Source organism: Chiloscyllium plagiosum, unplaced genomic scaffold (assembly GCF_037043375.1).
Source record: "Chiloscyllium plagiosum isolate Xiang-an unplaced genomic scaffold, Cpla_swu_hap1 HiC_scaffold_24, whole genome shotgun sequence".
Classification (NCBI taxonomy): domain Eukaryota; kingdom Metazoa; phylum Chordata; class Chondrichthyes; order Orectolobiformes; family Hemiscylliidae; genus Chiloscyllium; species Chiloscyllium plagiosum.
This window is the reverse complement of record NW_028270162.1, coordinates 25,029,711-25,173,889: the sequence shown is the minus strand read 5'-3', so window position 1 is coordinate 25,173,889 and position 144,179 is coordinate 25,029,711. Positions and strand designations below refer to the sequence as shown.

Genomic DNA, 144,179 nt, shown 5'->3' with positions numbered 1-144,179 from the left:
GGGAGAATTGTAAATACACAGCAAAGGCACCTGTCAAGTGCAGATTTTGCAGGGAGATGGTGAGAATGTAAACAGGTTAAGAAAGTAATTTTTAAATGTTCAAGAATGTTATTTTAAAAATTGCAATTATCCTTAGAGTGAGATAGAGTCATAGAGATGTACAGCATGGAAACAGACCCTTCGTTCCAACCTGTCCACACAGACCAGATATCCCAACCCAATCTAATCCCATCTGCCAGCACCCGGCCCATATCCCTCCAAACCCTTCCTATTTATATACCTATCCAAATGCCTCTTAAATGTTGTAATTGTACCAGCCTCCACCACATTCTCTGGCAGCTCATTCCATACATGTACCACTCTCTGTGTGAAAAAGTTGCCCCTTAGGTCTTTTTTATATCTTTCTCCTCTCACCCTAAACCTATGCCCTCTAGTTCTGGACTCCCCAACCCCAGGGAAAAGACTTTGTCTATTTATCCTATCCATGCCCCTCATAATTTTGTAAACCTCTATAAGGTCACCCCTCAGCCTCCGACGCTCCAGGGAAAACAGCCCCAGCCTGTTCAGCCTCTCCCTAGAGCTCAAATCCTCCAACCTTGGCAACATGCTTATAAATATTTTCTGAACCCTTTCAAGTTTCATAACATCTTTCCGATAGGAAGGAGACCAGAATTGCTTGCAATATTCCAACAGTGGCCTAACCAATGTCCTGTACAGCCGCAACATGACCTTCCAATCCTGTACTCAATACTCTGACCAATAAACGAAAGCATACCAAATGCCTTTCTTCACTATCCTATCTACCTGCAAGTCCACTTTCAAGGAGCTATGAACCTGCACTCCAAGGTCTCTTTGTTCAGCAACACTCCCGAGGACCTTAACATTATGTGTATAAGTCCTGCTAAGATTTGCTTTCCCAAAATGCAGCACCTTGCATTTATCTGAATTAAACTCCATCTGCCACTTCTCAGCCCATTGGCCCATCTGGTCCAGATCCTGTTGTAATCAGGGGTAACCCTCTTCGCTGTCCACTGCACCTCCAATTTTGGTGTCATCTGCAAACTTACTAACTGTACCTCTTATGCTCGCATCCAAATTATTTTTGTAAATGACAAAAAGTAGAGGACCCAGCACCGGTCCTTGTGGCACTCCACTGGTCACAGGTCTCCAGTCTGAAAAACAACCCTCCACTACCACCCTCTGTCTTCTACCTTTGAGCCAGTTTTGTATCCAAATAGCTAGTTCTCCCTATATTGCATGAGATCTAACCTTACTAATCAGTCTCCCATGGGGAACCTTGTCGAACGCCTTACTGAAGTCCATATAGATCACATCTACTGCTCTGCCCTCATCAATCTTCTTTGTTACTTTTTCAAAAAACTCAATCAACTTTGTGAGACATGATTTCCCACACACAAAGCCATGTTGAACAGGTAAAGCGTAATAAGTTAGTGATATGATGCAGAAATATCCGTGATATCATCAGTAAGGGATGATGCAATAGTCTGTGAGAAAAAAGAATCTACAGAGAAGTGTAGAAAGTACCAAAGTGATGAGTCATTGATTTACAGAGATGTGCAGCACAGAAACAGACCCTTCAGTCCAATTTGTCCATGCCAAACAGATATCTCAACCTAATCTAGTCGCATTTGCCAGCACTTGGCCCATATCCCTCTAAACCCTTCCTATTCAGACACCCATCCAGATGCCTTTTAAATGTTGTAATAATACCAGCCTCCACTTCCTCTGGTACCAGCCTCCACTTCCACACATGCACCAACCTGAAAAATTTAAAAGTGCCCTAAGGGGCAAATCTTTCGCCCCTCACCCTCAAACTATGCCCTCTCGTTATGGACTTACCCACCCCAGGGAAAAGACCTTGTCTGTTTACCCTATCCATGCCCCTTATGATTTTATAAACCTCTATAAGGTCACACTTCAGCTTCCGACGCTCCAAGGAAAACAGCCCCAGTTTATTCAGCCTCTCCCTATAGCTCAAATCCTCCAATCCTGGCAACATCTTTGTAAATCTTTTCTGAACCCTTTCAAGTTTCACAACATCCTCCTGATAGGAGGGAGACCAGAATTGCACACAATATTCCAAAAGTGGCCTAACCAATTCCTGTATAGCCGCAACATGACCTCCCAACTCCTGTACTCGATACTCTGACCAATAAAAGAAAGCATACCAAATGCCTTCTTCACTATCCTATCTATCTGCGACTCCACTTTCAAGGAACTGGACAGGTTTTTCTTGACATTCGACACTGATTTCATGATTGTCATCAGACTCTTAAATGTGCATTTTTATTGGAATCAAAATTCAACTTGAACCCTCTACCCAGATCTCTACTATGGTCTCTGGATTAGTAGTCTACCGATAATATCACAAGGGCATTGGGATTGAGAAATTGTGGAATTTCATGGGTTTCTCAAACTTTTGTGCACACTTTTCTCCATAGTTAACAATCCAAAAGTATGCCTGATTCCCCCAAAGCATCCGTGACCCCCATCCCAAAGGATACCTAACCCTGAAAGAATACATGAATCCTACCCCAAGGTATTCTGAGATTGTATGTTCAGGGATACTCCAGATCTCCACAGGGGCACAATGCACTCAGAAGGGAAATGGTTTTACCTGACATAATTTGTACAACTTGGGTTCCAGACACCAGCAACTTCAAAACCCTTTTTGAGTGGAAGGAGCTGATCATCTAAATGGCCAGGAGCCTCTGTATGTGTGTACCATGACTCTCCCCAAATCCCATCCCATAAAAATACGAAATGCTGGGTTTGGGAGCAAGATGCCTCCTAGAATTTTCATCTTGGTGGCAGAAACTCTACAATGCAATGAAAACCTGGCCCAATGTCATTTTCAAGCATTGCCTAAAGAATATTTTTGATGTCATGGTCACTGGAGTTGAGGCTGTGAGGGCAACCTCTGTCTCAGAAAATCCCCTCGTGTTTCATTCTCTGAGGTGTTTATTTTGAAGGAGAAAGTGTTGTGATCCTCTACCTTATTGATCAGCCTTTGGAAGCCGGTAGGACGGGATTAAGAAAGATCATTTACATATATCTTTGGCCAAGGAATGGACTGAAGAAAAAAAACCCGATTGTTTACAAACTAAGAGAAGTCAAAGTAGACAGATTGGCACAACCATGACACAGAGGGATCCATTTCCTTTTTGTTTTACATGAAAAAATATCCCCCAAGAACCTAATCTTAGTTTCCCTCCACTTCTCAGCTATCAGCTGCCCATCAGTGACATCTTCTAAAAACACCAAGTAACATATCATCTGTGCTCTGACGATAAGCAGTTCTAACTCACCACCACTTCACTCAGCCTTTCCACTCCCTAATAGTTGCACAGCTTATCTGACATCCAGTCACAGATGGGTCATAGCCTCTCTCTGGCTAGCATTTTGTCTTCCTCCTGTGACCAATTTGGAATTGGGGAGGCCATTTAAACAGATGAATGGGTGCTCCACCACACCTCCACTGAAACTAAATCTGTGGCGGTCCATTGATGGCCTTTCCACACTCCCACGAATTAGGCTCTTAATTGGAAATTGAATGCACAGCCAATAGCCTCATTCAGTATGCGACTGTTAGTTCAGAGGTAGGCAGGTCTAATGTCATGCAGGGCACATGACCAGGAAACATGTTTGGATGCTTATGGTCTCTTGAGGCCAGGGATTTGTCAAGCATCTGAGCCGCTTGTCCGTCATTCAAAGGAACTCTGTGCCTGATTGTGGGACCCCAGCACCACCGAGGGGGTGGCTTGCTCAGACCCACCGCCCTATCCAGCATAGTCCCTCCTCTGTGATCTGCACCCCATGAAATCTCTCCTGTTATCAGACACCTGAGTCCAGGGGTTAAGTGAGGATCTAGACCTTGGGTGGATGTTTTATCAGCAGCAGCGAATGCCAACTTGGCTGAATTGAGTGGGAGACAGAGTTGTTGTCCCCTGATTGATTGGCAGCTCTCAGCAGGCCAGACCTTCAGTCACTAGGTACCTAAACCTGTGTAAGACCTAGTTGGAACCTGTCACCCATAAGGAAAAACTAGTGAATGTGATACATTGGCCAAACCCGTATGCTTCAAAGTGGAGGTGCTATATGACTAGTATGTACATCTTCAAGGATTACTGGCTTTTTTCACTGGACCTTCCTTCTGGGTGATTGCCAAAATTAGCCAGTTCTCCTCACATGGAGAAATTACGGTATGTCCAGTTTCTAGCCAATGGCTGAGTCTCCTACTGTCTCCTTAAAAATCTTTTCCCTCCAAATCCTCTCTTCTCCTTTAAGATATTCTTTAAAAGCTACCCCTTTGACCAAGTTTTTGTTACCTTTCCTAATGTGTTGTTACATGATTCTGTGCTGGATCTTGTCTCATAACTCTCTTGCATCGGGGGAGTCTGGGATGTTTTATCACATTAAACCATACTGTCTAAGTGCATGTGGTTAGTGTTATAAAATTGTTGCCAGTCTGCATTATTCTTTGGGAAAGGAAAATAATCCTGTGATCCAAGAATAAACAGCAGCATTCTCACAGAGTCATCATTCCAGCTTGTTCTATTTGCTTCTATCAATCTATTTCATAATAAATGGGAGTACAAAAAATGTTGATAGAATGAATTTTGCAGATGCTGAACATGTGGAGACCACGTGCACTTATGCACAATGGCTTGAGACTACTGAGGATTAAATTGTTTGAAAGTGGCCGCCTGCTGTGCATTTAGAACTGCAGTCACATTTACAAAGCTCGTTTGAAGGCTTGATACCATTCCTGTAATTTTTATAGCAGGCTTAGGCTGTGCCAGTTCTTTGCAAAAACATTGAGCTCTCTCAAAGACTGGGACTGAATAAATAGCGCATGATCCCCTCAAGGCCTCTGTTGCCAGGTAACAACTTCATTTGAAGGTCATCCAGTCTTTATTTGAGGAGCCAGATGATTAAAATTAATGGGAAACTTTGTCTCAAACTGAGAGTTATATAACTCAGCAGTTGTGCCTTCTAGTGTTGCCCCATTCTCCCATGTTTAGTTGTTGTTTGTCATGTACAAGAGTTACTCTTTTGAACCAACTCTCGCCCCTAAAGGAACGAGACTCTTGTTTTGGTTTAATTATACTTGTGCCTGCAGCCCACTGTAACTTTATCCAATCAGCTACTCTTCATGGCTGAAGCTGAGCACTCACTGTCGGCATTATACTAAAGCACGTAAAGCATCAGAACCAAACGCGATCCTCATACAGAGTCCACACAGTCTTGGTCTCCAACTATGCCCAATGAATGGTGATCATGAGTCAGAAACATAGTTAATTTTCCCCTCTCTCACCCCGAAACGCTGCTGCCAATTTGTCAAGCTCCCTATTACTTCACCACACTATAAATAATATAGAAGCCACATCTAGTAAAATATTACTGTCATCTGAATAATCTGACATCTGCTACTACGTAAACCAAATGCAAGTAAACTGAGACAAAAAAGAGAGGAGATTTCTAGCCAACAATGGTTAGTGGAGAAGAACTGGAACCCTAGATGGCTGCAGGCATTGAGTGAGGATTTGGAAAACAAATCCCCCACCACAAAGTTTACTAAGGCTGTCAAATACTTGAAAATCGCTCTTCTGGCAATCTTATCTAGCAGACGTAAAAGGGGTGGAATGTCATCTTGGAGAGACTTTGAGACAGTTGAAAAAAGAAATCTCTCTGTGTGCTCTCAGTTTCTGGCAGTGATGACAGGTTATGATCCCAGCTCTCACTTGTCTTCCCGAGCCATTCATGACATAGACTGGGTATCCAGCCCAGAAAATGTGGGTGATTAACAACTTTAAAAAGATGCCGGATGACTTCAGCAACAAATTGTGACTTTTTGAAATTCATTCACAGAGCCTAGGCATTGCTGGCTGGGGTACACTTATTGCCCATTCCTAAATACAAAGAGGTCAGTTAAGAGTCATTCGCATTCCATTGGGCTGGAGTCACATGTACACCAGACCAGGTAATAATGGGAAATTCCCTTCCCTAAAGGAAATTAGTGTCCCAGATTTTCTTCATTGTGGCCTCCTATACATCCAGGAATTGATGCGCAGACTGGGTGACTGCTGCACAGAACATCTACGTTCCGTCCCCCAAAAAAAGACCCTGAGCTTTCAGTTTCCTGTCACTTCAACGCCACCCTGTTCCCTGGCCAACATCTCTATTTCAGGCTCGCTGCTCCAGTGAAGCTCAACACAAGCTGGAAGAACAGCACCTCATTTTCCACTTGGGAATTCTACAGCCTTCTGGACTCAATGTCGAGTTCAACAATGTTAGGGCTTGAGGCATTTTCTCCCATGTCCTTACCCCAACTCATGAATCATCTCCAACAGCAGCCATTCATTCTCCTGGGCTGACCACTATCCACTCCTTTGTCTGTCCAACTCTCTTTTGACTCTATCTCTACCTATGGTTTACACCTTACCCCATCCCCATCTGCATAAAAACTGACATTTTCCTAGCTACCACCCATTCTGAAAAAGGGTCACTGGACTGGAAACATCAGCTCTGATTTCTCTCCACAGATGCTGCCATATCTTTTAAGATTTTCCAGCAATTTCTTTTTTCGAGCCGACAGATACAGCCTGATCCTATCCATGAGCTAAGTGCGTGTCCCTGAGCACACAGTGTTCTTGCTGCAGTATTACGATGAGAGTTACTGCTGCAGCCCTAAGGTGGCACTGAAGTGCAGAAGTGTCCTATTGATGGATTGGATGTGCCATGAAGTTTCTTAGAAGCTGGTACATATCTGATGCCAATGCCAGTGGGTGTGGCCAGTGGCTATGGAGTGTGCCCTCAGATGTTGGTGTCCATTTGGAATCAGCCCTCTGGAACATGCAAACAGCTGAAGTTGCTAGGTACCCGTTTTCAATTCCATGTCGAGAATTCTCACGTCTAGCTTATTTGATGCATTTGGAGAGATGGGAATCTGCACATTACTGAGGTGAATTGGCCTCTATAATGATGTGTTTAACAAACTACAATCCCCCTGAATTGGCGACCCGCTACTGCCTAGTGAGAAATTAGGCAAAGGCATGAAAAGTGTGGCGAGTTGCTCCCAATGTCAAGATAGGCCTTGCCTGATTTCTCACCAGATCCTACTATAATCTCAGTGTAATCCATCATCCAGGCCCCTATAAAATTCCAGTCTGAAGGTTTATTTCTCATTTCAAGGCAGTGAGGGTTCAGGAATAAACTTGGAATGACTGAGTTGAAGTTTATTGATTTAGCTTGAGCACAGGATGAGGACATTGGGATTGAAATTTAAAAAAAATTGTATGGTGCCATATGGTGTGTAGAAGGATATTATCAGCACTTTCATTTGATGATAGGAAGGATGCACACAATCTCTGCCACCAATGATAATTTGTAAACATTTGCCCATCGCAGCCCTCCTAACACACTAAATATGCAGGAGGTACCTGGTCAAATTGCATACTCCATCTTTTTCCCTGCAATATTCTCTCACTCCAAATAAACACATAAGAAAGTGGTGGAAGATGCCATAATGGTCTTCACATTCTAGCAAATGCCTTCCAAAACCACGGTTACATCCCTCATGATGGCATTCTCGATTTTCTTTTTAATGGTAAAGTAGCTGACTGGCAAAGTCAAGGAGTTGCCACCTGATTTCCCTAAGATACCTGTTGTAAATGATCAGCCATGCAACTAAGAGACTCCTATCTCTGTAGAAGACAAAGCAGGCCAGGACCGAAGTGGCACACGTTAGTTCTGTGCATCGAAGGACAGCACAGTGCTCACCAATCACCAGATGTGAATTTAAGAGAAAATCAGTCAATTTTCTCACTGACAAGATATATACAGAGTGATTAGGGCCAAGACGCAAAGAAGCCTGGACAGAACCATTTCCAAATGGAAGCCTTGGTAGTCAGGGAGGAGAGCTAGATGTTAGCAAGGAATTGAGTTTGTTTCCCGGGAGACCATAATAGCAGGAGTTCTTTGGCTTGTGATCTGTGCACACAGCTGTTTAGCAGCTGGTAGAGTTCTGCCACATTTTTAGGTTATTACACTGCTTAAGTCTCGAGTTCAGAATCACTGGTCACTCCCGAAAACAGATGTTGTACATCTATAATATGCAAAGCACATTTTCCTGTCTGATATGTAGATACAGGATAGCATGATCCAGGGAAAATCACTAAGAAACCTTACACTGCTCTAATGGCTACTGAATATATCAGACATCAGCGTATGTTAATATCAGACTGGACACAATTACATTAATATAATTTAAAGGGCAGCACAGTGACTCAGTGGTTATCACTGCTACGTCACAGCATGAGGGACCCAGGTGACCGTGTGGAGTTTGCACATTCTCCCCGTGTCTGCGTGGGTTTCCTCTGGGTGCTCCGGTTTCCTCCCATAGTCCAAAGATGTGCAGGTTAGGTGGATTGGCCATGCTAAATTGCCTAATAGTGTCCTGCAAAATGCAGGCTAGGTGATTACACATGGTATTTTGGGGGGTTACAGGGATACATTGGGATGCTCTTCGGAGGGTGAGTATGAACTCAATGGGTTGAATGGTCTTCTTCCACAATGTAGGGATCCTATGAAACCGCAAATGAGCCTTTCATCCAACAAGTATTGGATGTGAGGTATTTAATGGGAAGGGCACAATTAAACAGACTAATATATAATCATATACACTTCTTGAAATACAAAATAAAGGTGTTACAAGTTGACTTTATAAATAGGGATTAAACAGATTATTGGCAGTGAGCGTCCTTTCACCTAACTTTGCTTGTTCACGTATTGTGCTACAAGATTTGAAACAATGTTGACTGTTCCTTGGAAACCGACTGTGGTTTGCTGTTTCAATCTTTTTATTGCCAGTGTCTCAGCCTACCAAACTGTCAATCAGAGCACACTGTTTGCAATCAATAGCCTTGGCAAAAGTGAGGACTGCAGATGCTGGAAACCAGAGTCTAGATTAGAGTGGTGCTGGAAAAGCACAGCAGGTCAGGCAGCATCCGAGGACCAGGAAATTCGACGTTTCGGGCTAAAGCCCTTCATCAGGAATAGAGGCAGGGAGCCTTCAATAGCCTTACTCTCTGCTGCTAGTTCTTGGTAACAACCGTCAATCAAAAGTTTTATACCATATAGGGGCCTATCCTTGAGTGTTTGATTCGGGAATTTCTCATAATCTGTTTGGTTATATGTCCTTCTGGACATTTAGCAAAACTTTAAGAGTAAAACATCCAAACGTTGTGCACCATGGCATCTAATTGACAATAGTTCAGGCTTACTGGTTTTCCAAACAGCAGACTTCAGCTTAACTTAATAAATAATGCAGTCATTTTCTTATTTCTTTATTATTGCAACTTTCTCAGACATTGCTAAAATATCAGTTTGATGCTGAAGTAGTTCCACCTGGTTCTGTGCCTACACGCCAGTGGATATCAATGGTGCCTAAATAGTCTGGCCTTTCTATGATTATCTTATTCTCTCTCCTCATTTTTTTTGTAATGGCAGAAGAACAAGGTTGGGCCGAAGGGAAACGTCTCTATTTCCTGCAGGGCTTATAAACCAGTAGGAGTTTATTCAAACAAAAACTAATGCCGTGCTTGGGTCTAACCAAGAGCACATCGCCAAAAGGAAATTCCACAGCAGCAGTCTTCTGGAACTACTTTTGGCTGTTTTCTGGCTTACAAAGTTTCCTGTGCCTGTGGCTATACACAAGAACATGCCATTGTTTCTTTGATGTAAACGCTTACTTCAGGAAATGTGACCATGGGCAGTCAGGAAAAGAAATGGTGCCTCCTAGAAAATACAACTCTTTCAATGTTATCTGCACAGGGCAAGGCCGGTGAGCTGTGCTTCTGGTAAACTGTACAGGAACTATTAGTGGTGCTGGGGAGAAGTCTGAGAAGAGACAAGGAGTTCAATTGTAAGAATTGCTGACCAATTTTCATCTTTTGGCCACACACCTAAAAAATTTGGCAAGCTTTCTGACCCTAGCCTGGGCATCTGAAATGTTAATAATCCCATTTCCATATCTAGTTGAAAGTGAGGACTGCAGATGCTGGAGTTCAGAGCTGAAAAATGTATTGCTAGAAATGCGCAGCAGGTCAGGCAGCATCAAAGGAGCAGGAGAATCGACGTTTCTGGCATAAGCCCTTCTTCCTGAAGAAGGGCTTATGCCCAAAACATCGATTCTCCTGCTCCTTTGATGCTGCCTGACCTGCTGCGCATTTCCAGCAACATATTTTTCAGCATTTCCCACATCTACCAGCCATCATCTTAACAAACACTGCTCCAAGGTTTAGCTCTTATCTGGATGTTTTCTCCATCTCAGAGCTACTGGACACTCTCATTAGTGATTCGAATGTATTGTTGTCAGGATTGTACCCATGCTGCTCAATATCTGTTTATGCAGTGGTTGAACCCGAAGGTATAACAGTAAGGGCTCCTTATGGTTTGAACTGGAAGTTGTGTTTTTTTCAAAAAGCCTTGTATGACCTTCTTTCCAACTTTTTCAAGCAGACATGACCTGATGTGAATTGTTAAAATGCTTTTTCTTAAAAAAGTAACCACAGTAAGTGAACAGATAGAATAGCAGCTATAAACATACCTCACTTTTTCCAGTGTTTTCCTTAAATTCTTGAATAATAAGGAAACACGTTTGTTTTGTGTTATTTCCCTTTCTCTATAGTTTCCACTGTAAAATAACTATGATCTACATCTCAGATTCTAGTCCTAGGCTTGCTCTTTGTCAGCCCTGATAAAAGCTTAATTCAAGGAAGTCAGGATACCTCAAGGACATGCCCCTGTGCTCTGACTGAGCAGTCGGCCTGTCATTAAAACTAACTACTTCCGCAGTTCATGTTTGTGGCCTCTTGGTGGATGCAGGTTGGGTTCAGATAGGAAGGTCTTTCCAATGATAAAAGTGTAACTGTTCTCCAGAATTTCTAACTTGCACTGTGTGTGTGTGTTTCTGTGTCTGTCTGTGTGCCTGTGTGGTGTTTGAGAGATGATTCTCTAATTTGAGACGTTGGAAGCCAAGGATACTGTACAATACCAACATTCACTGGTGCAAATTTTCTGTTTAACATAACAGCAAGATACAATACCTTTGTTCACCAGTCACCATAAACACTATCAAAGCCCATTGAGTGTGACTTAGGCCAGTTATAGGTCACAAAGATGACACATCCTTTCTGTGCACTCAAAATTGTGGTCAAAATTCAGAGCCAATAAAACATTAAAAAAAATGATGATGTTAAAATAGTCCACAAAGTAACACAAACACGAACAGAAGGCTACATTGTAGAACAATAGTTCAAGTACTTTAGATAGGTCAGTTTTTGACCAATGTGTGCAGGACGGTTTCCTGACACAGTATGTAGACAGGCCAACAAGGGATGAGGCCACTTTGGATTTGGTATCAGGTAATGAACCCGGCCAGGTGTTAGATTTGGATGCAGGTGAGCACTTTGGTGATAGTGACCACAATTCGGTTATGTTTACTTTAGTGATGGAAAGGGATAGGTATTTACCACAGAGCAATTATGGGGGAAAGGCAATTATGATGTGATTAGGCAAGATTTAGGATGGGGAAGGAAACTGCAGGGGATGGGCACAATTGAAGTATGGAGCTTATTCAAGGACCAGCTACTGCGGGTCCTTAATAGGTCTATAGCTGTCAGACAGGGAAAAGGTTGTTGAGTGGGGGAGCTATAGTTTACTGAGGAAGTTGAATCTCTTGTCAAGAGGAAGAAGAAGACTTATGTTAGGATTGGATGTGATGGCTCAGTTAGGGCCCTTGAGAGTTACAGGTTAGCCAGGGAAGATCTAAAGAGAGAGCGAAGAAGATGCAGGGGAGGACTTGAGAAGTTATTGGTGGATAGAATCAAGGAAAACCCTAAGGCTTTCTATAGCTATATCAGGAATAAAAAAATGATGAGAGTAAGATTAGGGCCAATCAAGCATAGTAGTGGGAAATTGTGCGTGGAGTGAGAGGAGATAGGGGAAGCACTCAATTGAATACTTTTCGTCAGTATTCACATTAGAAAAAGGCAATGTGGTCGAGGAGAATACTGAGATACAGGCTACTAGACTAGATGGGATTGGGGTGCATAAGGAGGAGGCGTTAGTAATTCTGGAAAGAGTAAAAATAGTTAAATCCCCTGGGCCAGATGGGATTTATCCTAGGATTCTCTGGGAAGCCAGGAAGAAGATTGTCGAGCCTTTGGCTTTGATCTTTGTCACCATTGTCCACAGGAATAATGCCAGGGGACTGAAGGACAGCAAATGTTGTTCCCTTGTTCAAGAAGGGGATTAGAGACATCCCTGGAAATTATAGACTTGTGAGCCTTACTTCGGTTGTGGGTAAAGTGTTGGAAAGGGTTATAAGAGAGAGAATTTATAATCACCTGGAGATGAATAAGTTGATTAGAGATAGTTGACACGGTTTTGTGAAGGGTAGGTTGTACCTCACAAACCTTACTGAGTTCTTTAAGAAGGTGACCAAATAGGTGGATGATGGAAAAGCGGTTGATGTGGTGCATATGGATTTCAGTAAGGCGTTTGGTAAGATTCCCCACAGTAGGCTTCTGTAGAAAGTACGGAGGCATGGAATTGAGGGTGATTTAGTGGTTTGGATCAGAAATTGGCTAGCTGAAAGAAGACAAAGGGTGGTGATTGATGGGAAATATTCATCCTGGAGTTTAGTTACTTGTGGGGTACCGAAAGGCTCTGTTTTGGGCACTGCTGTTTATCAGTTATATAAATGACCTGGATAAGGGCATAGAAGGATGGGTGGATGACACTAAGGTCAGTAGACTTGTAGATAGTGACGAAGGATGTTTTAGGTGGCAGAGTGACATAGATAAGCTGCAGAGCTGGGCAAATGGACTTTAATATGGAAAAGTGTGAGGTGATTCACTTTGGAAGGATTAACAGGAATGCAGATTACTGGACTAATGGTAAGATTCTTGGCAGTGTCGGTGAGCAGAGAGATCTCAGTGTCCACGTACATAGATCCTCAAAAGTTGCCACCCAGGTTGATAGGGTTGTTAAGGAGGCATATGGTGTGTTAGCTTTTATTGGTAGAGGGATTGAATTTCGGAACCATGAGGTCATGTTGCAGCTGTACAAAACTCTGGTGCGGCCACATTTGGAGTATTTTGTACAGTTCTGGTCACTGCATTATAGGAAGGATGTAGAAGCTTTGGAAAGGGTTCAGAGGAGATTTACTAGGATGTTGCCTGGTATGGAAGGAAGGTCTTACAAGGAAAGGCTGAGGGCCTTGTGACTGTTTTCATTGGAGAGAAGAAGGTTGACAGGCAACTTAATTGAGACATATAAGATAATCAAAGGGTTAGATAGGGTGGACAGTGGCAGTCTTTTTCCAAATTGGCAATGGCTAGCACAAGGAGATATAGCTTTAAATTAAGGGATGATAGATAGAAGACAGATATCAGAGGTAGTTTCTTTACTCAGAGAGTAGTAGGGCCATGGAATGCACTGCCTGCAATAGTAGTAGACTCACCAATTTTAAGGACATTTAAATGGTGTATGGATCGGCATATGGATGAGAATGGAACAGTGTAGGTTAGATGGGCTTCAGATTGGTTCCCCAAGTTGGTGCAACATCGAGGGCCGAAGGGCCAATACTGCGCTCTAATGTTCTATGTTCTAACACAATCCATTCACTTGTTGGAACAGTAAACCACACTGGGTTATAATTGTGTTCCTGCTGAAACCATTCCCAAAAAATACAATGTGTCTTCTAAGGAAAATAATTAAGAAAGGCAAGCTGTTATCACAATGGATGACAGAGTTGTTGAGGAATGCATCAGGACACAGCCGAGAATGTTATAGCTAGATGAGGTAGAGCAGTTCATGTTTTAATTGTTATATAGTGTATGTACAAGTCAGTACTGGAAACAGATGAGAGTATCTTAGGTTCAGTTGTGGCTACTCCTTGCCAATTCTAGCTGGATGACAATAAATGAAGACTTGCCATTGACATCACTAGAAGAAATACATGTATATCATAATTTTCTCACCATAACGTTTATCTGGTTATTTTGCTTGCTTCAAGTCAAACTAATAAGGAAATGTTCATATACAGTGCTTGGTGGCTGATGTTAAACTTTTCACAGCCAGTTGCTAAAGGAGATCAAAAGTCAACCTTTACTCACTTTTAGACTTACTTACAAAGTAAATCCTTACAGTGAATAGCTCTTAATTCTTTCATACATGCTGCCGATGTCCACGCGTGTCTCTTTACAATTTTCTGATAAAATATAAGGACACCAATGTTAGAAGCCTTATCCATCAGGCGACATAGTTACTGTGTCTCTGCATTCACACAAATCATCTTTCAGTGAGTACCTTGCTACCTGTATACACATAATCTAATTAACAGCTGATAGCTGCAGAATCCGGCATTGGGTTGTCATATGGAGCTCGTGTTGCTTCCATTAGTTCAATCCATAGAAATGGAACTATTCAGATGCAAACAAAATATATATTTTGTAGTCTTTTGCCTCCCATGAGAGGTTATGGCTGAGTGGAGTTGTTGTTGAGCTGGTAATTCAGAGGATGTACTGGGTTCAAAGCCTACAATGGGAGAAATTGAATTTAATAAAAATTTAGAAGTTTCACAAAGCCATACTTGTTGTTGTTAAATACCCATCTAGTTCACAAGTGCCCTTTAGGGAAGGAACCTGTTCTCACTTGATCTGGCCTATACATGACTCAGACCCACAGCAATGTGGCTGACTCTAGTAAGACATTCAGTTGGGCAGGCCACCTGGCATTGAATAAGGCCTCGTTCCTGATGAAGGCTTTTGATATGTCGATTTTCCTGCTCCTCGGAAGCTGCCTGACCCGCTGTGCTTTTCCAACACCACTCTAATCCTGACTCTAATCTCCAGCATCTGCAGTACCCACTTTTGCCCATTGAATTGAATAGTCTTTGCTCTAAGTGCCAAGGGATACACATGTAAATTAATTTAACAATCCAACACTAACTGCATTATGTCAAATATCAGGTCTCCATTTTCTGTCAAACCCACTTACTCCTCAAGAGCAAAGATGACCCCCTAGCTTCCGTTTTCTGGTCTACTCACAACTTATGTTCCCTTTACCCCCACACTTATGCCCAACAAGTAGAAATAACTCACAGCATTTGTATTTCATGAAATTGAAATTATCGGATCTCCTTCTGCTGCTTTCCTTCTCCTTTTCTACCAAACTCGATTTAGAAAGCCAGCTGTTTCCAAAGCCCTGAGCTGTTTCCAAAGCCCTGAGCTCAGATTTTTGAGTAATTTTTGTCATCCCTCATTTCTCTCTGGGCTTGATCTCATCCATGAGACTGACCACCAGCTACTTTTATCCCATTTTCATGAACACATACTTTGTTTTTCTTGCCCCATACTAGTTTTGATTGCAATAGTTCTGTCTCCTGAAGTTGTATTCCCCCTCTGCTTGAAACTCCCATATTGTCCCATCCTCAAAAAGCTCATCTTTGACCACTCTCTCTGAGAAAATTATGTCCAGTCTCCAACCTCCCTTTCCTCTCCAATGTCCTTGAGAGACCAAAACCAAAGTCAAAAGTGACATTCTCTAACTATGGTGCAGTATCCCATCTCATCCATTTTGAATTCGCTATAGTCTTGAATGTAATTGATAATACCACCTCGTCCAAGTCCTCTGTTCTGTTGTACAGCTTAATTTTACACTAATCCAACTGATCAGAACATCACCAACAATGGCTTCACTACCCCACCATGCACTGCTACCTCTTTGTCCTTGACATGGCGCCCTTTGGCATAGAGCCAACTTCACAATTTGAGACCCAGCGTTACCATTTCCAAGACTTCACTGGACTCCTCCAACTGGCTCCGAATTGTCAGATTGGTCGTCTAACATGCCGTCCTAGATGAGCCTTGATTCTCTTCAGCTAAACATTAGAAGAAGCATAACTGTCATCTTTGACTCTCACCACAATTCTCCCCAGCCTTTTGCTGCAGTTGAACCAAACTCTTTAGAACATTGGTACAGTTGATGCTAAGCTGAACTTCTGACCCAATACCCCTTTAGTCAAAAGCAGCATTTAGTTCTAAGATGTAACATCACCCACCTCTTTTCCACCTTGTCTCATTTGCTGCTAACCAGCTGATAATGAATAGATGCGGTTTTATGTACAGTAAAGTGGGATTGACACAAGCAGGAAAACTAGTAACACAAAGGGAAGTACTGTTGAGTATTCAGGAGAATCCTTTTTTCAGGTGTCTCAATGAGTCTCTGACCTGGGAACGGTTGGGGCAAATCCAACTCCAGCTACATTGCAAAGCAAATGATCAATTCCAGGAAAACTTCACTGGAATATACTTTGTGCAGAGCAGGACACATCGTATGTTTCTAACACTATCCATTTCACTGCATTGCATTCACTGAGTGTCCTCTACTGGTAAACGTTCAGACTGCAATGAATTGCAGATGGCATTGTAACCTAATGGTGGCACTGTTCACCTTTGTTGTCAGCTGATCCACTCAACATCAGTTTGAGAAAGTTTAAATGAAAACCAGAAGAAGCAGCAGCTCTTTGGGGGTACACAATGATTATTAGACTGTACCTTTAAGTGGTTTAATTAAAGTATTGCATCAATTGGGATACTTTTACAATTATTCATAAGACTCCCTTCCCACTGACCTCTACTTTTGCTAGAGGATGTTCTCCTGAACAGGCAAGTTGGAGCCAATGGCGTCCTTTATTAAATGTGCAGATCAGGTGATCATTGTTGCTTTATTATCATAACTATAGGCCTGTGAGAGAAAACTCATTGTGAGGTGCTACTTTGAAATTCATAAGAAAAAATCAACCCTCTTTTTTTTTATTTTTGTTTGGGTATTGCTGATGGACTGTTGTTCTCTCTGGAGAACTTTTAGTTTTCTCAATGTGTGTAACCAAAGGCAACTGAGTTGGTGAAATAAGTCTTCTTTTGACTTTACCATGGGTTAGATTTATGTGAGGAACTTCCACTAAGACCTTTAGCTATGTTGTTTCAGTCAATATCATCATTTTATTTGGTTTCCTCACTGCCAATGGCATTGACTGTGCCTTGGTGGTAATCCCTTCTCTGAATGTTTGTGTTCTCTGGTCTGAATGTAGTAAGAATTCGCCAGTGGTTTCAGATGGAGGTTCTACAAAGACTTTCTGGAGGACAAATCCTGAAAATTATTTTCATTAGTAAGGAACAAGTGAACAATTCTTTAAGCACAGTGAAATTAGTAGTCTTTTCCGTGTTGGTAATATGAAACAGTTGGTTAATACTAATGTCGCTGGTCTTATTTGGCACGTGGTTACTTCTGGATTTAGCCAGTGTTCTTTTGAAACCAGTAGGGTCTCCTTGTTGACATATGTCAAGTTGGTCAAAGATCCATGTCTTTTTGGATGGTTGGAATCCTTCCTCAAAGTTCAAGATGCTTAAAGCAAAGCATAACTGCTGGCTCAAACGTGAAGCCTTTTGGTTCTGGGTGTCATAGATATGTTCTGCGAACTGAAGATTTTATGTCTTAAAGAAACTTCTACCATTCCTTCAATCTTTAGCGATTGTTCTGTCTTCCCTATGTCGCATTAAATCAGTAGGCTGCACCTTCAGCTTTTTCTGTTAAGGAGGTCAGTCAGATAATGCACTGTCACTTGATCCTGCATCAAGTTGAAGGTACACCAACATGGATGAACTCTATTATTTCTGATTCAGATCGGTCACCCATTTCTGACAGGAGCTGCTGTGATGTTTTTTTTCTAGAGAAGGAATATCATAATTTATGGATACACGATCCAATGGAAGTATACCTCGGGAGTCTTTAATTTATAATTATGTTTGATATAAAGTATTGATTTCTTTGCAGATGTTGCCAGCACTCTCTCTGTTATATAGGTGGTATTTCTGTGTTTCACACATTTTTAAAATAAATGTTCACTTTCTTGCAAAAGTGATATTCTTTTCAGAGAGCTGGAGATTGTTTTGCTTCAAATACTTTTTTTTTGCTCAATATTTTGGACAGTTACTCGGAGTATCAAATATTTGAACACTCTTTGTCATGTGACTGTTTGAGGTATTTGCATCTTCTGAGGTTGATAAAATTTGAAAGTCTTCTGGAGTACATTTGTCCCTCTCTTTCTCAGTCTTCCAGTGGATTTAATACAGTCTGGATAGCCATTTACAATGTGAGACCTTGATTTCATTATAAAAGACCTGATAAAGCTGAGAGCTTTGAACACAATTCTGTCCTTTAGTTCTATTTGTAATGTTTTATATTCACCAGATTCAGGCTGTGTATGAACACCATTGATGAAGTTGTCAAAAAGTTCACCTGGGAACTGTATTCCTTTGTTGAATCTATTGAAGACACAATTTTCTTATAGTTCTTTAAACTATATTTTTTTAAAACTGATTTACAGCTTCTTCTTCAAATCTGCTTTGTTTTTTTTCTGTTTAGAGTTGTCAAAGCATATTTTAATCTTTTTATTGTGAAGATAATTCTTCAATAAAGCTTTGAAATCAATTCCAATCATTTAAGGATGTCTAAAAATTCTTTTTAAATTACCTAGAATTCCTACAGTGTGGAACCAGGCCCTGCGGCCCAACAAATCCATACTGACCCTCTGAAGAGTAACCCAACCCATTCCCATTTCCCCATGAATAATGCACCTAACCTACACATCCCCATGAATAATGCACCTAACCTACACATCCCTGAACAATATGGGCAATTTAGCATGGCCAATTCACCTAACCTGTACATCTTTGGACTGTGGGAGGAAACCAGAGCACTCGGAGAAAACCCATGCAGACACAGGGAGAATGTACAAACTCCACGCAGACAGTCGCCCAAGGCTGGAATTGAACCCTGGTCCCTGGCGCTGTGAGGCAGCAGTGCTAACCACTGAGCCACTGTGCCACCCCATAAATTGTCATTATTAATCAATTTAAGATATAAAGAATGAATTGGAGGGCTAGAGTTGTTTTTGGTGGGTTTTTCCACCCTTTTTAACAATGTTGATAATTTGCACAACTTCTACTTCACCCTAGCTCATATACACCTTTTATAATTGTAAAAGCTGCATGCAATTTTAGTTGTTCAACAAAAAATCATTTCAACTTTAAAACAATTACTTTCTTTATCTCAAAATCACCTATTTAAAATAAATCTGCATTCAAATTGTCTTAAACTCATGACTGATGTTATCGATTTGAATTATTTTATGAAGAATTATCTTGTTTTAAAGTATTTCACTGTACTTACAGTAATTTTCACAGCCAAAAAAAGGTAGTTTTTAATCAAGGTAAAGATTCTTTCAGGTTCTCAACTCAGAGCTATGCAGCTTAAGTAAATATTTTCACCTTTTCCTTTTGCAGAGATACAAAAACAGTTTTAAAAAATCAAAACAAATTAAATAAGGATGGATGGTCAGGTGACATGTTGTTTCTGCATGATGTGGGAGCTGGTGCACCCCATTGTGGATCCCAGTGACCATGTAGTAAATATTGATTGCTGGAAGAACCCTGGATCAGAGTCGATGAGCTGGAATCTGAGCTTCAAACATGACACATCATCAGGGAGGGGGGAGAGTTACCTGGATTCTGTGTTTCAGGAGACAGTCACACCCCTTAGACTGACTAACTCAAATTCAGCCAGTGCTCAGGGACAGAAAGGTGTGACTGTGAGAGAGGCAGATAGAGGGATCCAGGAGGTGGAGTTGCAGGAGCGTCGGCCCAGTCCTTGTCCAACAGGTTTAAGAGTTTTGCTCCCTGTGTGGACGGGAATGGAGACTGCAGGGAGAATGAGCCGACTGACCGTAGCACCGTGGTGCAGGAAGCCATTCAAGTGTAGGGAGAGGAGAGAAATGTTGTTCTAATTGGGGATAGTATAGTTAGGAGACATAGACACTGTTCTCTGTGGTGGGCATCATGGAGATGTGGCTGCAAGGACATCAGGATTGGGAGCTGAATATTCAAGGATATCCATCCTATCAAAAAGATAGGCAGGTGGGCAGAGGGGGTGGAGTTGCCTTATTAGTAGAAATCAAATTAAATCAATAGTAAGCAACAAAGTAGGGTCAGATGGTGTAGAATCTGTGTGGGTAGAAATGAGGAACCACAAAAGGTAAAAAAAAACATAGTTGGAGTTATGTACAGGCCTCCAAACAGTAGTCAGGAGCTGGGGCGCAAGATACACCAGGACATAGAAAAGATGTGTAAGAAAGGCAAGGTTACAGTGATCATTGGGGATTTCAATATACAGGTGGGCTGGGAAAATCAGGTTGGTAGTGGGTTGCAAGAAAAAGAATTTGTGAAATATCTACAAGATGGCTCTGCCCACCAGGGAAAGGGCAAAACTGGATTTAGTGTTGGTCAATGAGGCAGACTTGATAAGGGAGATTGAGGTGAAGGAACTCTTCGGAGGCAGTGATCATAATATGATTGAATTTACTCTGCAATTTGAGAGGGCGAAGGTAGAATCAATGGTAACGGTATTACAGCTGAATAAAGGCAACTACAGAGGCATGAGGGAGGAGCTGGGTAGAATTGACTGGGAGAGGAGCTTAGCGGGAAAGACAATGAAACAGCAATGGCAGGAACTTCTGGGAGTAATTCAGGACACAACAGAGATTCATCCCGAGGAAAAAGACACATGGTAAGGGAGGATGAGGCAACCATGGTTGACTAGGGAAGTCAGGGATAGCATAAAGGCAAATTATATAATGTGGCAAAGAGTAGTGGGATTCCAGAGGATTGGGAAGCTTACAAAGACCAACAGAGGGCAACAAAAATAGAAGTAAAGAGGGAGAAGATTAAATAGGAAAGTAACCTAGCCAGTAATATAAAAGAACACTGTAAGAGTTTCTGTAGATATATAAAGGGCAAAAAAGAAGAAAAAGTGGTCATTGGGCTGCTGGAAAATGATGCAGCAGAGATAGTAGTGGCAGCAAAAAAAACGGCTGAAGAACTGAATAATTACTTTGTGGCAGTCTTCATGTGAAAGACACAAGTAATATCTCAAATATTCAAGAGAGTGAGGGGGCAGAGCTGAGTATGGTGGCCATCACTAAGGAGAAGGTGCTAGAAAAACTGAATGGCCAGAAGGTGAATAAATCACCTGGACCAGATGGACTACACCCCAGAGTTCTAAGGGAGATAGCTGAATAAATAGTGGAGGTGTTAGTGGTGATCTTTCAGGAATCGCTAGAATCAGGGAAGGTCCCAGATGTCATTAACACGACACCCCTATTTAAAAAGGGCGTAAGGCAAAAGATGGAAAATTACAAACAATTAGCCTAATCTCGGTCGTGGGTAAGATCCTGGAATCCATTGTGAATGGTGAGATTTCTGAATACTTGTAAGTGTATGGTAAAATAGGGCAACATCAGCATGGTTTCATCAAGGGTAGGTGATGCCTAACAAATCTACTAGAATTCTTTGAGAAAGTAATGACCAGGTTAGGCCAAGCAGAGCCAATGGATGTTATCTACCCAGACTTCAAGAAGGCCTTTGACAAGGTGCTGTATAGGAGGCTACTGAGTACGTTAAGGGCCCATGGTGTCAGAGGCAAGGTGCTAGCATGGTTAGAGGTTTGGCTGTTTGGCAGAAGGCAGAGAGTGGGGATAAAAGTTCTCCCCACTTTTATCTCCCAGGATGGGAGCTGAGGACAAGTGGTATTCCGCAAGGTTCAGTGTTGGAACCACAACTTTTCACTTTAAACATGCATGATCTAGATGAAGGGAGTGAGGACATTCTGGCAAAGTTTGCAGACAATACAAAGATAGTAGAGGGACAGGTAGTATTGAGGAGGCAGGGAGACTGCAGAAGGATTTGGACAGGCTGAGAGAGTGGGCAAAGAAGTGATAGATATAGTACAACATGGGAAAAAGTATGAGATCATGCACTTTGGTAGAAAGAATATTGGTAGAAAGAATAAAGGCATGGATTATATTTTAAATGTGAAGAAAATTCAGAAGTCTGAAGTGCAAAGAGACTTGTGAGTTGCAGTCCAGGATTCTTTCAAGGTAAACTTGAAGGTTGAGTCTGTAGTTAGGAAGGCAAGTGCAATTATGGCATTTATTTTGAGAGAACTTGAATATAAAAGCCGGGGATGTACTTCGGAGGCTCTATAAGGCCCTGGTCAGACCACATTTGGAGTATTATGTGCAGCATTAGGCTCCAATCAGGAGGGACGTACTGGCCTTGGAGCGTTTTCAGAGGAGGTTCACGAGAATGGTCCCAGGAATGAAAAGCTTAACATATGAAAAATGTTTGGGCACTCTGGGTCTATACTCGATGGAGTTTAGAAGGATGAGGGGGGAATCTAATTGAAACATACAGAATACTGAATGGCCTGGACAGAGTAGATGTTGGAAAGATGTTTCCATTGGTAGGACCCGATGGCACAGCCTAAGAGTAAAGGGAAGACCTTTTAGAGCGGAGGTAAGGAGAAACTTCCTCAGCCAGAGAGTGTTGAATGCATGGAATTCACTGCCACAAAAGGCTGTGGAGGCCAGGCCAAAGAGTATATTTAAGGCAGAAATAAACAGCGTTCTTGAATATCAGGGAGATCAAGGGATATGGGGAGAAAGTGGGACAATGGGGTTGAGAAACTTATTAGCCATAAGTGAATGGCTGGAGCAGACACGATGGGCTGAATGTACTAATTTCTGCTCCTAGGTCTTATGGTCTTTTACGGATTCAACTTGTATCTGGAGTCCAATGTTGACTGCTTGTTTCCCAGGTCATAAGATGGAATCTCTCCCTTGTAAGTAGGTGAGACTTGATCTAGTCTTTACTAACTTTCTCTGTACTATTTCCTGATGGCTCAAGCTTGAAATAATTGCACAGAGGCTGGTATCTCAACACCAAGTCACCCCTTATTTACATATGCACAGTGCATGGTCTCTGACTAGACAGAATAATGTTATTTTAGTATAATGTTACCATTGTTCTTGCTGCACCTCCAATCTCATCCTGTCCTAATGCACAGGCTAATCCTAAATCTCCCTCCAATTGTAAACATAATTATAGTCTTAGTCTTAATAGTCTTAAAGCAAACCTATTCCTCTTTGAAATCTTGCCCTCATTAGCTACTTAATCTTCTCGAGAAACCTTCTTGAGAATGGAGAGTAAACCTTCTCAAGAATGTCAATCTTTGATCTACTAGGGTCAAAGGTTATGGGGGGCAGGCAGCAAAGTGGAGTTAAGGTCATAGTCAGATCAGCTATGATCCATTGAATGATAGGGCATGGTGTCAAATTGACTTCCTCTATTCCCAGCTCTTAAATTTTTATAGTTATTGTAATTACCACCCTTTTCACAATTACCCTGACAGTGTAATCTACATGAGTGCTACAACTGGCCAAATGGAAATAATATTATTGGCTCAGTTGGCCTGATTGCACTGTAAAAAGAACAAAATTGGAACAGGAGAAATGGAAATGACTGCCAGACTACTCAGACCCCTTGGAATCATGGTAGCCCACAAACCCACCAACACACTATAACAGCAGCTAATGAACTTGAAAGATCCTATACTGATAACAAGCAAAACTACTGTCATTTAAAAATACCTTGGAAGAGCTGTAACAAACACTACATTGGACAAACAGGCAGAAAACTAGCCATCAGGATACATGAACATCAACTAGCCACAAAAAGACATGACCCACTCTCACTAGTATCGTTACATACTGATGAAGAAGGACACCACTTTGACTGGGACAACTCATTCATCCTAGGAAAAGCCCATCAGAGACACATAATAGAATTCCTAGAAGTATGGCATTCCGACCAGAACTCTATCAACAAACATATTAACTTGGATCCCATTTACCACCCCCTGAGAAAAAGAACAGGAAATGACATCACCATAGGAAATGATGTCACCACAGGAAATGACATCAATCCAAGGGAATCCAAACATATAAATAGAAAGCAGGCTACACCACCAGTGCTTCATTCGGAGGCTCACTGAAGATGGTGTGGTGACGAAACGGCTGAAAACGAACCTTCCAACTCAGTGAGCAAACCTACATCCAGAAAGCTTCATGAGTGCAGAAAGCTTCTCTCAATTTAACTAATCAATTCTTTTCAAAATCTGAAAAGTCTTCATCAAATCATATTCTGTATTCAACCTTAAAGCATATTTCATCATTGAGTGAGATCAGGACTGACCAACTCCATTTATACAACTAGGCTCCATTCTCCTTAGTACCCTTGACTGTGAAAGGTCTGTTAAACATCAGATTTAAAAGTACAAATTAACCTGGCAACAATTTCCATTTCTGGGAAAGAATTCCAAACTGGTATCACCCTATAAGTGAAGAAGTGTTTTCTGACTTTTCTCCTCAATGGTCTGACCTTGAATTTGGAGATTGGTTCTTTCCTCTGAGATAGCTTCATGAGTGCAGAAAGCTTCTCTCAATTTAACTAATCAATTCTTTTCAAAATCTGAAAAGCCTTCATCAAATCATAGTCTGTAATCCAAAGGCTGGAAGCATAGTTTTGTAAACTTCACTTCATAATTTAATTATTGGAGGCTTGGTATCAATCTTGAAGTGAGGTCAGAGTTCATCCTTTGACAATTTTTGCATTCAGATCACAGTTAACTGCTGGTTTTGTCCTGGTGTACCACACAGCTTTAGTTTAAATTAGGAAAGAAAATATATTTAAAGACTGATATGGATTTTAGTAAGGCGTTTGATAAGGTTCCCCATGGTAGACTACTGCAAAAAATACGGAGGTATGGCATTGAGGGTGAGTTGGAGGTTTGGATTAGGAATTGGCTGGCTGGAAGAAGACAGAGGGTAGTAGTTGATGGTAAAGGTTCATCTTGGAGTGCCGTTACTAGCAGTGTTCCGCAAGGATCTGTTTTGGGACCATTGCTGTTTGTCATTTTTATAAGTGACCTGGAGGAGGGGCTAGAAGGTTTGGTGAGCAAGTTTGCGGATGATATGAAAGTCGGAGGAGTTGTTGACAGTGAGGAAGGATGTGGCAGGTTACAGCGGGATATAGATAAGCTGCAGAACTGGGCAGAAAGGTGGCAAATGGAGTTCAATGTAGCTAAGTGTGAGGTGATTCACTTTGGTAAGAGTAACAAAAAGATGGGGTACTGGGCTAATGGTCGGATACTTGGTAGTGTGGATGAGCAGAGGGATCTTGGTGTCCATGTACACAGATCCTTGAAAGTTGCCACCCAGGTAAATAGTGCGGTCAAGAAGGCATATGGCGTATTGGCTTTTATTGGTAGAGGAATTGAGTTCCGGAGTCCTGAGGTCATGTTGCAGTTGTATAAGACTCTGGTGCGGCCGCATCTGGAGTATTGTGTGCAGTTTTGGTCGCCATACTATAGGAAGGATGTGGAGGCACTGGAACGGGTGCAGAGGAGGTTTACCAGGATGTTGCCTGGTATGGTAGGAAGATCGTATGAGAAAAGGCTGAGGTACTTGGGGCTGTTTTCATTGAAGAAAAGAAGGTTTAGGGGTGACTTGATAGAGGTGTACAAGATGATTAGGGATTTAGATAGGGTTGACCGTGAGAACCTTTTTCCACGTATGGAGTCAGCTATTACGAGGGGGCATAGCTTTAAATTAAGGGGTGGTAGGTATAGGACAGATGTTAGGGGTAGGTTCTTTACTCAGCGAGTCGTGAGTTCATGGAATGCCCTGCCAGTAGCAGTGGTGGACTCTCCCTCTTTATGGGCATTTAAGCGGGCATTGAATAGGCATATGGAGGATAGTGGGCTAATGTAGGTTAGGTGGGCTTGGATCTGCGCAACATCGAGGGCCAAAGGGCCTGTACTGCGCTGTATTCTTCTATGTTCTATGTTCTATATCCCTGAATACCTCCGGAATGGCTCTTGGTTACTTTATGGTCATGGTGCCCTTGTTCTGGGGTGTCCCAGAGAATGGGCCAAAGACTCAGCTAACTAATTACTTGATTTAGTTTTCTGCAGCTTGTGAGCAGAGTGCGCACCACTAGCAATTCCATCAAGGCAGACAGGGCAGTGCCTCCTACAAGCACTTTTTCATATCCTGCTTCTGATCATAGGATGGGTTTATCAAAACATTATCTTCGCCCAATTAATGATGTTGACTTAAAATACATTTCCTCCTCTGTACCACCCTGGGTCAGTTCGGAGTTTACACTTAAAAGGCAGAGATAGTTGCACCCTTCTGTTGACTAGAGAAAGAAAAGGCAGAAATGAGAAATCATTTTAGACACAGCATCATTTAAGTGACTTGTCTTTTACTGACTGTTTCAAGTTCTCTGCAGGTTCCCATTCTTTTGCATTGTCATATGTACAGGAGCAAAATGGTTATGAAACTGTGCTAAGATTTTGTGTGCTCATGTACATATGTACAGATGTATACATCCAAAAGGGCAGGCTGTAAGGCCATGATTCTGAAAAAGGTAAATGGAGTCTTTCTGGCTGGTCCCATTTGGATAATAATATCCCTACAATGTGGAAGCAGGCCATTCGGCCCAATAAGTCCACATTAAGAGCATCCCAACTAGACCCACCCCCCCCCCCCGCCCTACCATATCCCTGTAACCCTGCATTTCCCAGCCTAATCCACCCAGCCTGCACATCCCTGATCACGATAGACAATTTAGCATGGCCAATCCAACTACCCTCCACATCTTTAGACTGTGGGAGGAAACCGGAGCACCCGGAGAAAACCTGCACAGACACGGGCAGAACGTCTGTGTGGAGTTTGCACAGTCGCCCGAGGGTGGAATTAAACGTGGGTCCCTGGCGCTGTCAGGCTAACCTCTAAGCGATCCATTCCACTTCTGTCCATTAATGCTGTTGAAGGCCCTTCAGACCTGCAGAAATCCTGAATTTCCACACTTGTTTTCAAATGCAAATCGTTGCCAAGGAAAAGCAGTGCCCTGAACCAGCTTATTTAGGTTGGTTCATGTGACCTGTGGCAAAGTTTCACTTCAGTCCATTCTGTCTGATTGGAGTCAAGACTGCAGTAATGGGTAAAAAACCCCCAATAAAACATAGTGTCAGTGTTGGACACACGTTGCCTACTTTGTATAGTAATGCTTACCAAAGACACAAAGAAAATAATGAATCCTTGGACTGTAACCAGGAGAAGGCTGTTTTCAGAAAAAGGTTTAATTTTTACTTCCTTCTGGCATTAACAGGTCATCCAAAAGTTAATATTAAATCTAAAGAATGATCAATGGTTGGGAAGGAGTCTCAGGTAAAAATGCTGAATAATTTAAAATCTAAGAATTGGGTTTGTGGACTCTGCACCACCAGCTAAAGCGTTGAAACAAAGATGACATCAACATTGAATTTCAAGGGGTTTTTAGTGCATTCCCCTCTGGTGGGTAATTCTAGTGGTGCCAAGATTAGTTAATTTTGTGAGCCTTCTCCTGAACACTACAAGTCAGGAGGAATTAATATCAAGGTCCAGTGGATCAATATTGGCTCCTATGCCAGAAACTGAAAACTGTGGCATTTTGGCCCTGGTGTGTCAGAATGCAGCAATTGAAGGGATCTGTAAACACAGAACTGTGACCAGCAGTGCCTAATGGTTGAGGCCCCAGACCATAATATATAATTAGATATTTGTAAAGCAGAAAAGGTCAGGATCTAGCCAACCATGGATGAAAATAGTGTGCTTTAAATAGATTCTCAAGAAAGTGTATTTACAATTGTGAAGCTACTCAATGAATATGATACATATATTCATAGCATGTTTGAATGTGTATGAACAGCAATGGTAGGCCACAGCTCCTCAAGACTGATCCATCATTTAATAAGATCATCGCTGATCTGATTGTAACCTGAAATCTATATCCATGCCTACTTCTGACAACTTCTCATTCACCTACACCCTCAACCACTTAGAGTCATAGAGATATACAGCATGGAATCAGACCCTTCGTCCCAACTCGTCCATGCCAACCAGATATCCCAACCTAATCTAGTCCCACTTGTCAGCACCCGGCCCATAACCCTCCAAACCCTTCCTATTCATAGACCCATCCAGATGCCTTTTAAATGTTGTAATTGAAACAACCTCCACCTCTTCCTCTGGCAGCTCATTCCATACATGTACCACTCTCTGCGTGAAAATGTTGCCCCTTAGTCCTCTCTTATATCTTTCCCCTCTCACCCTAAACTTATGCTCTCCAGTTCTGGACTCCCCCACCCCCAGGGAAAAGACTTTGTCTATTTATCATATCCATGCCCCTCATGATTTTATAAACCTCCACAAGGTCACTCCTCAGCCTCCAACGCTCCAGGGAAAACAGCCCCAGACTATTCAACTTCTCTGTATAGCTCAAATCCTCCAACCCTGGCAATATTCTTGTAAATCATTTTTGAACCCTTTCAAGTTTCACAACATCCTTCTGATATGAAGGAGACCAGAATTCCACACAACATTCCAAAAGTAGCCTAACCAATGTTCTGTACAGCTGCAACATGACCTCCCAACTCGTATACTCAATGCTCTGACCAATAAAATAAAGCAAACGCCTTCTTCACTATCCTATCTACCTGCGACTCCACTCTCAAGGAGCTACGAATCTGCACTCCAAGGTCTCTTTGTTCAGCAACACTCCCTGGACCTTAACATTAAGTGCATAAGTTCTGCTAAGATTTGCTTTCCTAAAATGCAGCACCTCGCATTTATCTGAATTAAACTCCATCTGCCACTATTCAGCCTATTGGCCCATCTGATCAAGATCCCGTTGTAATCTGAGGCAATCTTCTTCACTGTCCACTACACCTCCAATTTTGGTGTCATCTGAAACTTACTAGCTATACCTCCTATTTTTATATCCAAATCATTTACATAAATGACAAAAAGTAGTGGACATAGCACTGATCCTTGTGGCACCCCACTGGTCACAGACCTCCAGTCTGAAAAACAACACTCCACCACCACCATCTGTCTTCTACCTTTGAGCCAATTCTGTATCCAAATGGCTAGTTCCCCCTGTATTCCATGAGATCTAACCTTGCTAATCAGTTTCCCATGGGGAACCTTGTCGAATGCCTTACTGAAGTCCACATAGATCACATCTACCGCCTCTGCCCTCATCAATCGTCTTTGTTACTTTTTCAAAAAACTCAATCAAGTTTGTGAGACATGATTTCCTACGCACAAAGCCATGTTGACTATCCCTAATCAGTCCTTGCCTTTCCAAATACGTGTAATTCCCGTCCCTCAGGATTTCCTCCAACAACTTGCCCACCACCGACATCAGGCTCACCGGTCTATAATTCCCTGGCTTGTCCTTACCATCTTTCTTAAATAATGGAACCACGTTAGCCAACCTCCAGTCTTCTGGCACCTCACCTGTGACTATTGATGATAAAAATATCTCAGCAAAGATCCCTGGAATCACTTCCCTAGCTTCCCACAGAGTTCTAGGGTACATCTGATCAGGTCCTGGGGATTTATCCACCTTAATGAGTTTCAAGACATCCAGCACTTCATCCTCTGAAATATGGACATTTTTCAAGATGTCACCATCTATTTCCCTACATTCTATATCTTTCATGTCCTTCTCCACAGTAAACACTGATGCAAAATACTCATTTAATATCTCCCCGATCTCCTGTGGCTCCACACAAAGGGTGATCTTTGAGGGGCCCTATTTTCTACCTCATTACCCTTTTGTCCTTAATGTATTTGTAAAAACCCTTTGGATTCTACTTAACCCTATTTGCCAAAGCTATCTCATGTCCCCTTTTTGCCCTCCTGATTTCTTTCTTAAGTACACTCATACTGCCTTTATACTCTAATGATTCACTCGATCTATCCTGTCTATACCTGACGTACGCTTCCTTTTCTTTCTTAACCAAACCCTCAATTGCTCTAGTCATCCAGCATTCTTTACAGTTACCAGTCTTTCCTTTCACCCTGACAGGAATATACTCTCTCTAGACTCCTGTTATCTCATTTCTGAAGGCTTCCCATTTTCCATTTATCTGCGAACATCTGCCCCCAATCAGCTTTTGAAAGTTCTTGCCTAATACCATCAAAATTAGCCTTCCTCCAATTTAGAACTTCAACTTTTTTGTCTGGTCTATCCTTTTCCATAACTATTTTAAAACTAATAGAATTATGATCGCTGGCCCCAAAGTACTGCCCCACTGACACCTCAGTCACCCGCCCTGCCTCATTTCCCAAGAGTAGGTCAAGTTTTGCACCTTCTCTAGTAGGTACATCCACATACTGAATCAGAAAATTGTCTTGTACACACTTAACAAATTCCTCTCCAGTTAAACCCTGAACACTATGGCAGTCCCAGTCTATGTTTGGAAAGTTAAAATCCCCTACCATAACCATCCTATTATTCTTACAGATAGCTGAGATCTCCTTACAAGTTTGTTTCTCAGTTTCCGGCTGACTATTGGGGGGTCTATAATACAATCCCAAAAAGGTGATCATCCCTTTCTTATTTCTCAGTTCCTCCCAAATAACTTCCCTGGATGTATTTCCAGGAATATCTTCAGTTAGTACCGCTGTAATGCTATTCCTTATCAAAAACGCCATTCCCCTTCCTCTCTTGCCTCCCTTTCTATCCTTCCTGTAGCATTTGTATCCTGGAACATTAAGATGTCAGTCCTGTCCATCCCTGAACTACATTTCTGGAATTGCTATGATATCCCAATCCCATGTTCCTAACCATGCCCTGAGTTCATCTGCCTTCCCTGTTAGGCTTCTTGCATTGAAATAAATGCAGTTTAAGTTGTCAGTCCTACCTTGTTCTCTGCTTTGTCCTTGCCTGCCCTGACCGTTTGACTCACTTCTTTTCTCAACTATACCAGTCTCAGATTGATCTCTTTCCTTTGTTTAGCAAGCATGTATACACATCAGCCTACTTCCATTACCTTTTCAGGAAGAGAATTGTCAAGTCTCCTGGCCTTCAAAGAGGAAGAAAAGATCACCTAATCTCTCTTTAAATGTGTGACCCCTGATTTTTAAACTGTGACTTCTAATTCTTGTATATTTTATGAAACCATCGCACAATTAAGTGTTAATTCACATATCAGATTATTGTATGTTTCGAGTCATAATTGTTTGTGTTTTTTGGATTTTATATTCCCATATCCAGCTAATGGAACACTTTGCCTCACTACTGCATGGTAACAATGAGATGCATCTCCCCCATATCCGGCTGTTTGCAGTTAGAGTTTGGGGCAGTGTGTATTGATGCCTATGTTAACTGGGGTTAGTACTTTCCATAGCATTTGAGAGACTTGCTGTGCTGAAAGGTTAGACTGGAAGCATGGGTCTTTGAGATCAGAACTTAGATTGCCTGATACTTTTCCATTTGGATTGATACATGAATAGGAAAGGTTTGGAGAGATATATGTCAGAAGCAGGCAGGTGGGACTAGTTTGGTTTGTGGTTATGTTCAGCATGGACTGGTTGGACTGAAGGATCTGTTTCCATGCAGTATGACTCGATATATCAATGCATCAAAATGCAGGCAAAGCACAAGTCTCACATGATCCAATTGACAGATGTCCTGCATATGTTTCAGCCACATATTTGCTATGGGTGTAACTACATTCAATCATAGTAGAGGGACCCCATCTTCTTGCAGTTGGTAAGAAGGATTGTGTGCAGAACAGGGTGGGGTCTCCTCTCTGGAGGACAATGCTGAGCAAGCGTTGGTCAAGGCCCGATATCCAGTCATTCTTAATAGCAGTGTAGGAAATCAGTAGGAACAACTCCAACATCTGAAACTCAGCGAATTGTTATTGCTAAACTGGTTGTCCACTTCTGCTTGTTGGAAAACACTTCATAATCTCCTAAATTTAGCAAATTGTGTTCTGTGCTCTTGTGACATCATTATCGAGATGATATGAAACAATAGTGTATTCATGGCCAATCAAGTTCAGGAAGTGGGTTTGGATTTTGGTCATTCCAGTATGAATCAGCTTTTCAAACCCAAAGCAAGCTCAGGAGCAAATCATTCCAAGTTTACATGCTGGAGTGTGAAAGTGCACAAAGGCATTGTTGTAAGTTTACTGGTTTGTCTCTGATCCATGTTGGGTTGGGAGTGGTCCGCTTTGCTCTCAGATGCAACATATTTCAAAAAGTATAATTTGTTTTGTTGGTTCTGCTGTTTTAGGAGTCATGCAATGATAATGCTACTCTTATTTTTTAAAAATAAATTTGTTTCAGCAACTCCATTGCAGAATGAAGAATTTAAAAATCTGTTCAATGGGACTGCAATGATTCCAAGAAAACAGTGGATGCTATTGTTTGTGAGTGATGGCAAGGCCAAAGTTGAGCTACTCCAGGATGGGAAGAGTCCTCATAAAATGTTATGTTGGGTCACATTCTTCAGTTCATGATCACAAGCATTGGAAGAAAAACTGTTGCAGTTCACAGCTGGCTCTGAGGGAGATGGACCAGTGTCAAGGACTTTCCACACGTAAATAAAGGGTGACTTGAGGATGGGAAAGTGGCCTCTGCGGAGTTAATAGAGTGACGACGAGATAAAAGAAACTTGCTTGCAACAGTCGCCTTTGAGTTGGGGTGAGGATTTCTGGCATCATGTTGTTATTTGGGAAGCTTGACTTGTTTGATCCTACCATCAAAGATTGGGTGCAATATGTGGAAAGAATGTGTTATTTTTACTGGGCAAGTGATATTGAGGCAGATGAAAAGCAACAAGCAAACAAAGCTGTATCAGAACACTACTCCAATGAGCCACCACACACTGCAGCACAGACAAACTTCGGAAAACAAAGGAGAACCACCTATACAACGTATTCAAGAAGAACGGATACTCAAAAAATACAGTGCGCAGATTCCTCAAGAACAAACCATGACAAGCAGACCAAACACAGCCAGAAACCCTAACCACCTTATCATCCATCAAAGAAGTTTCAGAAATGACAGCCAGACTACTAAGACCCCTCGGAATCCTAGTAGCACACAAACCTACCAACACTCTCAAACGAAAACTAACAAACTTAAAAGACCCAGTACAACCCATGGACAAAACCACCGTCATCTACAAAATTCCATGCAAGGACTGCCACAAACACTACGTAGGACAAACAGGAAGAAAGTTAGCCACCAGGATACACGAACACCAGCTAGCCACAAAAAGACACGACTCTCTCTGCCTCGTAGCTCTACACACAGATGAAAAAAAACACCATTTCGACTGGGACAACACATCTATCCTGGGACAGGCTAAGCAAAGACATGCCAGAGAATTCCTAGAAGCTTGGCACTCCCACCACAACGCCATAAACAAACACAGAGATCTAGATGCCATCTATCAACCCCTCAGAAAACAAACGGGAAATGACATCACCACAAACACCAGGAACCCCATCCAGGAGAAAGATATAAATAGAAAGCAGGAGACAACAACTTCGCTTCACTTGGAGGTCACCACTGATGATGTTACCTAGCCAGGTAATGAAACATCTGGATATCAAATCTATAGCTCAGCGAGTAAACCTACACCCTAAACCTCAACCTGAGCTACAAACCTTCACAAACCTTGCAACAAGTAATTCTCCTGACAGTCTGTGGACCAGCAGCTCTTTTGGTTATTAGGGGCCTAACTTCCTCTGAGGCAGCAGATACTAAAACTTTTCATGAGTTGATGGATTTAGTTAAGAAATATTTCAACTCCAAGTCTCCTGTAATTCTGAGACACTATCGTTTTCACTCAGCAATTCAAGAACCAGGGGATTTTTGACGAGGTTAAGATGACTGGCAGGGGCATGTGACTTTTCTTTAACCCTTAATGAGATGCTGAGAGACCAGTTTTTATGTGTATTAACGGTGTAACCTTGCAACAGTGCCTACTAGCTGAAACCATTTGGAGTATCGTCAGTTTGGGCAATTTTTCAGCTGACAACGAGATAATTTTATAAGGTCTACCTAAGTCACCATTTATCAAGATGAAATGTTAATTACAAAGAAGACCAAAAAGGAGCACTTAGAGAACTTGAACATAGTCCTTTGATGTTTCTCCCAGGCAGCCACACGCCTAAGGAGGGAAAAGTTTCAGGGACCCCAGATGACCTACTTGGGCTACAGAGTTGACATTGGAAGATAAAGTGTGGGTCATCAAAGGTGCCCCGGCTCCCATGTCTGTACAGGAGCTTAGTTATTTCCTTGGGGTGGTGAATTATTATGGAAAATTATGTAGCACACAAACCCACCAACACTCTCAAACAAAAACTAACAAACTTAAAAGACCCAGTACAACCCATGGACAAAACCACCGTCATCTACAAAATTCCATGCAAGGACTGCCACAAACACTACGTAGGACAAACAGGAAGAAAGTTAGTTTGTATAAACTTGTAAAAAAAGGTCAGCCTTGGAAGTGGTCATGCAGCTAAGTCATAGCCTTCAGGGAAGTGAAGAAACAGCTATCGTTCTCGAAGGTGTTGGCACACTATGATCCCAGACAAGATTTGGTATGCACATACAGTGCCTCCCCGTTTGGCATCGGGGTAGTTTTAGCTCATAGATGGCCTAATGAAGAGGAATGCCCAATAGTATATGCATCCAAGACTTTGACTAATGCAAACAGCAAATATGCCCAGATAGAGAAGAAAGGTTTGGCAGTCATATCTTCAGGCAAGAAGTTTCATCATTACCTTTCCGGTTGGCAATTTGTAGTAATAACAGACCTCAAACCCCTGCTAGGTCTACTTAAAGAGGACACTCACATCTTCAGGCCAAATTCAGCAGTGGGCTCTAATACTAAGAGATAATAATTACAAATTGGAACATTGTTAAAAGGCCAAGTAGCAAATGTGAATGCATTGAGCTGCTCCCACTGGCAGATACACTACTGGCTTGTACCACCACTGGAAGATTCTGTGATGGTTTTGAATTTCCAGTCACAGCTGACAATATCAGACTTTGGACACAGAAAGATCCAGTCCTGGCAAAACTGAAACAGCTGGTGGTGATGGGGGAAACTGAACAACCAGAACTGAAATCTTTCTGAACTCAGAGAGACTGGATCCTAGTAGAGGACAGCATATTAATGTGGGCAGCAACAGTGATTATCCCAAGCAAAGGTCACTGCCAGATACAGGCTGACCTCCACCAGGGTTATCCAGGGGTTTCCAAAATGAAGATGTTGATGAGAGGTTATGTCGGGTGGCTAGAATTGGATGCAACATAGTTGCATTGGTGGGGCAGTACCCAGAGGGTCAACAAGGACAGAAATTACCACCAGCAGCTTCCCCACATTTATAGAAATGGCTGGATAAACCCTGAACTCGGTTACACATAGACTATGCAGGTCCTTTCATGGGCTCAATGTTCTTAGTCATTGTGGATGCCCACTCAAAGTGGCTAGACCTGCATAGGGTTCATTTATCAAAAACCGGGACGACAATAGAAAAACTGTGAGCATCTTTTGCAAGATACGGACTCCTGGAAGTGTTGGTCACAGAAACTGGACCATCGTTTACCACCTGGAAATTTGAGTATTTCTCAATGTTGAACGAGATTCAGCATATAAGGACAGCTCCATGCCATCCATCATCCAACAGTCTGGCAGAAAGAGCAGTCCAAACTTTGAAGCCAGGCTTTAAGAAGCAGCCCACAGCTTCACTTGATACCAAACCCTTGGATCCTATTTGATTATCAGACCACCCCTCGTGCAATCACAGGGATAGTTCCGGTAGAGTTGCTACAGGGGAGAAGACCCCACACCAGATTAAATCTAATCTTCCTAGACCTAGGAGGGAGCATCAAGAATGCCAGTGTCAAATGCTAGACTCTGCTATGTGTGTGTGTGTGAGAGAGAGAGTGTGTGAGAGTGTGTGTGTGTGAGAGAGAGAGAGAGAGAGAGAGATTATTACAGGGGATAAAGTTGATGTAGGAACTATGGAAATGGTCTTGCATGGCTAAGAGGGTGGTCGATGTGAGGTCAGGACCAATGACGCATAAAGTTTGAGTAGGAGTCACAGTCTTCAACAAGCGCGTGGACTACAGGAAAGCCACAAACTTGCAAACAGTACGGGAGCAAAACGTGGCCTGTTCCTTGGAACAGTTGGAAAGGCTTTCAGAACTCGAGGTTCTTTCTCTCCATCAAGCGTTTCAGAGACCTCCGGAACAGAGAAGGACTCAGCAGATCTTGCTGCATTGACGTCTTTGCCACCAGAAGGAGAGAATTAACTTCTCCTGAGGCGAGCTCCTGTGCTTCACATGTTGCCTGTATCCATCACAGAATCAGAGGAACCTAATCTGGTGCTAACATGCCCCAGGAGGCACTAAAGGAAAAGGACCGGCCTATGTCCTTGGACTCAGAGGGGGACGGATGTAATGGTTTTAATGAGGTCAGCCAGGTGAATCTTATAGAACATGAGTTCCCTGATTGGACCAGATTAACAGTCCAATCAGGGGGCCCTGGCTGACAGATATAAAGAGGAGTATCAGACATCCTGCTCACTCTCAGAGTTGGCTCTGAGGGAGTTGGACTAGTATCTATATGTATATATTTCTATATGTAAATAAAAGGTGACTTGGTGAAGGGATACTGGCCTCCATGGAGATATTTCAGTGACCAGCAGGCCAGGATTGTGTACCTGACTTGTGTACCTGGCAGAGAGAGAAAAAGAGAGGGAGACAGAGAGAGAAAGGGAGAGAAAGATCATAAGGGCCTAAGGGCAACTTAGAGCTTAAAGTGTTGTTCTACTGTGCTGTTACAACATGCAACTCATACAAAAGCAGCAAAACAAACCCAAGGTTGTTACACTTGAGTTTTGCAATGGGGCTACACTGGGGAATCAGAGATGTGCTTTAAGTCATAGAGTCAGAGCACTAGAGACATACAGCACATAAATACAAACTCTTTGGACCAAGTTGGTCAGAAAACCTGGTTAGCATGGACAAGTCACTTTGCTTGCTTTTGGCCCATAGCCCTCTGAACCTTTCCTATTCATGTATCTGCCCAAATGTCTTTGAACTGTTGTAATTGTATTCGCCCCCGTGACTTTCTCTGGCAGTTATTCCACATACACACCACTATCTTTCTGAAAATGGACCCCTCAGGTTAATTTTAAATCTTTCCCCTCTCAGCTTAGACATTTGCCCTCTGGTTATGGACTCCCCTAGCCTGGGGAAAAGACTTTAGCTGTTCATCTTATCTATTTGGAAGTGTGGAAATTCCGATGTATCACGTCGCTAGTGAGAGCAAGTCAGATACTGAACACTTGTAATGTCGAGATGGAGCACAACATACTCAGGCAGGTCGAAGCCATTTGAAGCACTTTAAAAGCAGTCTGGTCTAATCTGGGTTCTTTTATACTTTGTTTCCAGTTCCACTTGTTGTACTCTGAAAGTTTATTTGGAATGAATCCTTTGTTTGTCCATTCAAATTTAAATTTCCCTCTTTAGTGTTCAGAACAACTTACTGGAAATGAACAACACATGGAACTGAATATAATGCCTATTTTCATTCAAAATTACCCTTTTCCTTTAGAGATGTGGGACGAGAAAGACATTTTATAGCCTGGATCAGAAACAGCTGTGACTGCATCAGAGTTACTTACTTCCCCCTTTCTTTCAAGAGCAGAAGCTGCTCGTTGCTGATTGTGAATTACTTTGGAAGTTTTATTAAGGTTTTTGATTGTTAATTTGCATTGTATAATAGGGCCACCATTTGTTTCTGGCAGGAGTCTCAGTCTGCCCAACTGAAGGCCTGAAGTGGAAGAGAGGCAAGAATAGAACAGGAGGTTTGGCATATTATTTTGAATGAACTGCCGTCTCACTTCCTCCTGAGAATCCACTGGAGGATCCCAGCTGAAAGGATAGCAAATTATTCAGCACAGTGATCTGCTATCGCTGCTAGGAATTGCTGAACCATTGAGCACCAGGACACTGACACCCGCCAGTGGAACCAATGTTAGCTGACCAGCGGGGAAAATGATTAACATTTGCTGAGACATAAAACAATAACAAAAAGCATTAGGATGTCAGCAAGAGGCAGCAAATTTGATTTGCAAGGTTAAACGAGTTCTATTACTGCCAGGTGATAATGTTATTCTGAGAAGTAATGTTGGACTAAAGCCAGTTGATGGATAGATAAGTGTCAACTTAAAAATATGATTTAGCAGTATTTGTAATTATGAATAAAAAGAGAAATTTGTTGTGTTGCTGTTCATTTCCTCTTTAGATCCGAGAGCAGACACAATAAACTGAAAGCCTGGATTGAAACCGAAGGGCAAGGTACTCAAGTGAGTTACTGGGAGTCTCATTCTGAGGATGTCTCCCAGTTAGAATTGCAGAGATACCCAACTCACTGGAATCTGGATTGTCAAATGGAGTTTGTTTTTAACCATCTCACCAGCCCTTTCGCAGAATACTGCCTTCCTGCTTGAATGATTTGGAGGTTCTGATGTTGGACTGGGGTGTACAAAGTTAAAAATCACACAACACCGGGTTATAGTCCAACAGGTTTATTTGGAAGCACTAACTTTCGGAGCACTGCTCCTTCATCAGGTGGTTATGTCCACAGTGCTCTGAAAACTAATGCTTCCAAATAAACCTGTTGGACTATAGCCTGGTGTTGTGTGATTTTTAACTTCCTACTTGAAGACCAACAGAAGAATGTTGACCTCAGTAAGAAGTGTTTGCACAGAATAGGAAACCTGGTTTAACATGAAAATTGATGACTATTGTACTTTTGGTTACAATTATGGTTTTGCTTTAGTACAAATTCCTTTAAAACTTATGTTAGGATGTTCTTCATTTCTAGAGTTTTAAGGGATAATAACCATTATTTTTATTTAATTAATGCTGAAGTTTTCCATATGAAACCTCCCAGGTTTCTACTTAATAAATTTAAGTAGCAGCTGCATAGGTAAACATAGTTTTGGATTTTGGCAATAATTATGGCATATCACGGTACTATACTGCCTGGGAATCAATGCTGCCTGCTCAATTATTCCTGTTGAACAGAGGATGTCAAATCAAATGGATTTTATTCTGGTATAACAGAAAGTATTGTTTCCAGTTTACATCTGTTTTCCTGAAAGTATCTTAAACATACATCAGAGATCCCGTCAGATATTTCTTTGAGGCTGAAGATTTTGAGCTTAGCATTCTAATCCTCATAGCTTTGATTACAGACATTCGGCATTATCATTGCTGGTCTTCAATGCATTCCTTGTATGGCCTTGATGTTGCAGTGACATAAATTGCACTCAGTATTGAAGCTGTGATCTTCAGCATGCTCTCCAGGAATTTCGACACTCTGATTGACATATTAATGCAGTATTCTGTTTGTTTTACTTATTGTTTCAGCGTCACAAAAGGTGGCACTGGAAAAGCACAACAGGTCAGCCAGCATCTGTTGAGCAGAAGGGTCAACGTTTTGGGCATACACCATTCATCAAGAATGAGGAGGGGGAAGTGGGATGAGAGGGGGTGGGCATGGGGGCAAGGTAGCTGGGAAGGCGATAGGTGGATGCAGGTGGTGGGTAATTGTGATAGGTCGGGGGGGGGGAGAGTGGAGTGGATAGGTGGGAAGGATAATGGACAGATAGGACAGGTCAAGAGAGTGGTGCTGAGTTGGAGGGTTGGATCTGGAATGAGGTGGGGGGAGGCGAGATTTGGAAACTAGTGAAGTCGGTAGTGATGCCGTGTTGTTGAAGGGTCCCAAGGCAAACTATGAGGCATTCTTCCTCCAGTTGGCAGATGGCTTTGATTTGGCAGTGGAGGCGGCCTAGGATTTGTTTGTCATTGGTGGAGTGGGAAGGGGAGTTGAAGTGATTGACCACTGGGCGGTGGGGTTGTTTGGTGCGTTCTATGAGTTGGCATTCTTTCTCAGATGCTGTAGATGAGGTGGTAGATGTGCAGGAAAATCTCTCCCGGTTGTGAAATGATCCTGTGGGGCCTTGGGCAGTGAGGGGGAGGTGCGGACACTGGTTTTACACCTCATCCAGTGACAAGGGAAGCTGTGTTGGTGGGGGCTGTGGACCTAACAAGGGATTCGCGGAGGGAATGCTCTCTGCGGAGTGCAGATAGGGGTGGGGAGAGAAATATATCATTGATGGTTGAGTGTGATGGAAGGTGGCGGACATAGTGGAGGATAATGTGCTGTATTCGGAGATTCGTGGGATGGATGGTGAGGACTGGGTGGGGGAGTGTCTATCCTTGATGCAGTGGAGCGATGGGGTTCAAGGGTGGAGGACCGGGAAGTGGAGGAGATGAGTTGGGAGGGCATTGTTGATCACACGGGGAGTGAAATTGCGGTCTCTGAAATATGAGGCCATCTGGGATGTCCTGGAGTGGAATTGCTCCTCCTGGGAGCAGATACAGTGGAGGAGGAGGAATTGGAGTAAGAGATTGCGTTCTTACAGGAGGGAGGGTGGGTGGTGGTGTAGTCCAGGTAGCTGTGGGAGTCGGTGGGTTCGAAGTAGATGTCTGTGTTGAGTTAGTTGCCGGACTTGGAGGTGAAGAGGTCCAAGAAGGGGAGGGAGGTGTCCAAGCTGGTCCGTGAGAACTTAAGGTTGGGGTGTTTGTGAAGTTGATGAACTGTTCAAACTCCTCACTGGAGCACGAGGCGGCGCTGATACAGTCATCTATATAGCAGAGGAAAAGGTGGGGATGGTGCCAGTGTAACTGCGGAAGGTGGACTGTTCTACTGTTCTACATTCCCTAAGAAGGTGCAGGCATAGCTGGAGCCCATGCAGGTACCCATAGCTACACCTTTGGTCTGAAGGAAGTGGGAGGATTTGAAGAAGTTGTTGAGGGTTAGGACTAATGCAGCCAATCAAATGAGTGTGTGTCAGTGGAGGGGTACTGGTTAGGTCAGCAGGAGAAGAAGAAACAGAGGACTTGGAGGCTTTCACCATGGTGGATCGACCTGTATAGAGACTGGATGTCCATGGTGAAGATGAGGCATTGGGGGCCAGGGAAACGAAAGTCATGGAGGAGGTGGAGGGCATGGGTGGTGTCCCGGACGTAGATGGGGAGTTACTGGACCAAGGGGGACAGGCCAGTCTCAAGATATGAGGAGATGTGTTCATTGGGGCAGGAGCAGGCAGAGAAAATTGATTAAGTAAAAACAAGGACTGCAGATGCTGGAAACCAGAGTCTAGATTAGAGTGGTGCTGGAAAAGCACAGCAGGTCAGGCAGCATCCGAGAAGCAGGAAAATCGACGTTTTGGGCAAAAGCCCTTCATCAGAGACAATTGATTGACTAGGGCAGTCAGGTGTATGGATTTTGGGGAAGAGGTAGAACTGGGCAGTGCGGGGCTGCGGAACTCTGAGGTTGGAGGCTGTGGATGGGAGATCCCCTGAGCTAATAAGATTGTGGACGGTTTCGCACACTCTTAAGTGCTTGAGGTTTTCATAGGAGCTGCCACCTATATGCCGTTCTATTCAGGCTAGAAGTCATATACTGAGACATTGATTAAATATCATTTACAAAATGTGTTGACAAGCTAAAGCCAGTTAAGAATGTGTGCAGTAATTGGCTAATGAAGAAAACAAGTATAAGTGGTACAGGGGCTTAGATCACAATGGGAAGGAAAGGTTTAAGCAGAGCTAGAGTGCTTTAACTTTTGCTGCTGTTCCACATATAAATAAACGTACTGGAACCACAATCACAATGTAATGTTGTGACATTTTCAGATGGAACTAAGGTAATGGGCATTGGGATAATGAACTCAAGAGGAGTAAATGAAAATCTTGTGAAGAGCATGCAACAGACTTGCACTACTATTAATCAATGGCAAATGAAATTCAGTTCAGACAGCTCGACACTGACTGTAAATTTGAAATAAAAACACACACATGAACACCACAGGTGAAGCAAAACGGCCAAAAGCAAAGCTCAGAAACTAGAGGACTCATTCCTCTCACTACAACTATGGAACTCAAGATGATAAATTGTCGGAAACTAGGGGCTATTTTTTACATTTTAAGAATAGCACTGAAGACCAATCTGTAAGGTGGATTACATAACTCAACTATAAGTATTAAAGCAACAAGGGCTTTTAACACTGAAATAAGATCATAGTGGTCCAATGTGTCCAGTTCTGAAATCCGGTGCTCTACAATTCATACTCAGTTGTTTTGGTTACTAAAACAAATTCATCTGACTCCCTCTCAAAATTATTGAAACAATTCACCTCCTCTTCCATCCTGTCTCACGTATTCACCATGCACTACGTGAAACAGTTAAATCTATGCCATTTTTCCATCCCTGTTTATACAGTTTCTGAACATTTAAGAAATGCTTTCATCTCATTCATCTATCCACCTTGAAAACTTCTAAGCGCCTTGTGCTACCTTTGCTGCACCATAATATTCCCAGCATTGTAACTCCCAGGTAGCTGAATTTCTAGTATTAATTCGATTCCTTTCTCTATACCCTCTCTATGACCATGTCAATCATTGCAATGTGGTGAACAAGACTCATTACCAACCCTGACTCTTGTGTTTAACTGTACCATGTAACATCTTGCTTGACTTCACTGTGATGTTTCAAGAAGCTGTCCGCTTGTACTTATATCCCTCTCCTGTGTTATGTGCCATGAATCTATCACATTGGTAGTATATTCTGCCTGTCTATTTCCCTTGCATTTGTTCATATTAAATAAAATTTGTTGCTTATTATCTCAGTTTATCCACTATAGATACCACTATATTGTGTGGGTAATCCTTCCATTATTGTATCAGTAATACATTTGTGGAACTTTGCAACTGTGCTTTAGTGACTTCGTCTTCTTCCATTGGAAGGCTTCTTTCCTTTGACTCAATTCCAAGTTGCTGAACCAATTTCTAACCCATTGCATTGGTTCCTCACTGTCTCTATTTCTTCTGTCATTATTCAATAGCTTAGAATCAACTACAAAAACACTATGAAAAGCTTAGCTATGTTTGAAGTATATTGATTTTTTTAAATGGAAATTGAACATCACTGCTAAACAACCAATCTCAGAATGAAAAAAGTAATTCTATTTTGTGGAGTTTTGTCAAATGCTTCCATCCTTATTAGTCAGTTTCTTTAAAAAAATTATTTCCCTCCCCCCAATTTATCTTCTTCCTTAGCCTCTTGTGCATGCCCCGACCTTTATTTTGATGTCTGAGAAATTCTTAAGTGTGATTGGCAGCTTAGACAGCTTGACGACGTCACTGCAGCTTGAAACTGAGAATTCCCAACTAACTGTATCCATAATCAAGTGAACACTGAGGAAATTAATACTATAGGCATTGCTAAATTTTTTGAGAGTGTTTTCTTCAGGGTCAGTGCTGAGAACTGTTACTTTTTCACTTGTCTAAGAAATCCACGCCAATGTTTACTGAAATCTCCTTTACCACAAGTCCATTATATTCCCAAGTTTCAGTATGTTCAACAGGACTAAAGTCCCTAACTGTTTTGTGTTGCACCAGGTGTTACCTTAAGCATTATGCCTTCCATCAGTGTGAGACATAAAAGTGGCTAGGATTTAGGCTTGGCCTATTTGTTGGTGCCAGTACTGCATTAACATGAAACGATGCAAACTTTTCAATGGAACATATGAACAAGTATCGAGAATAATCAAAAGGAATTAATGGAATACTTGCCATAACATAATAGAATAAAATGGTAGAGAAGTTAAGCTACAGCTATACAAAGCCCTGGTTTGACTATACGTGGAATACTATGAGTAGTTCTGACATTATGTCCAATGAAGAATATGTTGGTCTTGGAAGGACTGGAGTAGAATATTTCCTGGATAATAACGGTTAAAATACGAGAAGAGACTACACAAACTGTGGTTGGATTCTCTGGAACTTAAAAGATTTTTTGATAAAAACTTTTGATATGTTAAGGGGAACAGATAGAACAGATATGGGTAAGTTATTTCTACTGGGGAGCGCAGGATGAGAGGTTATAATCAGCTCCTTTGAGGATGAAATTAGAAAGTACTGTTGGATCCAAACCATGATGAAAGTTTAGAATTCTCCTGTACAGTAATCAATTGGTGGTAAACCAATTGTTAGTTCATAATCTAGGATTGATACTGTTTTATTTGTAAAAAGGATATGGGAGAAATTTGGTTTGGAGTTAATTTATAATCTCATTGAATGGTAAAACAGGCTTGAGGTGTTAAATAGCCAGCTATGGTTCCTATATTCCAAAGGACGGCTAGGATGGAAGTGAGTTAGGATTTTGCTAGAGATCAGGGTACCATGGGTGGAAGCGTATTTGTGTGGTTGAACAGATAAATGACAGACAAATAACATTATTCATACCCCCTTAACTGGGGGAAATAATATACACACTCATTACTGGGCATAATCAATACCCCTTTTGTCTTTGAATTCTTCTTACCAAAGTGCATGACCTCACACTTTACTGCATTTAACTATCTGCCTTCTTTAAAAAATTACCCATTTATTCTCTTGCAGATTCCTTAAGTCCTCATCACAACATGCATCCACATATTTTTGGATAATCAACAAATATGAATGCATTCGACTCAGACCCTTCCATGTAATTAACATAGATACTAAACAATTGAGGCCCTAAAATGTATCCTCATGGCATTCCACCTAGTTATATATTTCAATCTGATCGAGACCTATTAATCCTGGCTTGCTATTTTCTGTATGTTAACCAAACCGTAATCCTTTCTAGTACATTATCCCGAATAGCATGAGCTCCTCTCTTGTGCAGTAGTCTTTTGTATGGACCTTCTGAAATCTGAACACACTATCTACCAGTTCCTCTTTATCAACTCTATTTGTTGTATCCCCAAAGAACTCTGGCAAATTTGTCAAACATGATCCTCCTTTCACAAAAACCATTCTGATTGTTTGCTTGTTAAATGTCCCTAAATGTCTTGCTAGTTCTTCCTTAATAATAGATTCTGGCAGTTTCTGAATGACAGATATTGGACTAAGTAGCCTACAGTTTCTTGCATTGTCTCCCATCCTTGTTGAATAGAGGTATCATATTTATGGTTTTGAAATCCTCCCAAAACCCAATATGATCTCAATTATTTCAATCAGTGTCGCCACCATCTCTGCAGCTACTTCCTTTAAAGCCTTTGGATATAGGCCATTAGGTCCTGGCCACTTGTCCATCACTGGGTACTGCTAGTAAATACAGACAGGATTATAATTGCTTTCTTCTACATACACTCATAGAGTCATAGAGATGTACAGCACGGAAACAGACCCTTAGATCCAACCCATCCATGCTGACCAGATATCCCAACCCAATCTAGTCCCACCTGCCAGCACCTAGCCCACGCCCCTCCAAACACTTTCTATTTATATACCCATCCAGATGCCTTTTAAATGTTGCAATTGTACCAGCCTCCACCACTTCCTTTGGCAGCTCATTCTATACACGTACCACCCTCTGAATGAAAAAGTTGCCCCTTCGGTATCTTTTATATCTTTTGCCTCTCACCCTAAACCTATGCCCTCTAGTTCTGAACTCCCCCATCCCAGGGAAAAGACTTTGTCTATTTACCGTCTCCATGCCCCCCCCCCCCCCCCCCATGATTTTATAAACCTCTATAAAGTCACCCCTCAGTCTCTGACGCTCCAGAGAAAACAGCCCCAGCCTGTTCAACTTCTCCCTATAGCTCAGTTCCAACATAATTGGTCGGGCTGTACAATTATTGCTGGAATATTTGGTCATGTTGTGTACGGTCTGTGTATGTATGTAACTTTGGAAAGAGGCAGTGTAAATTGAACGATAGCGAATGGGCAGCCTGTTCTGCATCTTGAGAATAATGTTAGGAGAGATGTGAAAGAAAAGCAGAAAGATCTGAAGTAGGTCAGGCAGCATCTGCGGAGAGAGAAGCAGAGTCTTTGTTCCGATTCCAGGACCTGGGAACAGCAGAGATGTGGAACAGGCTGCCGGTACAACTTCTACACAAAACAGCAACTCAAAATCTTCCCCCATTTCTGGTGTAAACTCAATCTGATTTTAGGAGGAAAAACCAAACTCAATATCCAGCAGCAGCCGAAACAGAGATGCTGCACCCATTCGTTAGAGGGCTAGCATGGAACTTTCGTATCATCAGAATGTATCCCGTTTTCTCTCGGGCTCTCAAACGGATCTCGGGTAATTTCCTGGTCCAGTCGCGTTTTGGAAACGCAGGCTGGTGTTCGACTTAGAAGCTTTCTAATTCAGAGCTGGCGTTAATAGATCTGGGCTGCCAGGAAGGGGGTGAGCAATTCCTTAACCCTCCTGGGAACTGTCCCGACTTCAGGAAACTAAAGAGAGGTCACGTTAATGGGCGTTTGTAAAACTTAGACACAGGCAAAATAATTGAACGGAGTGTGTGTTATTTTCTCTCTCTCTTCCTAACACACGCACACACACCCGCGAATGACACACAGCCTCTTTTTAAGTTTTTTAAAACCCCAAGCAAGAAATAAGGTAACGAATCAGAATTCCACACCCACTCCCCCCCCCCCCCCCCTTGGGCTCCTCCTGTTGGAACTCCCACATCCTACAAACCCCTCTCTTCTTCATCGCCACTGACTGACTGACTGCTGCCGCGGCTGCTCCGGGACTCCAGCTCGCCGAGGGAAGGGAAGGGAGGGGGGCGAGGGGGAGCAACTACAGTGGACAACTTTTCCCAACCCCGGGAGTGTGTGAGATAATTTACTGCGGGACAATGAAGGAGCGACCTCGGAGCAGGATTACAGACAACCCTGGGGAATAACTCAAACAACCAAGAAGCAAAACAGGATTTTTTTTTCTTTTTAAAAAAAAAGAGGATTTAAATACTTTTTTCTTTAAAAGGGCATTTTTTTTTTCCAAGAATGGAACGAGACCGGTGGAGGAAGGAGCTGAGCCTCTGAAAAACATTCCCTCGGGTTGTTTCTGTGAGCTTGGGATTGCTGAAGGAATGTTTGGCTGTAGGAGTTACTGGGGGTGACCCCCCCTCACCCTCTCTCTCCCATGGGGAGGTGCCAGAACATGTGAGCCTGGGGTAGGAGGGGGGGGGCAGAGAGCGGAGCAGCCCCGGAGGAGATGCTGAACCGGGCTCCCTGCACGATGGATCCGAGTGTAGGCGGCTGCTTCTGGCTCGCTGTACTGACCGTGGCGGCTCTGAGCCGGGCTCAGGAGCTCAATCCTAGCGGCAGGAATGTGTGCAGGGCGAAGGGGTAAGACGTCGGGAACTGGGCAAGGGATCTTTGTTTGGAGGAGGGTGGGGAGGTGGGGGTAGGAATTCTGATACCCCCCCCCCCCCTCCAAATTGCCCTCCAGGCGGTTCCAAGGGGGAAGGGGGATTGTGCCCATTGAACTGTCAGGTCTCTTACCCCTTGGGGTGGGGGGCTTGCAATATCAGGCACATCCTCCAAATGCACCGAGAATTACCTTCGCCTGCCTCAAACTTTTCTCAGTTCGCCCCCTGTCCCAAAAATCACACAAAATCTGACCCCCTCCCCAACAACCCCTCTGAACTCGCACCTGGACCTGATGGCTCTCTGTCGGTCCCTTCCGAATAATTCGTCCGCTTCTGTTTGAATTTCCTCCAAATTCCAGGCGAGGCGTCAGACACCAGGGGTCAGACTGGGGAGTGGGATCTGGAGCCGGGAGAAAGAGCTCCCCTCAATCTCCAAAAATGCTATCCCGGTCAGAAAAGGTAATGTTATTTCAATGTCGGGAAAGTGCTGTGTGAACCGGGACATCTGAATGTTGACGCAGATTTTCATGGCTTCGTAAGGAAATGAGTTGGCATTGTAATTGGGGGAGGGGGGAATCAGTTCTCTTACCCGAGTTTGTATAATTGACAAGACTTTTCTTTCCTCCCTCTCTCTCTCACTTCCTCTCCTCCACAAGTTCCCCTGAAGTTGTGTGTTGTCCTGGGTGGAAGCAGCAGGAGACTGACTGTCTAATAGGTCAGTAACAATTCACTCATCCTTTCTCTGATTGCTTGTCATTTTGTATGACCTGTACCAGCCTCACCTCGCCCTGTGCATCTCTCTCTCTCTTTTTCCAGCTGTCTGTCAGGGAAATTTCACCTGCAAAGTGAATGAGATTTGCGTCAGACCTAATGAGTGCCGTTGTAGACACGGATATTTCGGAGCCAACTGCGAGACCAGTGAGTAAAATCTTACTGATGGGCGTGGGCAAGGAATGCCAGCGCTATACAGCGAGTTACCCTTGTCCTGCTCAGTGAGGCAGAGAGTAGGAGCAGCTCATGGAAATGCTAGTTGACCCAGTGCCTCCGAAGAGTTGTCACCTAGGAAAAGAAAGCCAGAATAAGAAACCATTCCACAGAGCTACACACTGAGTGATCCTTCCCTGTTAACTAAACTATAATTTGGACAGTTATATCTGAACAGATCCTTAACCTTGTGGATAAATATCCCTGAATCAACTGGAATCTTGCAGAGTGACATAGAGACCCTAAATCCACTGAGTCAACTGTAATATTGTACCATGACATAAGACCCTAATCCCGCTGAGTCAACTCGAATCTTGTACAGTGATACAGAGACCCTAAACTTGCTGAGTCAACTATAATATTGTACAGTGACAGAGATCCTAAACCCACTGAGTCAACTGTAATATTGTACAGTAACATAGAGACCCTAAACCCATTGAGTCAACTGTAATATTGTACAGTGACATAGAGACCCTAAACCCGCTGAGTCAACTGTAATATTGTACAGTGACATAGAGACCCTAAACCCATTGAGTCAACTGTAATATTGTACAGTGACATAGAGACCCTAAACCCACTGAGTCAACTGTAATATTGTACAGTGACATAGAGACCCTAAACCCATTGAGTCAACTGTAATATTGTAGTGACATAGAGACCCTAAACCCGCTGAGTCAACTGTAATATTGTACAGTGACAGAGACCCTAAACCGCTGAGTCAACTGTAATATTATACCATTACATAGAGACCCTAAACCCATTAAGTCAACTGTAATATTGTACCGTGACATAGAGACCCTAATCCCGCTGAGTCAACTCGAATCTTGTACAGTGACAGAGTCCTTAAACCCGCTGAGTCAACTGTAATATTGTACATTACATAGAGACCCTAAACCCGCTGAGTCAACTGTAATATTGTACCATTACACAGAGACCCTAAACCCACTGAGTCAACTGTAATATTGTACAGTGACATAGAGACCCTAATCCCGCTCAGTCAACTGTAATATTGTACCATGACATAGAGACTCTAATCCCGCTGAGTGAACTGTAATATTGTACCATTACATAGATACTCTAAACCCATTGAGTCAACTGTAATATTGTACCGTGATATAGAGACCCTAAACCTGCTGAGTCAACTGAAATATTGTACAGTTACATAGAGACCCTAAAACTCTTGAATCAACAATAGCTTTGTACTGTTACAGCAATGAGTGATTCATGCCTTTCTGAATGAACAAGTAACCTGTAAGGTTGTGTGTCAGAGGTTCTTAATGGGAGTTTATTGCTTCTTTTGATTGACATGATGTAGGTACAACCCAATTATCTATATATTTTTTAAAATCACATTTATGTAATGGCCAAAGCGGCTGTTTTAATGTAAGCATTCCAATTTGTGGGTTATACTCTGAAATATTAATGAAATATGGAATATTAAAGCCATTTACTGTAAATTGAACCCCATTTTGTATTTAAATTTACTATACTCAGAATTTGAGGTGAATAATAAGCTTCCAGTTATCTAGGATATTGATCTCCGACCTATCCAGGGAGGTATATTTGCTTGTGGTGAGGGAGTATGCCTGCACGCCATGTAGCAACATGACTGAAGCTGCCAGCTTACCGTGTGTTAAATCGAGAGCCTGGAATTTCCCAGACAGGTGTGGTTCAGCTTCATTATATTCATCATGGCGCTGAGTTGCATTATCAGATATAATACGGCAAACCATTACAAAAGCTCAAACTATCAGCCTGCTAATTTGACAGCAGTGTGACTTCAGGTTCTATCTTGCTTTCACATTAAAAAGAAGCCCTCCATTTGTATTGATCTTGCAGTTTTCATTGTACCCAGTATGTTTTGCATCAACATCATCTCATCCAAAACCTCTCAATTATCCAGTTTCTCTCAAATGTGTGTATTAAGCTTGCTACCAATGCCAATTTGATTCTAAAATGTTAAATTCACATGAAAAATGAACTTGAGTGCACTCCATTCACCTTGTGTCAATTACATCTTTTACATTGGAGTCATTGTGCTCAGATCTCCATTAATGTCTTATGGAAGGAACAACAATTTTGATTGCAGGGAAGTCTGTACATTTATACACCTGTAATTTGTACAGTTACACAGTGAGTTAACCTTGTCCCACTGAACAGTCATTTTGCATAGTTACACAGTGGGTGATCCTTGCCTGCTGAATAAATGAAGACTGCTGCAAGCAATTTACTGTTATTTTCACAAAGCAGACAGCAGTAAAACAAGAAGTGCAGTGGGCATGGAGGATGCTGCCAATAATTTTTAGGCATATTTTTAGTTATTATGGGACTAGCTAGATAATTCGTAAATGATATTTAATCATAATAAAAATGAAATATTGCCCACAGGAAGGGAAGGAAAGGGATTGTCCAAACACCAGCTTTGGTTAGGGAAAGGCAGAATATTATTACAATTGAGCAGAAGTGTAAAATGATCTGGAAGTCTCAATAGATTCAACGCTTCATATATGCAGAACTGCAACTATGAAATAAAATAGTGTGAGGATGTATTGTCAGAATAGCAGAGTCAGACCGAAGAGTAGTTTATCAGACTGTATTGATAGGTGGAATGCTGCTGTATAATCTGTGTTAAGGCTGTTGTTACTGTTATATCCAGACAGAGTCTGGACATGGGAATGGAGAGTAGAAGAAGAAATTGAAGCAAGTGCAGGATATACAGCCTTTCAAAGCTATTATCATTAATTAGGATCAAAACTGAAATTCCACAACAAGACCATATCCAGCCTTATCTTTACATACCTCAATTCTCATAATCTCAGAGTTAAAGAGTGGATATCCACAGGTCTCTGGGTTAGAGAATTCCAAAGATTTACAAATATACGAGTGAAGAATTTTCCCTTTATCTCGGTTGTAAATAGTCCACCCATTTCCCTGAGGCTGTGATCCCAAGTTCCCAATTGTCCAGCCAGGGGAAGCAGCCTTCGGATTCTTGTCAAATGAAGCATTCAGAGCATTTTATTCATTTGGGGAGAACATCTCTCACTGTTCTAATCTCAAAAAAGATAATATAGAGCCATTATTTTCTCACAGGACAACTCTCTCATCAGATAAATTATTTTAAGTAACTTTGATTGCACTCACTTTGCAGTATATATATATATATATCTATAGGTAACAAGACCAAAACAACATTTCCCTACGTTAAACTGCTCCTGCCCCTATCTTGCACTTCCAATTAATGGGTCTAAATCTTTTTGTATTATATTTGTGTCCTCTTCATTGCTTACTTTGCCATATAGCCATGCAATGATATCATCAATACAATGTTTATTATATAATGAAAATTATACACAATATTCTGATCAGTCCATTTTTAAACATCAGAACATGTGAGCATAAATATAACCTTCAGTTTAGGAGCAAACTCAGGAAGCACTTTTTTTCTAAAAAAAGTCATAAAAATTTGAACCTACTACTCCAAAATGCAATGCATGTTAAGCATTCAAGACCAAGCTCAATAGATCATTAAGAGGTAATAACATCTTACCACCACCTTCTCAAGGGCAACTAGAGACAAGTGATAAATGCTGGCCAGCCAGGGATGCCAATGCCCCATGTGAATTTTTTTTAAAAATCACATGATATGGAACCAGAACAAGCAAATCCGCTTGAGGTGCAGATCATCCATGATCAAACTGAATAATAGTATAGACTCAAGGATCTGAATGGTCTAATTGTGTCTCTAATGCTCCTTTGCCTGGCATATTTCAAGATGATATATATTGTGAAAATTAAGCAGAGGGGAGCCGCACAATTCAATCTCAATATGAAGGGATATGCTCTTGGGTAACAACGAAGAGCTGGGTTAGTGAAATCTACAGATCTTTCATTTAATGTATTGACTGGTACAGGAAAGGTTAACTGATTGTTATCTAAAGATGAATTAGACTAGTAGGAGTAGAGAACATATATTTAAATAAACAAATAGTTAACGTAAATCTCAACGCACAGGTATTTCTTTACTGTTGAGTAATAAACATTTGGCATAACCTAATATTCAATCAAGAATTTATACTTATATTGTACCTTAAATGTACTGAAACATCTCAAGGCACTTCAGAGGAAGATTATCAAGCAAAAGTTGACACTAAAACAACTTTCAGGAGATTTTAGGATAGGAGTCTAAATCCTTGGTCAAAATGGAACTCATAAAGAGCATCTGAAAAGGAGAAGAGAGGTCGAAGAGGCAAAGAAAGAATTCCAGATTTATAGGGTCTAGGTTTATGGCAACATAGCCAAAGACACTGGAGCAATTATAATAAGGGATGTAAACCAGAGGAGTGCAGACATCTTAGAGAATTTTAGAGCTGGAGGAGGTTACAAAAATAGGAAGGATTGACAAGGATAAGGAAAAACAAAGATATGAATTTTAAAATTAACGATGTGAAAAATGTTTCAGTGTACATTTGGATGTTATACTGAGAGAGTTAGTGTACTACAGTATAAGCTTCAATTCATGAGTTGGCCTTTTTGTGCCCTCAATTTTTCCTTTTGTGCCCTCAATTTTTCCTTTTGTTTGTGCAGTGGGTGTCAAACTGCAGCTGCTTGTAAAACAACATGCAGAAAAACACAGAGCACAGCTGGGAAGTCATTCCTTAAGAGTTGCCTCAAGCTGTGGTCTTTTATCTTTTCAGAGTGTCCGGAACGGTTCTGGGGCCCGGACTGCAAAGAGATGTGCCTGTGCCACCCGAATGGGCGCTGTGCTGACGCGACTGGCAAGTGCACCTGTAACCCAAACCGCTGGGGGCCGACCTGCAATAAACTTTGCCTGTGCCACTACGGGAAATGTGACCAGGAGACTGGGAAGTGCAAATGCGAGCCACGCCGATGGGGTCCCACCTGCTCAAACCTTTGCTACTGCAGCGCCAACTCAAAGTGTGACCCCAAGACGGGCAAATGCATCTGCCAGCCGGGCTGGTGGGGACGCAGCTGCCACAACCAGTGCTCCTGTAACAACTCGCCGTGCGACCAGCTGATGGGCAGATGCCTGTGTAAGGAGAAGTTCTGGGGACCGAGATGTGAGCCCTGCCTATGTGTGCATGGGAAATGTAACCCTACTGATGGATCATGCTCGTGTTATCCTGGATATAGAGGAAGGTACTGCAGGGAGACCTGTCCCGCTGGATATTTTGGCATCGGATGTAAAAGGAGGTACGCTTTACAGAATTATCCCTGGATTCTAATGCTTTGGTCAGTTCAGGGCCTCAAGCTAATTGGAATGGTTCAGAGTCTCACACAAGGGAATTGACATAAGAAGTTTTTAATGGCTTTCTACAGGGAGCAGAGACTCTTCATATAGGCTCACAGCTCAGTTCCTGATGCAGAGGGAAGTTAGACACAGGTTGCCCAGAGACAAAGCATAAAGTGACCAAATGTGGGCTTGGACAATGTTGCAATTAACCAGCAGGGACAACAATAACTTGTAATTATGTAGTGCCTTTAATATGATAACGTGACATATATCCTGATAGGCAGATGTCTTCATTGTGCCGTTCTGTCTTCAAGAAGCCAGACTTGAGGAGCAGGATTATCTGAGATGGTTATGCAAATGGATGAAATTACAAATGAAGTAAGAGATAACGCCATGGTATTTGAAAACAAGGATGATTTTTTAAAAAATCCTCATGTTGCCAAACAGGGAACCGATATAATGGCAGCCGTCATAGAGGTGGTAGGTGAACAGAACTTGGTGTGAATGATCACATCCAACCAGAGGTTTGGATGGTTTTAAGCTTACGAAGGTTAGGAAGTAGGAAATCATCCAGGAGCTTATTACAATTATCAAGTTTGGAAGTAATGAGAGCTTGAAAAAGGTTTCAGCACCAGATGAGTGGAGACAAGGGTTAAGTAGGGTGATGTTACAGGTTCTAGTGATGGCATAAATATGAATCTAAACACTTATCTCAGGATCGAATGTGATATTAAGATTGTGAATAGAGTGTCTTGGTCTCAGAGAGAGTGAGGAAATCAATCACTTTCAAAGGGGTTTGCAGCGGAAGCTAAAAACCCAATGTCTTCAGTCCTCCTAGTCTTTAATTGAAGGAAATTTCTGTTCATCCAGTACAAGATAATGAATAAGCAGCTTGAGAATTTACCAACAGTGAAAGAGCTGGAGATGTGGCACTGTGATAGAGCTGAGTGTCATCATTGTATGCTTGAAATCTCATGGTGTGCTTTTAGCTGATATCTTCGAGGAGTAGCATGCAGATGAGAAATAGGAGGCAGCCCAGTACATAGCCTTGGGAACATCGGGGTAATAGCGTGGGAGCAGGAAGAGAAGCAATTTTAAGTGATTCTCTAGGATTCAATGGATAAGAATAGAATCAAGAGCAGTCCCCTTCAGCTTGTCAGCAGTGGAGAGGCATTAAAGAAGTATGCTGTAGTCAAATGAATCTAAGGCTGCAGTCAGGTCGAGAAGGACTACCTCTAGGTCTGGCAATAAGACTGGTTAATTAGTCAGCCATCAATGCTACTTAACGGTAATGGTCCAGGTCATAATTTAACAAATCTGGCACAGAAGATTAAGTCAGTTCTAACCTCCTTTCATCAGGCGCATTGTCTTGGAGCTGACACAAACCAAATGGGCACATTTCTCCATCCTTCTCTTCTCCTCTAATCACTAGGTGGCTACAAATGTGGTTTTACATTTCACTGAATAAATATTAAATACCAGGAACTCTTGAGAAGTTTGTAGAGTAGCACCACTCATTACCAAATGAGCACACAGAAGTACAGATGGACATCACTAGATCAGTCCACATCTCTGTCGTCACAGACAGACTATGTGAGTATTAACTTCAGGTGATGTCGATTTAGGCATCATCTAATTGGTTACCCATTCACTGCCACATCCAAATTTCCTTTCTATTGAAATCAAAGGTAGGGAAAGTCCAGTGAGCCTAAACTGCACCAACGTCCCAATTTAAAATGATGTTAATTGATAAATAGAGTCAAATAGGCTCAAGCACACAGATAGTAGTCAAACCAACTGGCATTCCCTCTCTTTCCAAACACCATCCCTGAGGAGATCAAAGTTTTCATAACTGACATGAATTGACTCCAGTTCGACTTACTAATGTGAAAACAGCAAGTGTGTACATTGAAGTGGCAGTTCATGAGCAATGTCCGTTGAAATAAAAATTGGAAGAGCACCCCATTTTAAAGTAGTATTGTAATGGCATTCTGGTATAACATGTAGTGACTATAGTGTGCGGCTGAGAAATGAACTATCATCTTGAATGGATATTATTGTCTTCACTGTTAAGAATTTAAGAATCCATTCAGAAACTCTTGGCTGAAGTATTTCTGCTAAAATGCAAGCAGATCTTCATTTTATTATGCAGTTTGCTGGAAGGTTTGCCTGTGAGATACATCATGGTAATTTTAGCTAGCTTCTTGGGGGCAAGTTTCTCTTCATCCCTTTCGGAAATAAGGTATAGAGGTACTGTCAATTTCTGCTACCCATACAGGTCACCAAGTACAGCTTTTATTGTCTCATACTATCAGAATCCTATATCAAGAAGTTGCTGATGAAATGTTACCTGCTGATTACTGGTTTATGCTTGGGCTACACTCCCTAGTATTGCTGGATATAGAGTGAAATGACCTATATCCTGAAAGGAATGGCTGCCAGCTATTTTGCTGAGTTTTTGTCACTTATTCTGTTATTTTTGTCAATGAGGCAGAGAATTATCACCCCACCACTCCACATAAAAATAAGTCTATGAACATTCTCAAAAAGTTGATGTAAAAAACATGTGATTGTGTAACGGCACTCAGAAAATCGCAAGAAAACAGATGAGGAATAACAGGTGTAGCTACCGGGATTACACCTCCTCCCACCCTACCTCCTGCAAAAATGCCATCCCACATTCCCAATTCCTCTGTCTCTGCCATATCTGCTCCCAGGAGGACCAGTTCCACCACAGAACACACCAGATGGCCTCCTTCTTTAAAGACCATAATTTCTCCTCCAACGCATCTCATCCACGCCCCATACCTCCGCCCTCAAACGCCACCCCTCAAACCATAACAAGGACAGATCTACCACCTCCCCCCCCACCCCCCACTCGTCCTTACCTTCCACCCCACCAATCTCTGCATAAACCACATCATCTGCTGACATTTCCTCCACCTACAAATGGACCCCACCACCAGGGATATATTTCCCTACCCACCCCTATTCGCCTTCTGCAAAGACCGTTCCCTCTGTGACTACCTGGTCAGGTCCACGTCCCCCTACAACCCACCCTCCCCTCCTGGAACCTTCCCCTGCTACCGCAGGAATTGCAAAACCTGCGCCCACACCTCCCCCCCATCCAAGGCCCCAAGGCAGCCTTCCATATCCATCAAAGTTTCACCTGCACACCCACCAGTGTCATTTATTGCATCCATTGCTCCCGATGTGATTTCCTTTACATTGGGGAGACTGGATGCCTTCTCACAGAGCGCTTCAGGGAACATCTCTGGGACACCCGCACCAATCAACCCCACCACCCCGTGGCTGAACATTTCAACTCCCCCTCCCACTCTGCCGAGGACATGCAGGTTCTGGGCCTCCTCCATTGCCATTCCATCACCATCAGACGCCAGGAGGAAGAACACCTTATCTTCCGCCTCGGAACACTTCAACCCCAGGGCATCAATGTGGACTTCACCAGTTTCCTCATTTCCCTTCCTCCTGTCAATTTCACCAGTCAATCTTCCTTCCCATCTATCCCTCCTCTCCGACCTATCACCTTTACCCCTTCCTACATCCACCTACTGCACTTTCTCCCCAGCCTCACCCCCTCCATTTATCTCTGCACCTCCGAGGCTTCTAGCCTCATTCCTGATGAAGGGCTCCTGCCTGAAAAGGTGATTTTCCTGCTCCTCGGATGCTGCCTGACCTGCTGTACTTTTCCAGCACCACTCTAATCTTGACTCTAATCTTCAGCATCTGCAGCACTCACTTTCGCCAAGATGAGGAATAACACTTACCTCATGCTACCTCATTAATTTGGAACCAGTCTCATGCTTCCACAGCACTGCTGTTTGTTAAATGATCCCACATGTTCTTTGTTAGAGAGTCACAGAGATATACAGCACAGAAACAGACCCTCCGGTTTAACTCATCCATGCTGACCATAGAGTCATAGAGATGTACAGCATTGAAATAGACCCTTCGGCCCAAACCGTCCATGCTGACCAGATATCCCAACCCAATCTAGTCCCACCTGCCAGCACCTGGCCCATTTCCCTCTAAACCCTTCCTGTTCATATACCTATCCAGACATCTTTTAAATGTTATAATCGTAACAGCTTCCACCACTTCCTCTGGCAGCTCATTCCATACATGCACCACACTCCATGAGAAAAGTTGCCCTTTAGGGCCCTTTTATATTTTTCCCTTCTCACCTTAAACCTATGCCCTCTAGTTTTGGACTCCCCCACCCTGGGGAAAATACTTTGGCTATTTACCTTCTCCATGCCCCTTACAATTTTATAAACTTCTTTAAGGTCCCCCTCAGCCTCCAATACTCCCAGGAAAACATTGTAAGGGGCCTATTCAGCCTCTCCATATAGCTCAAACCCTCTAACCCTGGCAACATCCTTACATCTCCTTCAAACCAAACCTCCATTCCCCACCTGTGTAAATACTACTATCAAACTTTATGTAAACTCTTACTAGATTGAACCTGTGTCAATTTGATTATATTGTCATTGTTTAACTTGAAGCAGCATTTTGGATAAAGTGCAATTCCCTTTTCAAATGTGAAACTATGATGGCCTGGCTGAAGCAGTTTCATCAAGGAGCTTGGAGGAGTGAGGGTATGATATGACCATGGAGCAAGGTAGAGTGAACATCCTGGTTGACTGTCTGAAAGATTAGCATCAATGTGAAACTGATGTTTCTGCCCTCCAGTGCTGAACTTGTAGGAGCAAATCATCCTTTCATTTTGTCAGGATGTAAGAGGAAAACAGCATGTATCTAGGATCTTTATTGACATCTGGTTCCAAAGCACATTATAACAGATGTGTAGTCACTGTTGAAATACAGGAAACAGGCAGCAATGAATAATGATAAGATTATCTATTTTTAGTGGTGTTCAGTGAATGCTATAAGCTGAGTAGAAATTCTTGTTCTTCTTTGAAAAAGTGCTATGTGATCTTTTGTACTTACCTTTGAGGGCAGACTGGACTTTGGATTAATGTCTCATAAAACAAGACTGTAAGATTAAGTGCAGAAGTAAGCCATTTAGCCCATTTAGTCTGCACCAAGATTCATTGAAATCCTCAACTTCACTGTCTTGCCTTTTCTCCATAACACTCGAATCTCTTGCTGATTTGAAATCTGTCTGTCTCAGCTTTGAAGATAATTAGTGAGCCAGCATCTATAGTCCTCTCTGGTAAATAATTCCATAGATTGACTATCCTCAGAAGAAATTCCTCCTGATTTCCATCTTAAATGGGCAAATCCTTACTCAGAAATTGAACTCTCTGTTCCTAGGCTGTCCCACAAAGGGGAACAATCTCAACAAATCTGCACTTTTAAGCCCCAAAGAATCTTGTATGTTTCAGTTATCTCTAATTCTTCTAAATTTCAAAGAGTACAAGCCCAAGCTACTCAAATTCCCATCCTAAGAAAACCCTTCTGTAGTTAAGGATCAACCTTGTGATTAACACTGTTCATCGTAATCCACCTATAGAGTGAATGGGAGTTTCTTTGTATAGTATTAGCAAGACTTTCCTATTTTTATTTAAGATTCCCTTTGAAGTGAAGGTCAATATTCTATTTTCCTTCTGTATTATCTGTTGAACTTGTGTGCTGGCTTTTTGTGATTCACAGAGTTCCCAAATTCCTCTGTGTTGCAGCTTTCTGCAGTCTTTCTCCATTTAACATTTAGCTCCTCCATTATTCCTGCAAAAGTACATATCATTTCGTCTGATATTATATTCCAACTTCCCAGTTCTACTCATTTAACCTGCCTAAATCCTGCCTCTGTAGAATTTTTTGTGTCATCCTTGAATGTCTGAAAGACAACTCCTAACAGTGCAGCATTCCCCCATTACTGCACTGAGAACGCTATCCTAGATTATCTACTCTGCTGTCTAGTTTGAGGTGATTAACTCACAAACTTATGAGTTAGAAGGGATGCAACCAACTGAGCCACAGCTGATCCCTAAAGGATTGTCAGAAATGTGTACATAAAGTAAAGTTGAAATGAGAAAGTTGCATACCTGATATTCCTCCTTGTAGTTAGGCATAGAGTATACAAATATATAAAGAACCCACATTCCGTCACTTAATATTACATGAATGTTGCTGAATAAAAAGTGACATACTGTTGAAGATTTTCATCTTGCTCTCATCAGGACCGAACTTCTAGAATAACAAATCTCAAAGGGAACAACAATTTACCCTTTAAGAAAAAAGGGTGATTAGTAAGAAGCTGAATACCAAGGAACAGTGACCTGCTAAGCTTTTGTTTAAATTCAAATGAGACAGAGTCATAGAGATGTACAGCACAGAAACAGACCTTCAGTCAAACTCATCCATGCCAATCAGATATCTTAACCTGATCTAGTCCCATTTGCTAGCACTTGGTCCATATCCCTCTAAACCCTTCCTATTCATATAGCCATCCAGATGCCTTTTACATGTTGTAATTGTACCAGCCTCCACCACTTCCTCTCTCAGCTCATTCCATACACTCACCAGCCTCTGAGGCTCTTTATTAAGTGCTGGGCTGTTCCTCTATAAATTGTACTGAAAGTCATGAAAAAGTTGCCCCCATTAGGTCTCTTCTAAATTTTTCACCTCTCACCCTAAACCAATGCCCTCTAGTTCTGGACTCCCCTACCCCAGGGAAAAGATCCTGTCTGTTTATCCTATTCATGCCCCTCATGATTTTAGAAACCTCCATTGACTCTGATTGAGCATTGCTATGAGGAATACAAATGGAAATAAATTGTTCCCCATCTTTTTGCTTGGTTGAAAGGAGTGCAATATGTGGACATATTTTTTCAATTTGTAAAGGCCAGGGCCTTCATTGCAAATGTCTGGAGCTTGTAGCATGTTTCTATTGAACCATATTCTGAGCTCAACTATTAATCCTACATTGGTCATTCAATAATTTTAGCACAAACAAGATTATTGAGCAAGTATGGTCCAAATGTGTCAAGTTCAACTCTGTATTCTGAGTTTTGCAAGGCTGGTTGGGTGTGGTCAGCACTCTTCCCGCTGCAAACAGCCATAGGAATGAAGATATATTTAGCCAAAGGAATATTGAGAAAATATACATCTGGATGCAAGTTTGTTCTCTGAGCTGGAAGGTTTGTTTTCATGAAAACGAACCTTCCAGTTCAGCGGGCAAACTTATATCCAGAACCTAAACCTGAGCTACAAATCTTAAAACCAGTTAAGATATACATCCTTCAGCAGCTTATTGCTTAAATGAACAGTAACTACTGCCACTACCTCCCACAGAAAATACTGATTAAATAAAAGTGATTTCTTTGAACCAGTGCCCTGTTACCGAAATGACGAATTCAGATATGGGGTTCAACTCACTGGACAAGTTCATACAAGTACAATGGCTCAATGGGCTTTAAAACTCTTCTCTGTGTTCTGTTGGTGTTGCTAGTTTGGTGAAGCCCAAAGCTCCTATTAACTTGATGGAATAAGAATCCCTCTGCGCACTATGTGGAGTCATTTGTAACCAGGATTGTTAAGATTACTTTTGGTATTTCTAAGTGAAACTATAAACACATTCCTTTAGAGTACATTTACGATGTCATCTCCATAGGAACTGAAGCCCTTTGAGTGCTGGGCTGTTTCTCTATAAATTGTACTGAAAGGCATGAATGACAGTCAATTATTTTTAGTATGCCTGTCTATGATGCTGAAAATAAATCATATCACACAAAGGAGACCTTCTGTCCAGGACAAGAGAAGCTTGATGTGAACTCTGGGTCAGAGTGTGGAGTACAAGTAAACCAATGTGCAAAGACAGGTTACCTTAGTTTAACTAATGTACAGAATGAGGAGACGGGAGATGCAAAACTACTATTGAGATAGTTTGATAAGTTTATGTAGCTCGCTTTGGACACAGGCACTTTTAATGGATAAAGGTGACAAAGTGATTTTGTAGATAGGAGATGCATGCATGAGGATTATTACAGTTTATAGGTACTTATACTTACAGGAAGTTTAAAAGTGGCTTAAGTATCAGAGGCATCCATTTGAGGTATGAGCTGACCCCAGCACTCTACCACACTCTCAACAGGAGCGTGCTCCAGTTGCTGCTCCTTGCAAGGCTGTTGAAAATGGCTTACTCCCAGATGAGGGAATGTTCCCTCACTCCTGGGGAAGAGAAATTCAGCAATGAGTTAAGTCTTCATTGCTGTCTTAATGGGTGGTTGGTGGTCCAATACCTCTAATTTAAATTAGAAGCAAACATGCCACAGCGGGCAAACAAAGAGAGAAAGAGAAGCAGCTCCTTCAAATTGTCCACTTTGACACTGTGCTAAAGAAATTAAGGTGGCATGGGTGCCGCTAGGTTAGTTGATCATTGCTATTATGGCAGTTGATAGTGAGAGAGATTGGGTTAATCCCATCTGACCTAGAATTTGTGCTTCTAAATTGCTAACCAGTGAGTCCTGTTGGCAAATGCTTTTATTGGGTTATCGAGACTAAAAATCCTGTTGTCCTCCACAGGACAACACCATTTAAACTTGTGCCAAGTGAACCACTGGCACCAGGGAAATTTACCACAGAAAGAGATATTCCCCTTCAAGAGAGCACTGAAGAAAACTGTGAAATAAAACCAAATCATAAAGTTCGCTTTGCTTATCTGAACATTTAGTACCAGAAGTAAGAATTCATCTGTGGACTGTTTTGGTTATTGGTCCAGACTGCAAAGGAAAAGACTAAAACTTGGATGATCTTACGCAGTTCCCAGAAAAAAAAACTGACAGAGTTCCTGGGGTGAGATTTAGGAGCAGGTCGAGGCCACTCATGTGACATGGGGGCTGTGAGCACTTAAAATAAAAACATGTGGAACTTCTCAAACAGGATCACAGAATAAGGCAAAGAAAGATGTAAAACAATCCGCAACACAGTCTAGACAACAGGAAGACCAGATCAAAACACACACAGAGCAGCAGTATGTGGGCAGGCGTACAGAATATTAAATCAGAACGAGGCAATGCTGTTAGGGACTGGTGAATTCACACTCTCTCACTCATCCTCCTCAATACCAGTCACACTACATAGGTGTTTCTGCCACAGGTATGCAGCTTGCTACATTTTCTTGTTCTTATGGCTCTTCTTGTTCTAATTCTGATCTGTATAAAACGCTGTAACAGTTTAATACAATATGCAGAAATATAATGCTTAAACTTAATTCCCATCAGTTCAGCTGAGAATCACTGCTCCAAAGTGTGCAATTGTTACACACAAGCATTTTTCTTTCATAATGTTTTTTTCAGTATGTGCCAGTTTGAAGTCAAGATTTAAACATGACTATTATTAATTTGGGCTGTAACTTTTGAGGAAAGGCTTCTAAGATTTGTATACATTATAAAATAGAAAACTGACCACATTTAAAGCTTGGAGAGAAATACACCTCTGAGATGTATTAGTGAGATTTGAACTACAAATTCAGAGCTAGAAGAGACAGATTGAAAGTTAACAAGCCTTAAGCAATGCGAATGTTTAAAGTTTTCTTTATCCTCTCCCAGCAGAGTGGTTGTGTAGAACAGAGTCCCAGCTGAAATCAGTCATCACTCTGTAAAATAATTGTTTAGAAGGGGAACATTGTGGCCCCAGGTTATAGTGTTGGTAGACAATGCGATAATCATGTGCTCCATGAGATACAATGGGGCAGGTATTCACGTACAGACTCAGAGTATTCCTCCCAGTCCCAATAAAAGAGACAAATTTTCCTGGACTCCCAGCTGGTATAGTTTGTACTTGCGGTGTTATTTCACAAAACCTGTTCTTATATATATTTATATTTGAGCCTGCAGTGAGTGGGTTGCCTCCTGACTCTGTACCACCTACAAGGTACAGTGTGTGAAGGTATACTTTCCATATGCCCGCATGAATGCAGCTCCAACAACGCTCAAGAAACTCAACATCATCCAGTGCAAAGTATTCTAATTGATTGGCAACCCATCCACCATCTTAAATACTTACTGCTTCCACTTTTGGTCCAATGTGCTGAAGTTGTTGTACAAGCTATAGGATATACTGCAGCTACTTGTCAAAGCATCTTTGATGCACCTCCTAAAAAGAACAATAAAGCAAGTTCTCAGGAAGATGACCAGAAAAGCACTGCATGTGAATACCTGCCCCACTGTGTCTCTATGCTTTCTTCACATCACACAAAAGCCTTGTTTGCACAGATACCCCCAAGCTTCATTGTCATTAGGTCAAAATCTTGTCACTCCTTCCAATAACAGCCTGATGAGCAAAGAGTAACCTTGTGATCTACAATGGTACAAGATAATGATCCACCATTAACCTCTCAAATTCAAATAGAACATGGGTAATAACACTGGCTTTGCTCAAAATGCTTACACCATATTTCATAAAACCACTTATATTGCTGCAGTTTGACAAATTTTTTTTGTCCTGTGGCTTTTGAGTGGTCTATTCGAGTCAGCTTTTTGGAGCTACATCACCCTTTGCTCCAGTGCACAAATTTGTTTGAAAACTGGGCATTTCCTGGCTGTAAGCAAAATAAGATGTCTATATATCTTGTTTTTGTAAAGACAGTATCGTTTTGTTATCATTTGTCTGTCTTTTTGATTGTGGATTGAAATGGGGAAAAAAAATCAGCGTTAAAAACCACAAATGACCGCACTTTTTAAAAGCAAGTAATTTGACCCTCATTGTAAGCACTGTTTACACAGCTACTTGCTGTAGTTTGCAGATGAGCAGAAGCCAAGGACTGAGCATGAACAGAGCTTTGGCTGGTAACTAGTAGTGGAAGGATCTGTGGACTGGTAACGACTTACAAATACAAAGGCCTGCTACCTGCCAACAGTTATGAGATTGGTTCCCAGGTAGCTGAACAGCTAGGCGCTGTGAAGGCTTTAGCAGAAACCATCAGACCTCGAACGATAAAGAGCTGTTTTTGCTTTGCAGTAAAACAAACTCAAAAGCCAGTTTATTTCCACTTTCCAGTGCTGTAAGTTGTGACAGATAAAGATCTTTAATTTATCGATTATAAGTGTGAACCAGTTACTTTGCACGTCCTGCAAACACACAAAAGTATCTGGAGAAGCAGTATTTTGATCAGCACAAGAAGCACCTCAGCAATTGGCCTTGATCTGTATGTATAAGAGGGTTAGAGTTTCAAGTAGTAGTTATATCATGATGGTTCATAATTCTATATTTGTAGCTATAATGTATTTATTTATAATAAATAGTCATTCTTGTTATATACAAAAACAAGTTCCATGCTCTGGATGTAGGTTTACTCACTGAGCTGGAAGGTTCATTTTCAGTTATTTTGTCACCATACTCAGTAACGTCTTCAGTGATCCTCCAGATGAAGCACAGCTGATGATTCCTGCTTTCTATTTATATGTTTGGGTTTCTTTGAGTTGGTGATGTTATTTCCTGTGGTGATGTAATTTCTTATGGTGATGTCATTTCCTGTTCTCTTTCTCAGGGGATGGTAAATGGGGTCCAAGTCAATGTGTTTGTTGATAGAGTTCCAGTTGGAACCACAGGAAATGACATTACCAACCCAAAGAAACCCAAACATATAAATAGAAAGCAGGAATCATCAGCCATGCATTGTCTGGAGGCTCACTGGAGATGTTCCCTGGTATGGTGACGAAATGTCTGAAAATGAACCTTCCAGCTCAGTGAGCAAACCTACATCCAGAACCTCAACATGACCAACAAATTTTCTTAAAACTCGCTAAGCTCCATGCTTTCAGTCAACTTGGAACTGAAGGATAGATAAATTGAGGAATTCTATCCAAACATCTTTAATTTTCACAAGGACTCCAAGAATAATGGGCTTATTTACCAGCACACTACCTGACTGAGGCTTAACACTCTGTTTGGGTGTTCTCTCGATTATTTCAGTTGTCATATTTGTACATAGGGCACTATGTACACTCACTGACTTGCAAGGGTCACTTCATACTAATGTCTATCATTCAGTAGCTGTTCATTGCTATAAATCGTTGGCTTCTAACAAATCTTCCTGGAATCTTTCCCAAATCTTTCTCCAGAAGCGTGGCTGAGATAATCACTTTAAGTCAACAGATATAAAATTTTAACCCAACTCCAAATTGCTCTTTTAATTTGTTCTATATCTTCCAGGAATCTTTCAAGTCTTCAGCTGTTAATCCTGATGCTTTAAATCTGTGTAGACCTTCGTCCCAGGCATTAAGCAAATCTTAATGACTTGTGTTTTCTCACATTGCTCACATCTGAGTCCAGAAACCATTGCTCTGAAGGCTGTTTGAACATTTAAACTCCATTAAGGAGGCCTGTTGTGTCCCAAATCAAATTACACAATTTTGTGAATATTCTGACAATATGCCTTTGACCTCCTTTTGCAGGCCATTGACCCAGTATACACGTTTTCCTGCTGTTTTGTCCTAAATAAATGTTTTTTCTTTAAAATGCTGTATTTTGAAATGGAGGGCTTCATCTTTTGCAAGTTAGGAATATTGTTGCAATAAAGCTCTTGGAGTCTTGAAAACCATTTCCATTTTTAGTCTACCAAGCATTCTTAAAATAGGACAGAAATATCTTTCTTAATTTCTCTTTACTTAAACAAAATGGTGAATTTACTTCGATCCCTCCATTTTCAAAATGGTGACCATGAATGTGCTTGATTTAATAAAAATTCTCAACTTTTAGTAAAAGTTTTTCAAGCCTCAGAATTGTTCCTCCTTCTTGGATTGGTTTGTTTTAGTTTCGAAAACAACTTTCTTGCAGTTCCAATTCAGTTTTACTCACAGCATCTAGTATAACCAGTATTTTCTTTTTTCTGGAGTTACTTGCTGATATTTACTGAAAGATATACTCACCGCTCTATAGAATCATTCTACAGCATTTCTATCAATGCTTCTCTTCAGACTTTTAAAGGATTCTCACATTTTCAGTTGCTTTAAATAAAGCTAAAAAAAAAACCTCCTTCATATCCATTGCTTGTTTCCGTTTAATACTAATAAACTTTGCCTACGTAATCAATCACACCTCATGGAGTAATTAACTGCATGGTTTATTTGAAACAGTAAAAAACAGCCTAAGTCATTAAACAAAGAGTGCAGCAGACAAAATAAGCACTGCCTACAAATTCAGCTGGACTGATAAAATGGTAGGTGGAGTTGCAGCCTTACATATATACTCAGTGCCTGTGTTCTTAAAGGCAAATTGGGGTAAAGGCAAAGATATGAATACACCAGCATTGCTGTGGGAGCTGACATTACTTTAAGAGGTGGGATTAATGCAGGAGGTGCTTTTGCTGGATGATGTGGTGTTGCTCTTTAGGCAGCATTGTTATTGGTGGTTGCACTCAGGGAAGATATGGCATTGCTATACGAGGTAATGTTGCTGTTCAAGTTTGCAATCTGTAAGAGGTGGCAATGCTGTCTGAAATGGCATTGCTTTCAGTGGTGGTGGTGATGGTATTGCTGTCAGGACCAGAGATAGAAATGGTGAGCCATAGTGCCCTGTTTCTGGGTCACTTTCCATTCCTCCTTTTAACCCTTAACAACTTCTGTCAAATGCAATTGGGATCCCACAGAATGAAATAATGGAATATTAATCTCACCAAGACTGTGGTGTTCTTTCCAGTCAGTTCTACCATTCTATACTTTGCCTAAGTACATTTTTCTGTAAGTAATTATTCAACTGCTTTTTGAAAACTAATTTGAATCTGTATCCACTACAATATCAAGAAAGGATATTCCAAATCACATCCACACTTCATGTAAATTGTTTTCTTTATGTTGCTTCTGTTTCTTTGTAATTAAGCAAGTGAAGTTAAAAGTGGGCTTTGTGATTAGTGATCCTCCAGCCACTGAAAAATTTCTACTTATTTCTATCATAAACTTAGAAATTGCCATGAAATCCCCTCAAGTCTCTTAGTTCTAAGGGAGAACAACCCCTGCATCTCTGCGATCTCTCATCTGAGAAATTAGTCTTGTAAATTTCTTCTGAAATCTCTGCAAAGCCTTCACATCCTTTTGGGGTGTAGAAGTGGAAACAATAGTTACAGTAGGATTGAAATGTTTTATGTCTTTGCTTTTGTACTCTATGCTTCCATCCATAAAGATAATCAAAATTGCAGATTAGGATATGATGTACTTTGTGCTGTTATATCTCACAGTTAGTGTCAACAAACCTTGAAGAAAATGCTCAAGATATTATCACCAGATTGTAGCAGAAGACCTGAGGGTAGAATGTTTCAGCCTCCATCTTGGTCCATTTGAAACTTGCCACACGATGCAATTATGCAATTGTTTGTAACTGATTAACATAATGTTAACAAAGCCACAGATTGCCTGTGAATGTAATATTCATATATGTCAGTGAGCTATATTAAAGTTCTGTTGGGTCTTTTGATAATGCATTACCCATGTCCTAGTTCATTGTCATAAAGTCATACAGCATGGAAACAGACCCTTCGCCCATACTGACCAAGTTTTCCAAACTAGTCGATTTGACCCATATAAACTTTTCCTATTCATGTACCTTTTAAATGTTGTAACAGTACCTGCATCTACCACTTCCCTCGGTAGTTCATTTCACATACGAATCATCCACTGTGTAAAAACATTTCCTCTCAGGTCCCTTTTGCCAGAGGAAGTGGTGGAGGCTGGTATTTCAACATTTAAAAGGCATCTGGATGGGAACTTGAATAGGAAGGATTTAGAGGGATATGGGCCATGTGCTGGCAAATGGGACTAGATTAATTTAGGATATCTGGTCGGCATGGATGAGTTGGACTGAAGGGTCTGTTTCCATGCTGTACAATTCTATGACTCTATAAATCTTTCTCCTCTCACCTTAAAAATGGGCCTTTGAGTTTTGGACTCCCCTGCCCTAGGGAAAAGTCCTTTGCTATTCATCTTATGTCTGCCCTTCATGATTTTATAAACCTCGAGAAGATCACCCCTCAACCTCCAGTACTCCAGTGAAAAAAAGTGTTGTAAGAAATAACATAAGAATTGCTGCAGCAGGTAAAGATACCCTTCTGGGGGTAAAAAGCAAATTATACTTTACAACTATCATTTGTCAAACAATCGCACACAGCTTCATTGTTCAAATTATGCAAACTTAGGCTTCACTTCTTTAAACTTAGATCCACATCAAAATAATATTTTTCAAGGCCTTAAGATTGTTTTTCAAGAACTGTTTTTTTGATTTTCAGAGGTTTCATTTCCATTTTCACTAACTCATTTATTAGGTAATGCTCATGTAGTAACAATACCTTCTGTAGATGTGTTCACTCACACAGAATGCAGAATAAGATAAGAATTATTTCTGGACTCTGGTTGCCCAGCCTAATGATACATAACGTACATTAGTAGGTTTACTTTGCAATTATGTCAAAGATGTAAAAAAAGTTGCATTTTTTTAGCACCTTTCATGCCCACCAAATGTTTCAAGGCACATTACTTTCAATGAAGTACTTTTTGAACTGTGATTATTGTTGCATTATAAGTGAATTAGCAACCAATTTTCTCAAAATATACCTCTATATCAGCAATAAGAAGATGATTAGATGATCTGTTGATGTGATGTTGATCGAAGGATATGTATTGCCTGGCACACTGTTGATTATTCTCCTGCTATCCTTTGAGACTGTGCAATGAGATCTTTTTACACTACTTATGAATGCAGTTAGGGCCTCAGTTTATTATTTCATCTGAAAGTATATCTCCAACAATGCAGCACTCCCTCGCTACTCATGCTGAGTGGGAATTGAACCCACAAGCTCTTTCGAGATGTCAGTGCTAACAACCAGTCATTGAGTCATAGTCATACAGCACAGAAACAGACCCTTTGGTCCACCCAGTCCAACCAATCCATGCTGACTATAATCCCAAACAAAACTAGTCCCACTTGCCTGCGCTTGGCCCCTATCCTTCCAGACATTTCTGATTCATGTACTTATCCAAATGTCTTTTAAATGTTGTGACTGTATCTGCAAACATCACTTCCTCTGGAAGTTCATTCCATGTACAAACCATTTTCCAAAAAAAAATTGCCCCTCATGTCTTTTTTAAATCTCTCTCCACTCACCCTAAATACATGCTTCATAGTCTTGAAATCCCCACCCTAAGGAAAGGACACCTGCCATTAACCTTACTTATACCCATCTATAAAGCCACCTCTCAAACTCCAATGCTCCAGTGGAAAATATCCCAATCCTTCCAGCCTCCCCTTAAAACTCATACCCTCCATTCCTGACAATGTCCTGGTAAATATTTTCTGATCCCTCCCTAACTTAATAATATCCTTCCTATAATAGACATGGCTGACACGCTACGTTAATGTGTTGGTCTATATTCTACCAGGGGCTTTGAGACTCCTAATATCAGGGTGAAATGTCTGGTCTGAACCTGAACTTGATGACAATGTGCTGCCTGGCCAGGAGGGAGTTAGCTTGCCTTTGGCTAAATTCCTCCCAGTAGAACCTATAGTTCTGCAAATTGGATTTTGTTTCCTTGAAACAGAGAGCTGATGTACTTTGCAGCCTGCCATGGGGAAAGTTCCCTGGTGGTGTAACTGCTTTAGAGGAGAAAGTGAGGTCTGCAGATGCTGGAGATCAAAGTTGAAACTTTATTGCTGGAACAGCACAGCAGGTCAGGCAGCATCCAGGGAACAGGAGATTCGACGTTTCGGGCACAGGCCTGAAGAAGGGCCTGTGCCCGAAACGTCGAATCTCCTGTTCCCTGGATGCTGCCTGACCTGCTGTGCTGTTCCAGCAATAAAGTTTCAACTAACTGCTTTAGAGACCTGGCAGGCTGATGACATCCCTGCGGGCTCCTTGCTATTTTACTGTCCACCTCACAGCATCTGTTCCTGCCACCCCCTGGGAGCCAATAGAATACTGCTCATTTGCATTCAGTAATTTGAGGATATTTGACATCGGAACCCTGGTAAATCTAAGATGTGACATATTTCAGGTGTCCCACTTTGGATGTTTCTGGAGTATTCAAGATGTTGTGCGTATGGGCTGCCTTCAGCAGAGCTATAAAATCCGGCTGTGCTTGCAGTGCTGCAGCTGGTTCTCCAGCAGCCCCATAAATTGATGATTGTGGTCAGAATGCTTCCAGGTCCCTCTAATGAAGCCTGCATGGCACAGCTTAACTGCCTCAGTGCCAAGACAAGTATGCCAGGCGGTCAAGTTGGGCTACCTACCTCATCAGCTGATGTGACACATATCTTGGAGCACCCAAGCCCCAGAGAACACCCTCTCCCTTTTTCTTATGACTGAATGTACATTTAGCTGCTGTTTTGTGTTCTTTCATGGGAAGTTGGCACCATGGCAATAAGTATGTGCTGCCTATCCCTAAATGTACTAAGTGGAGTGAACTGTTTTGGAGTCTAGCACATTACATTGGATTCAGGAGTCACCTCTGGACCAGACTGGATAAGGATGCAGAAGACTTTCTCTAAATGGCATCGATGAAGCTGATGGCTTTTACGACAATGGCTGATAGTTTCATGATCACCATTAATGAGACTAGCCTTTGGTTTTATGTTTTTCATTAACTGAATTCTAGTTCCATTAGTTGCCACAGTGGTTTCTAAACCCTTGTCTCCAGATGATTAGTCTGCTTCTCAGGATAAGCAATCCAAGGACATTACAGCTTTGTCCGAGATAGTCCCTTACCCTACCAGCATGGATTAAACACCTAAGCATCCAAGTTCAGGTTGAGCTGGTTTTGATTAACTTTTGCCATTTCAAGGTTTGTGAGAGTGTTGTGCCCTTAGAGGGAAGTCAGTGATTTTTAGGACTTTACAAGCAACATTATTGCACTGTGGCAGTGAGGTTAGAGAAGTTTCCTACCAAAACAAAGCCTCTTAGAGTTATGTGGGCTATGAATGCAATTGCTCTTGGGATTAAAGCCTGAGAGGGACACAGTGTGCAGGCTGCAGAAAGGGAAAGCTATACACACAGGCTGAAGGAGAACAGTAGTCAAGGGAAGACATGATGGGTTTTCAGGCAGTACTTCTACATTCATGTGTGAGGTACCTGTGATTCATCAAGGAAGTGACTAGAATATGCCAGGGGTCCAATGAGCACAGAGCAAAGCAAGGGCACGTCTATCATACCTCACCACATTCAGATCCCAGCTCCACTAGCCTCAAAGACATTTGCAGTGTCAGTGTCTGAGATGGTGACTGCAAGTGTCACACAGGTCATGGTGCTTCTTTCCCAGAGATCTGCAGCAGTTCTCATAATTCATACTCTTGATGATGCAGGTGGCAGCTCCTCGATATCTAAAAGCAGAAATACAGAAGGCAAGCTTGATTTCGTAGAAGCAGGTGTCGGCAGGAAAGCTAGGGATCTGTGGTTGCACAACCATCAGTTCTTGCCAGAGAGCAGCATGACGGTGAGGTGGGATTTGTAAATGGCCATATAGTAGGGAAATACCATTACAAAGAACAAAGAACAAAGAAAAATTACAGTCCAGGAATAGGCCCTTCAGCCTTCCAAGCCTGTGCTAATCTAAATTCACTGTCTAAACCTATCACCCAATTCCTAAGGATCTGTATCCCTCTACTCCCCACCTACTTATGCATCTGTCCAGATGCATTTTCAGTGAATCTACCCTGCCTGCCTCTACTACCTCTGCTGGCAATGCGTTACAGGCACCTACCACCCTATGTGTAAAGTACTTTCTGCATGTATCCCCCTTAAACTTTTTTCCTCTCACCTTGAATGCATGACCTCTCGTTATTGAATCCCTCACCCTAGGATAAAGCTTATCTCTATCCACCCTGTTTATACCCTTTATGATTTTGTAGACTTCAATCAGGTCCCCCTTCAAACTCTTTTTTTCTAATGAAAACAATCCTAACCTACTCAACCTCTCTTCATAGCTAGCACCTTCCATACCAGGCAACACCCTCGTAAACCTTCTCTGCACCCTCTCCAAAGCATCCACATCCTTTTGGTGATGTGGTGAACAAAACTGTATACAGTATTCTAAATGTAGCCGAACCAAAGTCTTGTACAATTTTAACATGACCTGCCAACTCTTATACTCAATACCCTGTCCGATGAAGGCAAGCATACTATATGCCTTCTTGATCACTCTATCCACCTGTGCAGCCACCTTCAGGGTACAATGGACCTGAACTCCCAGATCTCTCTGCTCATCAACTTTTCTCAAGGCTCTTCTGTTTACGGTATAGTCCATTTACAGTACAGTCCATTTGCAGTACAGTATATATTACCCTGGCCATTGCAAGTGACACTGGGTGCAAGGGGCTCTGTCATAGCCCTTTTCATGATCCTCAGAACCTTGTCCATGGAGTTTAGATGAAGCAGATTTGTCTGGCTTCTCTCCGGTTCTGCTCTGTTCCATCCTGTTATGGGCCATTTTGTTCTGCAAAAGAGATGGAAAGATATTAATGAATGAGTTGCAAAACATCTGGGTGATAAATGCTCTTATGCTGGTTAACTGCAGATAGATGGAAGCCATATGAAATTGGCTTAAGGCTGGTGCGTGTGTGTAGGGGTGAAGTGGACTCAATGTTCCCTGTAAGCTACATGACCATGTAAAAATATTTAAAAACACTGTGCATTTAAATAAGTCACCTACACACTCTGAAAAATTGTATTGAGTGGTTTGAAAAGCTGATAGGACAGTAAGCAGGAGATACCAATGAAAATGCCATTTATGGGAGCCCATTGATTTTCTTATGGAAAGGAATGCATGAATTAATTTCCCTGGCCACCTCCATGTAGTCCTAGGGAAAGTGTCTTAGTTGTTTTGAGGCATAGAATACAAAAGCAATGAGGTGATGTTGAACTGGTATCAGACACTTTTCAACTTCACCTGGAGTACTGTGTATGTTTCTGGGTGCCACATCATAGGTAGGATACAAATGCATTAGAGGGCAGAAGCAATTTACATAATTGGTTCTGGAGTTGAGAAACTTCAATTATGAAGATAGATTGAAGACGTTGGGACTGTACTCTCGGAGAAAAGAAAGATAAAAGGAGATCGGATAAAGGTTTTCAAAACCATAGGCTAGTTAGAATAGGTAGAGAGAAACTGTTCCCACCTCTAACAGGAGCATGTATGAGAGAATACAAATTTAAAGTGATTTGAAAGATAAGCAAGGACGATTTGAGGAAAAAAAATCTTTTTTACACAGCGTGTAGTTTTGTGTATGGAATGTCGGGCCTGGAAATGTGATGGAGGCAGATTCAATTGAGTCATTTAGGGATACTATTTGTGTAAAAGTAATGTGCAAGGGAATGGGAAAAAATGCAAGAAATTGGCTCTCACTAATGAAGCTTGTTTGAAGAGCTAGTGTACATGATCAGCTCATTGGCGTCCTTACATAGCATAAAGCTTCCGCGATTCTGAGTGTTTGCCTTGAGGGCTACCAGATCTGACAGAAACATTGCTTCTCTCCCCATCTACATCTTTTGTACACAAGCCTCCAGCATGTCATTGAAACCCCTGTGAGCTCTCTCTCTGATCAGCTGCTTCATTTAAGTGTCCTTCTCTCCACAAAGGATGCACCTGAAAACAGGAACAATAGAATTGTCGGAGTATTGATTGTTTGAAGTATTTATGGTATTGGTCTTTCATTTCAGTGTATTACTGCACTTGTTCTCTGTCCTATTGAATTTGCTTTGCTATTAATTCCAAGTAGTAGTAGGTTCCAGTGCAATTCTAGTTTTGGAAAACTGCTGCAGAGTGTGACAGTTTATATTGAGGGAAAGGAGAAAGCAATTGATGCTAAATTTCTGCAAAAGTGTATCTGTGTCTTTTATTGTTCCCAATGCTCCCAACTCCAGAAAATTACGTGGTTGGGTTCTCGCTCACTGAATGGATAATCATCTTTAACTCTGTGATAGAGAATATAGATGTGACATCAATTTAGCATTGACCCTATTGCCAAGAAATCCAACATAAATGTTGTTTAAATAAAGTCTATTCCATAAGTATAGCTGGTTTCCTCTTTTTCCTGAGTCTCTAATCAGTTGAATCAGGATACTTTTCACAGTCTTTTGCTGTATTTAATTCTTTTCCAAGATTTCAACCTTGAAGATCTCCTTATCACCCTCAGCCCTTCCTGTATCCTATGAACTATAAGCTTTGAAATCTTGACTTGATGTCACTGTATCTCTATTCCCTAATCTGTGTAGTCTTATTACCTCCTTTGTCACATCTCACGCTATGAACTTAGTCCTTCAGTAAAGCTAATCAAAATAGAAATATGTTTAGGAATGATTTATGGTCCCTGCTTTGGATTTGGCTTTGATGGGTGTTATGATTGCATTAGGGGAGGTAAACTGATTATTTTTCTTGTCCCACTCCACCAATTTAAAAAGGGAGACATTGACAGTTTTATATAAATCAGACTGAATATAGCTAAGTTTTAAAAAGGGTCTATTAGAAATAAACAAAGTGCTAGTTTATTAAAAAATAATACCAAATAGTCCAAAGGCATAAAGATCATTAAAGAAGGGTTTCAACTATACAAATTTGTACAAGTATCCTTTTTAACAAACTGACACATATACAACCTCTAAGTATGGGAAAAAATATAAGAAACTGCGGAGATTTATCTTAAAAAAGCACCCTGGCCAAAAAAACAATTAAGTTCAGATTTTAAAAAAATATTATTCATAGTTTGTTCCAAATGTTGGTCTGTAGCTGGAGTCCTTTTACACATTAGCTTTTGCCATTGGTGTGTTTTTGTGGATTAGTCTTAGCTGGCTCAAGTCACTTTTCTGGAGATAGTAGCATACGTTTTGAATTCTCCCTTAGGAACCCTCAATTTGCAGTGAAGAGACCTTCCAGTTGGATTTCCAATCATAAATTTTGTTAACGGAGCTTCAGAGAAAAGTCAGAATGAGGACAAAGGTTGTTGCTCCAGGCAAATCATCCCTCTGACTCAGTGTTCAAAACCAATGTCATTTTATTTCCACCTCAAACTGCATCATTTGACCTCTCTGAAAATATTGTAGCCTTGGTTTTCCATCCAAGCAACATGTTCCTTACAATTGCAATATTGCTCTATATTTGCAGCTCATGTCTTTTGCTTTGCAAAGTGTTCTTTCCAAAAATTCCAAGGTATTGATATATCTCCAGTCCGTGATATCCCAAATTAATATTTTCAGATAACACATATACATAGGGAAAGCTGACAACCTGATCATTTCTTAAAAAAATTATGAAGGAGATCAAACCCTTGCTTTTAGTGGACAAAACTGATTTGGTATGAATATTTGTGTGGTGCTGGACTAGGCCAGGTCTGGATTGAAGAGATTAACAATTACATAGAAAATGTAGAGTATCTGCAATAGTTCATTGTCGTATAGAATAGGCGGAGCTCTGTTTTGACTCTATGTTACAGTTTTCTGGCTAAATGTGATATGTGTAGAGTTTGGTTGAGTGATACGTGGAATCAGGCCAGGCAAGTTTTCTTGCCATATTTTACCAAACTTGCGGAATTAATTAGTATTTCAGACTTTATAGTGAGTACCACGTCCATTTCCAAACCATCTTACATGCACCATGCATGGAGTTACTCACTACACACTGGACACTCCAGAATTGACCGGTATCCCTGGTGCGGGTGCCATATTTAAAAGGGCCATTCTGAACCTGGATAAGAACTGTCCAACCAGAGCTACCCTGCATTGTTCCTCAAATTTGCCCAGATATACAGACAGGGGGCAAACCGCTTCGAGCATTGAGGGCAGAGTCTTGGAGCCCGGTTGAATGGAGTTGTGCAAAGGCAACAGTTCCGGTAGCCTCGTGACCAGCAGAGGAAGCCTTGACACCAGGCCTTGTCCACCTGGTTCAAGGTTGAGACAGCATGCTCGAGAATGGAAGAAAGCCCAGGACTGTAGGAAGATGGCTAATATCCCTCGCCACCACCCTGCCAGTGTAAGTACCACCATCTTCTCTCTGATAACTCAGTTACTCAATCTCTGCTACTGTACCTAACTGCCACCAAAGCTCATGCCCTACCACTCTCACTGTTTTCTATAACTTCTCACCCACCTGCCCCTACCCAGCTCAACCTGTGTCACATTCTGTACACTCTCTGTGCCAGCTACACACTCACTCAGGAAACTTCTCCCCTGTTCACCAACACTAATAGCTGTGCCATCCATTTCCATCTTCTGTAGTACCCACCTCTCCCTCATTCCTGTAGAAGAACAGTTCACAATAGGGCAGAAAGAGTTAAGATGGGTTAGGAAGGATCTGCCTGTCATTCAGCTCCACACACATTATTGGCAGAGGACCCTGAGTTTGAGCAAGGCCTGGACTGGTATCCAAGGCTGCCTTTGACTACTTGTACTGGGAATCTGTGAGCAAAGGCCATCTCCCTTGACTGGCTTCTTGGACTGAGGCTTGCTGACAAACATGCTTCCTGGTTTTATGTCAGCATCATGTCATATGACAAGTCAGTAATAATATGAGCCTGGTATCTCTGGCAGAGGGACAAATGTGTGAAAAGGCATTGCAAGGCAATGAGCTACCTGGTGGACACAAGAATAAGTGAGTCCTATGACAGCGAGTGAACTGCGTGGAGATGCAGCCTGGCACAGTCCATGAGGTGGGTATGTGTCCCTGAGGACTCAGCGTTGTTGAAGCATCATTACAATAGTAGTTGTCAGTGCACGTGGTGTGGCATAGAAGTGCAGAAGCAATCTTTAATTGAATCAAGAATGTTCCATGAAGTTTCACAGAGGCCAGATCATGTTGATGGCCAATGTTCATGCATAAGGCTACCCATGGACCATGCCTGAGAGAGAGTCATACAGCATGGAAACAGACCCCTCAGTCCAACTCATCCATGCCACCAAATTTCCCAAACCCATCCCATTTGCCTGTATTTGGCCCATATCCCCCCAAACCTTTCTTATTCATGGACCTATCCAAATGTCTTTTAAGTGTTGTAACTGTACCAGCATCGACCATTTCCTCTGGGTAGTTCATTCCACATATGAATCACCCCCTCTGTGAAAAAGTGCCCCTCAGGTCCTTTTTAAATATGCCCTCTAGTTTTTGAACACCCCTACCTGAAGGAACAGACCTTTGCTATTCACTTTATCTATGCCCCTCATTATTTTATAAATCCCTATAAGGTTACCTCTTAACCTCCTACTGTCTAGTGAAAAATGTCCCAGCCTATCCAGGCTCTCCTGAAAACTGAAATCCTCCAGTTCCAGCAATATCCTTGTCAATCTTTTCTGAACCATCTCCAATTTAATAATATCCTTCCTATAGCAGGGTGACCAGAACTCCAAAGGTAATGCTGCCCAGTGTCCAACATGAGGATTGGTTGCAGGAAGCAGTGAGTGGAACTCACCAAGTACCTACTCTGATTTCCAAGTCAAGTTTTTGTGATAGTTAGTTTGTATGGTCAGTTGATGAGATTGCCAGCTGTGGTAAATTGGGCTGTAAACCATGTGTTTAACAAGTAATAATGGCCATCAATTGGGAACTCATTGCTGCGAGTAAGAATCTCACTTGAGAAAAGCGTAGAGGATTTGATTGGGGCTCTTCTGATGCAGTGGTTGTGTCTCTAACTCTGGGCTAGGAGGTATGGGTTATAATCCCCAACCTGCTCCAGATTTTTGTCATAATATTTGGGCTGCACAGTGGCTCAGTGGTTAGCACTGCTGCCTCATAGTTCCAGGAACCTGGGTTCGATTCCTTGGGCGACTGTCTGTGTGGAGTTTGCACATTCTCCCTGTGACTGTGTGGGTTTCTTCCGGGTGCTTCGGTTTCCTCCCACAATCCAAAGATATGCAGGTTAGGTGAATTGGCCAAGCTAAATTGCCCATAGTGTTCAAGGTTGTGTAGGTTAGGTGCATTAGACAGGGGAAATGTGGAGTAATAGTTAGGGGAATGGGTCTGGGTGGTTTACTCTTAGGAGGGTCAATGTGAACTTGTTGGATCAAATGGCCTGTTCTCACACTGTAGGAATTCTATGAATATTTTTCAGAACAGATTAACCAAAAACATCCACAAGTTGGAACTCAACAACATCTGATTCTGTCGCTCACCTCACTATCGCCCATCTTCCTTCAAGTTTGATAAGATTTTGCCGTACATAGCTTTATGTTTTATCTAAAAATACAGTGATCCAATATGGGCATAATATAATCCTAAATATAACTTTGCCTGTACCTTATAGGAGAGTGTTTTATTTCACAGTGTAGAGGCAGCCTGATTCCCTATTAAACCTGTTTTATACCTGACACGCGAGCTATCACCTGGGGATGGTTCTCCACTTGTGACACAACTCTATATTGAGGGGGTCATGGAGAAAGAGCTTTACTCTATGTCCAGCCCATGTTGTAAATGACCTGGAATTGCTTAATGACCTTCATACAGGAACTTTTTAGCTGCATGCAAATTTGGTACAGAAAGCAGTTGATTAATAGGTTATGAGGTATGTCCATGCTATGGTCAGAAGGTTTTAAGAAATATTTTTATTCCAAGTTGTAGTGCTTATGGTCAGTAAATAAATATTATGAGAACAGTTTTAATCCCCTTACAGGAGGTAGGATTTAACTACGTTGGAGACAGTTCAGAGAAGGTTCACAAGATTAATTCCAGAAATGAAATACTTGTTTTATGAGGATCGTTTGAACAGGTTTGGCCTTTATTTGCTAGGTAGAAACAATGACTGCAGATGCTGGAAACCAGATTCTGGATTAGTGGTGCTGGAAGAGCACAGCAGTTCAGGCAGCTTCGAAATCGACGTTTCGGGCAAAAGCCCTTCATCAGGAATAAAGACAGTGAACCTGGAGCGTGGAGAGATAAGCTAGGGGAGGGTGAGGGTGGGGAAAAAGTAGCATAGAGTACAATGGGTGGGTGGGGGAGGGGATGAAGGTGAAAGGTCAGGGAGGAGAGGGTGGAGTGGATAGGTGGAAAAGGAGATCGGCAGGTAGGACAAGTCCGGACAAGTCATGAGGACAGTGCTAAGCTGGAAGTTTAGAACTAGGGTGAGGTGGGGGAAGGGGAAATGAGGAAACTGTTGAAGTCCACATTGATGTCTTGGGGTTGAAGTGTTCCGAGGCGGAAGATGAGGCGTTCTTCCTCTAGGCGTCTGGTGGTGAGGGAGCAGCGGTGAAGGAAGCCCAGGACCTCCATGTCCTCGGCAGAGTGGGAGGGGGAGTTGAAATGTTGGGCTATGGGGCGGTGTGGTTGATTGGTGCGGGTGTCCCGAAGATGTTCCCTAAAGCGCTCTGCTCGGAGGCGCCCAGTCTCCCCAAAGTAGAGGAGACCGCATCGGGAGCAACGGATACAATAAATGATATTAGTGGATGTGCAAGTAAAACTTTGATGGATGTGGAAGGCTCCTTTAGGGCCTTGGATAGAGGTGAGGGATGAGGTGTGGGCGCAGGTTTTACAGTTCCTGCGGTGGCAGAGGAAAGTGCCAGGATGGGAGGGTGGGTTGTAGGGGGGGCGTGGACCTGACCAGGTAGTCACGGAGGAAACGGTCTTTGCGGAAGGCAGAAAGGGGTGGGGAGGGAAATATATCCCTGGTGGTGGGGTCTGTTTGGAGGTGGCGGAAATGTCGGCGGATGATTTGGTTTATGCGAAGGTTGGTAGGGTGGAAGGTGAGCACCAGGGGCGTTCTGTCCTTGTTATGGTTGGAGGGGTGGGGTCTGAGGGCGGAGGTACGGGATGTAGACGAGATGCATTGGAGGGCATCTTTAACCACGTGGGAAGGGAAATTGCGGTCTCTAAAGAAGGAGGCCATCTGGTGTGTTCTGTGGTGGAACTGGTCCTCCTGGGAGCAGATCTGGCGGAGGCAGAGGAATTGGGAATACGGGATGGCATTTTTGCAAGAGGTAGGGTGGGAAGAGGTGTAATCCAGATAGCTGTGGGAGTCGGTGGGTTTGTAAAAAATGTCAGTGTCAAGGCGGTCATCATTAATGGAGATGGAGAGGTCCAAGAAGGGGAGGGAGGTGTCAGAGATGGTCCAGGTAAATTTAAGGTCAGGGTGGAATGTGTTGGTGAAGTTGATGAATTGCTCAACCTCCTCACGGGAGCACGAGGTGGCGCCAATGCACTCATCAATGTAGTGGAGAAAGAGGTGGGGAGTGGTGCTGGTGTAATTACGGAAGAGTAGTCTATGTAGCCAACAAAGAGACAGGCATAGCTGGGGCCCATACGTGTGCCAGATGGCTACCCCTTTGGTCTGGAGGAAGTGGGAGGATTCAAAGGAGAAATTGTTAAGGGTGAGGACCAGTTCGGCCAAACGAATGAGAGTGTCGGTGGAAGGGTACTGTTGGGGACGTCTGGAGAGGAGAAAACGGAGGGCTTGGAGGCCCTGGTCATGGCGGATGGAGGTGTAGAGGGATTGGATATCCCATGGTGAAGATGAGGCGTTGGGGGCCGGGGAAACGGAAGTCTTGGAGGAAGTGGAGGGCGTGGGTGGTGTCTCGAACGTATGTGGGGAGTTCCTGGACTAGGGGGGATAGGACAGTGTCGAGGTAGGTAGAGATGAGTTCAATGGGGCAGGAGCATGCTGAGACAATGGGTCGGCCAGGGTGGTCAGGCTTGTGGATCTTGGGAAGGATGTAGAATCGCGCAGTGCTGGGTCACGGACTATGAGGTTGGAAGCTGTGGGTGGGAGATGTCCTGAGGTGATGAGGTTCTGGGAGATGGTGGTTTGGTAATGGGGGGTGGGGTCATGGTCGAGGGGGCAGTAGGAAGAGGTGTCCTCGAGTTGACGTTTGGCTTCAGCGGTGTAGAGGTCCGTGTGCCAGACTACCACTGCGCCCCCTTTATCCGCTGGTTTGATGGTGAGGTTCGGATTGGAGCAGAGGGATTGGAGGGCTGTGCGTTGTGAGGGTGAGAGGTTGGAGTGGGGGAGGGAGGTAGACAGGTTGAGGTGGTTAATGTCCCGGCGGCAGTTGGAAATGAAGAGGTCGAGGGCAGGAAATAGGCCAGTGCGGGGTGTCCAGGTGGATGCAGTGTGTTGGAGGTGGGCGAAGGGGTCCTCGGAAGGTGGGTGGGAGTCCTGATTGTGAAAGTAAGCTCGGAGGCGGAGGCGACGGAAGAATTGTTCGACGTCACGTCGTGTATTAGATTCATTGATGCGTGGACGGAGGGGGATGAAGGTGAGTCCTTTGCTGAGGACTGATCGTTCGTCCTCAGCGAGGTCTGCGGGGATGGTGAAAACTCGACAGGGCTGGGGGCTGGGATCTGGTGTGGGTGTAGAGCTGGGAGTGGGGGCGGAACCTGTAACTGGAGTGGGTGTGATGGTGGGGGGAATGGGGGTGGAGTCATGAGCAGGGGTAGTGTTCCCCTCGGGGTTCTGGGGGGTGGGGATAGTGACAGTGGGGTCTGTGAGGGGCATGTCAGCAGAATGCAGGCGAGTGGCACTAGTGGGGGCAGAAGTAGTGGCAGATACGGCAGTAGGGGTGGCGGAAGTCACTGAGCATGTGGCATCAGCGATGATGTGAGGGGCGGATGTGATGTCACGTGTGATGCATGAGGAATTGTGAGGGGTGGAAGTGGTTTTGGGAGTGGCCATGATGGGGGCGGAAGTGACATCATCAATTAGCGTGGGGGTGGCTGCTGCATCAGCCGCATGGCTAATGGCGGAATAGGTTCCGAGGCCAGGGAAATCTTCTGGAGTGTTTGAGGAGCGCTGGTTATGGAGATGGTGGATAAAAGTTTGTTGTAGTTACAGTTTTTGATGTTTGAGATGGAATTGAAATACTGTTTGTTGAGAGTATGGATTCTCCTGAGGATGTAGTACAGAGTGGGTCCTTTGCAATTCTGAGAGAGTGTGGCCCTCAGCTGAGGCAGGGCTGACTGCAAGCGTGGAGCGGAGGATCTTGAAGGAGAACTGTTGCTGGTGTTTTTGAATCTGTAGTCTGTACTGTTTGTCCTGTTTGGGTCCAAACTCTGCTGGTTTAAAGGTGGTCCGGAGTCCGTGTGGGATGAGTTGGTTACGGAGGCAGGCACTGAGGAAGCAAATGTGGCTGTGGTAGCGAGTTTGTTTTGCTACAGTCTAGAAGAATGAGAGGCAATCTGTTTAAGATATATAACTTGTTAAAGGGACATTGACGACATTGACATTAGAGCGGACGTTTTCCCTTGTGAGCAATGTAGAGTGAGAGGTGATAGTTTAATGCGCAGGGTGGCAGATTTAAAACAGAGATGAGGAGCAACTACTTCTCTCAAAGGCTAGTGAATCTGTAGAATTCATTATCCCAGAATGTGGTGGATGCTGGCATACAGAATAAATGTGAGGAGGAGATTGACTGATGTTTAATGAGTAATGCGCTGAAGGGTTATGGGGAGGGGTAGGAAAGTGGAGCTGAGGCTGAGATGGGATCAGCCGTGGTGCTATCAAGTGACAGAGTAGACTTGTGGGGCTGAATTGCCTACTCCGGCTCCTAGTTCTTACATTCTAAGAACTATTTGAGAGTTATCCTCGCTGTTCTACATCTAGCCCATGTTGTAAGTGACCTGGAATTGCTTGATGATCTTCGTACAGGAACTTTTTAGCTGCATGCAAATTTGGTACAGAAAGCAATTGATAAAATAGGTTATGAGGATATCCATACTATAGTCAGAAGGTTTGAAGCAATATTTCATTCCAAGTTGTGGTGCTTATGGTCAGTAAATAAATGCTATGAGAACACGTTTTTAGTCTCCTTACAGGAGGGAGGATTTAACTACATTGGAGTTGAAGGGTTAAAGAGTTATGGGGATTGGGTAGGAAAGTCGAGCTGAGGCTGAGATGAGTTCAGCCATGATGCTACCAAGTGACAGTAGACTTGAGGGGCTGAATTGCCTACTCCTGCTCCTAGTGCTTATGTTCTAAGAACTGCTTGAGAGTTATCCTCGCTGTTCAGCTGTACAATGTCCGGTGACTCATTAGCTTTCTTTGCGGGGTGGTAGGAGAGATTTCCTTAGATGTGAGATTTGTCCAGTATAAACCACCTGATGATGCAAGTTAGACACAATCTCAATTCTCGATCTAAGATTTGGGAACTAATACTTGAGCCTGATAGGCCTGCAGTATTCCAAGATGCAAACTTTTTGTCTGTCTGACAGAATCTGAAAGCACAAAGTTGTTCCTCAGGACTGGAGTTCTTCCTTTGCTGTAAATAACCCTGTAATCTGATATTATAACATGCCGCAGTGTGAATGACCATTGGATTATGGTCACAGGGAGAGAACAGTGGCAACATTGTTTAATTTACAAATTACATTGAACCAAATTTTAACATATTTTGATGATTTAAACTCAGTCTCATTTTGTAAGGAATAGACTGGCTCATGTCAGATGTGTGAATTAAAATAATCCGATCTGACGAGGTGATAAAACAACCTAGTGTGACAGAGACTGAAAAGTGAAAGTACTGGGTAAGTGACCACCTCACAGCGTAGTCCTCGCTATTGATGGTAACAGGAAATGCTGACAGGTTTCCGACATGGAAGGAAGAACGGCCCCAAATAGAAGCACAACTATTACTTTATTAGCAATTGTTTCAACCAACTTAAAATAAACTGGCCAGTGTTCAAGCTAAAATCGTAGAGTAAGAAATGCCAGAAAGCGTCGAAGCGCTCGTCCATTGATGACGCAAATGGCTATTTCTAGGCCATTTAAATGCACAAACATTTTCTTATCTAACAAATCTGAGCATGTTCCTATTCTGTAACCTTAGGTGTGGCCAGTGTAAGAACCTTCAGCCCTGTATGATTGCTGATGGTCGATGTTTAGCCTGCGAACCTGGATGGAATGGAACCAGGTGTGATAAGATCTGCGCTGCTGGTTTCTATGGGGAAGGATGTGGAGAGCAATGTCCTCAGTGCAAAGATGGACATGCTTGTAACCATATCAATGGGAAATGCCTGCACTGTAATCCTGGTTGGATTGGCACTCGGTAAGGATTTGCTTTGGTTATTGATTATTTTATCAAGCTAAGGTTTTTGAGTGACCCCCTTTTCAATCTTAAATCCCATTGGTTTTCTCACCATTTTTGTTTATACTGAAGGCCTTGATTGCTTGCTGGTGCATAGTTTCATGGCACCAGTGTCATGCACTGTTAACCATTCTTCAAGATCGAGTCAAAACAGTGAGTATCCACTGCTGTACTAGGATGGTCCTTCATGGGATCTATATGCACAAGGACCACTGGATAGTGATTATAAATGGGAGACCTTGGTTAACTTCCACTCTCTACAAGTGTTTGGAGCTCAATTGTAGCATGCCCACCAATTGAACTGATCTAATTTACAGTTTGATTTGATTTATTGTCACATGTGTCTAAGTACAGTGAAAAGTTTTATTTTGTGTGCAGTACAGGCAGATCATAACATACAAGGAAAAACAGGTCATACATTGTTTAGACAGAGTGAGGCATATAGGGTTATGGCTGCGCAGAAAGTACACAAAAGCAAGATCAACATTAGATTTGAAATTAGAGAGGTCCATTCGGCAGTCTCATAACAACAGGGACTAAGCTGTTCTTGAATCTGTTGGAATGTGTGTTTGAGCTCTTGCATGTACAAACTAAGTATAAAATCTCAAAATGATTTGTTCTTCATTGCTTGATAATCATTGCTGGATAAACTCAAAAGCTACTAGGAAGATATATTTATATTTATTTGGTAGCACTAAACATAAACATTGCTAAAAGGAGACAAGACATTGAAGCAGTCTTCATGATCCCTTACAATGAGTTCCTTTTTGCCTACATTAAATATTAGTATATGCAGCTTCTAGTACGTGCGAATGTTTCACACTAGTAATCTGATTGACGACTTTCAATGACAAATCAGACAGTTATAAAAGGAGCTGTTTAATAATTTTGGTTTAATGAAACAAAGAACAGTGGATGCTGGGGATCTGAGAGAAACAAAAAACAGAAATTGCTGGAGAAACACTGCAAGTCTGGCTACATCTGTGGAGAGAAAACAGAGTTAACATTTCAAGTCCTGTGACCTCAGTTCTGAAGCAGTTCTCTGGACTCAAAACATTAACAATTTTTCCTCTCTATAGATGCTGCCAGACCTGCTGCATTTCTCCAGCAATTTCTGTTTCTGTTTGTAATAATTTTGATAATTGTACATCATCTGGTGGCTGAAGATGTCTTCTGTGATGGATAGAACATCAGAAGAGAGTACTTTTATTGTGGTTCCTTGTTTCAAAACTGTTTTCTTTTTTATGTAATAGGTGTGATGTAAAATGCCAAAACGGTACCTATGGTGAGAACTGTAACTCCGTCTGCACCGATTGTATTAATGGACTTTGTCATTTTGCCACTGGAGAATGCATCTGCAACAAAGGCTTTCATGGCCCTTTGTAAGTATTGGAGTGCAGAGGACCACATTCCATTAAATGCAATGTGAGCTCAAAAATATTTTATAAACTGGCAGTCCACACATACTTATGAACATTCAAAGCTGTGACATTTCTCACATATGAATGCTCTATGTTGGACAGGTTAACACATTGCACGTTTGTCCATTAGTGTTTGTGAACTTGTTGATTGTTTTTTTTCTCAGCATGGCATTATCACAATTGTAGCTTTATCAATGTTAAGTATTTATTTTCTGAACAAAATGGAGCATTGTGCTATATTGATGTTTTTTCTGGTAGTTAAAAGATTGTTTTCTGTTTACCTGTTCCCCCTGGCTTGCTACTGGGTGGCATGGTGGCTCAGTAGTTAGCACTGCTGCTTCACAGCACTAGGGACCCGGATTCGATTTCCCCCCCTCGGGTGACTGTCTGTGTGGAGTTTGCACATTCTCCCCGTGTCTGCGTGGGTTTCCTCCAGGTGCTCTGGTTTCCTCCCACAGTTCAAAGATGTGCAGGTCAGGTGAATTGGCCATGCTAAATTGCCCATAGTGCTAGGTGCAGGGGTAAATGTAGGGGAATGGGTCTGGGTGGGTTGCTCTTTGGAGGGTTGGTGTGGACTTGTTGAGCTGAAGGGCCTGTTTCCACACTGTAGCAAATTTTAAAAAAACCTAAAATGTGCAGGTCAGGTGAATTGGCCATGCTAAATTGCCCCTAGTGTTAGGTGCGTTAGTCAGAGGGAAATGGGTCTGGGTGGGTTACTCTTCGGGGTCAGTGTGGACTTGTTGGGCCAAAGGGCCTGTTTCCATACTGTAGGGAATCTAATCTAATCTAATCTTTAATGCTCACTTCAGGTATATGGATCACAGTGTGTTATTAAATCATTCCACACTAAGGCAGTCCTAATTCAGTTCCTGGGCTACACTGAATTAGACCTCAAGACAATCCAATACAGTTAGTAAATCTAGTGAAAATGAGGAATGTCACTAAGAGTGGGTCTTGGGTCCCTGTGGTATTGAAATGTCACAAGATACTCTGCAGGCATACAAGAAAGTTAACCGAATATCTTCGAGAGACTGAAGGGAAAAGTTGAACGTAATTTAAGATTAAGGCTTTGAGATAGATGTGCCAATGCTATAAAAGTGTGGCTGCTCCATGTCTTAATGTGACAATGAACACTAAACTAGGTTGGCAAACAGATCATAGGTTTGCAGATATTTGAGACGGCTGGACGAAACTTGTCAACACTGAATGACATTAAACTACGAGGGGCTTGGGTACACGTGCTTTTGATGACTGGGTCAGGAGTAAAATATTTCCAGATGTTAGCCTGTTAGTTGCATAAATGAAAGGTTTAATTCAGCTTTCACTGAGGGCTGGTAGTTGAAACAGCAGCAAGTCAAAATCCACAGACATTTTAATCACTTCAGAATTTGAGACCGGATTATAAACTTTCAGATATGACTCCAAATGCATTTCAGACCTTGTCGTTTCCTGGCTCGTTGTATCTTTGCATGGTTGATGTGCTTTTATTTAAGTTGTACAAGCTATCTTGGAATCTGAACTCATTTTTATGTTTGCCTCATTTGGTTCTGTGCTGTTATACATCCCACAATAGATGTCTGAGTAGCCCAGTTAAACATGCTATTCCACAAAGAGCTGCCACTTCCCTGACCTCTCAGAAGCCTAGCAGAGTATCAGCAGCCAGTTGGATCAGGCCGTTGAGCAGCTGATGAAAGGCTACCCTGGGAGTCCATGACACTGATTCCCAAAAAGTAGTCTTTGTTTAAAACAAAACACTTTTTTTCTGAGTTGTGGTGTGGCACTGGTGTTTCTCGGGAGAAATCCAATATCCCATACCACCTTCCTCATTCCTCCCTTCTAGAGCAATGCAGTCTTCAACTGGATTTTAAAATGGGTCATTCAAAATGGTGCCCCAGGTCTTCACTATAGTCGTAATGAACATCGTTAGGCCATCTAACCTTCACCCCTCACAGCCACCTTACCTGTAAATCACCTAGCCCTGATGCCTATCCATTGACAACACACAGCCTCAATGTCCATAACAACCTCTAACCCTCTAACCGCCCTAACTACACCTATATCTCCATTCTCAAGAATTGTAACCCCCTTCAGAGAAGTAGACTTTGTGAACAGTGAGTCTTCCTTGGGTAGTCCCTGGACATGAATGGTTCCTGTAATAAATGAGGATCTTATTTATGAGCTGCTGAGTATAATGACAGATGGACAATGTGTTTTCTTTTGTATTGCTTCAGGATTAGCTCAGAAATCCAGGATGCTGGGCCTGAGGAAGTGGTTGCTGATCATTTCCTGTCATCAGCCTCTATGACAAGACATCGTTGTCAGTTGTCAGATGATATGTAAAGACATGATTTTCTTCTCCCTCTCTCTCATGTAGAATTGCAGCTGTAGGGTTTCTGTGTCTCTTCTTCCAATATTATTCCCTTCCCCCCCCACCAAATTTAAAACAGACTTCCTGTTTGAACAATGCAGCTTGCAAACCAGAATCAAACTTTCCTGCTCATGGTCAATGGCTACATCAAGCTCTTCAGAATTAGAGTGGAGAGGATAAAGTTAGCTCATTGTTTTGATCTTTTCAGAATACCCTCATCTTTCTTCCCAATACATTCACTCCAGCAGGACTGTTATTCTGCAGATGACCACTGTCTGCTATCTCAGCCAGGTGCCCTTCTTCTTGTGATTTTCATTAGGCTCTTCAGAAATGAAGGTTATCACAATGGAGGTATATTGTTGCTCTCAACCCATGTGAACACTACGATCTTCATACACATCACTGGATAATCATTGAGAGATGAACTTGGCTTGATATTTTGTTCTTTTTGCCAAACCCATGGTTTTACAAGACACATTGCACCATTCCAACAGCTACACATAGTGACATGTTGATGGGTCAATGGTGGTGTCTGGGATTTTCCAGCCTGTTATGGCTTGTCCAATCATTGGAATGTTAAGTACCATTTCTGACTCCCTAGGTGCACTGAAGCAGTCTGTATCCAAATGCAGCAAGACCCAGACAAGTTTACATGTGGACTGATAAGTGGCAAGTTAGATTTGCATCATGCAAGTGTCAGGCAAAAAACAGCTCTAAAAATCTAAACAACCATTCCACCTTGACATTCAATGGCATTACTATTGCTGAATTCTCCACTGTCAATAAGCTGGTAGTTCCCATTGACCAGAAATAGAACTGGACCAACCATATAAACATTATGTATCGAAGAGCAGGTCAGAGGCTGGGAATTGTCTAGGGAGAAATTCACCTCAAAATCTATCTATCATCTCCAAGGTACAAGAAGTATGGTGGGATACTCTCCACTTGTTTGGATGAATGCATCTCCAATAACACTTAAAAAACTTGACATCATTGAGGATTAAAAAGCCACTTGATTATCACTCCATCTAAAATCTTCACCATCTACACCCACCACCGTGCATGCACAGTATCGGCAGTGTGTACCATGTACATGATGCATGGAAACAAATCAAGGCTTCTTCGGTAATTCCTTCCAAACTTTCAACTTCAATCACCTGAAAGGACAAGGGTAGCAAATACATGGGAACACTATCACCTGCAAGTTCTCCTCCAAGCACACCATCCTGATTTGGAAATATATTGTCATTCTTTCACTGTCACTGGGTTAAAATCCTGGATTTCCTTTCCAACAGTATTGTAGGTGTCTCAACACTAAATGAATTGCAGTGGTTCAGGAAGGTAGCTCACCATCACCTTCTCGAAAGGCAATTGGAAGAGATAATAAATATTGCTCTAGCCAGCAATGTCCATTTCCTGAGAATGAATAAAGAAAAGCTGCTCCACTGTAGGATCCTGCTAAAAGTTTAATAATTACTTTAATGAAAAGCCATACATATGTGTTTCAGTGACAATTCTTTTTACTGAGTCTGTTCTGTGTTTTTTGGCCATGACCAATGTGCGTTATCTGCCTGCATTCTTCTCCAATTTTCTGCATTATTGTATGTGGTGATTACTACATCTTTTCTAATGTGCCCATGCTGATATTGAGCTGCATGGCATATTCTTGAATGTTTTCATTGTTAACTTTCTGAGTGTAATTGAAACAATAGCATAAGACCTTAAAATACAGGAGCAAAATTTGGGCATTCAGCTATCGATTCTGTTCCACCATGGGATCATGGTTGATATGATTCTCAACCTCATTCTCTTGCCTTCTACTCGTAACCTTTGATCTTCTTACTAATCAAGAATCTATCTATCTCTGTTTTGAAAACACTCAATGACTTGGCCTCCCCAGCTTTCTGCAGCAATGGGTTCCAAAGATTCACAACTCTGGCTGAAGAAATTCCTCCTCATTTCAGTTCTAAATGGCCACACCTTCACTCTGAGGCTGTGACCTTGGATCCTAGTCACTTCTACTAGTGGAATATCTTCTCCACGTCCATGCTATCCAGGTCTCTCTGGATTCTGTAAATTCCTTCAGGGTGCCAGGAGGGTTAATCTTTACTTAGCACACTGTTTTTTTTCCTTTTGTTGATGCTATATTCACAGGAACATTGTCTCTGGTCATCTCCTACAAGTGTATTGATATTCTGATGTAGCTCTCCACAATTTCTATTGGATCTTTGATTACTTTTGTTTGCCAGAATCTCAAGTTTATGCAGCTCCATTTCTGGATAACTGTAGCCTTCATCTCTGGTCACACTGATCTGTCAGCATCACATTTCTTTTCAGTCACGGTGAACTTTCTGAAGCTCAGAAAGACCATTTACAATGTTGATGGGTTTGCACTTTAAATCTCATATCTTGTTCATTACCAAGTCTGCTTACTTGCACCATTCCACAGTCTCCTGCCTCCACCATCACTTCAGCTCATCCAGTGCTGAAATCCTTGGCTGACATCATAGAATCATAGACTCAAATAGCATGGAAACAGAACCTTCAGTTCAACCAGACCCTGCCAACCATGTTCCCAAACTAAACTAGACCCACCTGCCTGTGTTTGGCCCAAACCTTTCCTATTCATGAATTTATTCAAATGTCTTTTAAATGTTGTAACTGTACCTGCACCAATCACTTTCGCTGGCAATTCATTCTACACACGAACCACTTTCCTTGTTAAAAAAGTTGACCCTCGTGTCCTTTTTAAATCTTTCTCCTCTCACCTTAAAAATATACCCCTAGTCTTGAACTCCCCCATCCTAGGGAAAAGACTCTTGCTATTCATTCACCGTCTCTATCTTCCCCATGATGTTATAAACCCCCGTAAGGTCACCCCCTCAACCTCCTATGCTTCAATGAAAAAAGTCTCAGCCTACCTTTATAATCCAGCAACATCCTGGTGAAACCTTTCTGAACGTGCTCCAATTTAACAACACCCTTCCTATGATAGAGTAAGCAGGACTGCCACAGTACTCCAGACTAGGCCTCACAATGCACAGTATAACCTCAACATGATGCCCCAACTCCTGTGCTCAAAAATCTAGGCAATGGAAGCATCCATGCTAAATGCCTTCTTAACCACCCAGTCTACCTCATGTAAATTTCAATGCATTATATACCTGAACCCCTATATCTGTCTGTTCCACAACGCTACCCAGGGCCTTACCATTAATTGTATAAATCCTGTCTTTATTTGATTTATCAAAATGTGATACCTCACATTTATCCAAATTAAGCTGCCACTCGGAACCCTATTGACCTAATTGATCAAGATCCCTTTGTAATCTTAGATAACCTTCTTGACTGTCCACTATAGCATGAATTTTGATGTCACTCGCAAATTTACGAACCATGCTATAATCTATATTCTAATCCAAATCATTTGTATAAATGACAAACAAAAGTGGACCCAGTAGTGATCCCTGCGGAACACCACTGGTCATAGGCCTCCAGGCCAAAGTATAACACTCCACCACCACCCTCTGTCTCCTACTGTTAAACCAATTTTGTATCCCATTGGCAAGCTCACCCTTAATCCCATGTCATTGAACTTTACTAATTAGTCCACTGTGCAAAATCTTGTGAAATGCTTTACTAAACAACATCTCCCGCTCTGGCCTCATCAATATCTTTGGTTTCTTCCTCAAAAAACTCAATCATGTTTATGAGACACGATTTCCCTTGCATGAAGCCATGCTGACTATCCCTAATCAGCCCTTACCTTTCCAAATGCATGTAAATCCTATCTTTCAAAATCCCCTCCAATAACTTACCAACCACCAAAGTCAGAGTCACAGGTCGATTGTTCCCAGGCTTCTCCTTACAGCCTTCAGCTCTCATTACTGATTTTCCATCTTGCACTGTCCATTAACTCCAACATGTCCACAAGTGTTCTACTGCAACTCTGACCTGCAATAGATCCTTGTCTTTCATTTCCCCCTCCTTACCGATTTACACCAGATTTCTCTCCTCAATGCAACAAATTAAATATCCTTCAACCAGCCAAACTGCATAATACCCCCCGGCTCAGTAACTCTTTATGAATTGCCTCAGGAGAGTTCACTTATGTGATCAGTTTCCCAGAACTTCCAATTACTGTTGTCGTTGGACAGCTAGTAAGGAGTTAACAGATGCTGGCAAGAATAAAGAAAAGCTTGTGTTTCTACATTTCTCAATCCATTTCTCAAATTCTCAATGTGTTTCCAATGCAATGGAAAAAGAGAAAGGAACAAAAAAGGTAAATATTGGAAATTTAGAACAAAATGAGAAACAGAAAGTGCTAGTGTAGTTAAAAAAAAAATCTGATTGGCTTAAAAATTCAAGCAACGCAGTTCACTGTTTTACTTCAGGTACAATAATTTGTGTGCGTTCCTGTTGTAGTCGATGGGTGACTTCAAATCCATATGAATGCAGCTTATTCTTAACTACCCTCTGATTTTCATAAAAACTGCTTTCTGGCATTGAACTACCTGTAGTTCAAGAGGAAGACCTGCAATTATCTTCTCAAGACAATTAGGGACGAGCAATAAATGCTAGTCTTGACAGTGATAATTAAGAAAACACGCAGTTTCTGTGAAGAGAAAAGACAAATTAATCCTTTAAGTACAACTCCAGCTGAAGGAATGTTACAGATCAAGCTTAAATCTGCTTTTTCATTGTAGATGCTGACTGATATGTTTGGTGTTTGAAGTGGGATAAATGTGGCTCTCACAGAGCCCATTTTGAGAGATAATCCATTTTTGATGCTGTTGAACAAGGGCTCAACTATAACAGGGAAGGCAGGAAAACACTTAGTTGCTCTTCAAATAGTGCCATAGGCTCTTTAATTCAAGTTAGAATTACATTTTATTGTCACATGTAGTCATGACCAGATACGCATACAGTGAAAAGTGTACAAAATCGCCATTCTCCAGCACCATCTAAAAACAAAATACAAAACCAGAATTTAAAAATAAACAAAAGAAGAAATAACACAAACAGTACCAAAAGATTTTTTTAAAAATCCAGAGCTTAAAGTCCTTATCTAAAAGAAAAGGAAAAAAGTCCAAATTTTAAAATTAAAGTCTGAGCCTTCCATTTTAAACTTCAATGACCAATTCTGGGTATGTTGAGGGCAATGTATACATGGTTTCCCACTGCCTTCTGTACACCTGCTTAAAGGGGACATGAGTCCTTTTCTCAAATAATGCTCTTAAGCAGCCATTGTCCCTCAAGGTTCCTGCTTTTCCACCATTAGCAGAAAGATTTGGTCTTTGTTTTCTGCCTGACCCTCACTTGGACCTGACTATACTTGTAACTTGTAATGGAGTTGCCTTGACACTGATGAAACAGTTTGCAGAATGGATGACTGCTTTTCAATGGGTGAGTATGACCGCATGTTTGCGATCACCTCTCACTTGAATTATTCCTGCACCACAGCAGGCTTAAGCCAATCAGGTGGAGATGGTCCTGGAGTTAAGGTGAACTTGTGGTGTTTGCCTGAGGGAGACAGCCAAGTTCTGGCTGTGCAGTGAGGGTGTTGGTGGTGTGAGTAAAAATCTTCTGCTCATTTCCTTCAGTGGGGGGCTGCTCTTGCTGACAGGGGCGATGTCTCCGTGGTGACAGGGCAACAGATCAGGACAGTCACCACCTCACTCCACCGCCTCTCCCAGTGAGGCCACCAGGAAACTCCCCACTTGTTGAAATGCCCACCACCAACGAAGAAGACCTTATTTGCTCACTTAAGGATCATTGTCGGTTGCTGATCCTCCAGGTCAGCAGAAAGATGATGGGCAGTCATCCTCATCCTTCCTTCTCCCACCCTTGCCACCTTACCACCTTGTAACATGGTTTCCAGGTTCACATGAAATCCCAGATGTTAACTCTGTTTCTCTCCCCACAGATCTGCACTAACTTAACAGTGTAGTCTCAATGTTTTCTATTTTCAGTTATTTTAAAAGAGGCTATTTAAGGCTCAATTGGCTGCCAATGTCTCTCCAGCCCAAAGTTTGGCATTCATCAAGTGTTTTTAAGTACCCACAAAAATACCCAGTTGATACATGTACAAAACACTTTTTTGTTGGTGTAACAGTCAAAAAACAGATCGCTGTGCCCCGTTTTCACTGACCAAACATAGTCAGCAGACATCCCTGATGGTGAATGCCTTTCTCCAAATCAGAAAGGCGGTCATTTTATTTTTTAATCTGTGCATGTGATGTCGGCATGGCCATTCTTTGCCCATCCTTAATCCCCCAGAGGGCGTTTAAGAATCGGCTTGATTGCTGCTTGGTTTGTGTGATGGAGGATGAATATATGTGTGAATATATGTAGTTGGTATTATAGAATTTTACAGTCCAGAGGAGGCTATACAATCCATTGCATCTGTCTGAGCTTTCGAAAGAGCTACCCAGATAGTCTTATTGCCAGACCCATTGCCATAGCCCTCGAAATAAATTCCTTTTGAATATATATCCAGCTGTCTTTTGGAACCTTGTGTAGAATTATATACCACTCTCCCAGTCACATCTGAACAACTCTTTGAGTAAAGATGTTTTTCCTCATCTCAGGTAGGAGATAGAAGGTAATGGTGGTGGGTTGCATTTCGGACTGGAGGCCTGTGACGAGTGGCATGCCTCAAGGGTCGGTGCGGGGTCCACTGCATGTTGTCATTTATATAAATGATTTGGATATTGAATATAGGAGGTATTTGAAACTAAAATAGATGGAGTAGTAGGCAGTGAAGAATGCTATCTCAGAGAAAAAAACAAACATTGATTAGATGGGCCGATGGGCTGAGGAGTAGCAGATGGAATTAAATTTACTTCTTACGCTCTCACCATAGTGAACTCTGGACTGGAGTTAAACATTGCCAATTGTAATCTCTGGGTGATGGATATGTCACCATCTGCACTGGACATGTATCTGTCTGTGGATTTTAAAAGCAAGTTAAGTGGTGGCACTATACCAGCTCTGCATTGTCAGCTTAGATTATGTGCCAATTCAAGTCCTTGATTGAGGGTGAACTCGTGACCTTCTGTCACCAAGGCAGGAGTATTATCAGCGAACTAAACTAACACTTAATCTTAACAGCAGAAGCAACAAGCCAGGCCTGGATTCATCAATTTGACCTTGTTCCTTATCCCAAACCAGCCAGCTATTCCCCTGAAGGAGCCTGATAATTTATTACTGAATTAAACGTAGCTTGATGTTGAAGAATCATAGTGCTTCATGTGGTTTTGCTTAGAATAGGAGCCACAAACAGTGCCTGCTATGTTCACAGCTGGCTCTTGTTCAGGTCTGTAGGTATATTTAAAAGTGCTGCACTGGAGAGTTTCGTTGCCATCACATTGTTCGGTGCTGCGTTTTGAGGATGGGGAGGGGAGGGAGGAATGCAGGGGTGGGGTGGTGGGGCTGGGTAAAAGTTTCTTGTCTTGTGTTTAATTTAGCTTTGGCAGGAGAGCACTGTCTGAGTCTTCAAAGAGATTTCGAGCGGATGTTGCACTGTGCAATCCAGCTGGAATATTGCCCGACTCTGGCCACTTCCTGCTCTGCTCCTGCATTCTGAGCAGTGATCCTATTCTTTGTGTGCATGGTGGGGGGGTGGGGGGTAGGATGGAGGGCAGGCGAGGATGTGGCGAGAGAGAAGTGGTTGCCGGCGGAGGGAGGTGTGGGGGGGAGTTGTTCAGAGAGGGGATTATATGTCAAACAAAAATTTCATTAACAGGGTCTTGTGGTCAAGGGCCAGTTATGTGGGGATTTGCAAAATGCAAAATGGAAACGTTTTCGAAAGTCATCAGGAAAAAAAATCTGCTTGACAGGAATTTGTTTTGACATTTTCAACGTTATAAGGCTCTGCTGGCTTGCAATGGAAATTCTGAACACCCCTCCCCCAAGACCCACTGCCATCTATTCCCCTCTTAGCCATATCCTGGAGGCTGCTGCATTCCTTGGCTTCTGAGGAAATTCGGCTTTTAGTCGGATGAATGGAATGATCCCATTGAAGCCTTGGACGTAACAATTGACTACAATGAACGACTGTGAAGTGTCCACAGTATGCAGCTGTGGTTGAGCACGGAGTTACTTTGACAGCCACTCAGAAAGAGTCCTGATTTTTTGCCAGACAGTACACAGAAACTAAGTCACTGCCAATCACACTGACATCCTGTAAAACCACCGCCACTTGCGAAGTTTACTCACAGCAATAGAACATGCTGCAGGATATTTGGGGGTGAAGACTGGGATGGAAATGACTAGCACAGCCATATGTCGGAGTGTGTAATGTTGGGGCCGTGTCGGAGTGTGTAGTGTTGGGGCCGTGTCGGTGTGTGTAGTGTTGGGGCCGTGTCGGTGTGTGTAGTGTTGGGGCCGTGTCGCAGTGTGTAGTGTTGGGGCCGTGTCGCAGTGTGTAGTGTTGGGGCCGTGTCGCAGTGTGTAGTGTTGGGGCCGTGTCGGAGTGTGTAGTGTTGGGGCCGTGTCGGTGTGTGTAGTGTTGGGGCCGTGTCGGTGTGTGTAGTGTTGGGGCCGTGTCGGAGTGTAGTGTTGGGGCCGTGTCGGTGTGTGTAGTGTTGGGGCCGTGTCGGTGTGTGTAGTGTTGGGGCCGTGTCGGTGTGTGTAGTGTTGGGGCCGTGTCGGAGTGTGTAGTGTTGGGGCCGTGTCGGTGTGTGTAGTGTTGGGGCCGTGTCGGTGTGTGTAGTGTTGGGGCCGTGTCGGTGTGTGTAGTGTTGGGGCCGTGTCGGTGTGTGTAGTGTTGGGGCCGTGTCGCAGTGTGTAGTGTTGGGGCCGTGTCGGAGTGTGTAGTGTTGGGGCCGTGTCGGAGTGTGTAGTGTTGGGGCCGTGTCGGTGTGTGTAGTGTTGGGGCCGTGTCGGTGTGTGTAGTGTTGGGGCCGTGTCGGTGTGTGTAGTGTTGGGGCCGTGTCGGTGTGTGTAGTGTTGGGGCCGTGTCGGTGTGTGTAGTGTTGGGGCCGTGTCGGTGTGTGTAGTGTTGGGGCCGTGTCGGAGTGTGTAGTGTTGGGGCCATGTCGGTGTGTGTAATGTTGGGGCCGTGTCAGAGTGTGTAGTGTTGGGGCCGTGTCGGAGTGTGTAGTGTTGGGGCCGTGTCGGAGTGTGTAGTGTTGGGGCCGTGTCGGTGTGTGTAGTGTTGGGGCCGTGTCGGTGTGTGTAGTGTTGGGGCCGTGTCGGTGTGTGTAGTGTTGGGGCCGTGTCGGTGTGTGTAGTGTTGGGGCCGTGTCGGAGTGTGTAGTGTTGGGGCCGTGTCGGTGTGTGTAGTGTTGGGGCCGTGTCGGTGTGTGTAGTGTTGGGGCCGTGTCGGAGTGTAGTGTTGGGGCCGTGTCGGTGTGTGTAGTGTTGGGGCCGTGTCGGTGTGTGTAGTGTTGGGGCCGTGTCGGTGTGTGTAGTGTTGGGGCCGTGTCGGAGTGTGTAGTGTTGGGGCCGTGTCGGTGTGTGTAGTGTTGGGGCCGTGTCGGTGTGTGTAGTGTTGGGGCCGTGTCGGAGTGTAGTGTTGGGGCCGTGTCGGTGTGTGTAGTGTTGGGGCCGTGTCGGTGTGTGTAGTGTTGGGGCCGTGTCGGTGTGTGTAGTGTTGGGGCCGTGTCGGAGTGTGTAGTGTTGGGGCCGTGTCGGAGTGTGTAGTGTTGGGGCCGTGTCGGTGTGTGTAGTGTTGGGGCCGTGTCGGTGTGTGTAGTGTTGGGGCCGTGTCGGAGTGTGTAGTGTTGGGGCCGTGTCGGTGTGTGTAGTTTTGGGGCCGTGTCGGTGTGTGTAGTGTTGGGGCCGTGTCGGTGTGTGTAGTGTTGGGGCCGTGTCGGTGTGTGTAGTGTTGGGGCCGTGTCGGTGTGTGTAGTGTTGGGGCCGTGTCGGAGTGTGTAGTGTTGGGGCCGTGTCGGAGTGTGTAGTGTTGGGGCCGTGTCGGAGTGTGTAGTGTTGGGGCCGTGTCGGAGTGTGTAGTGTTGGGGCCGTGTCGGTGTGTGTAGTGTTGGGGCCGTGTCGGAGTGTGTAGTGTTGGGGCCGTGTCGGAGTGTGTAGTGTTGGGGCCGTGTCGGTGTGTGTAGTGTTGGGGCCGTGTCGGAGTGTGTAGTGTTGGGGCCGTGTCGGAGTGTGTAGTGTTGGGGCCGTGTCGGTGTGTGTAGTGTTGGGGCCGTGTCGGTGTGTGTAGTGTTGGGGCCGTGTCGGTGTGTGTAGTGTTGGGGCCGTGTCGGAGTGTGTAGTGTTGGGGCCGTGTCGGTGTGTGTAGTGTTGGGGCCGTGTCGGTGTGTGTAGTGTTGGGGCCGTGTCGGTGTGTGTAGTGTTGGGGCCGTGTCGGAGTGTGTAGTGTTGGGGCCGTGTCGGTGTGTGTAGTGTTGGGGCCGTGTCGGTGTGTGTAGTGTTGGGGCCGTGTCGGTGTGTGTAGTGTTGGGGCCGTGTCGGAGTGTGTAGTGTTGGGGCCGTGTCGGAGTGTGTAGTGTTGGGGCCGTGTCGGAGTGTGTAGTGTTGGGGCCGTGTCGGTGTGTGTAGTGTTGGGGCCGTGTCGGAGTGTGTAGTGTTGGGGCCGTGTCGGTGTGTGTAGTGTTGGGGCCGTGTCGGTGTGTGTAGTGTTGGGGCCGTGTCGGTGTGTGTAGTGTTGGGGCCGTGTCGGTGTGTGTAGTGTTGGGGCCGTGTCGGAGTGTGTAGTGTTGGGGCCGTGTCGGAGTGTGTAGTGTTGGGGCCGTGTCGGTGTGTGTAGTGTTGGGGCCGTGTCGGTGTGTGTAGTGTTGGGGCCGTGTCGGTGTGTGTAGTGTTGGGGCCATGTCGGTGTGTGTAGTGTTGGGGCCGTGTCGGAGTGTGTAGTGTTGGGGCCGTGTCGGAGTGTAGTGTTGGGGCCGTGTCGGTGTGTGTAGTGTTGGGGCCGTGTCGGTGTGTGTAGTGTTGGGGCCGTGTCGGTGTGTGTAGTGTTGGGGCCGTGTCGGTGTGTGTAGTGTTGGGGCCGTGTCGGAGTGTGTAGTGTTGGGGCCGTGTCGGTGTGTGTAGTGTTGGGGCCGTGTCGGTGTGTGTAGTGTTGGGGCCGTGTCGGAGTGTGTAGTGTTGGGGCCGTGTCGGTGTGTGTAGTGTTGGGGCCGTGTCGGAGTATGTCAGAAGCACAAACCCAGCGTGGGAGAAGCAGAAATGTAGGCTGACTTCACAATATCGATTCAAGAGCAGTTTTCTGAGGAGGAGAACTCATATCTTAAGTTTAGAGCTTTGTTCTGCTGGGCAGTGGAGGTCGAGTAGGGAGGCGAATCTTGGCGCTGTGGAATGGTGTCAAAGGATGCTGGATAGTTAGCAAAAGAGCCTAAATTTCCTCAGAAATACAATATTCATTACATGATATGAGAGAAGCTCTACCCCCAGTACCACAATCAGTGATTCTGCTGACTCCAACATCATTCAGATATTTTTCTGCTCATCTACGTCATTGACCCAACACAGAATGCTGATCCTCTCCTCATCATTCTGTGATTAGTGAGGTTTAACTGTAACGTTTGAGGTTAGAAGTTAACTTCGACTTAACACAAACGATCGATTGACAGTGAAATGAATGCTGGAAATCTGAAATAAAAGCAGACAGTACCTCAGCAGGGTGGGCAGCATTTCTCCACAGACACTGCCCAATTTGTCAAAGTTCTCCAGCATTTTCTGTTTAAGTTGGTATAAAGTTTCAACTGATTGGGCAAATAAAAGGATAACGAGCAGGAGAAACCAATCAATTTTGGGAGAGTGAAAAGGTTAATAGTGGTTCTGTGCAAACATTTGAGTGATGGGCAGAACAAAAAGATAATTCTTTAAGTGTGGTCGAAATGTTGCACATGCTAAACATTTGCAGCTTGAAGTTTTTAACAATTCCTCTGTTTCTTGAACCGAAATTTCCCCTTCCTTTACAGCTGCAACATGACCTGCCCCATGGGACACTATGGAGCTAACTGTGCCCATCCCTGCCCCTGTATCGAAGCGGACTGTGACCCTGTCCATGGTACATGCATTCTGGGTAAGCTCATCGGGCCGTGTGGAGATTCAAGAAAAAACTGCATTTTTTTTGGCCAAAAACTTCACGGTGATCTCTCTCTCCGTGCGCAGAGAGGGATTACAGGCTCAGAGAAGTCTTTCAATTGCTAACAGATTCAAACATGTGATGAAATGTTTTAGAATGGCTCTGTTCAGGAGAGTTTCAGAACCCTTGGCTTCAATGGTAAACACTATTTCTGTAATGATTCAAGAACATCAGCATTTCACATATCTCTGTAGGAAAACGTGGTGTTGACAGAACAGTGTCCTAAACAAGAATTCAGCAAAACACAAGGGTAAATGCACACACTTTGCTCAGGTTATCACTTACTGCAGTAGGAAATGAAAACAACACTCCAATTTACAATACATTTCTTCAGACAGTCCGTGCACAGTCACCCAGTACCTGCTCCTCCTGTCGCAGTCTGTACACAGTTACTCCGTACCTGCTCCTGCTGTGTCAGTCTGTACACAATCACTCAGTACCTGCTCCTCCTGGGTCAGTCTGTACACCGTCACTCACTACCTGGTCATCCTGCATCATTCTGCACACCGTCACTCACTACCTGGTCCTCCTGTCTCAATCTATACACTGTCACTCAGTACCTGCTCGTCCTGTCACAGTCTGTACACAGTCACTCAGTATCTGCTCCTCCTGCATCAGTCTGTACACAGTCACTCAGTACCTGCTCCTCCTGTCTCAGTCTGTACACAGTCACTCAGTACCTGCTCCTCCTGAGTCAGTCTGTACACAGTTACTCTCAGTGGCTCTTATGACACAGCAAGCAAACCAGATGGCTTAAAAAGTTAAACAATTAATACTACATGAATATGGAGATTATTTTTATGGAGGCTCATCTTTCCCCAGCATGAGGCTGTTGGTACTGATCAGGAGCAGAGGTCTTGCCTGCCGTAGTTGAGGCCATGCCAGTGAATTGTCGCAGAGTTTGTTGCTTCCCTGACTGAAATCACTGGAATATTCCTGGTCTGTTTCAAGCTGCTAATCACTGGCAAGGCTCATATGCATGCACCATCTGATAGAAAGGAGATGTTTGGCAGCAGGAAACCTTGTGCTGTGCCAGCAAACTCTTGAGAAAGCTCTGAGGATCATATTTGGGTTGTATTGAACTGTGCGCGAGGTCTGGGAAGTGAGTGGCTATTGTGCACCAGTCACTGTGGGAACTGACTACAGCACCTTGGTCCAGAACAAAGCAGACAGCTAGGACAGGTAAGGATTCAGCACTATCCACATCCTCAAATATCCCAAGATGGAACTCTACTGCTAGTTGGAGCGTGGAAGTCAGCTGCATTATTGAAGGAGTTGTGAATGGAGCTAAAGACTGCAGAATTATTAGCAGACTGTGCCACATGTGATCTTGTGACAGAGTGGGGGGGTCATTGATATAGTTGAAAATGGTTGAGCTGAGGCTGTTGCCGTGAGGAACTCCAGCATTACTTGCAGTTAATTCAGAAACTTCAATGAATGCCACTTTTGTCTGAGATTATATGTATTTGGATATAGTGGGTTCTGTGCAATAGGCAGGAATCACATGAGGATCCTGACAATCTCTATAGTTATCTGACTTGATGACCAACTGAATAAATCACAGATAACAGAACCATGAGTCTGTTTTGATTCTGAGGGGATTACTGAATAAGTGCCATGTTTTCCTGATATGTTCTTTTTCAGCACTGAGTTTTCTTCAAAAGGCCATAGTATTTTTTTTGTTCCTCGGCACCCGTGTGGGGCCATAGTATTTTATTCTTTCATGAGACAGTTTTGTTGCTAATTGATCAGTATCAGCCTCCATCGAGATGAGATTGGCTGTTTAAAATTTCCTGCACAAAACATCTTCAGGGTAGGAAAGAAAGGAGGAGAGGTGGCAGTATATATTAAAGCGATAATTGCCATACTGCACCATATGCAACTCCTCGGATACTGAAGCAGTCTATGCCCAAGTGCAGCAAGACCTGGACAATATCCAGTTTGGTTGTCTAGTGGCAAGTAACATTTGCACCACACGAGTGTCAGGCTGTGCCCATCTCCAACAAAAGAGAATCTAACCAATTCCTCTTGACATTCAATGGTATCAACGTCACTGAATCCCCCATTATCAACATCCTGGAGGGTTACCATTGACCAGAAACTAAACATTTGTTTTTATTCACTCACAGAATGTAGGCATCACTGGTGATGCCGATATTTATTGTCCATCTTGGTTGATCCATGACAAAGTGGTGATGAGTTGACTTCTTGAAGCAGTTGAAATTCTAGCTTAGTGGCAATTACTATGATGTTGCATCTGGGAAATTAATACTTTCATTGTGTGCTGTGGTACTAGTTTTCATGGAGAGTTAATTATTGAGGATATTGATAAATTCTTCTAATTCTGTTTCTGTATGGGTCCAAATATGCCAGCCTTCATTTCAAAATTGGAAGGTATTGTTATTACATGATTACATCAACTAACAAGATGGGTTGGTGAAAATGGAAAAGGAGCCCCTCAAAACCAAGATGTAAGCCTCAGAAAATGATGGCGTAGCCCTCAAGAAAATCTTAAGAAGGTTCCTTGAAAAGAATTATTTTGACAAAAAGCTAGATCACAGAAAAGGATCTGGATGTATAATATGAATGACCAAGTTGTATGCTGCAGGAGATACTGCACATATGTTACATTAGCAATTAAATACATTTAATTAAAATACATTAAAATTCAATTAAATACATTAAATAATTTACCATAGTAGGAATTTAGATATTTAAATTACAGATGGTACTATATCTTAACCTAGCAGGTACAGATGTAATGTTTTAATTTATTTTGTACTCAGGAAGCTTCAATGGATTCTAACTCTAGCTTTAACAGTGATTCCTATGGGAATCAATGCTTCACTTAAATGGCATTCTCAGAAACCCAACTGCAATTTTAACTGAGGATGTCCTGTACACTTCTCACCAACCAGTTCAAGATCTGATACTTTCCTCTCTGTAATACTTCACTCATCACCCTCATAGTGATATTCTGATATACTTTGCTCGCCTGCCCCAATGGTGCAGTCTACAATGTGTGGGCTTTTGTCGCTTACTCTTTCTTCCTCTTTACCCACAGGCTCCAATGGGAGAGTAGGTGTCATCGCAGCTGGGGCTCTGGTTTTGTTCCTTCTGCTCCTGCTTCTGCTGTTTTTGTGTTGCTACTGTCTTTGTCACAAGAAGAATCGGGATAATGAGTGAGTATTCCACAGCACAATGTCTGATTCTCCAGTAATAGTTGACCAATTCCAATAAGCATTTTTCAAAAGGAGAGTGAGCGATGCAATGGATCAATAAATTTGATTTGCCACTTTCATACTGAAATTTGAGTTCAGCACAGACTAATGAGATGAAGGTCTTTTGCTTTTGCTACTTCCAGGTTCAATTGGAAATAATTTTAACTTCTAATGTTAACATCTAGTCTGTTGCAATGAACACCTGAGTCATTAATTCTGAAACATACAAAGGAACACATACTGATGACTAAGCAGTGTCATATTACATTGATTCCTATCCTATTAATGAATGTCAGTGTTCTAATTAGTTAACCAATGATTTCCTGCAGATGTAACTGGGCTAACTTACTCAGCACTATCCTGAGCAGGAGGTGAATCAGTGCAGTCCCTAATGGATGTAACTGATTTAACCCTATTCCATATAGTACCCTACATGTATGACCAATTTAACTCATTCAGAATTGGCCCCTGTAGTTGTGGTCAAGTTATCCTATTCCGCATTGATCTCTATTGAGGTGAGTGGATTAATAGATTTGCTGCCCCATGGATGTGAAAAGGTTAATTTAATCAAAAGTGTTCCCCCTGTGGGACTGAATAGATTAATACAGAGGAAACTGCCCAATGTATGTCTGGGTGGGTTAACAAACTTAGCACTGCTCCTTGTGGGTGTGGAGGTAGGTTCACTCACTCAACATTATATGCTCTATGTGAGAGTGAGCTAATTCTCTCATCTAATTTTTAATGTCCTGTTACACACTGGAAATATGTTTCAGTATGGAGTTGATGATCAATCTCATTTGTAAAAAATGTGAAAAGGCATTTAACAAGAAGAAACACCAAGAATGTATGTTCCCTTGTTGAAAGATGGAAAAAAAGCTCAGCTTGAAGTTCACTAAAACATAATCTAATGCCACAGCCACATGAAAAACGAATAGACTACAAGACAGCCCAAACCCCTACCTTATCAAACACATCAATAGTATGTAAGTAGAAACTCAGAGCTGGATAGAGCTATTAAGCTCTTTAAGCCTGCTACACCATTCAATATGAGGAAGGTTGATCCTCCATCCTCACGTCATGTTCCCTCTGTCTTCCATGCCTTGATGCCTTTAATATATCTAAAAAATAACAAATCTCTCTCTTGAATACACTCCCAGATAGTATTTGAGAATTCTATCAAACTATCTGTTGTTAATGAAGACAATATAGGGTAGACTTTGTGAAATCATAGCGGCTGGTATCCCGCCACCAAGTCACCCTTTATTTTCATGTGCACAATACACTGGTTGTGGTCAGCCAGCACGGAGTTAGTCCCCTGAACCGAAGAGATTCTAAATTCCTTGTTTATATATATTTTTTACTTTATCAGACTGTACAAAACACAATCAGTCAACAATGAACAATAAGCAGCAGTTTGCAAGGAACAGCAATGGACAGGGGCAGAAAGTCCAAATCCCACTGTACAACCAGTTCGCAGGGAAATGCGGACGAACCCCAAATCCCACCTTATCTTACCCCCTAGTTATCTTGGTCAGCCAGGGCTTTCCTGATTGGTCCAGGTTAACAACACCAATCAAGAACCTCGTGGTCAATGAGGTCCATCTCGTTCTAATCACTACACTTTAATATTGAGAATTAAAGTAAAATGTTCCACATCTCCTAGCACCGATTTCTTGTCTGTTATCTGTTCTACTACTGGATATGTGATATGACAAAGGAAGAAAACTGTTTGTGAATATTATTAGCAGGAGTACATTAACGTGAGTGGCATCCAGTGCATCACTTGTTGTGTATCTTTGGTCCATCAATGACAGAGACCTTCTATTAGGCCCCATTTCTCTAACATTGTGTGTTTTGCCTCATGCCAGTTCCAATCAAGCCATCGCTGTCAGAGGAAAGCAGGCACGGAGACGTTTGAGGGGCACCTTTAGCCAGATCAGTACCAAACTACCTAGAATTCCCATTAAGCACCAAAAGTTCCCAAAGGTTGTTGGTGAGTAGGCAATTCTTGCCCCAAAATTAAAAATATTCAATGTATACCAGTTGGTGCTTTTTGTTAGATATGAAGAAAAGCTTGTAAATTGTTGAATACCAATGAAAAACAAAAACAAATCTTTGGAGGGCACAGAAAATTTGTCAACATTTAAAGAAGAAAAGGGATGTGAAAGGGATGGACATTCCTTTGATGCCTGATTCAGGACCTATACTGTACACTTAATATATTTGATGATGATGCTCTTTGCACTGCAGTTATAAAGAACAGGCTTACCATTCCATTACACACAAGAGGAATTCTTCTCCACTTGTTATTTTAGTGAAGAAAAATTTCACAGGAAAATGAGCTTTTTTCTTAACAAAATTAATGTGTCTCTCTCTTCTTTCCAGAGGCTCTTATATCACTCTGAAAGAATGTTTTAGTCCTGAGGCCTTTCTTTTTTGGCTGATTCCATTGTCCCATATGTTCAGTCTGCCTCATGTTGTGTTGTCTATATCTCCACACCTGCATGGTTATTCCCTACACTACATCTCTACACTTTAATTACATTGATTGCAAGGGAATAATGCTATAGCATTCAGACCAGGAGCTGACCTGTTAATGGACAAGTCAGAGAATGATGCTACTTCCCAAACATTTTTCAGACATTACCCTGGTTTCAGTTCTAAACAGCCTGTTTCCTGTTACAAAACACAAGATTATTTCATTGGAAACTGTTGTATAAAATATTTAAACCTAACTCTCCAGGAATTGAATCAAAATAAAATAGTTTTATATTTTTCTGTAACTATTTGAAACTGTGTTATGCAAATCCAAATTAACCCTTGAAAAGATGTAGTAGTTATAGACATTGTTTCATTTTTAATTATTGCCCCACCATTTGTGCCTTCTGTATATTAGCTCAGAGTGTCCTCGCCAATCAGGACCTGCAGTTTTAAAATGTCTTCAATCTTGAAAGGCAACCCAAACCATTTCTCAATGGGTATTTATTTGTAACTTTAATGTTCAGTACAATTAAATACAAAGATCAAGATTATTATTTTGTAATATGTTCAAGAGGTTAAATAGCCCACCTTTACCTGTTCCTGCGTGAAAATAGTTAGAAGTTAGTCTGGACTTGTTTGCAGACTGATGATTCCTGAATGGGTCAGGTTGTGAGGAATGTTGGATCAACCAGGATCAGATTGATTGGTAGAGCAAATTTAAAGGGCCAAATGGCCTACTCCTGTTCGTATTTCTATACTGTTATGGTGCCAATGCCTGTTGCACTCCAACTGAGCTGCCTAAAAAGGGGCGTCGTATATGTAGCAGGCCATCCCTAAATTGGAAACGTAAATTAGCATGCACTGTGCTTGTTTTACCTTGAATATTGGGCACGACACACACCTATTTCTACTCTAGTGCATTCTGCCAGCCTTATCCTGCAGTCTGCTCATTGGGTGCTATAGCAGTTCTTCAAGCCTTGTAACTCGAGACTTTTCCTTCAGGGTTTTGTTCCCAACTTTTGCTCTCTGGTAGAATTTCCTTTGTTCTGAGATCAGCAACTGTGTGTGAAATTGTGCTCAGCGGTTGTGTGTTATAGGTGCTGCTTGAACATTTTTGGCATGAGTCCCACTGGGTTCCATCATATTGAGGACATTATCATTCATGCTACTGACTTAATTATTACAACATGATTGGAAGATTAGCTGTTATATTTAAAGGTGTTACATGAAAATAAATTATTTTATTGTTGCATTAGTATAAAAGCTTCACTCCACTATGATTTAGGCTAAAATTGTCAAATGGGTCTATTAAGCAGCAAGAGGAATAATGAGCAGAAACAATGGGGCGGGATTTAACTGGCCCAGTGATGGTCTTGCATTGGTCCTTATCTAGGTATCAGATCTATGGCAATGGAAGCCCCACTTCAAGAGGTGCTGCTGGCTAATCAAAGACTAGCAGAACCTCATGGCCATCAGTGATACCAGGAGCATTGGCTGAACAATGCATTCACCAGAGACTGGGGAATGCAGAATGGCTCCAGGCCACGGGCCAGTGAGGGTAGGCTGAAGATCCCAGGCTGAAGGGTGGTATTCACTTTCAGAGGACATCCCCTCCCAGGTCCTGAATTCTTTCATCTGCCCCTGAACCACCTCAAAAACAAAAGCAAATCTAACAAGATTTGCTGAGCAGTCCTGGGGTGACAAAGGAAAGCCCTGTGGCTCCCAGTTAACCACTGAGCCACCTCTGAATTGCAATGGACTTGGGAGATATTGGGTGTCAACTTTCTCATTGATACCAAGCCGCCACTGGCAGCTACAAATTTCACATCAACCTCTTGCATCCTCTGGCTTATTTGGGGTGATGCTTAACTGTGGCAGGGTACTGGCACTGAGTCCAGCCACTATAGTTGCCAATGTGATAGACTGGATTAAATTCTGCTCGATAGCACACTGAATTTGCAGACACTACACATTCCCTGAATATAAACTTTTCTGTGATCATTTGAGTCTCTGATCTTTTTAATTGAAATGCTCCCATCTTTGAACTTGAAGAAATATTTGTTAGAAGTCATTGGTACAAAACAGATGGCGATGTACATCTCTTAATGGCAAAAAAGACTGTCAATATTTCAAAAAGACTAACAAGATGTTTATATTTATACCCATCCAAATTAGAGAATAATGCCTGGTTGTCTATCAAAATAAGACATGTTATGATTTACAACATTAATATCAACATATAATTTTTTTTAAAAAGCTGATATTTGTTATATCAGTTGTTCCATTGCTTTGTTTTCATATACTTGAGACAAGATCAGAAAATAAACAATTGTCCAGAATGTGGCTGTCATTTTGAACGCCTCTTAAAGGAACAGCTTTTCAAGTAACATTAGGCAATGCAGCCTGAAGGCTCATGAAGAATGGACAAAATTACTCTATTTTTGTCACAGACCCAACAACAATGACTTGGAGTTATAGAATGACTTTAACACAGAAAAATGTTCCGAGGCGTGTCACGGGAATTAGTTCAGAAATAAATGTTATTAAGACAAATTGTTTGATATTAGGAAGAGTCATCAAAAAAAATGTTTAAAGTATTGCATAAGAGTCTATAGCACTAAAATTGGTCCACTGTTTTATGCTGGCATTACACTCTGCTGAAACCTTCTCCCTCTCCTCTTTATTTAACACTCGCAGCTGATAAAGATGTCATTCTGAGGATGATATTAAATAAAAGAAGTGTGCCATAAAGGCAAAGTAAAACAAACCAATCTAGTCTTTGTTGCATGATGAATCCCCTCCCTCCTCCTCACATGGTATGAGCTGACTGGAAGCTTGGTCACCAGGAACGAGTTTAGCTGCCACTGTCCTTCTTTTAGTTTGTGATTTCGAGGACCCGCTTTGTCCAGTGTGCCAGAAGAAAACCATTAGGTAGTCTAACAAAAAGAGCCTCTTTTCTTAAACAAGGTGTAGTTTATTCATGACATCAACTAGATACAAGTCAGATTGGTAAGATGGACATTTTTGTAAAGACTATAAGTTCCTTTGAAACTTATATCTGTTCTCCAAATGTCCCCTCCCTAATCTTTATGACATCATCAAATTAGTTGGAACTTAATGTACTCCTCAGCAGAACCAAAGACCTCATTCAACAGTCTTCACCAACATAACCCAGGAATTAGTCTTCACCAACTTAGTAAAGAACATTGCAGCCTATTATGATCTGGGTCTCCAAAAATGACCATATTCCCATGTCTAGTCCACCATTGTTAGTTTTGAAACTGCTGCTAGTCTGTACTAACAGAAAGCTAATGCTTGGCTTCATCTAAGCAGCCTGGCAGCTTGCCTGTAATATTATTTTCTTTCCTGCACCAGTTGCTGTGTATTAAGGAGGTAGATGTGGAGGCCATGATTAGCACAAATCAGCCATAATCACCCACAGCTGCTATTACAGCTAATGACATAACCACATCAAAGCAGCACACCAGCAAAATTGCAAAGATTAGAAATTCTTCACATCTTCCTGTGGCATCACCAAGGTATTACATCTGTGTTAGTAAACAGTTTAGTTAGCATCCTGTGACTTCCCAATTTGAAATGCCGTTCAGCACGAGAAGGGCACAAAGTACATGAGGCTATGTCAGGGCAAAAGATTGGGGCAGGCAATGGTGGATTTCATCACCCTCCTGCCTTCGTCCTGTTAGAAGAAGTATCTTCAAGAGCTTGTCATGTGGAGCAGAAGCAATTGTTAAATCCTGTGCTCATGCCATGTCAACACCGTTTTACACTTAGTCAAGAATCATTATTCACTGCAGGAGGGAAGCATGGGTATTGTCAGATACAGATATAGCATAATCAGAATAGGAGGTGGTAGTCCCATTTGATAGTCACAGAACAGTGGATTTTCATAATATAAAGCTGTCCCACTGAATGACCTATTGACATGCTGCCTGGTCGATTTCACAAAACCAGCTGGTGGAGGATAGTACAGCAGCCAACCTTTACTCAGGCTTCCATTTATGTAGAATTAAGCATTTCAAGGATATAGTTCCTAAATAAATCAAATTGTAAATTCAGCAGTATCTTTGCTTTGATATTTTGTAGTGAACCTTTTCCAAAATGCTATCACACACCTCTGGATTAGGCGGAACTTGAAACCAGACTTCCTGACTCAGAGGGAGAGTCACTGCAGCACAAGAATCCTCAGCAGTATTTTCTTATGTGTGTTAGGGAAACCCAAATTATTGTCCTTTGACTGAATATAGTCAAATACAATTAATATGACACCGACACCTGACAATATTTTATGAGGCCTTACAATGGTCATTAGGCCAGAAAAGCATGAAAGTGAGGGTTGGTGAGCTCAGTTGGCCAGATTGCTGGTTTGCATTACAGAGTGATGCCAATAATGTGGGGTCAAGGGACTCTCTTGAGGTGCAGTGGTAGTGTCTTTGTGCCTGGGCCAGGAGGCCCAGGTTCAAGTCCCACCTGCTCCAGAGACATTCAGAACAGGTTAATTAGAAAAATAGGTTAATTTAAAAGAAATAAGTAGCATGGGTTCAATTCCTCCACAAGCTGAGGTTACCTTGATGGACTGTCCTCAACCTCTCCCAGCATTTAATGCACAGTGATCCTCCGGTTAAATCAGTACGAGCCTTCTCTCTCTGTCTCTAATGAGAAAGGAGCTCTATGGATCCTGTAGGACTATGGTGACTCATACATCTTACTTTACCTTGATAAGAGTGCATAAAATATTAACCAGTACAGATAAATAGCATAAATCTGGACTTTAAGGCAGAAAAGTAAGACCAAGCAATATATGTTTAAAAAGACAAAAGGAAAACTGGTACACAAAGTATGAGATATTTTAAATATTACTCAGTCCAGGATTGTTGGGGTTAAAATATTAAGTATATTTTAATGGGGTGTGGTGTAGTTCTGAATGCTATGACACAAGTCAATATGGTGCAATTGTCATTTGACATTTCTCTCAACTGTCACATTGCAGACACGTCATTGATTGGTGACAGGTGACTGTAATGTGCAGATGTTTCTTTAGGCTGGACTCAGTCATCCTTTTGCTCAATCTTTGATTCTTCTTCTAGTGGCTCATCATGACATGGAAAACACCTTAAACTGCAGCTTCATCGAACCACCATCTATGATGGATCAGCCATCTCCATCTTGGTCTTCCCATGGCTCTTTTTCCTCTTTTGATACAGCAGATGATGGTCCTGTGTACTGTGTCCCTCATGAAGGTGAGTAGAGATGTCAGTGGTTGCATGTAGTCACAAAGCTCCAGTTTATCATCACATCTCAGCTTCTGCAGTAACCATAGAATGGTTACAGCATCGAAAGGGGCCATTGTACCATCATGTCTGTGCTGATCCTCTGATGAGACTGTTCATCTAAAGCTATCCCCTGGCTTTACCCCATAGCCTGGCAATATAATGATCAAATTCCTTTCAAAAACCTCAATTCATGCTGCTTTCATCGCACCTTGAATCAGTGCATTCTGGATCCTCACCATGTGTGGAAAAAGTTTTTCTCACATTCCTGGCTTCCTTTGCTAATTACCTTACATGTGTGTTTTCTGATTCTCAAAAGCTGAGTAGACACTCATGATTTTGAATACTTCTTTCAAATATCGATTCTCCAAGGAGAACAGTCCCAATCTTTCTACATCACTGAATTTCCTCATCCTTGAACTGTCATTAATCTTGTCTATATCCTCTCTCGGGTCTTTACATATGCTCTAAATTGTGGGGTCCAGAATTAGACATTATGCTCCAGCTGAGGTTAAATCAGTGCTTTCTACAGGTTCAATCTAACTTTCTTGCTTGTGAACTCAATGGGTGCAATTTCCTCTCCCTGGAGGTGACAATGGAAGTGGCAAGGTGGACAAATAGTTGGGTAGGTTGACCCTAGAAGGATACTAACCCACCGCCTGTCACCTCAGCCACCAAGTTCTGGGCAATAAAGCCCATGGGCACCATCCCATTCCACCACCAATTAAGGTTCCTAACTCATCCATTAACAGTTACTTCAGACCATCTTATCATTGGCCCAATTACCTGCTATCTGACAGGTGAGAAAATAGCTTCTTGCCGCAGGGAGTGGAGTGCATCATTTCTCCCTCCAACTCTATTTTGATTTAGTCCCTACCCTCCCCCTCACTGTTTTGATCACACAGCACTGCCCTTTGATGTGAAGGGCAGTGCTTGTCACTGGCCACCCGGGTGTTTTCCTATCTTCCTGGTGGTGGAATTTGAATAAAGATTTGTGCACATTGTGTCTTTCACTGTGTCCCACACCTGCACACACACACCATGGGTGCTGGGGAAAAAATAAGCACTACTGCACTTAGGTGGTAGTGTGGGGGTTTTAAAAAAAAAAGATAAAAAAAAAGAAAAAAAAAGGAAAAAATAAAAAAAAAAGAAAATAGCTTCTTTCCAACAAAGGGAATCACGGCACATGCCTGCTGGACAGGGTGAGATGGTACTTCCAATTGCCTCAGTCTGGTGGAACTCAGGGCCAGGGTACCAGAGGAGGTAGCCACCGAGAAGGAAAGAACAGCAATAAAACTGGTGAATGGTCCAACTTAATCTTGTATGCATCAAAATAGTGTTCCAGTATGGCCAGTATCTTCATTTCCAAGTATCACTGGCTTTCTAGTGTCTTTGCTGTCTGGGCACTGAAAGTCAATCCCTTGCCCTTGCTTTTAGAGTCATGGAGTCATGGAGATGTACAGCATGGAAACAGACCTTTCGGTCCAACCTGTCCATGCCGACCTGATATCCCAACCCAATCTAGTCCCACCTGCCAGCACCTGACCCATATCACTCCAAACCCTTCCTATTCATATACCCATTCAAATGCCTTTTAAATGTTGCAATTGTACCAGCCTCCACCACTTCCTCTGGCAGCTCATTTCATACATGTACCACCCTCTGCATGAAAATGTTGCCCCTTAGGTCTCTTTTATATCTTTCCCCTCTCACCCTAAACCTATGCCATCTAGTTTTGGACTCCCCAACCCCAGGGAAAAGACTTTGTCTATTTACCCTATCCATGCCCTTCATAATTTTGTAAACCTCTATAAGGTCACCCCTCAGCCTCCAACACTCCAGGGAAAACAGCCCCAGCCTGTTCAGCCTCTTCCTATAGCTCAAATCCTCAAACCCTGGCATCATCCTTGTAAATTTTTTCTGAATCCTTTCAAGTTTCACAATATCTTTCCGATAGGAAGGAGACCAGAATTGCTCGCAATTTTCCAACAGTAGCCTAACCAAGTCCTGTACAGCCGCAACATGATCTCCCAACTCCTGTACTCAATATTCTGATCCATAAAGGAAAGCATACCAAACGACTTCTTCACTATCCTATCTACCTGCGACTCCACTTTCAAGGAGCTATGAACCTGCACTTCAAGGTCTCTGTTTATGAACAATCCTCAGGACCTTATCATTAAGTGTATAAATCCTGCTAAGATTTGCTTTCCCAAAATGCAGCACTTCGCATTTATCTGAATTAAACTCCATCTGCCACTTCTCAGCCCATTGGCCCATCTGGTCCAAATCCTGTTGTAATCTGAGGTACCCCTCTTCGCTGTCCACTACACCTCCAATTTTGGTGTCATCTGCAAACTTACTAACTATACCTCTTATGCTCACATCCAAATCATTTATGTAAATGACAAAAAGTAGAGGGCCCAGTATCGATCCTTGTGGCACTCCACTGGTCACAGGCCTCCAGTCTGAAAAACAACCCTCCACCACCACCCAGGTCTTCTACCTTTGAGCCAATTCTGTATCCAAATGATTAGTTCCCCCTGTATTCCATGAGATCTAACCTTGCTAATCAGTCTCCCATGGGGAACCTTGTCGAGCGCCTTACTGAAGTCCATATAGATCACATCTACTGCTCTGCCCTCTTCAATCTTCTTTGTTACTTCTTCAAAAAAACTCAATCAAGTTTGTGAGACATGATTTCCCATGCACAAAGCGTTGGAAATGTTGACTATCCCTAATCTGTCCTTGCCTTTCCAAATACATGTACATTCTGTCCCTCAGGATTCCCTCCAACAACTTGCCCACCACCGAGGTCAGGCTCACCGGTCTATAGTTCCCTGGTTTGTCTTTACTGCCCTTCTTAAACAGTGGTACCATGTTTGCCCACCTCCATTCTTCCGGCACCTCACCTGTGACTATCGATGATACAAATATCTCAGCAAGAGGCCCAGCAATCACTTCTCTAGCTTCCCACAGAGTTCTTGTGTACACCTGATCAGGTCCTGGGGATATAACCACCTTTACCCATTTCAAGACATCTAGCACTTCCTCCTCTGTAATCTGGACATTTTGCAAGATGTCACCATCTATTTCCCTACAGTCTATATCTTCCATATCCTTTTCCACAGTAAATACTGATGCAAAATATTCATTTAGTATCTCCCCCATTTTCTGCGGCTCCACACAAAGGCCACCTTGCTGATCTTTGAGGGGCCGTATTCTCTCCCTAGTTACCCTTTTGTCCTTAATATATTTATAAAAACCCTTTGGATTCTCCTTAATTCTATTTGCCAAAGCTATCTCACGTCCCCGTTTTGCCCTCCTGATTTCCCTCTTAAGTATACTCCTGCTTCCTTTATACTCTTCTAAGGATTCACTCGATCTATCCTGTACATACCTGACATATGTTTCCTTCTTTTTCTTAACCAAACCCTCAATTTCTTTCGTCATCCAGCATTCCCTATACCTACCAGCCTTTCCTTCCACCCTGACAGGAATATACTTTCTCTGGATTCTGGTTATCTCATTTCTGAAGGCTTCCCATTTTCCAGCCGTCCCTTTACCTGCGACATCTGCCTCCAATCAGCTTTTGAAAGTTCTTGCCTAATACCATCTAAGTTGGCCTTTTTCCCAGTTAGAACTTCAACTTTTCGATCTGGTCTATCCTTTTCCATCATATACAAATCCAAAACAAATAGAATTATGGTCGCTGGCTGCAAAGTCCTCCCCCACTGACACCTCAGTCACCTGCCCTGCCTTATTTCCCAAGTGCAGGTCAAGTTTTGCACCTTCTCTAGTAGGTACATCCACATACTGAATCAGAAAATTGTCTTGCACACACTTAAGAAATTCCTCTCCATCTAAACCTTCAACACTGTGGCAGTCCCAGTCGATGTTTGGAAAGTTAAAATTCCCTACCATAACCACCCTAATATTCTTACAGATAGCTGAGATCTCCTTACAAGTTTGTTTCTCAATTTCCCTCTGACTAATAGGGGGTCTATAATACAATCCCAATAAGGTGATCATCCCTTTCTTATTTCTCAGTTCCACCCAAATAACTTCCCTGGATGTATTTCTGAGAATATCCTCCCTCAGCACAGCTGTAATGCTATCCCTTATCAAAAATGCCACTCTCCCTCCTCTCTTGCCTCCCTTTCTACCCTTTCTGCAGCATTTGTATCCTGGAACATGAAGCTGCCAGTCCTGCCCATCCCTGATCCGCCTGATTCTCCTCTCATTATGGACCACATCCTGCAATCTTCTCCCAAACATAAACAGTGCAACCGATGCAGCACTTCTGGGTTGCACAGCCTGAGACTCTCTAGGTACGTTTTAGCTCCTTGAGGCTGCGAGCCTGTGATTAGCAGCCTTGAGTGGGGCAACATGTTAACAGAGAGACTCCTGGTTCAACAAGAAGCTCACTGGGTCAGCACTTATTGATGCTTGATCTGGCAAACGTGGGGTGGATCTTGTTACTTTTGGTTTAAAGGGCCCTGCTCCCACATCTCGTGTGTGGAGCACTGAATCCCGGCCTGTGTTTCTGTAGATACATCCTTGGATAACACAGGCGTTATTAACTACATTCTCAACCTGGCTTGCCACTTTCAATAATTTATGTACATGCACCCGGATTCCTCTATTCCAGCAGTCACTTTAGAATTGTGTGGTTTATTATTACTTTACATCATCCCACTCCGTAATCTTCTTATCAGAATTAAATCTTTCCATTAAATTTCAACTGCCACTTTTCTGCCATTCCACCAGTCTGTCTGTTCCATTAAAGTTCGATGGGCTTTTACCTATTCTCAATGCTTTCAAGTTTCAGGTAATTTGAAAATGTTGGATTGTGCTCTGTACATGAAGTTTAAATCATTAATATATGTCAGGAAGGTTAGTATCCTAACAGTGATTTCTTGGGAACTGCACAACATCCTTTATGCCAATCCATCATCACCCATTTATTTCTTTGTTTCCTGTCACCCAGCCAATGTGTATTCCTTTTGCTACTGTCCCTTTTATTTCATGACCTCTAACTTTGTCTCTTGGCAGACCTGTGAGCATTGTATCAATAACATTTTCCAAGTCCATGTACACCACATCAACAGCATTATTCTCATTACCCCTCTATTATTTGTTATGTTCCCAGTCCAAACTGCCAATTAATGAAACAAACTGACTATGAACCAGCAACATTTTATTAGGTAGACATATATCAATGATCCACATCTAATTCTACCTTATTGATATAGATTCTGATGTGCAGAGGACAGTTTCAGCATTTGCAGATAATACAAAACTTGAAAACATAGTTAACTTTGGGGGGGTTCAAGGCAGACAAAAGGATATGGAATGGGTCGATAGATGGCCAATGAAGCTCAAGATTATCATCTTGTCTTTAAATGTGGCCCATCATTTAAACACTTTTTTTTGCCTGTTAATCTTCATTTCCATTTATCTGGGCCAGAACCAGAAGTACCACTTCCCACAAACTAATTGTTCTTATTCTGCTTGCCCCTTGTCCTTTTGCAAACATAAAATTATGGAACCCAAGATCACAATACCTAAAAACTCCCATTCTGACACTTGTTCCACCTGGCCCACCTCATTCTCAAATGGGACAATGAAGATCCTTCCTACGAATTGAGAGAAGAGTAGATGGTCATTGGTACCTATCATTTGAGACAATGGATTGCTTACTGCCACTGGGGGTAGTTGTGGCCTAGTGGTTGTGTTCCTACCTCTGGTCCAGATGCTTTAGGTTCACATGCCACCTATCCTGGAGGTGTTATGATATGTCTGAGTTCCTTGACTAAAAATAACTTGAGAGCTATTTTGGCGCAGTGGTAGTGTCCCCACATTTCAGCTAGTGTTCAAGTCCTACCTGTATCAGAAACGTATTATAGCATGCCTGAGCAGGTTGAATTAAAAAAAATATTTATGCCATTTATATTCAAAGTAAAGATCCTTGTTACAAATTGTTTCCAACTGAATGGATAATAGTAATTCTTCTGTCTGATCAGGAGGTTAAGATATATCTTTCCAATTTCTTTGAAAGGTGAAGATTTTATATGAACATTTTATGGAGGTGAGAGAGAGGGAAGGGTATAAAAATTGTCAGTCATTCTTCTTTGAGGTTTTGGTGCTCGGTGATTGGATTTTACAGTGTAGTGTCAGTGACTGTAAAAACATTCTCATGTTAAGATTTGCTTTGGTTTTACAGAGAGTGTTCTGGAGAACAGTGTCCGGGAGAAGGTGAACTTGGCAGAAAAGCTAGTTCCCCCAATCAGTGAAGAGGATGCCGGGGAGTACACATGCCTGAAAGGTGACCCCAACGAATCACTCTTGCTTAAATTATCGGACAGCGAAGCCTCTAGCAATGGCTCTGGGTCCACCAGTGGGGCCATGTATGCAAAGGTAGCACGGCTCTCTAAGCAGTCCAAGGACAGCGATGTCAGTGTAAACACCAACAGCAGCAAAAACACAAACATGAGTGGCAAGCACCCATCACCTGAGAGGACCAAGCCTCCCCCACCTGACCCTTCGACCAAGCCCAAATTATCTTGGATTCATGGCAAGTTCAACACCTCATCAGCGACAAGATCACCATCGCTGGATAAAGCAGCCAACCAAGTAGAGGGCCATCATGGGACAAGCAGTAGTAGACAGAGGAATTTAAGTGAGTCATGTGCTGGCATTTATGGCAGGCAAGATGAGAAGAGAAGCACCTCAGAGGTAAAATTGAGGCACAAAGAGAAAGGTCTCAACCGGGCAAGAGAAACAGTTCCCAACGATATAAGTTGTGGGAGTAAAGTGCAGAAAAATAAAGCGAGTCCTGAACAAATGCAAAATCTCAATGGTGCTGTCCAAAATGCTCTGAAAAGAATTGGGACTTTGCCCGATGATAAGAGTGTAGCAGAAGAGAAAGAGTCACCACGCAGTCCACCACATGCGAAGGGTAGGCCAGAGGTCATTCACCCCCACCTACCCTCAGAGACAGCTAATATGTTGGCTCAACTCAAAGAAAAGACTCAAAATAAGTCAGAGCTTAACATGAGACAAAATGGGCTGATTTCACCTCAGCAGCAGAGGGAAAAGCCTACTCCACCACAGAAAGCAAAACGCTCATTCGGTGCAAATAACCAGAAGCTAAATAAAGCCATCATTCCAACGTCCACCAATCTTCAGAAAATGATAAATCCTTCTCCAGAACATCAGGAAACGACAGCAGGCAATGACAGGTGCTCAACCCTGGACGACAGGCAAAGCTGCAACTACCAGGAGCAGGATGGAGTGAACTGTACTCAGGCCAAACAGGAAACAGGTGACCAGACACCTAAAAGGACACCGATTAAAAAACCGCCCAGGAAGCGCAGCAAAGAAGCAACGTTGGACTCACAGCCTAAAACAGCTGTGATGCCACCTCAGGTGCTGGCTGTTAAAGAGTCATAACCAAAAATCAAACACTTTCTGCTCCTGTTCACCTCATTAACTTTCATGGAAAATCCAGGCAGAAAGGCACTTGTAAAACCGAGGACAGCACAGCCATTGTTGTGGATCAGTGCTGTGGCCCGTCCACTCAACATGAGGCAAAATGAAAATGATTGACTTTTCAACCTAATATATTCACGTGTCACAACCCTCCTTGATGGTCGAACATGACCAAAAGTGCATTTAATTTTGGATTGGCACTACCTTGGCAGATGACTAAAAGCAGTGTCTTCTTTCCGTTAACCTTACAACTGCCTGTGACTGATGATCAGTAATGGTACAGAGAGCCTCTGGCATTTCCGCTATTGTTAGAGATAGGCTTCTTTCTATGGACTGTAGAATCGGAGTTTTTATGACATTATATATTTCGATAAATTTTGCATAAGCAAAGCTTTCTCTAAAAAGGAAAACCTCATCTCCTTAACATTTTCTGTTGTTCTACTCAGTAAAGAACTGCTGGCTTTTGTATTTTATTATTTTACGGTTCTTCTGATGTTTATTTTGATGAAAACAAAAATGGTAAAAGACCAAAGATGCTGCCTTTGTGCCTCATTGCAGTGTGTGAAACTAGCTCAGTGCTAACCGGCTGCCTGTGTAACATTGGCAGAGGGCTGTAGCAACAGGGAGTGAAGGGAGTTTAGCACTAAAATATCATGGAGGTGAAGGACCCAATGCTGTTTGAACTAATTTGGAGTGGGGAGAGAGGTCCTGGAAAGTTAGCCCAAGAGATCAGAGATGATTGATGCAGAAAGGGTCAGTTTAGTTTAAAAAGTTCATTGTATTGACAGAACACACTGGAGCACAGAGACTGGAGTCTACAGTGAGGTAGTCAGCAGCCACAGTGCTAGTCTTATGAACATTCTGCGGTAGCTCGCAAACATAGTTTTAGTTTTTCAAGTATTTTTGACATATTTACAGTGTTGCATACTACTTGAGACACTCAGTAAGGTTTTGCCATTTCACCATCTTTGAATAATTGTCAGGGAAAAGCTTTGTTTCGCCCAGGATACTGTGCTGCTGCCAGTACACTGAGACTCCTGACGCACTGTGTCCCAGCTGCTTTCCATATACAATGATGTTTGTAAAATATTTTTTTATTTCAATCATTAAAAATTTCAAACAAAAGGAATAAAACATTTTCTTTCTTTAGCCATCTCCTGGTTTATTTTCTTCACTTGACTATTTATTGTTGAGTAGATGTTAAGCTGCTCGTTGTTAGAAATCTGAAGCAGTGGAAGCCTACGGCACAAAAAGGGCATTTGGAGAACTGGGGTGGGTCGGGGCAAGAGGAATGTGGAGAGGGAACTCCATTGATATCTCCTCAACAGACAGAGTCAGACATGGCTTCCATCACTGCCCCCTGTTCAAGCCACTTACACAGGGAAAGAGGTTGAGGCACGAGTTCACTGGAAGAACTTGAAAAGGTTTGAACTGACGTTGAGGCATCCTGTAAGTTTGGGCTCAGCATCAAATTTGTTACACTTGTCATCCCATCAAAGCACTTGCGATATCTGCTCTTCCACTGATGAATCCTTTCCAGATTCAGTGGGTTCTGGCTGAGGAATGGTATGCCATATTTCTAGCACTAGGAGAAAGTGAGGACTGCAGATGCTGGAGATCAGAGCTGAAAATGTGTTGCTGGAAAAGCGCAGCAGGTCAGGCAGCATCCAAGGAGCAGGAGAATCGACGTTTCGAGCATGAGCCCTTCTTCAGAAATACACATTTCCAAATCTCAAATGTGATTTCACTCCCAGTTAAGTTGGGGTTGCAGTGGTATTACAAATGTCTTTTGTTCTGGATGAATATTTTAAATACCAGGACACTATAGGCTATGAACCAAGTGCAGGAATGAGTCTATGATTTGAAAAATCCATATGTGAAAAATTACCAAATTTGTTCTGGTGAAGGATTACATGAAAGTTTCAACTCAGAAACAACCCAATTAATCCAAGTCAATGTTTGTGCCCCACACAGCCTTTCCCCACTCTACTTTATCCAACAGCAACCCAGGTGCTCTTCTTTCCTCATGTATTTATCCAGTTAACCTTCAAACAATATTGTGGTGAATTTGAGGCATGACAGAACAGAAAATGAACGCATTTTTATTTTCAATACTGTGCATTGTTTCCCTGCATTAAATGACTATTCATGAAAAGCGATAGGTTTAACTGTATCTTGTTGAAATATTGGCTCTTGCAGGCCATACAAAATAACTATAGATTGATTCGGCTCTAAATAGGTCCATCTTGGGAAGAGATAATTGACCTGGTAGTCTTGAATGCATGTCAAACTGGATTAACTTTAATCTTACACAAGACCACATTGGGTGATATCCAAATTTGAAGTCTTCAGCAAGACTTTATTTTACGTTGAGTCATTGCTCAGATATTGCAATGATAGCTTGTGTTCAAAGCAGAAAGATCCAAACTGATGGCATGGGGAAGGTTGTTCTATTGAAACCTGGGATCAGATTTCATGTTGCAGCAGAAGTTATGTTCTGTATTTGCCTGTTGCTGTGCCTAATCTGAGTTTGCACTCTGCTGTGCACCACCAGGCTTGATGTTGCATTTTATTTGGGAGTTCTTGGGCTAAAGTGTGAAAGAACTTCATCTAATAGCTTAATCAATGTTGTGATGAATGTGAGGCACAGCATTTTTTGTGCTGAATGGCCTTTTCTGTAATGTATGATCCTCTAATTCTATAACTTTCTATTCCCAGTAATACCTCATACCTGACATTATTGTTCAGACTGATGTCTCAGGGGGAAAGTGAATATTTTTGACCGAGTAATCTGCACAACAGCCTCAGTGTGGATTCTTCTTCTGAAATAGTTAATGGATAGATGTGTGTGCATATGTGTGTAAAACCAGCTCACAGGGCTATTAATCAGGCCCAGTCAGTGCAGGATCAAGGTGTCTGCGCACCTCCCTGTGGTAGTTATGCAATGCAGGCGTGTTTTCGACGTGCATGGTATCAATTATAAACCACAAGGTCCCCATTCTCAACTTTCTCTCAATTTGCTGATATATTTTCCTGAGGCCCCGCACATAGAACCCTGACTGTTAGGCTTTGAATGAGCCTCTTGTCTTTGCCTGATAGCAGTACTGCATCTCTAACTCCAATTGCTTTGCTGTTTAGAGTCAGTGTTTAGATAGAGGGCCAGTGTTACATGGCCAGCATTGTAAAAAAATACACAGGGGTATGGAGAGAGGTCAGGGCTGCTATAAAACTGTGACTGGTTCCTCCTTAGTGTTGGCCTGTCAAGGTGATTTCACTGTACTTCTGACAATTGAGCAATAAAATGTTGGAAGATCTGTGGCCCACTGGGGATGCCCTGATGGGTAGCTCATGACAACAACAGGATACAGTTCACAAGGTCAATCGCAGAGCTGCCTGCCATTCAAACTGACAGCCTTTTGTGTTCAGCACTCGATATAGTTATTGCTAAACCAAGTCACAAGAGAAGTAACAGTGGTCAGCAACAGTAAAGCCCTTGACATCACTTTTGAGAGAGAGATGGCAGGAAGTGAGCTATAAATACAGATTGTGTTTGCAGATGTTTGGAAGAAAAATGACAAAGTCTGCAGAATTGAAAGATAGACAATGGGAATCTTTCTGCATATGACAGAACCTCAGTTAAATGATTAGACAAATTGCACAGTTCTGTGAACCAAACAAGGGTGTTTCTCAGCCTACTGCTCAGAGCACCTCAGATTGACTGGCTTTTAATCAATGACAGTAAATTCAGCAGGACTATGTTCTCAATGGTGAATAGTGGTTGACAATTCAATAACTAGCAGGAGGTCAAACTTCCACTAACTTGGGATTAGGGGTTGGGGGGTGGAGGTGGGGGGACGCAGGCTGCAATGCAAAAAGACAAAGCTGAAGCTTTTACAGCCACCTTCAGCCAAAATTGCCAAATAAATGATCCACAACCTCCTCCTGAGGTCCCCAGCATCCCAGGTATTAATGTATAACGTGAACAGTTGTGGTCCTAACAGTGAACCCTGAAGAAGTTCACTAGTCATTCTCTGCCATCCTGAACAAATTCCTTTATCCACATTGCGTTCTGCCAGTTAGCCAATCCTCTATCCACACCAATCTTGCCCCTGACACCATGGGCTCTTATGTTATTTAGAAACCTCCTGTGTCACACCATGTCAAAGGCCTTCTGGAAATTCAAATAGATCACATCCACTTGGCTCTTCTTTGTCTAACTCCCTTGTTACCTCCTCTATTAATTCTAAAAGCTTTGTCAGGCATGATCTCCCCTTGACGAAGGACTGCTTGCAAGTCCTCTACAATCTAACCCTTAACAACCCACTCAAAAATCTTATCAATGAACATGGTCAGGCTAACTGGCCTATAATTTCCTGTCTTCTGCCTCTTTCCCTTCATCTTAAGGTGAGTATTTGGTATACTTATTGATGATTGCATAATGTTCAGTACCATTCACAACTCCTCAAACATTCAAACAACCCATGGCCGTATTCAACAATGTCTGAACAACAGTTGGCTTGGTCTGATATTTGGCAGTGATGTTTGTGCTACTTAAATGCCAGGCAATGATGATTTCCAACAAAGGTGAACCTAACTATCACCCTTTGACATTCAAGAGCATTACTTTAGCTGACTATCCAACTAACACATTATGGAGATCATTTTGATCACAAACTGAACTGGATCAGCAATATAATTACTGTGGATACAAGAGCAGGTCAGATACTAGGAAGTGTGAGATAACTAAGTCAACTGCTAACTTCCCAAAGCCATCTACAAGGCACAAGTCAGAAGTACGATGGAACACCTTCCACTTGTCTGGATGAGTGCAGCTCCAGTAACACTCCAGAATATTGACATAATCTAGGTTAAAGCAGTTGGGTTCATCGGTACCCTATCCACCCATTAACACATCTACTCCTTCCCCAGTGGCGTTTGGCGTGTCCTTGATAGTGAGAACCACATCCATGAAATAATACAAAGAATAACAATTCTCAGGATGTGGATGAAGCAGCAAAGTCGATGGGTACAGAATAGCCTTATCTAGCAATATTTGCAACATTGCAATGGTTGCATTGTTCTCTTTGTGACCCTGCACTGCTGACCCCTTTTTGTGCACCTAAATGTCATTCTTTTGGTGATAAGGGTGCACCTGAGAATGTGTTCCCCGTGTGAACTGGAAATCATTGATGTGGCCCCATGTTGCTGTCAGACAGTGCAAATGGCTGAATTGAAGCCAAGATACCAAATTTAGCCAACATATATGCAGGCCATGATTTTTTTTCCCATAAACATTTTACTGCAAGACTGGGCGCTACACAAGTACAATTTGGACATGTACAGATCTTTTTCAATATATGATTTCAGTTACATCACACTGTAAACCTTTGCTATTAATTCTGTGTCTTACCAACTTATACTCCACAACCACCTGATGAAGGAGTGGCGCTCTGAATGCTAGTGCTTCCAATTAAACAGTTGGACTATAACCTGATGTTGTGTGATTTTTAACTTTGGACATGTAGGCACCCAAAATGCAGATGAAGTAACTTTTCTTTCTTCTTCTCATTGCCAAATGTCTGGGAGCACTCATCATCATTGTGTTACCAGCCCCTGTAAGATGCCCCACTGAGGCACTTCTGTATCCTCCATTCTGAGAGAGAAATGGCACACTAACTCTCCTTTCCCTTGCTCTTACTGCAGCCCACTTATATCCAAATGACTCACCATATACCGATCCCAACTCTACAAAAGTCTTCAAAATAAATAGTTCTCTTTTGGTCTCAGCAGTGGCAAAATACCATATTTGTTTTGTCAATGCTCCTCCTGTGGAACAACTTGGGATGCTTTATTACATTAATCATAGAATACCTATGGTGCGGAAGCAGAGCATTCAGCCCATCAAGACCTTCTGAAGAGCATGCTACCCAAGACTCACCCCATCCTCTGTAACTCTGCATTTCCCATGGCTAATCCACCTAACCTGCAAACTATAGGCAATTTAGCATGGCCAATCCACTTAACCTGCACATCTTTGGACTCTAGGAGTAAACTGGAGCACACGGTCGAAACCCACACAGACACTGGGAGAAAATGCAAACTCCACACTAACAGTCGCCCGAGGCTGGAAATGAACTTGGATTTCTGGCACTTGTGAGGCAGCAACGCTAACCACTGAGCCACCATGACACCCCAAAATGGGCTACAGAAATACAAGTTGTCATTGCTGAAGTACGAAATATTCAGTTGGAGCTGAATTACATGAATTTGTTCTTGCCAATGTTAAACAGGAAAAGGTTCTGGTTTATCCACATTTTAATGTTACTCAAACTGCAAGGCAATAGTTGAAGGCAGTTATTCTTTACATAAACCAACGAAAAGCTTCAATTAAATTTTAGCATGTAACTCAACACTAGGTATTATTGATACTATAAATATAAACTATCCAAATCTCTCAAATGCATTGCAGCAGCCAGGGATTTATCTATATTCTATATATTTATGTATGTGTGTGTATATGTAAGTATATAAACCATATCTGTCAGTTGAGCATTCGATAGGCTCTGAGTTCAGACTCCTATTAGAGGGTAAATTTGTCTTCTTATTCTTGCTTGTGAGATCTGGGGTTATAGCTGGGTGGAAATTCATCAAATGATCCTTTTAACGTGATAAATTTAAAGAAATATAGAGAGGAATGTCTGATTGAAGCAGTAACTGAAAGAAAGATGAAACAGTAATCGCTTTAACCCTGCCAAGTGAAACAGTTCAAAAACCTCTGCTCCAAACCCAGTGTCAGGCCCCAAATAAAAACTGTGTTCATATAAACCTGTCACTGAGCCAGGAGCGGGCCCCATGACAACACACTCGATCACGAGCTTCCCAGAGAGCTGAGCAGCCCACGTCATCCACATCTGGTAGTTATTCAGAGACAGGAAATTTATAAGGAGGGAAGGTAGTGAAGACTGCAGGAATGCTCAGCTCAGGGAAGGCAGTGCTTCAAAGGGAACTGCTCCTTCACGTTTCATCACGGAGCAGTTTTGTGGGGCCCACAGCAAGGAAACAACAACAGCCACCATTGATGGCCCATGTATCCCACTGCTCACTGTAATACTCCCTGAGATATAATATACCCAATTTGATGTAAAAAAACTAGCAGCTTTTCTTATAACAAATCCTGGTACATCACATTCCACTCACTGTAACACAATCTGCCATGTCCCATATTTCTTCTTAAAACATTCCCAGTTATATCCACAACCTTTGTGTACATGCTCCCATATGTTCCTCTTCCCTCCTGTAAACATTCTCTGATCTGCACCCGAACCATTCACTCTGACACTGGTAAACTTCACACACCTTCTTGTGACACTTGCTGATATTCATCAAACTGCCCATAACATAGCCTTGAGTACCCTGTCTTGATAATAATGGTCAAATAATCAATCGCTCATCAGGACCTCATTAACCCAGAGGATTATTTAGTGAAGTCAGTTAGTGCGGTTGGCTGGTTTGTAATGCAGAGTCAAAATTAGAGTGGTGCTGGTAAAGCACAGCAGGTCTGGCAGTATCCGAGGAGCAGGAAAATCGATGCTTCAGGCAAAAGCCCTTCATCAGTAATTGCAACATCTGCCGTACCCACTTTCGCCTGGTTTGTAATGCAGAATAACACCAATAGCACAGGTTCAGTTCCTATACTGACTGAGGTCACAATCAAGGCTCAGCCATACCTGACATGTGGGGGCCCTTAGGTTAAACTCACAATCAGTCATAGCAACCAATGGCTCTCATGGTGACCTCCTCTGGGTTACGTAAAACACATTATAAGTTATGAATTTGACAGCAAAGCGATTAGTTTGTGTATATGCAGACTGACTTATTAGCTACAGGTAAAGTTGCAATGTTGTGCACACACAAAAAACAGAAATGAACTCTGATAAAGGCAAGGTGCACATAGTTATCAATAAGCATTCTGTGGATTTCCATGGTACCTTGAATGTCACAAAAGATCCAAAGCATTATAAGGGTACAACCAGAACAAAATAAAAAAAGTGTCAAAGAAGGAAGTGGTAAGAGAAGTGACTGAAGACTTTTCTTAAAGTACAGGGATACAGATGGAGAGATGATGCAGTTTGAGGAGAGAATTGCAGATCCTTGAACAGAGGTGTTTAAAGGCAATGCTGCAAAAGAAGAGGTGAAGGATGTCGGAGATGCACTGTGACAAAGGTGGAAGAATCAAGGATTGTAAGAGATTGTAGAATAGTGAAGGGTGAGGGCATGAAGGAGTTTGTATAAATGGATGAGAGTTTAAATTTTCAGGCACTGATGGGTTTATGAGCCAATTTTTAGTTCTACCCATCCCTTTCATCCCAATTTTATGGAATATGAACATTTCAATGCCAGACTACCAAGTCTTGCATCCCAATCATTTACATCTCATCATGGTTATATTTTCATTGGACTGCCAACGTTTGGTAGATGTGCAGTGGAAACCTAGCAGATTTTCAGGTCTGTTGTGCACTTGAGCCTTTGAGAACAGGCAAGTTCTATTTCCTTGTCTGTGTGTCGGCTGATCTCAGCAGTCATACCAGAAGTCTAACAAAAATCATGATGCAATGGTGAGAGATCCACCTCAGGCAATCAATGGTTAGGCAATAGTGAGAATCTTCTGCATTTTCAGGCACCGCTAAATCTGATCTCATCATTCCAAGCAACAATGAACTATCTTGTCATGGGTTTCCTAACCTAAATCACCCCTCTCCATACTGTAACACAATCTGCCATGTCCTATATTCCTTCTTAAAACATACTCAGTTATATCCACAACCTTCATGTACATTCTCCCGTATGCTCCCTTTCCGTCCTGTAAACATTTTCTGCTATGCACCATCCCACCATTCACTCTGACACTGATAAATTTCCCACACCTTCTTGTGACACTTGCTGATAGTCATCATACTTTTACCCTTTTATTTCTTGTAAGATTCCTAGATGCACCCAAAACCTACCCCCAATAAAGCCTGGAGTCCATCTGGTAAACTCTACCTCAGGGAAACACAGTTGGGGCACTGGGGGAGTCATGTGAGTAGGCGGATGCTCCATCTTATATCGTTTCTGCTCTGCCAAGGGAAGTTCTGGCCTGTTTCTTTAATAATAACATTCCATTTGGATACAGGATGTGCCCATATCCATTTAGCATCCATTTTCTCTAGACTGCAGTTTTTTCAATAGCATAATGAGACATTATTAGGCTGGGGTCCAGGCAGCTCCTGCAGCAAGGAGACAGAGACAGAGATCCAAAGTCACCCTATTCACTCACTTTCTGAATGTTTTTGGAGAGACAAATAGAGGCAAGAATAAATATTTACAAGATTAACCTTTCAAAGACCATTCTTTTCAAACACTTCTTCCACTATTTTTAAATATCTGAGCAGTAAATACCTGGCTACATTGTGGATCAATGCATTGAGTGGCACTGGACATGGCAGGTCAGTACAAGATTTAATCCTTCCACTAATGGTTTAAACAGTTTCAGTTAGGATGAGAATAATCTGCTGTCAACACTTTTGGTTGAGAAGCGGCACTATAAGTTTCTGTTACCTGGAGAAAAGCTTCCACAACAGGATGGGCTGAATGGCCTTTTTGCTGTGGTATAAATTCCCGCAGTAGTCAGCTTCCCATTTTTGATCTCTATCACATGGCACCTCTGGTATATCGACATTGGGTGCACACAGAATGGGCTTAACTGTGACATCCCTAAAACTAAACATGACACAACACCAATGTATTAGATAAACCTAAATGGCTGTTGAGTCTTTAATCATTTAGAATGGGGCACATAAGATCAGCTTTATTTTGACACTTTGAGCTTTTACTTATAAATTCTGTGTCCTATGTAACCTGCCCCATTAGCTACCTGATGAAGGTGCAGCGCTCCGAAAGCTTATACATTCAAATAAACCTGTTGGACTATAACCTGGTGTCATTGCCATTTTCAACTTTGTCCAAACCAGTCCAACACTAGCACCTCTACATCATGATCACCAAACTTCAATAGTTTGATGATATGGATGGTCTCAATCCATGTAATTGCATAAGAGTTACGTTTCCCTCTGATATGACCAGACTCTGCAAGGTTCCCCAATTTATTACAGTTCTAAATGGGATGCCCCAAATCATTAAGCTGAGAATGGGTGAACTGGCTCCCCTTCGTTATTCACGCACCCTCTCAGTAATTGCAATAAGGTCAATTTAGAAACAGTCCTTTTCTTTGCAGATAATGTCTTTTTTATTCCCAGAGCAAAGGAATTTAGATTTTTAAATGAACTAATTTAAACAGGCTTTTTTAAGTCAACAAGAGTGTCAGTTCAATCGTTGTTAAATGCCAGAAGAAATACTAATGTGCCGCACATACAAAAAAATTAGAATAAGAACAGAGTCGAAAAAAGATATTCAGGTCAGTCTCTGAGTCACTTATGAAGACTAGATGGAAGAATGTGATGTCTGTTACAGTGTCTGGCTGTTACTGATGTTGGTAGTTGAACAGTTGATTTTGAGATTCTTGGTTTTGTAGATCAATTGTCCTGTCTCCTTTCCACAAGTGGCTGATTGGCAGTGCTCAGAGTGAGCCGTGTATTCCCTCCCATGTCCCTTCAGTGTCATTCGTACTTGGTGGGAACGTCAGTCATCCAAACCAACCATAGCAGAAGGGATATATTAGTGGTGGCTGATCTGGTTTGCACAACACAAGGAAAGAAACTAAGGGGGTGTCATTTTTGACTTAACTGTCCTGAAAGAAAATTTTCAACATCAGGAACAGCACTGCTTTAAAAAAAGTGTTGAGAGGAACATTTACTTTTGAGCAGGAATATCTTAAATGCCGTCCATCATTCTTCCTTATGAGATATATTTTGATGTATAATCCCATGACTCTGCAGGTGGTATACAGCAGCAATTCTACAAGTCAGACATGTTACATAGCCTCCTTGTTAGCGTTGTATGTTTACAGTCTTCAATAAAGAACCCACGTAATGTTTTAACCAATTTGTGTTGTACAACTGATATGTTTGTAATCAATAGAAGGATGCAACATGACCTTCCAACAAAATATTCCTCTTCATTGACGATGATGTGTATTATTGGGTGAGATGTAAACCCAGCATTGTACTCTATGGGTTTCCTGCTCCATGAATTAAATTAAATTGACCATTCAGGTGTTACTGAACAAACGTAAGCAACTCCTAAATTAAGCTCCCAGCTTAAACTTGACTCTAATTAAATAATTATAAACAGAGCTGGACGCTGTCTGGCATACAAGGCTTGGAGAGGGTGGACGCTAGGAAATTGTTTCCGTTAGGTGAGGAAACTAGGACCCGTGGACACAGCCTTAGAATTAGAGGGGGTAAATTCAGAACAGAAATGCGGAGACATTTTTTCAGCCAGAGAGTGGTGGGCCTGTGGAATTCATTGCCGCAGAGTTTAGTGGAGGCTGGGACGCTAAATGTCTTCAAGGCAGAAATTGATAAATTCTTGATGTCACAAGGAATTAAGGGCTACGGGGAGAATGCGGGTAAGTGGAGTTGAAATGCTCATCAGCCATGATTGAATGGCGGAGTGGACTCGATGGGCCGAATGGCCTTACTTCCGCTCCTATGTCTTATGGTCTTATGGTCTTATCATTCCCAACTGAGCCAAGCCTTAGGTCTCGTCTCTTTAAGTTGAGCTTAGTCCTTGTTGGCAACTTCCCAAAATGAGAGACTAAGTTGCTGCCTCTTGATTTGAATTGAGGCTACAGAGCAAATTGAATTTTCAATAAATATAATTCATGCAGTACTGGGAGCCAAGTTTGATGGTTTCTCTTGCCAATCAATTTCAGGTTGTATTGTTTAATAAATGTTTAATGAATCTCTGGTTCTTTGGATTGAATATGTTTCATGGGAGACAGGATAATGTTTCTAAGTCTTGTCCTGTCAAATACCATCCAGACTTCACTCTTCTCCAATTCCATTTGCTAAAATGTTTGCTTTGCATTTTTGGTAAATGCAATCCTTTTAGTGATTGTTCTCTTCTTCCAATAGTTATTTATAAACACCGGTGCACATGATCGAGAACTGTTGGACGCAACCATCACAGAAGGTAAAAGCATTCTGAATTATTTAACTGATTCACTGAGCAAGATAACAAAGCTTTCTCAACACAGTCAGCAGAACTCAGCAAGTCCCAGGAACGTTTGGAAGATTCAAATTCCGTTTCTTTGATCAATGAATCTGACACAGATACTGTTCTTTGCATTTCCTTACTGTAAAGTTTATAAAATTCACTGAAGTTTAATAAGTTCAGGAATTCAAACAGCTACAATGACCTTGATTTTAGCTGTATTTGTCCAGCATTCAAGTACATCAGTCAAGGTTTGTGCATTCTTCGACCAATTGATAATCTGTGGGAAATCTCTAAATCCTCTTTACAATATGTCCTCCCACCTACTTTTGGATCGTCAACAAATTTGGATACATTACTCTCTGTCCCCTTCTCCTAGTCGTTAATATAGAAATTAAATGATTGAAGCCATTATACTGATCATTGTGGTACTCCAGTAGTTATGTCTTTCTAAAAAAGACTTTTTAAACCCGATTCACTGTCTTCAAAGTGTTAATGAATCCTCAATCCTGCTACTCCCAATACAGTGAGCTCCTATCTTGTGCATAACCATTTACGTGGCACCTTATGACATGCCTTCTGGAAATTCAAATAGGCTACATCCAATGGTTCCCCTTTAGTAACTCGACTTGCTAAACCCTCAAAGGAATGTAGCAAACTTATTAAACATCGTCTCCTTTTCACAACACCAGGCTGACAGTGTTTAATTGTATTAACTTTCTCTAAATGTCCGGCCATTACTTCCTTAATAATAGATTCTAGAATTTTCTGGTGGCAGACTTTAGACTATAGTTTCCTGCTTTATATCTCCCTCCTTTCTCGAACAAAGGTGTCACATTAGTGGTTTTCCAATTCACTGGATTCCTCCCAGAATCGAGTGCATTTTGCAAGATTCCAAACAATGTCTTCACTATCTCTGCAGCCCCTTCTTTAAAACCTTTTGGTCAGGCCATCAAATCCTGGCAGCTTGTCTGCCTTGCATTCCTAATAGTTGGAGTGAGGTGCACGTTAGGCCACTTCAGAGGGCAATTAAGGGTCAAATATATTGTTAAGGATCTGGAATCACCTCTAATCTAGAACTTCTTTCCTATCAGGACATTTGTAAATCAGTTTTTTTTTAACAACAATCAATATAGTCACATGATCACTGTAACTGGACTAGTTTTTAATGCTAGATTATATCAATTGCATGTAAATTCCTGCAGCTGCCTTTTGGCAAGATTTGAACCCTTGTTCCCAGATCATTAGGATGGCTCTCTGGATGACTCATTCAATAACATTAACAGTATACCACTCTTTCTTCTGTCTCCAAATGTCAGCCCACTTTTGAAGACCCAATGTGACCATCGTCAATGTTTTCTGTTGCTAATTGCAAAGTGGAACGCCTCTTCATTACTCAATGTGTTAACGCTAGATTGTCAGTCAAAAAAATTACCCAGTTATAATATTTTAACAAAAGTTTTTAGTAACTTTTTTTAAACACTGATTTTTTTTTTCCTTCTGGGGTCTACACGACTGTGTTCTGAGATTCATTTTTAATTGCTGGGGTCTCCAGACCAGTGCTGGTGGGTTGGGACTCTAGATCCTAACACCACAGCAACCTGGGATTGTAGTTCTGTTATATGAGACAAGAGGACAATATGATGCTTTATCTGTTGTTCAAATAAGGGCCGCACTTGATTACCTGCAAAGACTGATCTGGTGAAGTTGTTTTCCTGATTGGCATCTGTTCAAGTCCCTTCTCTGACTTATCGTCTTTAGCTTAGACTCTTTTCCATGTGGGGCCTTCAGAGTGACTGAGACATATCTGAGATTACCGTTTTGTAAAAAAAAACATAAACTTATTGGGATTAATGGTCATCAGAACATAATGGACAAGGGAGGGACAGAATAGACCTAGGCAGACTGCACACTACACTTGATCCCTGGGGTTGGGGACTGTCAGCCTGGTTTAATTCATCACTTGTGAGCAGGATGAGCACCAATGCCTTACCTGAACTGTTCTACCAAGGATTTGACCTTAAGTTTGATAATGCAAACAATGCTGAAGCTGTCATCAAAGAAATGGATTGTATGTTGGGCACTCAGTGCCAGTGTGAAGGTCTGGATGTTTGTACAATTCATTGTGCAAGTGGAAAAGACAAGGTCGGGAAATAAGGAAACATTACAGCTTCGATCATTTCCTATTTCATATCTATGAATGACTCAACAATGTTACTGTAAATGGACCAGAGTCTGAGGAAATTCTGGGTGTCAATACTTGACAAATGTTTAATATGCTTCTGTCAAACCTCCCTCTTTGTCATTTTAATTGGGGGACAAAAGCCTTTTAAAATAAATAGGTTCCATCAAAGTTGGAGTGTCATAAAACTGGGACAATGAAATGAACATGGGTTCGGTGACTTTGTCAGATCCTCAGCCAACACTTTACACATTTCCATCAGCTCCTTACAACTGACCCACTATATTGAGTTTTCACATATATTTTGCTGAAATAAAATACCAATGTGTGAACAATGCAGCCTGCCATTTCTGCATAAAAACAGTTAGCAAACTGCAGGCCAGCAAAAGTGAGTATTGTCAGCCGGTGGGGTGAAATGTATTTGGAGAGGAAAAGAAAAATAGCCTCAGATTTTATTTGAGTGGGGAATCTGTGGCTGTGACTCAGGAGGGGATTGGGTGGCAACAAGGAAAGGCTGAGGAAGAGATACTTTGTAAATTGTGAATCGTCACAAGGCTGATTAAACCCTTCAAGTGTTAGCCTTTTGGAAAACACCCCTAATCTTCTCATGCTTTCATGATGTTGCTACATTTGCACATCAACTGAATCTTTTAAGTTTTGAAATTACTTAAGTCCTCTATTCACAAGGTGATAAATGTGAATGATTGTCATTTAACTTCTCTTGCAAAAAAGATATTCAATCTCAATCTTTCCAATTGTGGCTGCTATACAATTTTAACAAAATATTGTAAGTGTCTTTCCTTTTCCCCCTCTCTCCTGTAATCCAATCTTTCCCTCCCATCTATATTTCTCTTTCTTTCTCTGATTGAATTCATTGATTTAAACTACCCTCCTGTACACCCTTTCCACTGTTTATTTCCTAATCCAGGTGTGGGAAGCATGCCCAGTATTGCTTGCAGAGCTGTCAGCATCCACCCGGGGTAGTTGTCATTGTTCAAAGGCACTCAGCCTGATCAAGGAACCTGGCTTGTAGAGGTTGATGGGGAGTGTGATGAACCTGCTGAGAAACCCACTTTCCTTGTTGCCACCCAATCCCCTCCTGGCATCACTCAGCAGCCAGTGTCTCCCTGGTAGCAAAATGGAGTCTCTGATTGACAGGCAGCTCTCGGTGGATGAATCTTCTGTCCATGGCATCTTTGCTCCTGGGAAGTCATATTGTCATCCAATTTAGTGCCTATGTGGCATGTAATGGTTGGTGCTTCTCTACAGGAGGCTAGATGTGGGGGATGGGCTCTTGCCAGTCCTCTATTCAGTGGACTACAACCCATCACATTTTATAAATCCTTCCTGCACTGCTTGTTCTATTGGGTCATCATAGTAACAGATGCCTTTTCTCCCTTGGCGAACCAGCGCACACTAGAAGTATTCATACATAAAGGTATAATTGTCAATGTCCTTGACGAGTCACAGCCACAGATTCCCCACTCAAATAAAATCTGAGGCTATTTTTCTTTTCCTCTCCAAATACATTTCACCCCACCGGCTGACAATACTCACTTTTGCTGGCCTGCAGTTTGCATTAATCCAAGACTTTAGTAAACATTCCTGATGTACCAGCCTTAAAACTGAAATGAAGGGGTCATTCAGCTGTGAAGGGCACAGTCATTACTTTCATCATCCGACACCTACTTGTAATTTCCAATCAAAGTTGTTTGATATCAGTCAGCAGCAGGAAACTTAATCAGCTTTAGCTCTCCACAACCCAGGATGCTGGCACTAACTGTGGCAGGCCCACTGCCACCAGCAGTGAGATCAGCTGACTCAAACAGAGGCTGCACTTCAGACTTGGAACCTTGGATTGCTGAGTACCACAGTGTCTGTGCAATCTGAGCAGTTGGAGTTGCCTGCCGGTTAATTTGAACAGAGCAAATCATATTGTTGGGCACAGTCCCGGAGGGCAAAACAAATTTAATTTCCGATCGGAAGCACAGCTGGAGACATGGAGTGCTTGCTGGAATGACATCAAGTTAGTAAATGATGATTTGCATGGCCAAATGTTACTTCAGCTCAGGGTTGGAGCCACTTTTGGATCAGGTGCTGGTCTCTGTTTCCCCATAGCCTAACATCAATCATCCTGGACACTCTGTAATTGATTGCATGAGCGTAACCAATCATTTAATCCGAGGACCTGAGGCTCTTAGTTTCAAATTCTGCAGCTTCAAGAAAGTACTCACAGTTTAAGTGTGATTGGCTCCAATATGGCTGCATGGTTTATGTCGAGTGGGAGCCAAGGCCAGTCAAAATGATGGGTCTTGATTGATTTGAAGCAGCACTCAGCAAATACATCCCTGCAGCGAGCTATTTTAACTTTCCTACTTCTGCTCGATCTCAGCGATATCTGCAGCAACATCAATATGATTTATCCAGCGCCAGTGTAAATTCTCAGACATACATTGGCATGGCTCCAAGGAGAGCAATGCCAATAGAAAAGTTTTGGCAGCAGAACAGGTGCTAACTCAACAACCCCACACCTGGCCATGCTGTGCAAGCAAAGCAAAATCCCAGATGAGGCCTTCTGAGAAAGGCCAGGCAGCTCTGTGAGGATTCTTACAACATGTACCAATACCTGAAGTGCTTGCCATCAACGGGCATGAGTTAACAAGGTGCCTTTGATCTCTGTAATCTTGCAGACATGCATTCATTCACACACTTTGACTCCACCAAAATCAGCATCTTTCTCATGCATCTGCTACTTTTCTTTCATTATTTCTGTTGCTTTATTCATTATGTCTGTGAGGTGAGCATTGTTGACATCACCAGCGTTAGCTGTCTCCTAATTACCCCTGAGAAAGTGGTGGTGAACCAAATTCACAAACCCCATAAACTCTGTGGGAGGTGATTTGGAGGGATGGGATATGAAGCCAGGCTCTTAGAAAGGGAGAAGAATTAAGAAAGCCTCAGTCAGGCAAAGATTGATATTCCTTAAGTTTGGCACCTTAGACCGCTCAGCAATCCTTACAACTGAGATTTACAGCATATCACTGGAATGAAAAGTACTTTAGTTTTCATTTTTACCCATTGTTTTTCAATTCACAATGGCTGAGAAAGAATATCAGAGCTGTAACAGGTAGTGTTCATCCCAAACTCTGCAACACCCCATTCGGTATGAGAAACCTTGTAAATCTTTGGATTGTTGATGAGCGAGCCTGTCAGGGGTGAGGAAGCTGGAAGGCAGAGGCCAGCTGTGTGCTAGCTTCCTATTCTATTATAACTCACATTAACTGTCAGTAAATTATATGGTGCTGCAGCTCATGTCACATTTTCTACTGAAAGTTACAAGCGAACCTAGGATGCATTGTAACCTCACTTCCTCTTTTTCTCCTGCAGATGTGCCTGAGTGAGAACACACAGGCCCCAGTACATCTGGCCCTGTCAGCACTCACAGTAGACAATGTCAGTCATTCTATCTATCCTAGACAGTGAGCAGAAGCAGCTGCTCATGATTCTTGAGGAAGCAGACATTGCTTTAAAAAAGGTCAGCCTGCAGTTGAAGTGCCTGGGAACTGGGATAACACGGGTCCTTCTTGGAAAAAGAATATTGAGCACCAGTATGGGCATCAGGTAACATATCAAACAATGTGGTTCAGACAGCGGAACCCATTAATATCACAATACACCAATATGGCTATAACAACTCAACAGTGGATTCTTAGCTTGGCAGCCTGCTAAGGGAAATGCCCCAGTCTGAGGGATATCTGCAGCAAGAACTCTCTATTTCAAAGGTCCACATGTCTCTGTTTGGGTTTCTTCCATGGGTGGTCAGGCTGCTGCCATAGAGGCCTGAGTGCTAGATTGAATGTCTCCTCTGCCCCCAAATGACAAGGGCCGGTTTTCAAATCAAGCTTCACAGATACTGTGTTCAGACATATCAGCGACCCAGCCAAACCAGCATTCAATCGTAGTGACGTGGCAGGAACAGGCATCGATGATGGTGTGGCCTCTCCAGATACTTGACAAGAGTGGTACAGGGAAGTGGCACAATGCAGGAATAAAGACACAGTGGCCTTCTGCAGGTCCACCTCAGGCTTTCACTGCCATAAGGTGAGGCTCCTACTGCGGTAAACATTCTCATATGCTCATGTATTGCTTCTGGTACTGTACAGGTGGCACGTTTCATGACTGAGTGCCTTTGCATGCAAAGGCATCTGTTTATGCCTGTGAAATAGGCATAGCACCAGTCAATTTCAAGGCAGATGTATTTTGTATATTTATAGGCAGACACACACATGGGGGGGCACATGTCCAGAAGCCTTTACAGCTATCCCCCTGGAATCACATTCATGTGGAATTGGCTTCCAGGCAAATTAAGTCAGCACGTCGCTGGCAATGCCTCCACACACTTGATCCATGATTAATACGCCATCAGTATGCCAAGAAATATTATACACGGGAACAGGATTATGGTTGGATCAAACAATCTTTAAACTCCAGTTTGAAGCTTTTTATCCCCGGGTCCAGCAAATTATTCATTCAGCTGCTGTGCCAAAACACAAGCACACTTTATACAGAGTTCTCAGTGTCCCAGAGGCAGCTGCCATCACCGGACCCAGCCCAGTTTGATTGTGTAGCTCTTATGGAGATGCTATTGAATTACATTGAAGTCACAATAAGCAGATGGACTGTTCAGTCTAACCAGTCGGGATTGTAAATTCAGCACTACAGTCCCGATTTTAACACTGTCACTCTCTCTTGCCTGAGAAGAATGAGTGCTATCCGAGTTAAAAGATGGCTTAGATGCTTTATTTACCATTGACTTCAATTACACTATTTTGACCCCATGTTTTAGGTGGCCAGTTAGCTCATTCTGCACGCAGGCAATGATATCATAAATATTCAAAGGTCAGGGTCCAAAAGTGCAGGTCTTCTGTCCTGTAAATGCCTATGAGTCTATGAGATTTCATCAGTTGAAAGTGAAAAGCAAGATGCTTGGACCATAGGAATGTATTAGCAGGTCCTGCCTGAAACATCGACTCTGTTGTTCCTCAGATGCTGCATCACCTGTTGTGCTTTTTTCCAGCACCACACTGTATTGGCACAGAGGCAATTAGGTACAGTCTGAACTATTTACGTTGATACTTCTGGACCCATGTCAATATTGCTGACATAATAGGTTGCTGATATTCTTGATCCAGGATGGTGGTGGACCTTGAGGTGTATACAAACGGGCAACACATTTGTAAGTATCATGTGCTGTGTGAATATATAGTTGCATTATTAATTTTTCTTCATTAATCAACAGATGCTGTTGTTCACTTAAGTACAGATAAGATTGGCTTGAAATTAAGACTTGTGAACTTTATTTTCCTTGGTGAAACAAATGTTTTCAAGTAAAGCACAGAACAGTTTTGACAATATTTTCCTTATGTTAATAGTATGCACCACTAATTATCAATTTCAAAATTATAAAATAAGAATTGCAATATCATAAAACAAGTGTCTACTTGTAGAGCAGCCATAATAGCCCCAACATCAGAAATAGTGACATAGGAAATCACATTTTAAAAACAAAATACAAGCTATAAAATGCAGCATGCTAACATCGAAGAATCATCAGTTAGTTTTGAAATAGTTTTCAATGATGGTTGTTTCACTTTTAGACAATTGTTCCTTGATTCGAATTGACATTGATGTTTTCACCAGATCTGAGGCAGGCTGTCTTATGGGCAAGCGTACTGTGATTATATATTTTAAAAACTTTTAATTATAAGACCATAAGATACAGGAGCAGAATCAGGCCATTCAGCCCATCCAGTCTGTTCCACCATTCAATCATGACTGATATGATTCTCAACCCAATCTCCTGCCTTCTCCCCATAACCCTTGATTCCCTTACCAATCAAGATTCTACCTGTCTCTATTATATAAACTCAATTTCGTCTCTAAACCCTTCTGGTTCACAAATTAACCATCCTCTTGCTGAAGATGTTCCTCCTCATCTCAGGTCTGAAGGGTCTTCCCCTTACTCTAAGACTGTGCCTTCAGGTCCTAGTCTCTCCTACCAGTGGAAACATCTTCCCCATATTCACACTATCCAGTCCTCTGATAGGTTTTATAGGTTTCAATGTGATTCCCTGCTCCTTCTAAATTCCAAATACAGACCCAGATTGCTTAAACATGACAAGCTCTTTATCCTTGGGATCACTCTTGTAAACCTCCTGTGGACCCCCTCCAAGCCAGCACACCCTTCCTTAGATACAAAACTGCTCACAATACACTATATACGGTCTGAGCAGAACCTTGTACCACCTCAGGAGTACATCTGTCTTATTCTAGCCCTTGTGAAATGAATACTAACGTTGCATTTGCCTTCTTAACTGTCAACTGAATCTTCACATTAACCTTAAGAGAATCCTGAGTTTCAACTCCCAAGTTCCTTTGTGCTTCAAATTTCCAAAGCCTTTCTGCATTTAGAAATTAGTCTTTGCTTCCCACCAAAAGGCATAACCTCATCCTTTCCCACACTGTCTTTCATCTGCCATTTCTTTGCCCACTGTCTCAGCCTATCCAAGTCTTTCTGCAGCCTCCTGCCTACTCAACACTATCCAACACCACTTTCGTGTCATCTCCAAACTGAGCAACAATGCCCTCAGTTCCTTTGTCCAGATCATTAATGTATAATGTGAATAGTTGTGGTCCCAACACCGACACCTACGGAACTCCTCTAGCCACTGGCTGCCATCCTGAAAAACACTCTTTATCCTCACTCATTGCCTTCTACCACTCAGCCAATCCTCTAACCACGCCAATACGTTACCCGTTACACCATCGGTTGTGGCCTTATTTAACAGCAACCTGTACAACACCTTGTCAAAGGCTTTCTGGAAATCCAAAACGATCATGTCCACTGAGAATAGAGTAGAATAGGATAGCCTTTATTGTCATGTGCACTTGAATCAGTGCAGTGAAAAGTTTGTAATGTCGCCTCTCGATGCAATCTTAGGTACAGAATACCTAGGTACAGATACTTTAAGTGTTGTTACAGAATTGAAATAGTAGAAAAAATAGACTCGTGGGGGAATATAGTGTTTAAAAAGTCCAGAATGAGAATAAAAAAGTATCTTTAAAGTACTCAAGCTGTGGTCCTTTTCCACTTGAGTGCTTTCTCGCTTGACTTCAGAACATGAGGCCTTGCTGTCTCTTCTCACTGCCCTGCCCGGGACTCATCCCTCCAGCTGGCCTGGGCTCGCTCCGTTCCTTCTCTGATCTCTGGCCTGGGACTCATCCCCCTGGCCAGCCTGGGCTCGCTCTGCTCTGTCTCCGGGCTCCAGCTCATAACTTGCTTTCCGGACTCGGCCCAGGCTTGCTCTGCTCCCACTCCGGGCTCCAGCTCACGACTTGCTTCCCACTCCATTCTCCATTCCCTCCATGTCGGGAAGTTTAAGAAGTTAAAACTTGGAGTGGTGGGGGAAGATAAATAGCAGCAAAGAGGGAAAAGAGGAAGTAAAAGGAAAAGGGGACTGGCGAGCAGAGGAGCTCCGGCTGGAGCACCTTACCCGGCCTCACCTTGCATACTGGATCTTGGTTGTCTAACTTGCTCATTATCTCCTCAAAGAATTCCAACAGATTTGTCAGGGCACGACTGCCCCTTGATTAAATTGTGCTGACTCAGTTCTATTCTATTTTATTTCTGAATGACAAGACAACCCCAGCCTCCTACCCAATCTGCCTGTCCTTTCGATAGGACACACATCCTTGGATATTTATTTCCCAGATCTGATCCCCTTACAGCATGTCTCTGTGACAACCATAACATCGTACCTAGCAATTTCAATCTGTGCTACAATATCATTTGCCTTGTTTCGTATATTGTGTGCATTTATATACAACACCCTCAGTGCTACATTGACTGCTCCCCATTTCTCATAGTTGTCCCCTTATTTGTTGTGCCTGAAGTTAGATACCTGACCTTTCCCATACTCTCTATCCCACTATTTGTTCTGGAAACTTTAATAACTTTACTGAACCTTCCCTGCTTTCAATTTTTTCTGTAACTTTCCATGCAACTGAGACCTCCCACCCTGCCCTACATCCACTATTTATTTTAAAACCCTGTCCAGTTTTGGTCCATTGGTTGATTAATTGAAGTTGAATTGAGGGTAGAATAGAAACTAATTGTATCGCTTTTAGTCCTTGGACCCTACGATGGGCTGAGCAATGACCCGTGAGTATTCGCTCTTGCAGTTCTGGAACTGAATGCAGTGATCACGATGTTGAATCCATGAAGTGAAAAATATGAATGCCATTCAGGCCTTTTGGTTTGCTTCATAGTTGACAGGCAGATGGTTGGTGTGGTTTAGTGCCTTGGCTCTTTGAACGTTCTAATGTGTGTTTTCAGTTCTACATACGGTTTGCGACAGCAAGAATTCACATCTAATGTTTTGGTTGCTACGATCAACTTGGCCCTTGGTACGATAAGTGTTATCTGGTTTGCACTTGTAAAGAGGTCAGTCACATTTATATAATGACATCCACGGGATTATAAATTTGAATATGTTCTTGAATATGCTTATGGCCAGCCATCCAGATTTGAAACTCCTGTGGATGACCCTTACCCCAAAATCAATTTTAAACGAGGTCATGTTATGCTGTAAACTGCTAGGACTAAAACTGCGAACATCCGTTTTCTTTGCAAAGCTTTCAACATGCTCAACAAAACCTTCTTTTGTTAACGCTATGCTTGAGATGGCTTTAACTGCATTGCTCTGCCAAGTAGACTGCCAACTCCAATCGCAGAGTTTATTGGAGTCACATCTTTTTGATATTAGTTTTCTATTCTTCTCTCTCATATTCTTCTTTAATCTTTTTCAGTGTTTTTTTATCCAACCGCTCCATGTGTTATGTTTAGTATTGAATTCAATTTGAATTTTTTTGACATTCACCCTTCCTCCAGTGCCTTCAATGCACTGTACTAGATTTTTAAGTTCTTCAAAGTTAAATTTTCATTTTTGGCATGGTTATCCATGACTTTAATCCACACTTTGCAGGCTAAACATGTAAGAGGCCTGGATTCAAATCCCACCTACCCCAAAGGTGTGTAATAACATCTCTGAACAGGTTGATTAGGAATATATATGTAACGTGAATACAAACTAAAATAGTAAAAGAAACAGCAAATAGAAACAGGAGTAGGCCATTCAGCCCTTTGATCCTGCTCTGCTATTAAATCAGATCATGGCTGATCATCCTCCAAAATACCCTGTTCCTGTTTTCGCCCAGATCCTTTAGTACCAAGATTCATGATTAACTCCTGCTTGAAAAGATGCAACGTTTTGGCCTCAACTGCTTTCTGTGGCAGACAATACCACAGGTTCACCACTCTTTGGATAGAGAAAGCTGTCCTCATCTCAGTCCTAAATGACCTACCCTGTATCCTTAGACTGTGATCCCTGGTTCTGGACTCCCTGTTCATGGGAAACATTCTTTTTACATTTACTCAGTTTAATCCTGTTAGAATGATTTAAATCTTTTTGAGATCCCACCTCATTTCCCTAAACTCCATAGTCCAAACCAATTCAGTTTAACACAAGCCCACTCCAATGTGTTCAATGCATCTTGTTTTGCCTCTGACTACAGCAATAATCCAAACTTCTATTTCCCAACCTAACCAACACAGGACTAATTTTCAATAGGCTCAGACATTTTATTCCTTAGTAATTTTTATTTGAAACATTAAACACCAAGGATGTTGAAATATGTGCATTGTTTCAAATCAAAGAGATTGGTGTGGGGACAAAGATTGCTTGTTGACTTATCAAGTTATCCCTCTATGTCAGCATTGAGACTATGAGGTGCAAATTGCAAAGGCAAAGAGCAAAATGGATCAGGAGTTTGTATTGTTGATGAAGGCACAGGAATCAAAGTAAGTGTATAGTCTCCTATTGCACACCCTACATAATACAAAGTAGCTTCAATCCTTTCCATACTTTGTCCTCTCTGTTTATGGTTCCTTCTGCAGCCTGAATAGTGGCCCTTAAAGGGACCATATTTATAAGTCTGCTTTCTCCTACAAACTTTGCCCCCACAGCCTTCTAGGGCCTTCCTGAGGACGGCTTCTGTCATCATAATGATCTCCATTTGGTCCAGAGTAAGCTAGTAAGCTGTTTTAGGAATTACAAGAGGGACCTGCAACTTGGCAGATACTGAGATGAGATATCGAGCTCAATTTGTACAAGTCTCGTTTGTTTAGCTTCTGGTACATGTGAATACAGTAAACAGTTAAGGCCCAAAAAGGACCCTGAGGGATTTGTGCTTCCACGTGAATAGATTCATATCCTGCATTTAAATTGTTCTGACATTATGCAAAACTAGTGCTACTGGTGCTAGTTTCTGACACAGGAATGCCATGTAATTGCTGTAATATGGATGTTCTGGGTTTGAAAGAGGCTTGCAGCCATGTCGAATGTGTCTTCCTAGACAGTGGACTGGTAAATTCAAATAAAGACAATATCCGATTGTAGTGAGTGCAGGAAACTGTTTCGTGGAGTCTGGCAGAAGCGTGAATGTTATTCATTATCAATGCAGCTACACCCTGCATCTAACTTGTAGCAGAGATAGTTTTGGATTGTTTGATGAAGCAAATGAAAGAAGCATTAATCTTCATCTAGTCTATGTTGTGCCACATCTGGAAGCCATATTGGATTGTAGAGACAGTTTGAAATTTTAACTTTGCTAACTGGTTAAAATCTACTAAAAGCCGCAGAGATCGAAAACATATCCCTGTAGTCATGGCCAGCACATGCATGTCATATTATAAAATTTTATACGTGCTTTTAAAAATTGGAGACAACAAGCTGCAAAGATGCCTGTCACAAATAATGTGGCTTTTATCATTTGGTCTATAGACAGTACCAAATCTCTGACAAAAAAAAACAATTAAAAGATGGACATAGTTGAGAGATTCTCACAGCAATTTGTGGAATTAACTCATCTGATTGTTTATGGATGCATCTACACCTAAAGACCAGAGTTTCTTGACAGCCTATTTCCATGTTTCACACTTGACAAAAGGGAAGGTCAAAACTCTTTGGCCACTGTTAGCTTTCCGTTGTATTACGTTAACCTTCCCAC

At 42.3% G+C, this 144,179-nt stretch overlaps 1 protein-coding gene across 1 annotated transcript; it reads left to right on the top strand.

Annotated features, from left to right (window-relative positions):
- The first annotated feature begins 46,597 nt into the window (after window positions 1-46,597).
- Window positions 46,598-119,866, top strand: scarf2 (scavenger receptor class F, member 2). The gene is made up of 11 exons (XM_043715623.2): window positions 46,598-47,179; window positions 47,859-47,917; window positions 48,019-48,120; window positions 52,881-53,397; window positions 84,132-84,350; window positions 85,643-85,771; window positions 100,067-100,170; window positions 103,298-103,415; window positions 105,323-105,447; window positions 111,041-111,193; window positions 117,450-119,866. The coding sequence occupies exons 1-11, from the start codon at window positions 47,046-47,048 to the stop codon at window positions 118,676-118,678; spliced, it is 2,889 nt and encodes a 962-aa protein (XP_043571558.2). The 5' UTR covers window positions 46,598-47,045; the 3' UTR covers window positions 118,679-119,866.
- The last annotated feature ends 24,313 nt before the right edge of the window (window positions 119,867-144,179 follow it).

What these genes read in the sequence shown, in the direction of transcription:
- scarf2 (XM_043715623.2), top strand. Translation starts at nt 47,046, where the DNA reads ATGCTGAACCGGGCTCCCTGCACGATGGATCCGAGTGTAGGCGGCTGC. An exon ending in CGGAGCCAACTGCGAGACCA is followed by an intron (nt 48,121 to 52,880) that starts GTGAGTAAAATC and finishes TTATCTTTTCAG; the next exon opens with AGTGTCCGGAACGGTTCTGG. An exon ending in CCTGGTTGGATTGGCACTCG is followed by an intron (nt 84,351 to 85,642) that starts GTAAGGATTTGC and finishes TTTATGTAATAG; the next exon opens with GTGTGATGTAAAATGCCAAA.